Genomic DNA, 144179 nt, shown 5'->3' with positions numbered 1-144179 from the left:
GTCAATGACCAATTAATATAAGGTAACAGTAACTCATTCCCCCAACCATTGTATTTAGGAGGCCCCATGCACTATTTTCTGACAGGACAACAATAAATACTAAAGATGATTCTTTAAAATTTGAATGCTTTCAAGATCTCATAAGGTTTGACATAGAGTGCAACGTCCTTAGGTTTTCTTCTTTTCATTATTAAGGTAATATACCTTCATGCACTTAGCTTACTAAGCCTTTTTTCTAGAAAAGCTTTTGATTAGGTTGAAAGCCTGCATATACCCAATTCATTAGGACTAAGTTATGGAAACCTTCGGGAAGCAGCAGCAGCAGCCCGCACTGCAGCCAGCAACCAGCAGTGGACTGAAACGATATCTGTTGTGATTCATGGAAGTAATGATATTGATATATATTATATATTGGTATAAAAAAATATTATATTCAATTTTCGGTTAAATCGAAAAATCAAAAATCCGAAACCGAACACCGAATTTGCTATTTAAAAAAACCGGAACCGAATCGAAATATCAAAAACCGAAAACCGAAAAACCGAATTCATTCGGTTCGGTTTGATTTTTCGATTTTCGGTATTTATGCCCACCCCTACTTCTACATATGATGCCCATATTATTAATTGTTTTTTAAAAAAGTGCCAACAAATTCCTATAATATATGTTTATTTCATACTCTCCTCGTTTTATTTTTTTGACAATAAACTTTTAATATACTGGACAAGCAAAATATTCACCTAATGAGCACTCTAGAGAAACATCCACCTTCCTGAACGAGTGTCAGCTCCCTGGGCCATCTCTAATCTTGCATCATTTTTTACATCAAATTCTATTTCGATGTAATATTTAGTGTTCTGGAATTCCAACCTTGCACCATTTCTAACACCATTTTGGTGTGTGAATAGTGTTGCACCAAATTTGGTGTAACACTATTCATCAATATTTTTTTTATTATATAACACTTTTAATTTAACATCTTATAAATTTTAATTTTTTCATTTATGTCCCTAATATACCTAATTATTTTTTATGTATTATCTTTGTAATATTAATTTTACATCTTAATTTTGGAGTGTAATTTTTATAAATTAATTTTAGTATTTATTATTTTTATATAAAAATTAATTTTATTATAAGTTATAATTGTATAAAAAATATAACCATCACAAAAATAAAAAGTGCAAATATAAAATATAAAATCTTGTTAATAAATAACACAATGTTCAATACCATAATAATTTAGAATTAAAAATACATTAAAATTATAACACAATGTTCAATAACATAATAATATTCAAAACATTAAAATTGAAAATACATTAAATAATTACCGATTTGAACAATTTTTAGCTCGACACAAAAAAATTAAGAACAAAGATGCTCATTTTGCACTTCGTAATGCATTAATAGAGCATTTATGGGAGCAGCATACTAATCGTGGAAGTTGAATATTTATGTAGAATTAAAATAAATTTTACCATAATGTAATATTTATTTAATTATATTTTATCAATGATTTCACTTTTATTTGAATTATCCATTAATATGTATAATGAAATATTATTTGCTTACAATTTATATTATTAAAAAATTTATGGTAGAAAATAATTTTATATTAAATTGTTATATAACAAAGGAATATGAATTACATGAAATGAATATGTAAAAAAGAAAAAAGAAAGGATTTGTTTTATAATATAAAAAAATAAAAGAAAATAATATAATATAGAAGAGAGAGAAAAATGTAAGAGGAATATTCTTTTTTAGTGTAAAAAATAGTGTAATGCGTTGGAGTTAATTTTCACTATTTTGTTATAAAAAATGGTCTACAAAGGTTGGAGATGCACTAAGGCCTCCAAAAAAGAAATACTCCTAGCTAGTTACAAATTCCTATTGCCAATATAGTAAACTTCCTAACTACAAAGTTGTTGAATCAAGCAAAGACATTTATGAGCTTTCTTTGAATTCTTTATATCCTTCTTCAAACTGGTGAGCCATTTGCACTCAGAAAACAAGTGAGTCTGAGATTCAATATGTGCCTCCTCTCATAGTCAACACTGATCATCATCTGTGCCTCCTCGTTTTATTTTAATTGAACACAATCATAATTTCTTAAAAATCTTATAATATTATAGTAAATATATATATAACAACGATTTTTTTTTTTTTAGATTTTTGTGATTTAAATGTATCATATCATTTTTATAAAGAAATTTGAAAATGTATAAAATAAGACATTTAAAATTTTAAATGATTAAATATTAAGAATATTATTTATAGCTAAATTAAAATAAAAGTAAAAAAGTGTTAACAGACGGGGTAATTAAACCATTTCACGGGTCAGTGTTTCACATTTCCACAGGATATACTCGTCGTTCGGTTTCAAACCTACTGTTCCAACAGAATTTCTTTCTCTTTTTTATTTTAAGTTACTATTAAGTAGTACTCATTGTAATTAACATTGGTTTTGCATAATTTGAGTACCATTGCTAATAAAAATACTAAATAATTAACCCATCAGAATTCTCCTCTTAAGATTTAATTAATTATCAAAAAACTTAAAAAAATAAACTCGAATATTTCTTAAAGTTGCTCCCTACCCTTTGTCCCAATTTAATAAAAACGAAAAATAAACGTAAGCTTTTTATTTTATCCTTAAAAGATAGTATCATTATTTAAATCTACATAAATATTATCACATGTTTAAAAAATTAGCTGCAAATCCACAATGTTTCTTGTGGGTTCACGCGAATTAAGTTGTTTTTGCACATATCCTATATATGCACTGTATTAAGAATTACTTATAAATATTTGATTATGAATCTAATTATTATTATATACTATTAAATTGAGTCCGCTGTAAAATTCAAATCCTGTATTCGACTGTAATTAGAACAACAAAATTTAATAGATTTATTTTATTGTTTAAATTTCGCATCTGAGTCAAATATTTTCACACTAACAAAATTAAACTATAAATCTGAAAAAAAAAATTAACCTTTCAAAAGAATGACAAGTGAATATTTCAAACAAAAGCCAATCTTTGACAAGTACTGTAATTCAGTAGATTTTTCTAGCTAGAAAAAATAATAGTGGATCTTGCTAAGCAGGCTCTAGCATCAAGATGATACTGTGATACTACTCTCTTTTATTTCCCTGTGGGGTTAAAGGGGTGGCAGTAAAGAGTGTAGTCACTTCTAGTAGGTGGCAGGTTTATCAGAAAAATAGTTAATTAAAAATAAAGTTGAAACAAGAAAACTCAAAACAGTTCTCAGTTCCCACTTCTCAAAAAGCCAATTAAAAGCAAAAAAAAAAAAAAAAAAAAAAAATTTAATCCAAGACTTTTGATGATGATAGTTTCAAAGAACTAGGCAGATGCTAATCTGTACTACTGTCCACAAACTCCCCTTCCTTGCCATTATTGCATTTTCTGATTCTTTACCCCCCCCCCCCCCACCCCCGCCGGGGAAAAAACAATTCACTACCCCTTTTTGTTTATTTAATTTTTTTTTTGCCTTAAATTCGATCATATTATGAATTTGTCTAGTTCTAATAAAGAAAGATTCTTGAAGGTCACAATCTAGGAAATACAGTCTAAAAACTATTAACAGGCTAGTTCAATTCTGAACACCATTTTCTGCACAACAGCTAGTCTATCTTCTACAATGAGTAACAACAAAATCTTATTGCCACAAAGCATGTATTCATTCCCTATTTTCTAACTCTTTTTTTTTTTTTTTTTTTTTAAATCCAAGTGTGTAGCCCTGACGTTAATACAATAGGCTAATAGCCTAATACTATCATGAGATATTTGAATGCAAATTTAGCGGAAATAATAAAAATAAGTGACTTTTTTTAAGTTGACTAAGCTTTAGTGGATAGAATTATCGTAACAACAATGCTCTTGAATTCAACTAGCACAAATAGATGATTTGAACTCGTACTTATAAAAGCTTGATTTTACTTCAATGTAAAGCTTAAACTTGGATGTTTGATCTTGAAATTACGGTTAAACTGGAGTACTTGAAGGCTTATAACTTTTGATTCACGAGCTATCTCTTACTTTTTTTTATTACTGTAAGTTATTAGTTTTTGATGTAAAATTATTTGTTCCGGCAAAAGAGGACAAATATCGCCTCAAACTGATTCAAACATCATCTTATAATTAGTAGAGATTTTTCTCTTTACCAACATTTTCTTTTAGTTTCCCACTGGATAACCGGCATCTGTATTGGAGCCCAATTATATCCAGATTCGTGCCGCGTAGGATCCTATTCGAGAGGAAGCGCTCCCTACCAAGTATTTTTTCATACTTCAAGCTCGAATTCGAAAACTCTGACTAAAAAAAAAAATAATCACATCCTCTGCACCACATCCTTGCCGTTACTTTTCAACTTTACCCTCAACTCTCAAGTGTACAATACAACTACATATAATAGTGCGAACTTTACCCTCAACTCTCAAGTGTACAATACAACTACATATATAATAGTGCGCGTGTGTGGGTAGTGGGTCGAATGTAGAAATAAGCTTTGTACTCCCTTCGTTTTAAAAAAATTATCCTCTTTTAACTTGACATAAAGTTTAAGAAATAAAGAAAAACTTTTAAAATGTGTGATTCAAAATAAGCTTTAAATATTTGTATGACTTTAAATCATCTCATCAAATTAAATTATTTTTAAATATAAAAATAAAATAATATTTTTGAGATAGATTAAAAAGAAAAGGAGACAATCTTTTTTTAAATAAAGTAAAAGTTAAAAAAACTCCATTGCAAGTCTTCGTCATCACATTCCCTATACACGTCACCCCCGTACCCTTTCTTTTCTCTCTTATAGCGTGCAAACGCCTTTGCAAACGCCTTACAAGTCTTCTCTCTTCTTCCCATTTCCTCTTAGTTACTCTCTTTGCAACACACACATTTTCCTTAATCTTTTCTCTTTTTAGCTCATATTTTCTTGAAGAAAAACAAAAAAGATCAGATGGGTTGATGCAAGAACTGGGCTTCCTAAGTGGTTCTTGTAAGTGTATATTTGTTTTATATCTTACAGCTGTCCCCTTTTTTGGTTTTGTGATCAAACTGGTTTGATGGGTATTTCCAACCTTTGTTATGTGTTTTTTTTTTGTTTTGTTTTTAACTGAATTGTTACATGTATGGATGGCTATATGTGGAGAAGATAAAGAATATATCTTTTTACTATAATGTTCTCTGCATTTCCATTATTTCTCTCCCATTCTGCACAGTTTGGTCTCTTTTTGGTCATATTTTCTTTTGAAAAAACAATAAAAGATCACACTGATTTGATGGGCATTTTCCTACTTTGTTGTGTTTTCTGTTATATGGTTTGTAGGAAAATCTTATAATGTTTCTTGCATTTTGCTGAATTGTGTGTTTTTCTCGTTGCATTTACATATATGGATGGCTATATGTTGTGAAGATAAAGAATCTATCTTTTTTGCTGTAATGGATATTTTCCAACTTTGTTTGTTTGTCTTCCTACTTTGTTGTGTGGTCTGTTATATGGGTTTTTTCAGGGCTGGTCTTGTTTGTGGGAAAATCTCATAAAGTTGCTTGCTTTGTTACTGAATTGTGTGTTTTTGTTCTTGCATTTACATGTATTGATGGCTATATGTGGTGAAAATAAAGAATCTATCTTTTTGCTCATACTTTCTTGTTTTCAAGAAAGATCAAAAGGGTCGAAGTAAAGATTTGGGGTTCTAACTTTGTTGTGTGTATGGTTTTTAGAGGAATGGTTTTGTTTGTGGGAAAATCTTATAAAGTTACTTGCTTTTTTACTGAATTATGTGTTTTTGTTCTTGCACTTTACATGTATGGATGGCTATATGTGGTGGTGAAGATAATGAATCTATCTTTTTGGTTGTAGTGGTCCCTGCATTTCCTTTGTTTCTCTACCGTTTTGCACAATCTGGCTTCAACTATAACAGCTACCTATTACTAATAGGAAAATCTTTAAATCTCTGCCATGTTTGTTCTAATTCAGATCTTACTAATAATTGTTAGTATGGTGTTGGTTTTATATCTTTCTATTTGATACCACTACGTTTTCTGGTATCTACCTAAATACATTTTGCATAAATTGCTCCCATCTTTATTGTGTTTTTCCTCACTTTTTGCTAGTTTTATTATAAATCTTGGTATATTTGAAGATCTGGTCCACTCAATTTTCAGTAGTTAGCCTAAGGATTGCAGAGTTTGATGTCCTGTAACTATATTTGGACATGAAACTTCAGTAATTCTTTCAAGGGTTATTGCAATTGAGCTGAATAAACATGAGTTACAGTAATCTAGGAAGAAGGGTGGTATTTTATTTGTATCAACATATTCTTCTGAGTTCTTTTACTGCAGAAAGTACCCTGATGATCCTCTACTGGTATTTCCAGTATTACATGATCTTTGCAATCTTATAAAGTTTGCTGGTCTATAGTAATTGAAATTGCATCACATGATTTCTTATTTAGGTTATGCTTCTATTTATAAGTTTTCATCCTTGCTCGAAATGTGGCTAGTTACTCATAAAAATATCTGAATGCTGAAGGGTCTGAACCAAATTAAATGCAAATTCTTCTTCTATCTTAATTCTATCAGATTAATGTTGTTTTCTAGAAATGCAACTCAACTCTATATCATTTTTAAACTGGTCATGAGTATTGGATGTCAGAGTGACATACAGGTAGCTTGGTAATCTTTCTCAGTGTGTGCATGTCAATGAGAACCAGAGCAATATTTCTTAAATGTTTTTTAGCAACTATATCCTGTTTTTTAATTCTTGTATCTAATGCATTTTGATATTTCCTTATGTCTTACCAGTTTGAGTTTTGTATATTAGAACAATTGGTTGCATACTTGTCTGGAAAAGTCTTGAGTAATTAAACATCGCATGAGTTTCCTTTGTTTAAAAATGCTGTGACGATCCTTTGTTTCTGTGATGGTACTTTATTTAGGGTGCTGTAACGACTTTCTTTACAAGTTACTAGTTATTTCTATGTTTGGATCTGTAGGGTGCTTAAGTTATGGTTCTGATTCTTTAGTTTTGATATAAAATGGTGCTAAATATTCTTTCAGGTAAATTATGAGGAGTTTGGGACGATGGACACTGGTGTTTACACCTGGAAATGAGGGAGAGGCAACGGTGGCGAGCTGAAGAGGATGCTTTGTTGCGGACATATGTGAGACAGTATGGACCAAAAGAATGGCACCTTGTATCACAGCGTATGAACGCACCACTCAACAGGGACGCTAAGTCTTGTTTGGAAAGGTGGAAAAACTACCTCAAACCGGGGATTAAAAAAGGATCACTCACTGAAGAAGAGCAGCGTCTTGTTATCCAGCTACAAGCTAAACACGGTAACAAATGGAAGAAAATAGCAGCTGAAGTACCAGGCCGAACTGCTAAAAGATTGGGAAAGTGGTGGGAAGTATTCAAAGAGAAACAACAGAGAGAACAGAAAGAAAACAATAAGGTTGTTGATACAGTAGACGAGGGAAAATACGACCACATTCTCGAGACCTTTGCAGAGAAGATTGTGAAAGAGCGGAGTGCTGTCCCAGGTTTACTTATGGCTACTTCTAACGGAGGTTTCCTCCACGCTGATGCACCAGCTCCCGCCCCACAAACTCTTCTTCCTCCATGGCTTTCTAATTCAACCGCTCCTTCAACTGCCAGATCATCATCTCCATCCGTGACTTTAAGTCTCTCCTCCTCAACAGTGCCGCCTACAACTACGCCTGGCATTCCATGGCTACAAACAGATAGAGGCAGTTTTCCTCATCATGGGATTGCTGCTCCACCTTGTGGAGAAAATCCATTTATTACTGAGCTTGCGGAATGCTGTAAAGAACTGGATGAAGGGCATCGTACTTGGACAGCACATAAAAAGGAAGCAGCTTGGAGGTTAAGGAGGGTGGAATTACAACTAGAATCAGAGAAAGCAGGCAAAGTTAGGGAGAAGATGGAGGAAATTGAAGCCAAAATGAAAGCTCTGAGAGAAGAGCAAAAGGCAACTCTAGACAGAATTGAAGCAGAATACAAGGAGCAACTAGCAGGCTTGAGGAGGGACGCGGAAGTGAAAGAGCAGAAATTGGCCGAGCAATGGGCTTCCAAACACCTGCGCCTTGCTAAGTTTCTTGAGCAAATGGGATGCCAATCAAGACTTGCAGAACCTAATGGCGGCCGCTAAAGCGAAGCTGCTCTAAACCAAGAATTCTTTTGCGTGTCCTCGCCGCCTAAGACAGTTCTTTCAAACTACCAAGACTTTTATTATTGTAAACATTTTGTTAGATCACCTTCTATTTGGTTTACTATGTTTTCATTTCTGCATGATAATTCTATAAAACCCAGCAACTTATATTCCTGGTATCTGCTAAAGGATTAGTTGCAACTTGTGACAACAGAATGAGCTTGTATCTTTCAGTATTAACATCTATTAATATAACTTACTCAATTTCTTGTGTGGTGTTGCCTACGTTTCAAGGGTAGTAGGGGAAATAAAAAGAAAAAGATAAAGTAAGAACTTGTTTCTTATATGATAGTATAATTTGAATGACATAGTATTTGATTTGAGCTCTGAATGAAAGTGCAGAGTGTTCTTATTGATTCTCCACTTCCATCTGGATTTTCTTTGGAAACTTAGGGCTCAACGTCTAAACTTGAGTTTCTCTAACCAAATGTTGACTTTTTGTTAAAAGTAGTTTCTTTCCATTGGTTGTATATATATATCTTTGATGAATATTCTAATTTTAATTGCATTCAAGTCTTCTCTATTACACCTTATTTACAATGACAAGTGCCAATGGAAGAGTCACTCTTTTCAGGTAAAATAAAATCTGGCCTTCTTTTCCAACCCAATACACTACATCTCTTTTGAGTCTAGGAAAAGAGAAATTCTGTGCAAGGCAAAAGATTGATGTCCTTCTATATTTTTGCTCATACTTTCTTGAAAAAAACAAAAAAGATTAAATGGGTCAAGCAAGAATTGGGCTTCCTAAGAGATTTCTTGTAAGTTTCTATAGTTATCAACCTTTTTGGTTTGTGATCGAACTGTTATGATGGATGTATCCTACGGTGTTGTGTTGACGGTTTTTCCAGGGTTGCTCTTGTTTGTGGGAAAATCTTATAAGTTACTTAATTTTTCACTGAGTTGTGTCTTCTTGTTCTTTGTATATATTTACAATATGGATGGCTATAGCCTATATGTGGTGGTGAAGATAAAGAATCTATTCTTTTTGTTGTAGTGGTCTCTGCATTTCCATTATTTCCCTCCCATTTTGCACAATCTGGCTTCAACTATAGCAGCTACTATTACTAATAGGAAAATCTTGAAATCTTTGCCATGTTTGTTCTAATTCTGATCTTACTAAATAATGTTTGTATATTGTTGGTTTTGTATCTTTCTATTTGATACCACTACATTTTCTGGTGTCTACCTAAATACATTTTACATAAATTGCTCCCATCTTTATTGTGTTATCCCCCCACTTTTTGCTAGTTTTGTTCTAAATCTTGGTATATTGAAAATCTGGTTCACTGAATTTCAGTAGTTTAGCATCAGGTTTGCTGTTTGCAGAGCTTGACGTCCTGTAAATATATTTGGACATGAAAACTACAGTACTTCTTTAAAGGGTTATTGCAATTGAGCTGAATAAACATGAGTTACAGTAATCTTGGAGGAATGGTGTTACTTAATTTTCATCAACATATTCTGCTGAGTTCTTTCAAGTGAAAGACTAAAACTTTTTTATGAACTCCTTAATGTTAATGATAAGCACTTCCAAGAATCTTGTAATTCAATGCTGGTCAAGAAGGATATTGATCTGCATATTGTAACAAAATGCAGATCTCTCTTGATCATATTTCCTTGCATTTTGAAAGTCTGGTACATGGTAGTAACTGATATTGCATCACACTATTTCTTATTTACGTATGTTTCTATTAATCTTCGCTTGGCTGCATATGTCGTCCACTTTTTTATTTTTTTATTTTCTCTGCATTTCTGTGAGAGCTGTGACCTTCAAATGTGGCTAGTCTGGTCTCTACTGATAAAAAGATCTGAATGCTGAAGGGTCAGAACCAAATTAAAGTGTGAATTCTATTGGATTAATGTTGTTTCCTAGAACTCAACTCTATATCATTTATAAACTGGTCATGAGTAGTCGATATCATAGAGTGATATAGCATCCCTTTCAAGATTTAGGGATGTTCCACCTGTAAATTGTGAGCAGATACCTCCATACTATGCGGTTGCAAATTTAAGACTTCCAACCATTTGTATCTTTATGATTGAAAAGCGTCATTTTTTTTTTTTACAGACTACTGTCACGTCCTTAGTCTTCAACTAAGTGCAAGATCGCTCACGATCTTGCTATGCCAAGTCAGCCTAGTTTGCTACACTCAAGATCGCTAAGGGAATAGTAATTGAGAAAGACAAGAGAAATTTGCTAGAAGGAAGCTTTTTATTATAGACGACTTGATTGATTTTGCTTGATGATTTACAAATGAATGACCCTCCTATTTATACTACTCATCTAGGGACTACTATGCAAATAGTAATTATTATATAAGTCCCTACATATTTGCAAATAAACCCTATTCTAGAAATCTCTACACTACTAGATTATTCGAAGAAATTTCCATGCACTTCCATAAGGTTCTAAGGTCTTCCATGAGGAATCTCCATATTTCTCTAGAACTTTCTCATATAAGCTAACCTCCTTTTCATGTAAGCATCCACATAAGCTTCCTACATGGCAAAAATGGTTCCATGTGGCGCCTAGGTGGCATGATGACATGGCGGATCATCACACTTTCCCCCACCTGATGTTGCGACGACCGCGGCGCACTGCTGCTGCTTAAACTCTCGACTCTTGTTTTTAAACTGCCACAAGTCTTCGTACCGCCCCCATGCGGCCTCCTCCGGTGATTTCCCCTTCCAATATATGAGGAACATGACAGTGCCTTTTTGCCCTTATTTTCACCCGGCCTAGTAGTCAATGATAGCTCAATGTCCCTATCGTGTAAGGAGGTGATGGTAATCGCTGCATGACTTGACCCTTTCCCGGTTCATGCTCCAACTCAATCTTGTGATCCAGCTCATGCCTAAGAGGCAAATGCTTAGTTAGCTTTTCAGAAATACCATCTTTGTTTTCTTCAAGCAAATTATCTATCTAAGGCGGCGGTGTCTCTTGGGTACCATTATCTTCTTTCAAACTTGTAATGGTTGCCATGAATGTTGGCTCCTCTATCTTAAGTGAGCCCCTTGACAAGATGCATAGCTGAAAGTTGTGCATGGCCCTGTCCATGCGACATAGTCACTGTAGGCACCATGCAAGCGCCTTCTCGCTCCATAACCAAGAGACGTTGGAGGTAGGGATCGATCATTGCGTGGCAATGTGTAAAGAATTCTTGCCCCAAAACAATGTCAAAGATATCTATAGTAGTGGCAGTAAAGTTTGTCGTACCTTTCCAATCTCCTAATTTGACACCAACTCCATTGGATACACCACGAGCATTTTCTGGCTTAGCATTCACGGTCTTGACGAGGGCGTTAATTGGAGCGAGCTTCAACTCTAGTCTCTTTGCTGCGGCCTCGGTTACAATGATATGAGTTGCCCCAGTGTCTACCAATGCACGAGCGGGCTTGTTATTGATGGTGAGATCCACGTACTGGTTTTTATTATCGTTGATTTGACTATCTTGCTTCGTGATAGCGCCACATAGTCTAATCATCCCCAACTGTGCGATTCCCGTACTCTGTGTTTGCGTCTGCTCGTGAATTTCACGCACCATAGCGCTAAGGCTCTTCAGGTCAGGGCAATTTTTGAAGTTGTGTGGCCCTCCGCATAAGTTGTATTCCTTCTTCTCGTTCTGCGTCTTTTTTTCGGCATAGCCCTGACGACCACTTGACTTCTTGCCGTTGAACTTGTTCGCATTTTGAGTCTTGGAGTATTGTTGTTGCGACTTCTTGCTCTCGCCACGGTCTCCCCCACCTTTGGCATCGCTACCCCTTGATTCATTGCCTTGGCCTTTGCCGTGCTTGTCATGCTTGAAGTTCATCAAAGACTCGGCCTCTACTATGGCTTGGTCTATGTCTGCGACTTAACGGCGCTGCAACTCCTGCTTAGCCCAATTTTGCAACCCGCCTATAAAGTGAAACAATAAGTCATCATTGGTGAGGTTGGGAATTTGAAGCATAAGGGTGGTAAACTCCTTGACATAGTCTCGTATGCTCCCTGTTTCCTTCAACTCCCTAAGTTTGCGCCTTGCCTCGTACAAGACATTACTTGGTAAGAACTGTCGCTTGAAGTCGTTCTTGAACCGATCCCACGTGCTAATTGTGCATAGACCTCTCTCAGCATCAGTAACCTTTCTTCTCCACCATAGCATGGCAATCTCTGATAGGTACAACACAGCGGTGTTGATCTTGGTCTCATCGTCCCTCACTTTTCCATGCCTGAAATAGTTCTCTAAGTGCCAAAGAAAGTTCTCCACCTCTTGTGCATCACGAACCCCTTTGAACACTGGTGGCTTGGGAGTCTCGATCTTAGCCTCCCTCATCACGACAACATTGTTGGCTGCCTCGGTCACACCAAAGTTCACCTGCTCTTCGAGTGCCACTATCTTTGCCTTCATGGCATCGGTATTACTCAACGCCTCCATGAGACTGCACTCTAAGGCAGTGATGGTTTGCTTTACCCTAATCTCAGCCTGCATACGCCCCTCCAAGTCATTTCGGATGCTTTCAATTTCTTCAAGAGTATGCCCCTCAAGAACGCTAAGAGTGCCCTCCACCTTGCCCAAACGTTGGCCAAATATGTCGATGACGTCCATCCCCACATTAACCTTCATAACCCACTCTTTATCGAGCGAGACGTCCTCGGACAGGACCTCCACGTCATCCTCGCTCGCCTCAGTGGTAGATGGTTCTTGGGATGTAAGCTCTTCATTTGGCACAACCTCTGGCGGCACCTCCTGGCTCTTGTTGGTGACATTCCTCTTTTTGTTATAGCCCTTCTTGCCAGCAGCATCCTGGATGACGTCATCTTGGGTTTTAGTAGCATTGATTTCTCCATCGTTTGCCATTCCCTTAGTCGTAACCTTCGCTCTGATACCACGTTGTCACGTCCTTAGTCTTCAACTAAGCGCACGTGCGGCACTTGACAAATCGCTCACGTTCTTGCACAACTTGCTCACGATCTTGGCATGCCAAGTCAGCCTAGTTTGCTACACTCAAGATCGCTAAGGGAATAGTAATTGAGAAATACGAGAAATTTGCTAGAAGGAAGCTTTTTATTATAGAAGACTTGATTGATTTTGCTTGATGATTTACAAATGAATGACCCTCCTATTTATACTACTCATCTAGGGACTACTATGCAAATAATAATTATTATATAAGTCCCTACATATTTGCAAATAAACCTCTATTCTAGAAATCTCTACACCACTAGATTATTCTAAGAAATTTCCATTCACTTCCATAAGGTTCTAAGGTCTTCCATGAGGAATCTCCATATTTCTCTAGAACTTTCTCAAATAAGCTAGCCTCCTTTTCATGTAAGCATCCACATAAGCTTCCTACATGGCAAAAATGGTTCCATGTGGCGCCTAGGTGGCATGATGACATGGCGGATCATCACACTACCCTCTTTAATTTCAACTTTGAACAAGTATGTTAGTTAAGTCTGCATATTTGAGGAAGTGAATGTCAATTTTCATTGATCATTTTGAAAGCTTATTTAACTAGCAGTCTACTATGATTTATGATGTCGTTCCTTTGCGCCAACTCATGGAAATACTTGTTCACTGGCTCTGGCCTTCCTATTATGACTTTTCTTATACCTGTTTTTTTCCATCTACTGTGTAGGTTTTTCTTGCTTAGACCTCTGAATTTCATCTACTTTACAAGCTAGGATGCTTTAATAGCTTGCTCAGTGTGTGCATGTCAATGAACTACACATTTTTTTTTCTCATTTATCTAATGCATTTGATATTTTTCTCATGTCTTACCAGTTTTGAGTGTTGTATACTTGAACAATCAGTTGCGTTCTTGTCTAGGAAAAGTCTTGAGCAGTGAAACATTACATGACTTTCCTTTGTTTAAATGCTATTGTACAATCCTTTGTTCTGTGATGGTAATTTATTTAAGGACGCTGTAGTGACTTCCTTTATATTATTTCTATGTTATGCTAGTAACTACATTAAATGTGAAGCATTTGCATGTAATGAACTTTGATGAATGACGATACTTGGCCCGAACAATAATGTGCTTAAGTTATGGTTCTGATTCTTTACTTTAGTATTGAAAGTAAAATTACTCTAAATTTCTTTCAGGTAAATTATGAGGAGTTTGGGACGATGGACACTGGTGTTTACACCTGGAAATAAGGGAGAGGCAACGGTGGCGAGCTGAAGAGGATACTTTGTTGCGTGCATATGTGAGACATTATGGACCAAAAGAATGGCACACATCTGTCAACTACCTCAAACCAGGGATTAGAAAAGGATCACTCACTGAAGAGGAACAACGTCTTGTTATGCAGCTACAAGCCAAACACGGTAACAAATGAAAGAATATAGCAGCTGAAGTACCAGGTAGACCTGTTAAACAATTAGGAAAGTATTCGAAAGAGAAGCAACAGAGAGAGCAGAAAGAAAACAATAAGGTTGTTGATCCATTAGACGAGGGAAAATACCATCACATTCTGGAGAGTACCTTTCGAAGATTATGAAAGAGCGGAGTGTCCCAGGTTTTACTTATGGCGACTTCCAATGGAGGTTTCCTTCATGCAGTTGCACCAGCTCCGGCTCCACAAAGTTGAACATGATTTTACCGTTACAGTTTAGTAGTTACAACTTCATCTCGTACCAGTTTGAAACAAGAAAATAGGTTTGATGATTGCAACACACATAAAACGAATCATACTTTAATTATTTTTTTGGCTTACATACAAAAGAAAAGAGAAAACGAGCGAAACTAAGTTGAGGATCTACTTGGTATTGGCTGTCGGTGAATATCAATTTTCCAAGTATGACATGAAGAAAAAAAATATCATACATAATGAATGTAAACGTCAAACCTTCCTTCTGAAGAGCACAGATAGATAGATAGATAAATGAGGGTGTATTTTAAAATACTAACAAGGCTCCACAATCAGATGAAAGTAATATACCATAAAAGAACTTATATTTACCTTATCACATTTCATTTCGCCATTGTGTCCTTTCAGCTGTCCATCGACGCAACATATCATAATATTTGCGGTTAAGTCCGTGGGGATCACTTGGTTCTTCTTCATTCTATCACCACTTGAGTCCATCACAAAGTATTAAAATAATCATACCTCTTTATAACAATCATCGTCTATAAAGAACATTTCACTATAATAATTAAGTTTTCTGTGGAATCAATTTTTTATGTTATGTTATATTATATGTTTTCTATAACAACACTTTACTATAGCAATAAAATAAAATATCCAGACAAACGATATTGCTATCCAGAGGTTTTGATGTATTAGTGAATTTCACATAAAAATAATCTTATTAATCAAATGTACTAGCCCTGTTTAGTTTAATAATGGTGTAAAGGTTTGCTTCACCTTCAAAAGGTACAATCACAAAGCGAACATCATCCTCTTCTATGATCTTGGTAGTAACTAGTCTTCTCTTCCTCCCAACCAGTTCTTGGGGTACTATTATAGTCCCAACATCAGTCTGCATGCAATTCAAAAAATATTAAAAGTTATTGCTGTTTTCCCCCTAAAAAAAAGCACATACCAATCTTAAAAAGGGGTGAAGTCAATATTTGATTGAATTCATAGAATTAAAAAGAACATCTGACTTTAAAAATATGTGATTTTAAACATATCATGAGATTTCTATGGGAACAAAAGCATGATATTAAAAGTAAAATGTGAAATTTATTTTTTCAGATATTGAAATTACCGTTCACATAAAATGGACCGCGGGAGTAATATTCTTGCTTAATAGACAAGCTAAAAGAATTGAATGGTAAGTCAATGGTAGAATTTTATACATCGTTGTTATAAGATATTATTATCTCCACCTCAGTTTGACAATCATATTTGTTAAAAATAAAAAAAAGTATTTAAATATATTTTTTCCAATAATCCACAAAAGAAACTACGCATACAAAAATATTCTATTTAGTCAATGAATCTATTATTATTATCAAATAGATATGAGAAAACGTTAATATCCTCCCTCAATTGAGTTAATACTTCCAAGAAAATTGAAATCAATCTGTCTTTAAAATCTTCCGTTAAATGTCCAAACATACTCATGTACAGTATTGTATTGTATTATATTGTATTGTATTAATGAACACAATGTTTGAATACACTGTATCGTTTCATGTGGTTTAATAACATTTTTATTGTTTGGTTTGACTGTATGGTATTGTATAATAACATGTAAGTTTACTAAAATACCCTTAACTAATAGTATAATTATTAAGAATATCAACAATTACTAGGATAATCCCAATTAAAAGGCAATAAATAACTGTTTTCATCTCTTCTTCTTTTTCTTTGACTCTATAAGCTCGAATACAAGTGTTTATTCAAATTACTTTATAAAAAGACAAAAATCTTGCGTGAATTACTTTATAAAAAAGAAAAAAATACTTGCGTGTGCTAGATTAAGCTCTAACGCTCCAAAAAAAACTTTCATTTCTCTCTGTTTGATCCATGCGTGTGCTGCTGATTTTTTACTGCTCTAATAATGAGTCTTCATTCTTTCTTCTTCTCATTGTTGCCAGCGAAGAGGGATAATCTTGATCTTCCTCCTCATGATTATTAATAATAGAAGAAACATAAAGCTTGAAGGATTTGGAGGTAGAACAGACTTCAGTCGTTGGAGGGAGTTAGAGGCAAAATTAAGCATCTAGTTTATATATATTAATAAAACTAGGGTAAAGGATAAAATAGAAATTTAAAAAAATAAGTAGGGGTATAATGGGGAAATAAAATATCTAATCACGGAAAAATCACCAAATCCGTGGAAAAAAAAATTGAGACTTTTCATTATTATATAACCACAGGTTTACAACACCAAACTACATAATTTTAAGAACAATGAAAACAAACATGGTTTCATAGAAAATCATACATTAATGAACCACCGAAAACCACTATCCAAACAGGGGGTAAAATGAGAATAACTATGGTGTGTCTCAAGATTTAATGAAAGAGAAAATTAACATTTAAAAGATGGTCAATGTCACTTTCAATAGATTTGAAACAATAATATTTTTACCATTTATAGTTAGGGCATTCGAAAAAACATTCGATAAATATTAAGATAGAGTTTATTAGATAATCTATTAATGAGGTTCTTGTAGTTTTGTATATTGGTATTGAAATTAGTTCGATGATACACATCTAGCGAAACTACGTAAAAAAGGAAAAGAATCCCTAACTAGTCTCTTCGGGGAAGATACAATTGAAACAATAAAAAAAAAAAAATCCTAATTACAAATAGACCTATTTTTTTTTTTAATTCAATAGAAATGAAAATTACATTTTTTCTTAATCTGATATACTGTGATTGTATTAACTTATCAAAACTAAAGCAATTCAGGGAAACAATAAGCCTATACAAATATGATTCATTTGAGAACCACATATATGTCGAACCTAGATATACAACTTAAATTTCTCTATTATTTTAAAACTACACGAGGACAAAGTTTAAATGCCACCAACACCAAGTGTTAATAAATGCCCAAACATCTCTACTGAAGGAAAAAAATTAACTAAAAATTCGCACCCACATTATTGGTAATACACAAGAAAAACCAAAACATAATTAAAACGCGAAACATATCCAAATGATAACAAAGGGAAATTAAAGCACCAAGTAAGAGAAAAAAAAATAAGGAATAAAGTCATCCTATGTATTACTATTTGAGAACTAATAATTATTAGAATTGGTGGCACATATGGAACTATGTCCCGACAAGCGTTCACTTCATCATTTGAAGAAGCCATATGTATATATGACGATGTAGAGAAATAAAAATATTCAAAGGAAAACTCAAGAATTATAATTGAGAAGTAATGTGGTTTGAGGGATGAAATATGGATGTGTATATATAAATAACTAATTGAGAAGAGAGAAAGTATTTTGAAGATACATGAGGATGCAATTAATAGTAATATATTAGATTTGTTGATTCTGCTCTTTTATAGAAAGAAAATAATGTCATTCCCCATATTTGGACCTTTTTTTTTTTAAATCAAAGTTTGGGAATTTTTTTAATTGTTTTAACATGTAGATAACATACTATATTCTTATATAATTTTTTTAAGTGTGAAAATAGTTAATTAATAGGTCAATCTACCATGTAATTGTCGATTACTAATCAATTTTTTTAAAGTAGAACTTCAAGTATGTGTTCGCCTTATAAAACTTACTTTCGAGCAGTCATACCTATTAGGATCATATTTACTCGCGGAACATAACTCATGTATGACTTCTAAATAACTTTATATTGTGACCCGAGTAGAATTTTACTTAAAGTTAAGTTATTAATTCTAAGAATAAAATAGAAAAAAAATATTTAATTGTGCCAACTTCTAAAATAACAAATAATGTGACACAACAATTTTTCACTTGGGACAGAGGAAGCAATAAAATAGTAATATAAAAATGCAATAAGAGGAATAACTATTAATATGAATCTATCTGGAATTTCTAAAATCCGATAAACCATCACAGAGTTTCTATTTCAATTGTACAACAAATGTGCACGAAAAAACTGAACTACACCAATTCAACGATCGTATGTTCTAGAAATCAAGCTAGGGTTTCAGAATTTCGATAATTGAATGTTTCGTACATCTTAAAATGTTGGTCAAAGTTCATCCAGTTTAAATTTTGAGAAACAAAAGTATCACATAAATTGAGACAGGATATATCTACACTATTTATATAACGGCACGGATATATATATATATATATATATATATATATATATATATATATATATATATATAACACTTCTTTTAACGACGGGTATATCTGATCTAAATTGCAAATGAGGGGTATATTTGCACCTTTGCCTTGTAATTAAATTTCATAATTTCAATAATATACAATCCAGAATAAAATATTACATTCATGTGGTCATATTTTTAATTTACATTGCACAGTCAATTTTTTTTGCAACAGTATTTATACACACGATATATAATATTATACATTTACTGTAAACCTTGTATAAAAAAAAGTATATATATATATATATATATATAATCTATACTATATTAAAAGCACGAATGACCTTAGAAATGTTGATTGAACTTTTTGCTCTTCATTAAAAGACTCTATAATAGACAAAATTGTCATTTACTATTTTTGACGAATTATTATTTAATTATGTCAACCATAATTAGAGTTTTAACTAAACACACAACTTATCGACAACCCACGAAGGTCGAAGAGAAGGGGAGGAATTAGGTCAGCCTATTTACTGGTAGTAGAATGACTGCGCGAGGTATGAATCCACAATTTATCGAACTTGTTATCATTGAAGGGGAAAAAGTGGCGCAGCTCCAACAGAATGAAATAGCAGAGGAAACTCTCAAATGGAAACGTGCCATCATTCTATACAGGGGCGAATTTATGGTTAAAAAATTGGGTCACGTGAACACATGGTCACCCGACTAAACTCGGTATATTATGTATATAATCTTTAAAATATATCTAATATTAACTAAAGGAATACATGGTCAAACAAGTCTCGGTGGAGCATTGGTTAAGTGGTAGTTTTAATTCTTATAGGTTGTGGGATCGAACCTGACAAAATGCACTTTTGCGTCCTTTTTTATTTTTAAAATTTCTAAGCAGCCTGTAATGATGAACTCATCCTCTTGAAATCCTGAATTCGCTTCTGATTCTATATGTGGTAGGTGCATCTCCTTCAATTGGTACTATCGACAGGTTCATTGCTGCTAATTGGAATTTTGCTTCTAAGCCCAAGATATATTACCACAACAATGGGTATTTCATGGTGTTTTTTAATAGTATTGAAGACAAGGATACAATTTTGTGCTCAGGACCTTATACTATTAACAGTAACCCGTAATAATTCGGGGATGGAATGCTAATTTTGACTTTGGAGAGGAAGTTCTTCGTATGATCCCACTATGGGTGCGACTCCCAAATTTACCAATGAATTGCTGGCAGACCCTGACCCTGAGCCGGATTGGAAGTATTTTGGGTAGTCCCATCTATGCTGATGAATGTACCACGGGAATTGAAAGGATCTCTTATGCTCGGATCCTTGTAGAGATAGATGTTACTCGTGTTCTACTTACTATGATTAAAGTGTAGGACCCTGAGGGCCAACTATATGACCAAGAGGTAGATTATGAATGGAAACCAAGTTATTATCCTAAGTGTTTGAAGATAGGACACGTTTGCAAGGAGCCAGCTGAAGGGAAACCAACTCAGCAGGCTGCTAGATGGAAAGCTGCTAAACCAAAACCTTCGAAACCTACATGGAATCCTTAGGATCTTGTCCTGCAGGCTGTTGTTCAGAACTAAGGGTCTTCGACTAGCAACACTAAGGGGTTAGATGAAATACCGACTAATATGGATGCTCAAGGACAAAGCAAAAGTATTGGTGAAACTCAAATACGTGAAGATATAGGTTGGCAGACAGCAAGGAACAATTCCTCTGCTAAGCAAACTAGGTTGTGGAAGGATGATACTGTAGGAATGACAAATACGTTTAGGCCTTTGGCTGCTATAATCAATAAAAAGTTGTTGGCCAAGGAGAATGCAGCTGAAATAGGACAAACTAGAAAGGGATGTACAGTTCCATCCAAAATTCCTAATATATCCAGATGAAAGTTGTCACATGGAACGTGAGGGGATTTAATAAAGTATATAAGCAAAAAGAACTAATAAAGTTTTTAAGAGTGAATAAATTATATATGTTAGCAGTACTAGAACACAAAGTCGTGAGGAAAGCAGCTCAGAAGATAGTTCAAAAAGTAGTGCCTGGTTGGGGTGTAGCGTATAACTACCAAATTGATAGAGGTCGAATATGGTTGCTGTGGAATACTACTGTATGCGACTTCACTGGAGTTAAGGTTAATGAACAATATATCCATGGCTTGGTGAAGATCTATGGTATGAATCATAATTTTTATTTTATAGCAGTCTATGGGTTGCATACCATTCAAGATATGAAAGAACTGTGGCATGATCTACTGGACATAGCAGATTCAATGACTAGTCCCTGATTGATCATGGGAGACTTCAATGCCATATTGAAGATAGAGTGGTTGGCTCTCCTGTTCAGGCTAATGAAATTAGTGATTTCACAGAGTTTTTGCAAACAGCTTATATGATGGAACTTAAAGCAGTGGGAAGAGAGTTTACTTGGACTAATAATCATGTATATAGCAGAATTGATAGAGGTTTGGTAAATGCTACTTGGGTACAAATGTGGTCCTATCTTAAGGTGTGTTGACACCCAATTTTGTCCCTCCTTTATTCTAATTTATTTCCTTGAGCTTCTAAGTTATTAATAAATCAAATATCTTATTTTTCACCCTTACTTTATTATAATTTCTACTACTATATTGTTAAATATTAATACGCTGCACATCGCTACTTACTTATTATGTATTGATCATAAGATATAACTTAGGTAATATTTTACTCTATTATTACTTTGCTTATATTTTATATACTAATGATAAGATTATTATATTAACTCTAATTATGAAATTTATTATTATTGTTATTATTATTATTACTACACAATATATTTTATCTAATTTAGAAACTCAAAATATTAATTCGGTCCATCTAATTAACTTTGTTTAGTCATGATTAAGAGTCTAACTTAACTAGTCTTTTCTTAAACTTTGGTTACTAATTAAAACAAGTGTCAAGTCCTCGTGTATATGTACCTATATACACTAATATACACGCGTATACCTGTATATAAAGTATATATACTTGTATAAAGGCCCCATTTCTGTTTTCATCTAATCTGGACCGAGACCAATCCATTTAAGGATTTGACTCGGCCCAGTTCAACAAATACAAACGCCTTAACCCTTCAGCCAGAACAACCCTAGCGCCGCATACTTCCTCTCTCCTCTTCCCCTTCTCTCTCGTCTCCCTGCTCTCCCTCTTCCTCTCTCTCCTCCATTTCCAGTAAAAACCCCAAATCCCCTTTCACTATTACCAGATTTTGCTACCCCCATTTTCGGATTAAATTTAACTCATACACAGCCAGACCTTGTCGTCTTTCTCCTCTTTCCTTTTTTCAACAAGGATCGATTTTTTCCTCAACAATGGCAGAACTTTGCCATGATACTTTCGTGTAATGTCTTCTCTTTCTCCTATCTTCAATGGTCGAGTCAACAAAAGATGCCAATTTTTTTTTTTAAAATCTGATTTCTATGCAGAGAAAATCAGGAAGCAGGGATTGAATCTCAACCCGTGACACCCCACATTCAAACGGCTATCTCACTTTCAAATCCCGCCCAAAAACGAGAGACAAACCCTAGTTTTCATCCCCTATAAATGTTGCCTTAAGTCCTCAGCCGAGGGGAGGTTTTTTTTTTGGCATCTTGGAGCATTACCATATGAAATACATTCCCTGCACATTTTAAAACTTTAAGAACCCTTAATTTCTAGAGTTACTCTCTCTGTCTCAGTGGACTTTAGCTGTGGCAGAGATTTCGGAACTCATTTGTATCGAGTTTCAAATTCATTCGTAACGAGAGGAGTTAGATTCGAGGCTCCAACGTCCCCGTTCACTGTACCTACAAAAGGTCGGTAAACCTTTTTCCTTCTCTTTATTTTTAGTATTTTGCGTGCTTAGTTTAATTTGTGTTCGTGTGTTAGTTAACAACTGTATTAGTGGTTGTTTAGTTTAGTCGAATTTAGTCTTAGTTAATACAGCATAGCATCAATTAATCATGTATTTAGTTTAAGAATCATACATGTTAAATTTGCCCATTTATTAATCCTTGCTATGTGTTAGTGTAGTCTTAAATCTGGTTAGTAATTGTTAAACATGTATTGAGTGAGTTGTCGAGTCATTAGCATGCCTATAAGGTGGTTAGTTTGAATACTAACTGATCATGTGCTTGTTTAGATATCTGCTAGTTCATTTGGATACTTAGTATGGTTCAATGCAACATGGTCAGTCTAACAGTTCCATGTGTGTTTAAACATTAGTTTAAATTAGTCCTTGTTCAACCTAATTTCATTCTCGATTAAATATTTAGTTTCATCATCTTAGTATTGTTTTCATTTAGTTCTGTTTGTTTCAAATTCCCGTAACTTAGTTCTGTTTTAATTTTATTTCTGTTTTAGTATGTAAGACTCAATCCTCTCCCTTTCAATTTCAGCCTTTAATTCTGATTATTATGTGATATTTGTGGTTATTGAGTAATTAATGTTAGTCGATGAGTTCTGGAACTGTTGGTGTACTTTAGCCATTTTGCTGTTGTATTTTGGGGTTGAAACTGCTGCTGCATTTTTGTCATTCTGCTGCTTTATGTTGGTCCATGAAGTGTGGCATTTTAGCCATTTCTCTGTTTTACTTATGGTCGTAAACTGCTGTAATTACAGCCACTTCAAAGGAATATCTTTCAGGTTTTGTAGTTCGTTAAAATTCAATCTTCGAGCATGTTTAAACATAAACGAAGGTTGAAACTGTTTCTAAAGAAAAAAACAAAGTAATGGTGATAGGTCCTTTGCCATGGCTGCTGCTTTCATTCATAGACATAATCCTTTCCTACGACCGAAACTGTACAGGAAGTGAAGTAAGAGGGTTTAAGTATGATATCCTTTGTTATAGTTCTCTATTTTTTAAAAAACGTTTTCGGACAAATTGACTTAAAAGGAGCTGGGTTTCAATCTGGTTTTATAATCGCAGTGTTGTCCCTTCAAACCAATAACTTCGGTTGTGATTTTATGAAGGCATCCTTCTGCATTCATGTTCTTGATGTTTTTTCTTCAGTAAAAGAAGTACTTTTTTTTTCTCTCTTTCAACTGAGTGCAATTTTTGTGCTATAGCTGTGCTATCGAAATCTGTCGAGTTTTACATATGATAATTCTATGCTATTTTTTTTTTTTTTTGCCATGTACACTTCGGAGCGAAATGAAGTCTTCATAAAGACTCATTATCCGAACGGTCTCATTTTGAGACTATGCGGCATTCAGACTTTGCATGTGTCTTCCTATTCAGCTCTCGTTCTCTCGACCTTCATCCGAACGGAAAATAAAGAGTGGTTAGCCAAACGGCAGATCACTTTACTCTTCTATGGGAGCCAAATGTGGCTTTAGTCATCTTATTTTCATTTTTGATGCTTGTTATGTGTTTGGTGTGACTGACATTTTATCTAGCTGTGTGATTGTGATAAATATTTAACTGCTTATTTTAACCGAGCCTATTTATATTAGGATGTCTTAATTAGCAAAGTTAGGTCTTAAATTAAACGAAGTTTAATTGTTCCTCGTAAGTTTGGCACTTGTTAGTTAGAAAGATATGCTTCCAGAGCATCATAAAATGTTACACACTGACGTTAGTTTGTTTTGAGAAATAAGAAAAACACACTAGTTTTCGTGGGCAACTGTTTCACTTTAACTCCTTTCCAATATTTGAAACACGTACTTGTTAAAGCAATCTTTGCATAGTTTACGTTGAACTAATAGTTTTTCTATAAAACCTTTAAAAGTTTATATATTAATCTTATCAACGACTGTTTTAATTTGTTAGTCAATATAACTTATTTTCTTCAAATATTTACAAAACATTGCACCATCTTGCGCTTTCTTCAGTTTATTTACAACTAAACTCTTTTATGCAATTATCATTTTTCTACAAGCCCTATTTTAAATAGTACTATTATATGTCTATATATAACTTTAACAATTCTTACAAGATATTTTTCTTAAATGTTGTAAAAGGTTGCATCCACATTTAGCCTTAATTAATTAACTCTAAGTCCGGTCGGTTAACCATTATTAATGGATCCTAGAGGATGCCTAATACCTTCCCTCTAGATTAATTGAACCCTTACCTAGAATCTTAAGTTTCGTAGACCTTAAACGGAGTTAACTTTAGAAAATAACTTTAATGAACTTTAGGTGTCCTAATTCACCATAAATAATTAGGTGGCGACTCCTGTACTTTAATTAACCCCGGAATTACAGGAATGTTGTAAACTATTTTGACTCCGATTAAAATAGGGTATAACAGCTTGGCGACTCTGCTGGAGAACACTTAGGTTCTAACCATAACAGACTAAGTTTAAATAGGCTTTGTGTGTTTATTTAATTACTTTATTTGTTGTTAACTGTTTTACATGCTACTAATTGTTTGTTTGCTATAAACTGTTTAAATGTTACTGTTTGATATAAACTGTCATTCCGTATCACTTTTCTCCACATTTGGAAATTCACACTATCACACGTACACGCAAGGTGTGTTTTACGCACCCGCAAATTTCTTTCAAAATCCCAAATTCTCACTCGAGTTGTCCGCTCGGGAACCTTGCGTCTAGTGAAACCAACTCTTAGTCAACCTAGGGTAGAGCTAAACCAACACCCTTTATTAAGAGCATACATTTCATGACCTAGGAGGTTTAATACCCTTGGTGTATTAAGCCCATTAGACGACTTTACCCAAACGTCCAAGTGGGGTCACGACCCCAAGTGACACCAATCATACTTTATGTGCATGTTTGAAGGATAATTGTGCCTAAATATTGACTGTTGCTCTAAATTAATTAAACTTTAGGAGGGAGGGAATGACTAACGTTTCTATGACAAGTATGCATTAGAGTATAACAAATGACGAAGATCAAGGACATCACAAACTGGAGCTAGAAGTTAGACATAGGAAATTGTATTTACTTTACTTAGATTAGGAAACACTTTATGTTGTATTCATTTGATATGTAATAAATATTACGTTGCTTCTGTACTTTATTTTGGGAAATAGAATTTGTTTAATTAATCAAAAGCAATGGGATGACGTATTATGGCACACTTTACCCTTCAAACAAATGTTAGGCCTACCTCTGGCACAAAGAGGTCACATGCATATTAGGACGCGTTATTGTTTGATATACCCATGTACATTTGTTTGACAACTTGTTTGACTTTATTTGATAAATTATTTGCTACATGACTTACTTGACTTTACGTGATCATGACTTTACCTAGACTGACATCATTTGCACTTTATGTTTCTTTTTATTTTTATTCTCGAAGAGTTGATTCGTGTTGACACTCGAGCTGGCCGACCATCCTTACCGCACAAGCTCAAAAACGTCATCATTACCTCGACGTAGTTGGTTTGTTCAAGGAAAAGAAATCATTATGTCTGATCCGGCCGCAACCATTTCAACTGGTTTGGAAAACATCGTGATCTCTAGTGATCCCCCCGATACTTCCGAACATAGAACTACTATTCAACATGATGAACACATTGCCCGCCTGACTCAAGAGATTGAGGATCTACGTGGAGAACTAAATCGGGTTAGGGGCCTGACCAACTTATCCGTTACACTCCAAAGTCCACCTCCTGAACCTAGAAATGTCGCACCAAACCCACCTCGTTTTCCATCACTTGAATCTCCAGTTCCTGAACATTTTCCTCCGCGAAATAGTGCACCTACCAACAACAATAACTTTCCTCCAATCACCCTCGCAAATCCACCAAATCCATCATCCGTCTATACCCCTCCACAAAGTCAACCACCCACCTACACTACCTATGCTACTCCTAATCCACCACCCGTCAACCCACCAAATCAATCACTAATTCATACTCCTTACATTCCTTTATCCACCAACACTAATCCACCACCTGCAACTACTCCTCTAAACCCACCAAACCAACCACCTACGAACACCACTTATAACACACCACCTCCAGTCCAAAACACTCCCACCGTCCAAATTTATCCAACCCAGCATATACAAGGGGCACATTTTGTCACCCCTAATGCGCAATATGTTCCTCCGGTATATGCAGCGGAAACACAAGCCTTTAACAATACAGTAACGGTCAGATTCCAGCCCGAGGTGGACGAGGAAATGGAAAAAGAGGCAAAAGCGAGGGCAGACGATATGTTGTTAAAAGAGATCCACAGTCTCAAAGAGGCAATGAGAAACCTTCAAGCTGCTAGGGGAAGCAAGAGTGTAGAATACGAGGATCTGTGTGTTCAGCCTGACGTCGATTTGCCCGTGGGCTACAAGCCACCGAAATTTGATACATTCAATGGAACGGGCGACCCCCATACACATTTAAGGGCTTATTGTGACAAACTGGTTGGAGTAGGTAGAGACCAGAACATAAGGATGAAGCTGTTCATAAGATGCTTATCTGGTGAGGCTCTTACTTGGTATACACAACAAAACGTCCGTAAATGGCGTGGTTGGAGCGATATGGCACAAGACTTTATGGACAGATTCAGTTTTAACACCGATATCACACCAGATAGAGTCTACATGACTAAGTTAACTAAGAAGTCAACTGAGTCGTTCCGCGAATATACGTTGCGTTGGAGGTCAGAAGCAGCCAGGGTTCAACCCCCGATGAATGATAGAGAAATGACTGCCACCTTCATTGAATGCCAAGCTGGCATATACTATGAGAAAATGATAGGCATGATGGGAAAAAAATTCACAGAAGTTGTCCGAATGGGAGAAGCCTTAGAAGAAGGAATCAAATCGGGAAAAATTCAGGATCTTACGGCTTTGCAAGCTATAAACAAAGCTATTCAGTTTGGTTCTATCTGCGGGGTTAAAAAGAAGAAAGAAGATGTCGCTGCAATCATGAATGTCCGAGGACATAAGCCAAGCCAAGCCATTACATACTTTAACCACCCACAACAACCTTTCTACCCTTACAACTACACTGAACCCTACCAAGCTCCACTATCTCCTTACCCTGTCTACAATACCCAAGCAAATTACTACCAACCCCGAGCACCTCACTATCGAAACCCACGTCCATACCAATCTGTTCAAGCTCCCACTTACCAAAATCGACCACATACCACACATAAAGCTCGTCCAAACCCTGACATGAAAAATACCCATAATTACACTCGGTTCGTTGAACCCTTGGCTCAATTGTTCGAAAGACTGAAAGCGGCAGGCGTGGTACAACCAATTGAAGGGAAAATTCCCGATCCTATTCCATGATGGTTTGATGGTTCCAACCGTTGTGCATACCATTCTGGAGTTGCTAGGCATGATGTTATACCCCATTTAAACCGGGTCCAAATAGAGTACAACATTTTGGTGATTCCTATTTGTTTTATTTTAAGGAGTCGCCACCAAATTGATTTTAAGGTGAATTAGGGCACCTAATTGTTAGCTAAGGTAAAGCTACCTAAATCTCCGTTAATGGCCTGCTTAATCAGTGTGATTCTAGGTAAGGGTTCTAATTATCCTAAAGGGAAGGGGTTAGGCATCATTTAGAATCCGCCAACTGCGGTTTACCGACCAAACTTAGGTTAATTAATTTAGATTGAATATAATGCTTAAATCTTAAGAAAATAGGGTGTAAATGCCATTAAGGTTTTAAGGGGAAAATATAATAATGCTATTTAAACTAGCTTGTAGAAATACATAGTAGTCCACTTAAAATAAACTTATAAATGTTGTTAAGCTTTAAATAATAATGTTATTTTAAAAATGAAACTTGCAAAATATAATGATTTGCATATAATTAGAAGCTTTTAGAGAAGACTTAGCCAATTTAATCTTAGAATAAAATTATATTGTATAAATATAGTGGTGTAGAAAATCTAGACTTATTTTGAATAGGATGTAAAAGTAGATGAGTTTTCTTTCTCTTATACTAACTCTATTTAACTACATTTGGCTTAAAAACATGTATGATTAGAAGAATCTTGGAAACAAAGTTTATAAAATATACTTAAGTTGCTATTTAGTGACGTTTTGAAATTCTTAAGATAGTAAGCATAAAATATGATTGCTTTTACTTAAAATATATAGTCATGGCATTTTGCAAATCAATTATTCCAAATAAATATTAGACCTTATAAATAGTTTTAACATGAAAAGAAGAGAATAAAACTTATGGAATTAATTGTTAATTTTCCTTAAACTAACTATCCATTTCTAAACTAAACCTACTAATTCATTAGGATTTATCTAGACTAAGAGAACAAAACAAATAAAGAGTTAGTTGCATAATACAATTAATATGCACAAAATAACTAGCGGAATAGATAATTTAAAATGGGCTCAGCCCATTTAAAAGAACAAAAGTTGCTGCAATCTGTATTGGGCTTTAGCCCAGAACTTTGTTTTTTTTTTCTATTTCTCACTGACTGCGGACAGAGAGGGAAATGGTATTTCGCTGGGCCTTGGCCCAACTCCGAATGCGGAAGACGAGTCCCTCGGACTCGTATGCGGTGGTCATGCAACAAAATAAAAGAAAAAGATTAGTACGGTGAGGATTTATAAGACCTGCACTTCAAATATATAAAAAAGAAGAACAACAACCGGAATTTAGATAAAAGAACATCACATAAATAATTGTCACGACCCGTCTAGGGGCCGTGACGAGTACCCGATACTTGTACCGAGCACCCCTTCTCTATCGTTTTACCTTTACCTTTTAGCAAGCCAAGTAAATAAAGCCATTTTTTTTAACATTAACATTAGCGGCGTCATTCTGAACATAGACTAATAAACTTCGTTATCACTTATACATCAACATTAACATGCCAAAAGACCATATATCTAACTGTACTTAACTGACTGTACATAACTGTCTACGAGCCTCTAGACGTAGTACACTTATACATAGAAAGGGCTGAGTACTGCCGTGCCCGAATATATATACACAAAATAGTACCAAGGAAGTGAGGCTCCGGAATAACTGGAGCACTGTCAACACTGCTGGTAGAGCTTCTAAGGATCAAATCCGCCTGTCTGCTGACCTGCGCGGCATGAAACGCAGCGTCCACAAGAAGGGACGTCAGTACGAATAGTGTACCGAGTATGTAAGGCATGAATAGTAATATACAGAAAATATGAATCATGTATAATGACATAAGAGAGTTACAACACATGTCCTGGGATAGAAACATAACCTGTATATATATATACCCTTGGCAGGTGCTATGCGTACTTAGCTTTCCTTTAAGAATCTTTCCTTGTTCATATACATATACATATAAAATAGGACATCTCATATTGCCGAGGCGTCGGCAGCCGATCCATTTAACCATAAATATACACATCCCGCGTCTGGGCATCCCGCGTCCGGGACGATATCATATCATGTAATGCCAACTGATCAGGTGGATATGCGTTCATAACGCTCTGCCCTTACCTCCATTTCCCCCGTATACATATGCATATATCATGTACATATATCGACGTCTATAGCGCTCTAGCTTTTTTATCATATACATATACGTGTGTCATGTAGGTACATCAGCGTCTATAGCGCTCTAGCTCTTTCGTCATGTGCATATTTTAAAAATATATACGCATATCCTACATACATTTACATGTCTTATATGCATTTACGTATCCTATAAACATATATCTCATATGCACGCAGGAGAGCCCAAAGAAGCATCATGTAGTCATCGGAGTGACGTAAAGTCGGTAACCTCCGATTACATTATAGAATACTCGTGATCGCTTTGTCTCACCTTGAAGGAACGAGTATTTTAAGGTGAGACTATCAACGGGGAATAATATTAAAGTAAACGTAGAATGAAATCGGGGCATCATATATGACAGTTCATAGACTTTGAAATCCTTTAGAAAATAAAGTCATAACTAGGAAATATAAATAATATTCAAAAATTAGTTTATCATTTTCATGTTTACATAAGATACTTAGCTTAGTCATCTTAGTCATAGAGTCATTCCGGTAGTACGTATCATAGGCATATTCTCTTATCTAACATCATTGTTATCATTATCGTCATGGAAGTGCCCTCGTTAGAGGAGTCACAGTACTTATCATTTGGTAACGAAATCGGGATAAAAGTTCCCTTTGGATTCACTTTAAGTAAGTCAAGCAAGACTGTAAGGAAAAATCCGAGAGTAGCGGGCCCACCTCGGACCGGATGGGGTGACGTATATTATTTACATATATTACGTGTCATGTCATTACTTGTGAGGGTTCTAGGGTAATCGGGTCCCACTCGTGCAAGTTCTAAGGGTTTAAGAGGTCTTTCCATCATTTGCACACTTTCTAGTTCAATTCTATTGAACAAAAAGTGGAAAACTTTAGGTGCGGATTCTGGGGGCTAGGGTTGTCCCCGAGGCTCGTACCCGACTTATTACATCTAAGACATGCCATAGAAAGAAGAGTGAAGCCTTACATACCTCTTTCCGCTCCTTTTGCTATTCCAAATTCACGTCGCAATCTCGTCAAAATCTGCAAATTGGTCATGTTTACCAAAACTCTTATTAGGGTACTTAGAGTTGAATTCTTAAGGAAACATTTGGCTACCGAAATTTCGGCAGCACTTCCCCTATAAATACTCCATCCCACCAAGTTCAACTTGGCTAATTTCAATCAACAACAATCTCGGGAATTCAAACCCGGCCAAAATATCAACCACAATTCCAACAACAACAATACTAACAACTTCCATATTCAATCAACTTACTACTTATTCCAAAAACTTTCTAACTTTAATGAAAACAATAACAACCTCATAATCTATATTCCAAGAACATCATACTAAATAAAATTAACTCATTCTCTTCTATTTTTTCACCATAACCACACGGCCAACACCAACATACACACTACAACTTCTCAAAATTCATTCAACTTCCATTTTTCACATATCATTCACAACAATAACAACCAAACACTAATTAAAATAATTGAAGCATGACTCCTACACATATATACATACACACAGCCATGTACTATATTTCTCTCCTTCATGAATTTCATCCATTTTAGCATACTACAACACATATAAACCATATATAACAAATAAAACAAGATCAAAACTCATCTTTCTTCTTCAACTTCTCACTTGACTACAACTTGACAACTTGTATGATTTTGATTTTTTCTTGCTCCAACAACAACTCCACCTTGTTAATCACCCTTTACTTGGTAGAAAATGATTTTTGAAGAATTTTTGTAAATTTTTCCTTGGAAATTTACCCTTGGCCGAAATGGCCTTCAACTTTTCTCCTTCTCTTTCTTGTTCTTCAACTTCTTGAATGTTCTAGAGGTTGTGTGATAAAGATGACTTAGTCATCTTATTTATTGACCAAATGTTATGTAATATGGGCTTGGGCCATAACCATGGCCGGTTGGGCCTCACAAATTTGGGCCTTATTATTTTTTTTGATTTTTTTGGGCCAACTCGGTTTGGTCCCGAGTTGGGCCTAGCCCACTGACCTTTCGACCTTAAAACGTTCATATCTCCTTGTACCGACGTCACCTGGGCACCCACGACCTATGGTTGGAAAGCTAATTCAATTATCTACAACTTCTATATCTTGATACTTTTCCAAATTACAAACTTATAATACCGTATTTGCCCCTTGAAGTCAGATCACCCGAAAACGTTTTCTTAAACATATTCGTTTGGAGGACTTCCACTTTGATTTGGCCCAACGGTCCTTCTTGAGTTGTGTGTAACTTCTCATATGTGATTCATATGAATTTTCAGATGTCCCAAAAAAATCTCGATGTGTGGGTCCCACCTCAGCAATTAATCTGACGTTCAAAAATACGGGATGTAACAATAATGGCAGCCCAGATAGATTTAACTGACTAATGGAATAAAACCCAGCCCAATGACAGAACGTAGAGAGAGGCGAGACATATATGACATAAAATTTAAACAGACCAGTGGGTCGTGTATGCGGGGTATGAAAATGCAAACCAAAAACTGAAACGCGTTCTGTCTGTCTCTTTCTTTTTAAGGGTTGTTGGTTTGTTTTAAAAAAAAATGGAGAATCATAGGCAAAGCAGTGCAGCATCAAGCAGACTCGAGTGACTTATAAGCAGGCAGAAAGGTTGAGCAGCTTCTTTTCAGTTAAAACTCAAAATAGGTCCAAATTAGAATCTATAAACCAATAAATGAAGAAGCGATGGAGTATTTCTAAACCGACCAGTAAACTTGAATCGATGTATAAGTAAATTTAGAAAGGAAGAAGTAAATGAGTCTAAACAATTATTTGATCAGAACACTTATAAAAGAAGGTATTTTGTGAAATGAGATCAAGGTAACTAAACCTTACAAGAATAAAAGGCACACTTAAACCACCACAGAGACACGCCAAACCTCAAACTTATTTTCTAAAAGCACAGCTAACGATCTCAACTACAGGACAGTGACGCTTCTAGAGTTAAAAGAGATCTTAAAGGATTTAGACAGGTTCATATCAGACCCAAAAGGCTTCAATCACACACGTCTTGGACTAAAAATGACTTATCATGTACATCTGATTCCAGCAGCTAGTTTGAGTGATAAGTCTAGGTCGGACTCCATCAAAACAAGATTTTCATACCATTTGTATTCATGCTTTACAGATCTGAAACACAACATGTGACATCACACACATCATCTCCAAGTAAAATCTAAGACGACGGATTAAAAGGGACTACTCACTTGGCTAATCTTTCTCAGGACAAGATCATCATTAATTTCAAAACTAGACTGGACAAGTTTGGAAACCATGTTAACAGGAACAACAGGATCGCAGCAGCTAGACATCAGTGTAGGAACCTTCGTTATCATATTCGGACAACAAAGGACCATAAACCTACTGGTTATGACCAGAACTGTCGTGGGTGCAGTGAAGTGGGACTTCGAATCTCAATCTACTCTCGATTTCAAAATAACAGCAGTATTGAAAGAGTATTAATACTTCAAAAATCTTCCGAGATGTAATGATAAAGAAAAAATGTATATATTTCAAAAGGGGTTTTTGCGGCTCCGGAGAACTGAACTTAATGGGTAACGAAGTGAGTATTTATAGGTGTAAAAGCCTAATCTAGGGTTTCGATTTGGGCGGGAATTGAAATTTATTTAAAGTTGAGTCAACCCTCATGCAGATTCGAACGTTGGGGCTTCACGTGATTGGCTTCAGATCTTACCCGAAATGGCTAGACTTTCTCTGATTTTGGAGATTGTTGCGTGTTTGAAGCAAGAAAGGAAGAGTTTTGTTCCTGTCAGCGACAGAAAGCTCCGTAAAAGCAAATATACGAATCAATTCGTGTATGGAAATGGTGTGGACAGCACTGTGTAAGGTTAAGGGCGCTTTGGTTTTTTGCTGGAAATTGTGGGGAGAGAGAAGAGAAGGGGAGCCGTGTGTGTTGCACGAAAATGGAGTGGCAATCTGCCATGGTTGAAAGGGTGATTAGGGTTTGCTATAAGTGGGGATGAGAGAGAGAGGGAAAGAGAAAGATGAAGTGCGGCTGAAGAAAGAGAAAGAGAAAGAGATTAGGGATTAGGAAAAGATATTATGGGCTTAACGTTGGTGGGCTGGACGGGTCGGATAAAATAAAAACGTGGGCTTGATTGTTTGGGCCATTAATTGGCTAAAATTGTGGATCCTTCCTCCTTTATTTAAATTATTTTTGGGCTTCTAATTTAATAACTAGTAACTAGTATATTATGTGAAGATAAATAGTAATTAGTACGTAGAAAGTAAAGGATTTAATAAAGTAAAATTAATTTAACGAGTATAAATCCTAAAATAAAATGATGACGAACTATTTAAAATTTGTGATAAAGTAATGCTAATAACATTGATAGTAAAATAGTGAAAATTAATAATAGTGAAAACAAAGTGTTTAGCTCGTCAATAGATTTAAAAGCCCGAGGAAATAAATCAGAATAAAGGAGGGACAAAATTGGGTGTCAACACACGACACTAAGGATTGCTATGGTCTCAAAAACAAAATTGAAGCCTTGATTAAGGAAGGAGCGATCCAACTCACTGGAACTCGGCCCAATGTGGACAACAATCCTTTACCTACTTACGACAATGCTAACGTGAACATGATAACGGTTGAGGAAGATGGGGATTTGAAAAGAAACATTACGCCCATTGGAAAAATGGAAAAGGGCATGTCATCAACCTTTGTTGCTCCCGTGGGAACAATCCAAAAACAAGCACCAATAAATATTGCTACTACAATACTCACAACACCGAGACACCGACCATCTGGGGTGCCGAACCAGGAGAAACTTTGAAGAATTGAACTTGTACTCTGTCCCTGGTTCGTCGGGAGTCTTGGTAGATTGGACATATAGTGAACTTTTTGAGATAGCACGATTTTAAATTTGAGGCTTAAATCGTGCCCCAAAACTTTTGTTGCTTTGCCTCAACTTTTGGAAGCTTAAATTGCAAAATCTATGAATGCATTTATGATTTTCCTTAATCATCTATTATTGTTATTTTCTACTTTATTTATCAAATCCGCCAACTCTATGATTGTGACATAAAAGAACGAAGGAATAACATACATCTCGAGAGAATAACAAAGAAATTAGAGGACAAGACAAGATTCCACTTGGAAGAAATTGAAATAGCCGATAGACAATGACACAAGCATGAAGGCTGTCAGTCAAGAAGAAATCAAAGGACGACATTAGGTTTGACAGCCTAGTTTGCAACCTTTCCTTTAATACACCATACGAACTGCGCTGACCTGATTCCCTCGGCGGGATACGTAGGCAGCCCACATAGGGTTCGGTTGCATTATAACAGAAAATCCAAAATCCTTATACAAGGAGAACAACGTATGACCTGATTTCCTCGGCGGGATTCATAGACTATCAACATACGGACCAGTCATATTTAGGTAGAAATCCAACAAACTTTTACCGTTTACATAACAGAACTACGCTGACCTGATTCCCTTGGTGGGATACGTAGGCAATCCACATCGGGTTCGGTCCCTTTATCAGAAAATTTCAAACCATTCTTATGTACCTTACTAACTACGTTCTGACCTGATTCCCTTGGCGGGATACGTAGGCAACCTATACAAGGTTCGGTCACACCACAACACAAGTTTAGTATACTCTCACGAGGTCAAAACTGGGGCATATTTTGAGAGATTAGACAAGAGAAATTGGACATCGACAATATTAAGGCTACCAGACAGGAAATAGTATAGACAAATGACTTTTCAATTGTTTCAGAAGTGTCACAATCTGAAGTTGGCAGAAATATTTTACAACTTACATACATATATTTACATATATATCTTTCCTTATATACATATACTTACATATATATATTTCCTTATATACGTATACTCACGTATATATCTTTCCCTATACATATACTTACATATATACCTTTCAAATGAAACACTTTCTTTCAATTGTTTCACTACTATTCATCTACCGAGGCTTGAACGGAGATCACAAGATCCAAACAAACAAGACGAATGGAGCGCCAACAACGTCAAGCTTCGAGTCAACACGAATCAACTTCCCCCTCCCAAACTAAGAATTTTTCTTTGAGTGCAGGAATTAAAAGGCCGCGAGACCAACAGTCAAGTCTATCAATCATGGCCGAAAAGCATCATTTCGCCCATTATGGCCTCGCCTTAAAAGCCAAACGGCTTTATTTCTAACTTTAATCTCTAATTTCATTTTTTATCGCAATAACTTTATGACTTTATTAACAAATACACCTGTTTTTGTAGGTTGTCAAGATCGAAGGTGAATTAAATCAGGATTACATCGTCACGATCTCAGCAATATCATTAGCCAAACGGCTACACTATTACTTTACTCCATAATTTATCAATTATTTTATCATTCACTTTACCTACTTTAACCACTTGACCCTGAACTTTACATGAATCAACATTAAGTCTCCGAAGACAACTGGAGGCATCATTTGGCTATTTCAGCCTCTTTTGCATTAGCCAAACGGCTACACTATCACTTCACTTTATCAATCATCATTTACTTTACCTACTTTAGCGACTTTACCCCGGACTTTACGGGAATTTTCATCAAGTCTCCGAAGACAACCGGAGACATCATTCACTTTACCTACTTTAACGACTTTACCCCGGACTTTACGGGAATTTTCACCAAGTTTCCGAAGACAACCGGAGACATCATTCACTTTACTTTAACAACTTTACCCCGGACTTTACGGGAATTTTCATCAAGTCTCCGCAGACAACCGGAGACATCATTCACTTTACCTACTTTAACGACTTTGCCCCGGACTTTACGGGAATCTGCATCAAGTCTCTGAAGACAACCGGAGACATCATTCACTTTACCTACTTTAACGACATTACCCCGGACTTTATGGAAATTTTCATCAAGTCTCCGAAGACAACCGGAGACATCATTCACTTTACTTTAACGACTTTACCCCGAACTTTACGAGAAATTTTCGTCAAGTCTCCGAAGACAACCGGAGACATCACTCACTTTACCTACTTTAACGACTTTACCCCGAACTTTACGGGAATCTTCATCAAGTCTCCGAAGACAATCGGAGACATTCACTTTACCTATTTTAACGACTTTGCCCCGGACTTTACGGGAATCTTTATCAAGTCTCCGAAGACAACCGGAGATATCATATGGCTACACAGCCTCATTTGCACAAGCTAGATGACTGCATTCATACTTCACTTTCTACTTCATCAATTACCTTATCATTCACTTTAATAACTTTACCTTAATTTCACAGATATCGTCGAGTCCCCGAAACAACCGGAGACATCGTTTGGTTGTACAGCCTCATCAGCATATCATTTACCATCAAGTCTCTGAAAACAACCGGAGACATCACATGGCCACACGACCTCATCTGCATAAGCCAAACGGCTGCACACTTACGTTACTCTCTATTTTATTACTTTACTTTATCATCCACTTTACCTACTTTAACGACTTTACCTTAAAATTCACAGACATCATTTCTCATCGAGTCCCAGAAGACAACCGGAGGCTTTATTATTATCATTGAAGTCGCCAAATACAACTAGAGATATTATTACATCCTTGGCATACACATCACACATTCATTCAAGTCCCTGAAGACAACCGGAGACAACATTATAAGCCACACGGCTTCACCCTCATTTTCAAACTCATATTTATTATCATTTTTACATTCTTTATAAGTTTTACATTTTCAACTTTATCCCAGACTTTATTACTGATTTTGACATGAATTTCAGTTTTGACAGAAAGTACAATCTACATACAGAGAAACAGCACAACGTGGAACTTTATCTTATGCAGTGAACTGGGGAAAACATGCTGAAGAGGAATATCAAACTCACAAGCAAATGTCACGGATCTACTCTCGAACTCAACTCCACCTACGTCCACAAACACGTGATACGTAGGTTAATTTTCTTTCATATCCACCGCTAAAACTCTACTCAATCGACTCGTTCACAATCTTATATCCCTTTCTATATCCAGTCTCATCATAATTCAACACTGGGGCAAAGATGTAGCGTCGGTATCGATTCGCTTCTCTCGAATTACATACAACTTGATTCTCACGATACCCGAGACATGTAGGCAACTCGAAACGGGTTCAGCCATAATTCCTTCTACCCCATAACATTTTCCATCAGTTCTCCTAACCCATATTTTCTCAAGTTCTTCCAAGTTCATATTTGTTGATCCGAACAAAATTGGCTACTACGTCAACTTCTTCGCCCGAAAACTCTTACATCGTCTCCGGTCGAAGAGGGCATCTGTTGACACCCAATTTTGTCCCTCCTTTATTATAATTCATTTCCTTGAGCTTCTAAGTTATTAATAAATCAAATATCTTATTTTTCACCCTTACTTTATTATACTTTCTACTACTATATTGTTAAATATTAATACGCTGCACATCGCTACTTACTAATTATGTATTGATCATAAGATATAACTTAGGTAATATTTTACTCTATTATTACTTTGCTTATATTTTATATACTAATGATAAGATTATTATATTAACTCTAATTATGAAATTTATTATTATTGTTATTATTATTATTACTACACAATATATTTTATCTAATTTAGAAACTCAAAATATTAATTCGGTCCATCTAATTAACTTTGTTTAGTCATGATTAAGAGTCTAACTTAACTAGTCTTTTCTTAAACTTTGGTTACTAATTAAAACAAGTGTCAAGTCCTCATGTATATGTACCTATATACACTAATATACACGTGTATACCTGTATATAAAGTATATATACTTGTATAAAGGCCCCATTTCTGTTTTCATCTAATCTGGACCGAGCCCAATCCATTTAAGGATTTGACCCGGCCCAGTTCAACAAATACAAACGCCTTAACCCTTCAGCCAGAACAACCCTAGCGCCGCATACTTCCTCTCTCCTCTTCCCCTTCTCTCTCGTCTCCCTGCTCTCCCTCTTCCTCTCTCCTCCATTTCCAGTAAAAACCCCAAATCCCCTTTCACTATTACCAGATTTTGCTACCCCCATTTTCGGATTAAATTTAACTCATACACAGTCAGACCTTGTCGTCTTTCTCCTCTTTCTTTTTTTCAACAAGGATCGATTTTTTCCTCAACAATGGCAGAACTTTGCCATGATACTTTCATGTAATGTCTTCTCTTTCTCCTATCTTCAACGGTCGAGTCAACAAAAGATGCCAATTTTTTTTTAAAAAATCTGATTTCTATGCAGAGAAAATCAGGAAGCAGGGATTGAATCTCAACCCGTGACACCCCACATTCAAACGGCTATCTCACTTTCAAATCCCGCCCAAAAATGAGAGACAAACCCTAGTTTTCGTCTCCTATAAATGTTGCCTTAAGTCCTCAGCCGAGGGGAGGTTTTTTTTTTGGCATCTTGGAGCATTACCATATGAAATACATTCCCTGCACATTTTAAAACTTTAAGAACCCTTAATTTCTAGAGTTACTCTCTCTGTCTCAGTGGACTTTAGCTGTGGCAGAGATTTCGGAACTCATTTGTATCGAGTTTCAAATTCATTCGTAACGAGAGGAGTTAGATTCGAGGCTCCGACGTCCCCGTTCACTGTACCTACAAAAGGTCGGGAACCCTTTTTCTTTCTCTTTATTTTTAGTATTTTGCGTGTTTAGTTAATTTGTGTTCGTGTGTTAGTTAACAGCTGTATTAGTGGTTGTTTAGTTTAGTCGAATTTAGTCTTAGTTAATACAGCATAGCATCAATTAATCATGTAGTTAGTTTAAGAATCATACATGTTAAATTTGCTCATTTATTAATCCTTGCTATGTATTAGTGTAGTCTTAAATCTGGTTAGTAATTGTTAAACATGTATTGAGTGAGTTATCGAGTCATTAGCATGCCTATAAGGTGGTTAGTTTGAATACTAATTAATCATGTGCTTGTTTAGATATCTGCTAGTTCATCTGGATACTTAGTATGGTTCAATGCAACATGGTCAGTCTAACAGTTCCATGTGTGTTTAAACATTAGTTTAAATTAGTCCCTGTTCAACCTAATTTCATTCTCGATTAAATATTTAGTTTCATCATCTTAGTATTGTTTTCATTTAGTTCTGTTTGTTTCAAATTCCCGTAACTTAGTTCTGTTTTAATTTTATTTCTGTTTTAGTATGTAAGCTTCAATCCTCTCCCTTTCAATTTCAGCCTTTAATTCTGATTATTATGTGATATTTGTGGTTATTGAGTAATTAATGTTAGTCGATGAGTTCTGGAACTGTTGGTTTACTTTAGCCATTTTGCTATTGTATTTTGGGGTTGAAACTGCTGCTGCATTTTTGTCATTCTGCTGCTTTATGTTGGTCCATGAAGTGTGGCATTTTAGCCATTTCTCTGTTTTACTAATGGTCGTAAACTGCTGTAATTACAGCCACTTCAAAGGAATATCTTTCAGGTTTTGTAGTTCGTTAAAATTCAATCTCCGAGCATGTTTAAACATAAACGAAGGTTGAATCTGTTTCTAAAGAAAAAAACAAAGTAATGGTGATAGGTCCTTTGCCATGGCTGCTTCTTTCATTCATAGACATAATCCTTTCCTACGACCGAAACTGTACAGGAAGTGAAGTAAGAGGGTTTAAGTATGATATCCTTTGTTATAGTTCTCTATTTCTAAAAAAAGGTTTTCGGACAAATTGACTTAAAAGGAGTTGGGTTTCAATCTGGTTTTATAATCGCAGTGTTGTCCCTTCAAACCAATAACTTCGGTTGTGATTTTATGAAGGCATCCTTCTGCATTCATGTTCTTGATGTTTTTTCTTCAGTAAAAGAAGTACTTTTTTTTTCTCTCTTTCAACTGAGTGCAATTTTTGTGCCATAGCTGTGCTATCGAAATCTGTCGAGTTTTACATATGATAATTCTATGCTAATTTTTATCTTTTTTTTTTACATGTACACTTCGGAGCGAAATGGAGTCTTCATAAAGACTCATTATCCGAACGGTCTCATTTTGAGACTATGCGGCATTCGGACTTTGCATGTGTCTTCCTATTCAGCTCTCGTTCTCTCGACCTTCATCCGAACGGAAAATAAAGAGTGGTTAGCCAAACGGCGGATCACTTTACTCTTCTATGGGAGCCAAATGTGGCTTTAGTCATCTTATTTTCATTTTTGATGCTTGTTATGTGTTTGGTGTGATTGACATTTTATCTAGCTGTGTGATTGTGATAAATATTTAACTGCTTATTTTAACCGAGCCTATTTATATTAGGATGTCTTAATTAGCAAAGTTAGGTCTTAAATTAAACGAAGTTTAATTGTTCCTCGTAAGTTTGACACTTGTTAGTTAGAATTTAGAAAGATATGCTTCCAGAGCATCATAAAATGTTACACACTGACGTTAGTTTGTTTTGAGAAATAAGAAAAACACACTAGTTTTCGTGGGCAACTGTTTCACTTTAACTCCTTTCCAATATTTGAAACACGTACTTGTTAAAGCAATCTTTGCACAGTTTACGTTGAACTAATAGTTTTTCTATAAAACCTTTAAAAGTTTATTAATATTAATCTTATCAACGATTGTTTTAATTTGTTAGTCAATATAACTTATTTTCTCCAAATATTTACAAAACATTGCACCATCTTGCGCTTTCTTCAGTTTATTTACAACTAAACTCTTTTATGCAATTATCATTTTTCTACAAGCCCTATTTTAAATAGTACTATTATATGTCTATCTATAACTTTAACAATTCTTACAAGATATTTTTCTTAAATGTTGTAAAAGGTTGCATTCACATTTAGCCTTAATTAATTAACTCTAAGTCCGGTCGGTTAACCATTATTAATGGATCCTAGAGGATGCCTAATACCTTCCCTCTAGATTAATTGAACCCTTACCTAGAATCTTAAGTTTCGTAGACCTTAAACGGAGTTAACTTTAGAAAATAACTTTAATGAACTTTAGGTGTCCTAATTCACCATATATAATTAGGTGGCGACTCCTGTACTTTAATTAACCCCGGAATTACCGAGATGTTGTAAACTATTTTGACTCCGGTTAAAATAGGGTATAACAAGGTGATTGTCATGGACCCAGATTTTCTGACCACTCTACTTTGAGTGTGTCACTAGATGAAAGACAAAACAAGGGGGCCAAACCCTTCAAGTTTTTCAATTTCTTGGCACATCATCCTGAATTTAAAGTTATAATCTAAAAGGAATGGTCTAGAGGTAATATTGCTGGTACCTTGGCTATGGTTTGGACTTTGGAGAAAGTTGAATGGGCTGAAGAAAGAGCTGAAGCAACTCAATACTAAAGAATTCCAAGGACTTAACAACAAGATCAATGAACTGAGGGGCAAATTGAAAGTTCTGCAAGGCCAGATGGGCGTAGTCACTGATCATCAGCGGTTGTGTGAAGAAGAGAAATTAGTCAATCTGGAACTTGAAAAATGGAATAAAGTTGAAAAGTGTGCCATGAAACAGAAATCATGAATTGATTGGCTTAAACTTGGAGACTCAAATACAACATTCTTTCATGCTTGCTTGAGGAACAGAATAGCCCAGAATCACATCAACATCTTAACAACTATTGATGGTAGGCTATTGCAAAAAGATGAAGATATTCAGATAGAAACTATAGGTTTCTACAAATAGCTCCTTGGGTTTGCTGCTAGCCAGCTTCCTTGCATTAGGAATGATATTATGCAGCAAGGTAGAATGCTTAGCAGACAACAACAACTAAAGTTGGTGGCTCATGTGACCAGAGAAGAGGTAGAGGCAGCCGTTAAAGATATTGATGATATTAAAGCTCGTGGTAGTGATGGCTACAATGCACTATTTTATAAGAAATCTTGGGTCATTATAGGAGACAATATGGTGATGGTTGTGCTGGATTTCTTCAGAACTAATGACATGCATAAACCAGTGAACAGTACTTCAGTAACACTGATACCTAAGGTGAAACATCCCACTTCCATCAGGGAATACAAGCTAATATCCTTTTGCAATGTTTTATACAAGATAATCTCAAAAGTTATCACAAAGAGATTAAATGTAGTACTCAATGATTTGATTGACAGTAGTCAGTCTGCTTTCGTTTCTAGAAGACTCATATCAGACAATATCATTCTCAGCCATGAATTGGTTAAAGGTTACTCCAGAAAGGGCATCTCTTCAAGATGCATGTTGAAGGTGGATCTTCAGAAGGCATATGATTCACTTAAATGGGTCTATTTGGAGCAAATAAATAGAGCAAATACTGGCCAGCCTACAATTCCCTGATATGTTTATCAAATGGATCATGTCTTGCATTTCTACAGTTACCTACTCTATAGTGATTAATGGTGTACCCGCACCTCCATTTGAAGCAAGAAAAGGATTGAGGCAAGATGATCCCATGTCACCACTCTTGTTTGTACTAGCGGTGTAAAAACCTTGCAATAGGAAAGCAGATTTCACTATCACCCTAACTGTGCCAAATTCAAAATCATACAACTTAGTTTTACAGATGATCTGCTTTTATTTAACAGAGGAGACACTCAGTCAGTTCAATTGCTCTTCCAATGTTTTAACCAGTTTTCACAAGCTTCGTGACTCCAAGCCAATATGCAAAAATGTTCCATTTATTTTGGAGGGGTCAAGTAGGAAGTGCAAGATCAGATTGTTTCCCTTATTGGTATACCTCTAGGAGAATTGCCTATTAGATACCTAGGTGTTCTTCGAAGCACCAAAAGGCTATCTATTGTGCAATGTCAGCCACTGTTGGATAAAATGTTAGGCAAAGTGACCTCTTGGACATCAAAATTCCTCTCTTATGCTGGCAGGTTGTAGTTGTTAAAATCAGTCCTCTTCTCTATTCAAACCTATTGGTCACAATTGTTTTTATTGCCCAAAAATATCATGAAGATTATAGAAAGTATGCGTCGGACTTTCTTGTGGACGAGTGGAGTAGAAATTTCCAAAAAATACTTGTGGCTTGGGAAAGATTGTGTTTGCTAATGGCTGCTGGGGGTCTTAACTTGAACCTGCAAATATGGAACAAAGCAGCACTATGTAGACTTCTCTGGAATCTTTGAAGGAAAAAAGATGCATTGTGGATACACATATTTACTATAACAAGGAAGGTTCACTATGGGGTGCAGCCCCAAACATGCGTGCTGGATAGTTCAGAAGATATTGAAGGCTCAAAATCACATTGAGAAGGCAGGTATGTGTGAAAGTGACCTGGTGAATATACACACCTTCTCAACAAAAGTAATGTACCAGAAGTTGTTAGGTGACCAGCCTAGTGTTTCCTGGAAAAGAATTGTTAGGCTACCATCTTTAGAATGACATTAGCAGCCTCTGTCTATGAATTGTGGCTCGAAAGAAATAATCGAGTATTCCAAAACACACGAAGAAATGGAGATGTTATTGTGAAGAAGATTGTTCAAGAGGTGTTTGTTTGAGTAAGCATGCATGTGAAACTAGCTAGCTGCTTGAATAGGCTAATTTTTTATCCTCACTAGATTAGGTTATGAGTAGGGGAAGTGAAGATGCCGGGCATGTCCAGATAGTTGGCTATAGGCATGTCTCTTTTTTCCTTTTGTTTTGAGCTGTACAGTGACACTTTTGGTAATAAAATTGTTCAGTTACCAAAAAAAAATAAAAAAAATAAACACACAACTCTACCTTATATTTAGGACTTTTAATGTACATAAATAATATTTCCTTTGTATTTGGGGTTTTCCTCCCTCTTCTTTCGTGAATGTGTAATAATTTCTATATATTTGGTTTTTTCTCTCTTTCTTCTTTTGGTAGTAAAATAATTCCTAACCATAAATAGATTAGAGTTAACAAGTCAACTATTAAACAAATTCTTCAGTCTCTCTCATCACAAGTTCTAGGGTTTCTCTCATCAACATATATGTATTTTTTGTATTCTTAAGTTATTTTAGTTCATCTACTTTTTTCAAGAAGATCGAGCTTGGCAAATTATGCATCGACGCTCCACTTCAAATTTCATAAGTCGCTCTGCCTGAAGATATTGTCCGGGTTATTGCGTCTGCATTGAAGATTGATATAATGATAGTTGAACACTTGAGATTTTTTATGTTCATGTTACATGTAAAAAATTCATTCATGACCTAAATTTTTTTAGTAGTTTGTATTAAAATTTGTATATCCTCATGCTCATAATTATAAATTATCATTCCTTTTTTCCTTTGCTTTATTTATTATTGTTGTGACTTGTGAGTTATGAAATTGATTATTCTACATTTGTTGGTAATGTTTGTCGAAAAGATGAAGTACATTGTACAAGAAAGTGATCGTCTCTCATAGCTTATTTTTTCATATTGAAAAATCTATGTTACACACTTTGGACAAGCCGTACATTATACCTAGTTATTACTGAAATCCGCCTTTCTGTAGGTAATTTGATTCCCTTAACTTGAACTTTCTCTTCAAAATTAATTTCATGTATCTACTTGTATTAAAAGGCACCTCCGTGATTTTCTTTTCGAATAAAACTTGTGCATGGAATTAAACAAAAATTCTTTGAATCATCTAACTAACTAAAGAGTCTAATCCAATTTTTATTTCAAATTCATTATATAGTAAAAATATTTTTCAAGTTGACGAAACTCTTAAGAGTACATAAATTTGTTTTTATAAGAAGAGCATTGGTTGCAAAATAAATCATAAAATAAGTTATAGTATAGTATTGATGTAATGACCCGTTTGGTCGTTTTAGCATTTTGGAGTCTTTTATCCAAATTACCCTTTTCGTAGATTGGAAATAATATTCTTGACTTGCGGGGATAGGTGGTATGGTTATATAATTGATGGGTAAATTTTAGAATTTATCCATTTAAAGTTTGTGAATAGTTTAGTCATAGGAATTCTATTTGCACTTATATGAGGTATAAGTTGGTGAATAACGTAATTTACTAAGTGGGTCAATTTTTCACCTTATACATACTGGTCGAGTAAAAAGGTTATTTTGGACAATTATTTTTAGTTGGTGATTAATGGGCCAAGCCCATAATTAACTTAAAACCCTATAACACATGACCTATAATTAGGAGTGAATTTAGTGGGACAGGGTTGACATATTAAAAGAAAGCATCAAAAGTTTCAAGAAAAAGTTTTGGGCACGGAAGTTTGCCGTCAACTTGAGATTCGGATCAACTAAATTCCAGGTTAGAATATGGAATTAACTTCTTCATAGTATTATAATTATAGTTACGTAGAGGTGGCATTAATTTAAGTCTTAAGATGTCAGTTATATGTGTACTGTTTTCGTTCATGTTCGTGTATTGGTATAAAAAAAAATAGTTAGGACTAATGGTTAACATAATGATGAAAAAATGATTGGAGGGCTAATGATTATGGAATGATGAGATAATTACTACATATATGCCTAACCAGTAAGCCTTATGCCCAAAATTACACAGCTCTATAATTTTTCCACTTCTAAGATTGTGAAGGATTGCTATTCATCCTAGTCTTCTTTATTTTGTACCTGTCCAAATGGGAAAAAATTACTCCTGCATTTACAAATAAGTTCACATGTACGTTTATTCCTTGACCTTTTTCCGTGGCTATACTTTTTGTGCCGCTATGTTGTAAGTAACTTATGCTTTAGTACATATATGCCAAACATTAAGAGTTCGTGCCCAAAATTACTCAGATAGAAAATAGGGATAGGATGAGATATGGTTAATGGGCTGTATGAATTTGTTATTTGGAGGCTGCTGTACCGAATTTAGCTTCGGTTTTGAGATTCTCTCGTAGTTATCATGTTGACACTTTAATTGTGATATATTGAGTATATGTATAACTGAATATTGGATGTATTGAATTATATAATGTATTGAATTTTATGAAATCCTTCAAATTCATGGTATTTGAGATGTGGTAAGCTAGATTTTAATCCTAAGTTAGGATTTTGGGGTAATTGGAAGTTTTGAGCCCTGGTCATAAGAAATGAGAAATTATGATTTGAGAGTCCATTTGTGTATGGAATTGGCTAATTTTCTGAATACAGGACCTTTAAGTTATGGGTAAAATAATTTTTAAAGAAAATTTCAGTTTTGCCCTTTTGGGCCCGAGGTCACTTTTCGGGGTGCGTCTTTGGGTTTTGAATATAAATATAGCATTATGGCCTCTGGGCGTCCTTAAACTCGGATTCTAATGTAAATCATATATTTGATAGACTTTGATCATTTAGAGGCTCTCCGGAAAGGGAAGGCGTTGGTTTGATCATTCGAGGCACCCGCTCGGCCTTCGAGGTAGGTTACGGTCTACTTTAGTTAGACTCTGATTAGAGAATCGTATGTAGTTGTAGAAAGTGACGGGGATAGCATGATAGGCCTTCGGGCATGAAGTGGAGGTGAATTCCAATTAGGTTGGTTTTGTCAGCTGTTATGTGGGTTTGTCGCCAAATGTGTTATTTATGTAATTATCACTTGTTTGTATCTCTGTCACATACTAGTTCACTCATCACATGAAAAGGAATGGTAATATTGATAATTGAACAGTGGACTATAATATGACTTGTACTTGTTGATTTATATTGGTGATATTGTTGAGACTGATATCATGCATGACATGCTTTCCATATTATTGTTGTGATGATTGGTGAGGTGAGTGATTGAGAGACTCCGAGGTCTTTACCGGAGATGGAGAGTGACAGAGAGACTCCGAGGTCTTTGCTGGAGATTAAGAGTGATTAATAGCCTCCGAGGTTTCTGCCGAAGAGCACGAGTGGTACATGGACTTCGCGGGTCCCCCATGGGTCATGGCTTTGAGGCACTGTCCTTAGCATGTGTGTACGAGAGTGGAGTGAGAGAGGTGACTGTTGCATTGCATTGCATTCATTCACTCATACACTTGACTGATCATCTGGTGAATTATATCTGTCTTGATTGATTTCATGATTCCTTTACACTTTACTTATATGTGACCATACTTGTTTGCTCTATGTGCTACTTGTTAGTTTCCACTTCTTCATGCGTTATCTAATCATTGTCGGCCTATGATGCTTACCGGTAATAGTGTTGTACTGATACTACTCTTGTTGCACTTTTGTTGAGTGCAGAGTACGATCCAGGCTCCAGTTCTACACCCCGTGGCTGATACGCGAGGGTGACATCTTTCAGTAATTCAGGGTGAGCTACTTGGTCATCCGTGGCCCCTGAAGGACCTCCTCTATTTATTTCTGTTTTTGTATTCGACAGACAATATGTAGCCTTCGGGTATTTTCATACTTATATTCCGTACTATATTAGCGCTCTTGTACCCTTTGACTAGATTTTGGGGTTGTCGTGACATTTCTAGTTATGATAAGTATTTAAGACGTGATAACTTATTCGTATTAAATTTTCCGTTTATTTAACTTGTCATTAGTAATGTGGTTCGCCTACTCGGAGGGATAGTGTAGGTGCCACCACGACTCGCGAATTGGGTCGTGACAATTGATGAGAGTCAAATTAGTAAAATACAAACTTGAAACAATAAGAATTATACAATAGAAGACAAAATGTATTTTGAGTGAATTGTTATTAATTTTTTTTCTATTAAAAGCATGAAAACTCTTAGAGAAATATGGTTCGCCTTTTTACCCTTTATAAGTACAACTTTTAGATAAAATAGTCATTTAATTTTTTTTTTAATATTTAAAAACTTAAAATCAACTACTTATTTTTTTTTTTATAAATTCTTTCCTTATTGTTTAAGGTAAGAAGTATTGCATAATTGGTTGTAGAATCCAAGCCACACTGACATACTTATATGCCGCTAATTCTACATACTGATGGATTAGCGACGAATTATCAGAAAAATTTGTTAGCTACGAGCAATTTAGCGATGGATTAACGACGAAGTTCGTAACTAAGTCTAATTCATTTTTTTTTTTGTAATTTTTATTATCAAATGAGGTACGCGTTCTGATCACGCATAAAGCGCGTACACTATACTAGTAATGTATAAAAGGCCCATTTAATATTTAATATTAGAAACTAGTATAAGTACCCGCGTGATGCGCGGAGAGCAACAAAAAAAAATCACATTTTGTATTATTAAATATAATACAAATAAATAAAACTTTTTTCCTAAATTTTGTTTTATTTACTTTTTTATTTATTTTTCACAAATTGTCTAAATTTATAAATAATAATCTTTAATATTATTTAATTATTTTGTTTTATATTTTTTAAATTATTCAAATGTATAAATATCCTCACTATCTCTATCCCCTCGTCTTTTCGTACCTTCATAATTTATTGATTTTCTCTTGTTAGTTATGTTACCTATTATGAAATTATCATATAAAAAATTAAGCCACTACTTTGAATTTGTTTAAAGTATAAAACGAAAAAAAATCTTATAATTGTATTATCAAGATCCGTACCGATATTTCTCAATGATTGTTATTTTTCATTACGCACAAATAAGAACATAAAATTTTCTTCTTTTTTATCATCAATATAAAAATTTGTATTTTTATTATAGAAAATTTTAGTGAAAATTAATTACCTTTGTAAAACTATTGTCCTCTTTATTCGTTTGCCTACTATATATATATATATATATATATATATTTTAATTAGCTTTTACCATTTAATTTTTACCTTGAATCCAAAAAATATAATATTTTACCCTAAATTGTAACTTTGAAGTAATCTAAAAAATATATATATAAGTCCTTTGAATATTTTGTTCTAAAATCTATTTATATTTTCATAATTGTTTCTTATATTAATTATAATAAGAAATTGGATTTTCCTGCTCTGTTTTGTTATCATTATAAAATTTTAAGATTTATTTTTTCATTTTGAGATTACCTATATGAAAATTTCATTAGTTTTTCACTTGATTTAATATTCTTGCCTGCAAGTCTTTTTTAAATTTAATATAAGATAGCTATAAATAGAAGTAGAATTTATTATTACTGAAATAATTTTCTTATATTCTTATGGTACAAATTTGATGTGGCGTGAATTTACACCATAATCGATGCTTTTTAACTATAAGTTTTACTTGTTTTTGAGCAAGTCTGTGTTATTTTACGTGGTTTTTGTCATGTTTCAGGTTATATGAGGTCCCTAGAGCCTAAGTGTGGAAAACAAGCAAAAAAGTTGCAAAACTAGGGATAACTGGAAGTTCTGGAAAAGTTCGCGGACAATTACTCTGCGCGATCGCGCCGTGTACTCCCGCGACCGCGCCGAGACTTCACGCGACCGCGCACACGCGCTATTTAAATGACACGCGATCGCGTCGACTCAAACCGCGATCGCGATTGAGGGACAGGGGACGCTGACGTCATGAACGCGATCGCGCTGTCTCGTGGCGCGATCGCACTGAAGGAATTATGAGCGTTTTCGACCAGAACCTGGGATTCGCCGATTTCTTCCATTCCAGTTCATATAAATAGAAAACTAGGGCAAATTTTCAGTTCATCTTTGGCAGTTTTTCATCAAGTTTGGAGACTAGTATTTACACCACACTTTGGGGTTGAAGATTTGAAGATTTGGTTGAGTATTTCTTAAGCCTTTAATTCATTTCTTCAATTCCTTGCTTTGTATTGTATATCTAAGTGTGTAGCTTTCTATTCCATAACTTGAATCTCGTTTATGTAAGTATTCTTGATTAAAGTTTGGTTTGAAACTCTTGTTGTGCTTATGTATTGAATGGTTCTTATTGCTATTGAAGTGGGTCTTTGTTGATTTAATTAATCTCGTTCTTGAATGTTTCCAAAGGGATTAGCTAACCCTAGGACTCACCCATTTACTTAGATTGAGCTTGGAAAAGGAAATCTAGGTTGGGAAAGATTAATTAACAAGAATTTGGGTCATTAAACTCATCTAATAACTTGAGCTCGGAAGAGGATAGTTACTTGAGGTTAGATTGATTGTGCCTAATATCACACTCTAAGGCTTGGAAAAGCTTAGAGTGAAATTCATTGATTTGGTTGGAAGACTTTCAATGAGATTTTAGATATCATTATCTATTGACACAAACCCGTTCTTAGTTGTAAAATCGTGAAATACATTGGATCGTTACTTGAGTGTAATTTCCTTTGTATCCAAACTTGTGGCCATTGATCATTTTACTCGCTTTCTAGGTTAGTTTACATTTCCGCATTAGTTATAATATTTCTCAAAAACCTAAATATTATCCATCGTTTGGCTTTAGCGTAGTTGGTGAAAGTTCCTTACTTTCTTAATCGCCTAGCATATTGTTCCCTGTGGGATCGACCCCGACTCATAGTTGGGTAAATATATTGCATACGACCGTGTACACTTTCTCTTTGAGGAGTGTATTTGGACGTTATCAAAAATGGCGCCGTTGCCGGGGAACAATTTGGCGTATTTGAGTTAGTTTGGGATTTAAGCTTGCTTGCTTTGGTCCAAATTCGTAAATATTAGTGTAGTTGTTTTCTTTGCTTGATTTTATTTTTATATAAAAAAAAAATTAAAAAAAAAAAAAATATGGCATCATTCCATGAAAATGGGTCGGATGGAAGTTGTTTATACTTTGATGACCCTTGTCCCTATTGTGGAGGACCCCACTCTTGGCAAAATTGTTTAAAGTCTCCCGGGGGAGGATTGTGCGCACAATCTCGAACCCATGAGTGGAGCATATGTGATAGATGTGGTGGTCAAAATGGCCATTGGGCTAATTGTGCTTATTTGTCCTTCCCTTCCCCGAACCCCCACTATGACGATTCTACTTTTTGTTGTGACAATGATAGGGAAATGGAAGTGGAAGAAGTTGAGAATGGACAAAATGGAGAGTTCAAGCTCATGATGGAATGCCTACTTGAAGGAGGAAATGAAAAGCAAAAAGCTTTGGAGGAGTACTTGGAAACTAGTCTCCAAAATGACTTGATGAATGAATACAAAAACCTTCCGTGGGCATTTGAACAAAATCAAGAAGAATTCTCAAATGCTCAATATGAGGAGAGAATGCCCATGTTGGAGGCCAATCATGAAAAGGAGGAATCAAGAATTGAAAATCCTCCAAACGAATCCATTTTCATTATAGATGCCAAAGAAGAAAAGAAATTAGAGTCAACAGTTATCTTGAGAAAAATGGTGGAAGTTGACTCTAGTTTGGGGGAAAATGAGAATGTCAAAATCCAAAAAAATTTGCAAATTGGGAGGTTGAAGTCTCATTCCAAGCATTTTTCAACATTGGATTTGTATGTTGATATGGGAATTAAGCCACATACATCCATGTTGGATGGTGAAGAAGAAAGACAAGTGCCTTACATCTTGCAATTCGAAAGAGTAAGAAGGCAAAATGACATTCCTCATTTGAAAGCCAAGAAGTGCAAAATGAAGAAATTAACGTTTGGCTTGTTCATCTACTTACCACCCCCCATCGCTCGTGGTCACAAACTTGATTCCAAGTTAGGTGCCCAATTCATAAGCTCCAAATGGCGAGAAAAGCGGTAAAGTTGGTATCCGTCGTGCCGCGACGTTAACTTAAGCGCTTGGTGGGAGGCAACCCATCGTTTTTAAATTTTTTTTTTATCATTTTTGAAATTTGATTTTTTAAAATTGTTTAGTTTATGATTTGTGACTAATCTGCAAAATTTCACAATTTTTGGAGTTGTTTTGAATAGGTTGAGTTTTCAGAATAGCCACAAATCAGTAGTTGCTGGTTTCTGCTTATTTTCTGAACTGCTGGTTGTTTGCCGAATTTTACTCTAGGCGATCGCGCCACAAAGTCACGCGATCGCGGTAAAAAAAAAAAAAAAAACAAAAAAAAAGAAGAACCTTACACATCGCGATCGCGACGTAGGGCCACGCGATCGCGATTCATCGCGATTCCAGGTAACTAAACAGATAAAAGAAGGCAAAACGGCTCAAAACCCATTTCCTTCACTTTTCCTCCAAAAATCTTACTTTTCTCTCAAACTCAACTTCAAAATTCCGGTAAATTTCATCAACTTGCAACCACAAGGTATGTGATTCCTCCATTATCTTGTTCCTAGGGTTGTTTTTATCATCTTTCCATGTTAGAAATTGTGAGTTAAAATTTTTTCCTCCATTTATTTAAGCTTGAAAAGGTGATGAAATTGTTGAAATTCTTGTGATATAAATTGTTGTTTGTTGTTGAGTGATGTGAGTTGAGTGTTGGTTGCTGATATAAAAAAAAAAAAATTGGGCAAAACACAAGCTTGAAATCGTTGAATTGAAGGCACAAAATTGATGCCCATAACCTGTTTGTGAAAATGCTTAGCTGAATCTGTAACGATTCAGCGCGATCGCGGCTTGTACTGGCGCGATCGCGCTGAGTAAATGAACAAAATTGCCGCGATCGCGGCTGTTCCTCGCGCGATCGCGATTGAGGAATAATGATGAGCATTCTGAGGAGTGTATGCGGAGCGCAGCACGACGAGGAGGAAAATGAGGACGATTTTGTCCTGCCAGAGCCCAGCAGCTCCAGTTCAGAGAGTGAGCAGAGATGATCATAGCACGCAGTGCTAGCAGGTATAAAAAAAAAAAAAAAAAAGTTTTTTTTTGTGTGTTGATGTACTGCAGTGAGGACACTGCAAGTTTTTTGGTTAGGGGTAGGAACCTCCTCGGTTTTTCTTTGCCAGAATTCTTTTCCCGAGGGGAGTTTATTTTGTTGAAACTGGCATGTTTAGGATGTTACTTAGGTTGAATAGAATAATTTTGTTTTATTTGGTACGACTTGATAACTAATGGCATGTATTGTGTTTGTGCAAATTGTTGGACCCCTCGAAAAAAAAAAAAAATTTGAAAAATGCATACTTAGAACAGTTATTGTCTGACATGATTGATTCTTTATATGACATTGTGATTATTGGGGTGTTGTGTGTGATGAATTACTACTTAGGAGGTCACAAGTGTGGAAATTATTGTCCTTATGCTGATGTGTGTGTGAAGTGTTAGTTTGATTCTGTTTATGCATGTATAATCTAGAACTTGCCCGGTTGGTCTTGTTTGAAATGCGAAAGTGAGTTTGGTTGTGAAATGATCTTAGGCTTTCTTTGTGTAAATAAGTCACTGTGCCTAAATAAGCCTCTCCAAAAGCTGAAAATACCCCTAGTTTCCCTTTTTGAGCCTTTTTGACCTTTTTCTTGGCTAGCTAATTATGAAACCTTACCCTTTGTGAAATTAATCCATCTTCACACCCGTTCCCTCCTTGATGCTATTAATTAGATGAGGCAAAATGTCTAAGTTGGAGGTGAAGTAAATGTGAAGTACATGTTCAAAACATAAGTTGGGGGTGGTGGAGTTTGCTAGTGAAGATTCGATGTGGTAGTTGCGTATATACAAAAAAAAAAAAAAAAAAAAAAAATCAGAAAACTGTAACGCAAAAAGAATTCTAGGTTGGTTAGAAGTAAAACCACATCGAGGTTGGAAACTGAAAGAAAATAAAGGGGTGGAAAGAAAAGAGGCGAACTAAGGTGACAAGATGTTGTAGTGTTCAAGGAGGGTGAGTCACTAATATCCAAAAAGTATCCGACCCGTCCCTAAACCTACATTACAAGCCGAAACAAGTCCTAATGAGATCACAACCGAACAATCCTAGGATGAGAACATAGAAAATAAGGGCAAGCCTATGGTATTTGCATGTGTAAATATGAATTTTCTTTGTGAGTGTGAGTGTTTTTCTCTTCTCTTTCGTCTTCGTCCCATTCTTGTCGTATATATGTGTGTTGGGACATTTTTTTGGTCTATGTGAGGGCATAAGGATGAAAATTGAACAAAATAGAGTGACCGCCTAAAGTAGCGTTTGTGTGCACAATAATATGTTCGATAATATGATGTCATTTATTGAAGCTTCATGGTTAGTTGTAGTGTTCTTGAGTTGTTTATGTTGCTTTAAAACAGAAATTGGGGTGGTCCTTGGAAGAAAAAAATGCATGCCGGTAGTTCAGAGTCAAAACCAATATAGACATTGTTATTTTATGATATCTAGGTATTAGATTGAGTCGTGGTTTTGTATGGCTTGCTTGAGGACAAGCAAATACTTTAAGTTGGGGGTGTTGATGTGGCGTGAATTTACACCATAATCGATGCTTTTTAACTATAAGTTTTACTTGTTTTTGAGCAAGTCTGTGTTATTTTACGTGGTTTTTGTCATGTTTCAGGTTATATGAGGTCCCTAGAGCCTAAGTGTGGAAAACAAGCAAAAAAGTTGCAAAACTAGGGATAACTGGAAGTTCTGGAAAAGTTCGCGGACAATTACTCTGCCCGATCGCGCCGTGTACTCACGCGATCGCGCCATAGCACGAAATTAATTCCACGCGACCGCGCCGAGACTTCACGCGACCGCGCACACGCGCTATTTAAATGACACGCGATCGCGTCGACTCAAACCGCGATCGCGATTGAGGGACAGGGGACGCTGACGTCATGAACGCGATCGCGCTGTCTCGTGGCGCGATCGCACTGAAGGAATTATGAGCGTTTTCGACCAGAACCTGGGATTCGCCGATTTCTTCCATTCCAGTTCATATAAATAGAAAACTAGGGCAAATTTTCAGTTCATCTTTGGCAGTTTTTCATCAAGTTTGGAGACTAGTATTTACACCACACTTTGGGGTTGAAGATTTGAAGATTTGGTTGAGTATTTCTTAAGCCTTTAATTCATTTCTTCAATTCCTTGCTTTGTATTGTATATCTAAGTGTGTAGCTTTCTATTCCATAACTTGAATCTCGTTTATGTAAGTATTCTTGATTAAAGTTTGGTTTGAAACTCTTGTTGTGCTTATGTATTGAATGGTTCTTATTGCTATTGAAGTGGGTCTTTGTTGATTTAATTAATCTCGTTCTTGAATGTTTCCAAAGGGATTAGCTAACCCTAGGACTCACCCATTTACTTAGATTGAGCTTGGAAAAGGAAATCTAGGTTGGGAAAGATTAATTAACAAGAATTTGGGTCATTAAACTCATCTAATAACTTGAGCTCGGAAGAGGATAGTTACTTGAGGTTAGATTGATTGTGCCTAATATCACACTCTAAGGCTTGGAAAAGCTTAGAGTGAAATTCATTGATTTGGTTGGAAGACTTTCAATGAGATTTTAGATATCATTATCTATTGACACAAACCCGTTCTTAGTTGTAAAATCGTGAAATACATTGGATCGTTACTTGAGTGTAATTTCCTTTGTATCCAAACTTGTGGCCATTGATCATTTTACTCGCTTTCTAGGTTAGTTTACATTTCCGCATTAGTTATAATATTTCTCAAAAACCTAAATATTATCCATCGTTTGGCTTTAGCGTAGTTGGTGAAAGTTCCTTACTTTCTTAATCGCCTAGCATATTGTTCCCTGTGGGATCGACCCCGACTCATAGTTGGGTAAATATATTGCATACGACCGTGTACACTTTCTCTTTGAGGAGTGTATTTGGACGTTATCAAAATTCTACTGCTTAAAGTTCTTTCTTCATTATTTAAGCTTATCAAGAATATTTAAGTATCTGTTATTTATTATATTATTTTATATACAGTTTCAAAGTTTAAATACCATTATATTATCTCTATTTTATTTTCGTCATAACTATTTTTAATTTTTTATTTTGACTGTCCTTCTTCAATTGTGTGATATTATTACCATGTTTTAACTTTGTCCAAAAACTATCATGTGGCTTTTTCTAACGCATCACTTAACTTAATAAGTTAATATCCAACCTTTACCAGGAGAAGATAAAAGAGGTTAAGAAATTTATTCCAACTCAAATTTCAAAATAGTGTCTGTTAATGAACAGTTAGGAACATAAATTTTTAATTAGAAAAAGTATAAGCAACTATAATCCATACACTGATATATTTGTATGAATTATGTTTGTCATCCTATTTAAGTTTGCTTTATTTCATTATTAAGTTTTGCAGACTAAAATGACCAAATGATCAAATAGTGTCTCAACAACATATATATAATCTAGTGATAAGTGATTCTTATTATTATTGAACGTACGTATTCTTAATCATATGCATCATTAATTTGATAAAATATTTGTATAAATATGTTCAGAAAATAATTTCACAATATTACATCATTACTCATATAAGCACACGGCTTGACCCAAACCTGCTTAATATAGACGCTGCTATTTATTGCTTGCCCCCATTGATTGCAATATGCTCAAATATTGTTTATCAAACTTCCCTGCCGCACCGCTGCTGCAGCAACGCTCACTTTTACTATTACTCTCTCTTTGCAAGGGCAACGAATGACGGAAAGAAGTGGACTTTATGCTCCTGCAATGCATCATAAAATTTCAAATAAGTTTAAATTTTCAAATAACTCAACATATGATAATGATGATTGTCTCTGTATATCTTTTATTAATGGTAATGTTAAACGATAGTGGTACTCAATATATTCTTAAAACCATTGGCTTAAGTAACTAAATCTCAAATATCGTAATGATCAACCTTATGAATTACACATAGTTGCTTCAACCGCAACTATGTATATCTAATATTTGGCAGAGAATTCAGAATTTTCAAGTCCAATTAGTACCATCTATTCCGCATTGAAAAAACTTGATTTCATTAATTCTAAAAAACTCTAATCTCCAGGATAAGGCTTGGGACATGAATATCCGTAGACAAACAGGAATTAGTAACAATCAATCGCAAATCTGCAAGACCACAAAAATCAGATGAACTATGATATAGCCTAAGTTATAGTATTTGACTTCAATTAAATGAACCCACGCTATTCATTCATTTTTTAGGAATATATGTTAGTCCAACCTTGTGTCACAGATTAGTTCGTTAATACAAATATATTGGTATTTGTAATACATAAATAGACTATCAAAAAGAAACAATTTGATGCCTTGCTTCTGTTTTGAACTTTATCATATGGAGAAAGGCAAGAATAAACTTAATATTTTTGAGAGTTTCTACTGCAAATAAATTTACCATGATTAAAAAAATAATATATCAAAATGAATATAAAAAGATTAAACTGCACCATCAGATACAACTATAATGAATATTAAGGAAAGAAAATTGTAAAAAGCTAAAACAAAATCAAAATTATATACATTCACAGATCCTTCTTCCAAAGTGGCCTCTCCCCGTGGTGTTTTCGATGGCCGTCTCATCGCTGCTAAGAAAGCCGAACACGCATCCCCTTCTCTTATCCCTACTGCTTGCCGCCTTCATTATATGAACTGCATAAATTAGAATTTAGATATATTGATGAAAAACTAAGCCTTGCAGCAGACACGTTAAAAATGCATCTCCATACCATCAGCCACTGCTGCTCCCTCTTATGAACCCAAGGAGAGCAAATGCATGAAGTAAAATAGATATAACAAAAAGATATCATTTGGAGAAGCTAAGTCTGATGCAAAAATGTATTAACAGAGAAAGCATATCTCCTGAATAGAAATATTCTAATACTGTTGCAGAGACAATGTGTATAGAAAGGCATCTATAAGAAGAAAAAAAAAATATAAAGGACACGGGTAGGTAGCTTCACAATTGACAGTTCCAAAACTGACCATTAATTCAAAAAATAACTGCTAACTCTTGAACGTGGATGAAAGAGGTTTTCTTGTGGGTGTGGTGCTTGAGGGATCCTTTCATATTATTTTTTATTTAATTAAAATTCTAAACCTCACTTTCGATTAAAAACTTAAAATTCAAAATTTAAAATTCAAACTTCTAATATTAGGTCAATTCCATTTTAGTTGCTACGTTGAAACTTGAAAGACTCCAAATAATGAATGCTTGTATAGTTTGTATGTGACAATGAAGGAGTGAAATGAGGGAAATGGGGAAGTTACAAAGGTGGGTGTTGGGGTTTGTAAGTTTTTACGTCTCTTTTGCAGTTATTAACTTTACTACTTGGTAACTTCTCAATAACTTTTAAATTAAAATTCAAAACAATAACTAAAATAACTAATATTACCTAAATAACTAATTTTTGTCCTAAAACTATCTTTTTTTTAATAATATATAGATATAGATATGGGTCATTTCGGATAAACTAGAATGTTACTTTCCCTTATAATAATGCACATCCCTAATAACATAAAGAGTGTAATATAAAAACGCAACAGAGGAATATTTGCATAAACACATAAATCCATCTGGAATTTCTAAAATCCAATAATCCATCACAGAATTTGCATTTCCATTTCAATTGTATACTACAAATGTACAAACACCAATTAACCAAGGATCGTATGTTCTAGAAATCATCAGCTTAGGGTTTCATAATTGAATTGTTTTGATTAGTGTTTAAGAGTGGTTTAGCGCACTGGGGTATAATTGTAATTATTGCGCCGATTGGATTCGGTTTATATTCCGAATGGAAATTGGTTCACCGGAGCTGATTATGCCTTCACCCCATGAAATTATTCTTCAGGTAACTCAATTATATGACTAATCATACTTTTTTGGTACTAATTTTGTGTAATATGAACTCTAATTATGTGATGATTCCCAAGCATAAAGGTTCTTACTCTCTTTCAATTTGGTTGTCTGGTTTTGACTAGATACTCCCTCCGAATTTAAGTGTCTTAGTTTGACTAGGCACGGAGTTTAAGAAATAAAAAGTTACTTCTGAATCTTGTGGTCCTAAACTCCTCCATCATAAAAAATAAAAAAACTGATTTAGTGTAATATAAAAAGATCTCGTGGTCCTAAATTAAATGTGTGTAATGTACTAAAATGTCATTTGAGTTTGAATTATCAAACTTACTATAAATATAGAAAGATACACTTTTTTGGCACAGAGGGAATAGTATGTCTGAATCTTGTGGTCGTAAACTAAAGATATGTGAAAATTATCAAAATGCCCTTTAATTTTTTGGTCTCAAACATGCCATGTGAAAAGTTGGAATTAAAGAGTTGCCAAAAAAGGAAAGAGACATTCTTTTTTAAACGGACTAAAAAAGAAAGTAAGACAAACAAACTGAAATAGAGGGAGTAATTTTTTTGTATATGAACTCCTATTATATGAGATTCCCAAGCATAAAGGTGGTTGCTTGTTAGTATTCCATCCGTTTTAATTTGTTTGTCTGGTTTTGATTTGACATGGAGTTTAAGAAAGTAAAGGAGACTTTTAAATCTTGTGGTTTTAGACTAAAGATATGTAGACCGTACGAAAATGCCCTTTGATCTCGTAATCTTAAATGTGCCATGTGTAAAGTTGGAATTAAAGAGTTGTCAGAAAAGGAAAAAAAAACGGACTAAAAAGGGAAGTTGACAAGCAAATTGAAACAGAGGGAGTATAGAGATAGTCAGAAACTCTTTGAAATTTGAAGGATAGAGTGGAATGGATAAAAATTCGTTCATTTTGTTGAATACAGCTAATTTAGGATTGAGGTTTAGTTGAGTTGAGTTTGAGTTTTATATCGTGCATCACAGCACTGGAAAAAGGACGTTGCTTGTTAGTAGTCCCTCAGTTTCAATTTGTTTGTTCGGTTTTGATTTGACACGGAATTTAAGAAAATAAAGAAGATTTTTGAATCTTGTGTTCTCAAATTAAAGGTATGTGGAATGTACCAAAACACCCTTTAATCTTGTGGCGGCCTTAAATATGTCAGGTGGAAAGTTGGAATTAAAGAGTTGCCAAAAAAGGAGAAAGACGTTCTTTTTAAACGTACTAAAAGACAAACAAGTTGAGACAGAGGGAGTAATTTTTTGTTATATGAACTCCAATTATGTGAGATTCACAAGCATAAAGGTTGTTATTTGTTACTCCTTTTGCTTTAATTTGTTTGTCTTGTTTTGACTTGACACGGTGTTTAAGAAAGTAAAGAAAGACTTTTGAATTTTGTGGTCTTAAATTAAAGATAGGCGGAATGTACGAAAATGCCTTTAATCTTGTGGTCTAAAATATGTCATGTGGAAAGTTGGAATTAAAGAGTTACCAAAAAAGGAAAGAAACATTCTTTTTTGAACGGACTAAAAAGGAAAGTAAGACAAACAAGTTGAGATAGAGGGAGTAATTTTTTGTATATGAACTCCTATTATATTAGATTCCCAAGCATAAAGGTTGTTATTCCCTTTGTCCCAATTTGTGTGACAGTTTTTCCTGTTTAGTTGGTCCCAAAAAGAATGACATCTTTCTATATCTAGTACTCCCTCCGTTTCAATTTTTATGACACTTTTTCTGTTTTAGTCAGTTTTCCTTTATAGTAAGCCCAAAAAAGAATGACACCTTCCTATATTTAGTACTCCTTCCGTTCCAATTTATATGACACTCTTTCCTTTTTAGTCAGTTTTTCTTTTTAGTAAGCCCCAAAAAGAATGATACCTTTCTATATTTAGTAACAATTCAACTTTAAATTTACCTTTTACCCTTAACGAAATGATTCCTACCCACACAAACTTATGGTTTGTTTTAGACCACAAGTTTCAAAAATCTTCCTTTATTTCTAAAATTTTGTGCCCGTTCAAACACCCTCGTATAGAATGGGACAGAGGGAGTAACAATTTGACTTTGAACTTCCCATATTATCCTTAATGAGATGATTTACAACTACACATGTATCTATGGCTTATTTTAGACCACAAGTTTCAAAAGTCTTCATTTCTTTCTTAAACTCCGTGCCCAGTCAACCAATCCAACACCTTTACGTAAATTGGGACGGAGGGAGTACTTGTTAGTATAAAGATAGTCACTACTCTTTGAAATTTGAAGAATAGAGTGGAATGGATAAGGATTCGTTCATTTTGTTGAAAACAACTAATATGGGATTGAGGTTTTATTGAGTTGAGTTGTATGTTGTGCATTACAGAATGGGAAAACGGACATTAGAATGTTTACTTGATTTCTTGTAGATGGAATTTTACGAGGAGCAGCACATTACTGTAAAAGTAGAAGAAAACTGTCAATGAATGCAAATTAAATGGATGAAATTATCTTACATTGTATTTGCTTCTCGATGTTACTATGTGTCTATACCATGCTAAGTTTTCTCAATGTAGTGGTGGAAATTTTAGAAATTATGTCATAAGACTCTTACTGTCACTATCTTTGGAACTAAGTTTCTGTATATGAACTCCAATTATGTGAGATTCCCAAGCATAAAGGTTGTTACTTGTTAGTATAAAGATAGTCGCAACTCTTTGAAATTTGAAGAATAGAGTGGAATGGATAAGGATTCATTCACTTTTTTTTTTTTTTTTAAAACAACTAATTTGGGATTGAGTTGTAGTTGAATTGGATTTTCTGTTGTGCATTACAGAATAGGTAAAGAGGACGTTGGAAAGTTGATATCTTTTTGATGGAATTTTAGGAGGAGCAACGCAAAAATAGAAGAAAATTATCAATGAATCTGAATTATCTCAAATTGTATTTGCTCTCGATGTTACTTTGTGTCTATACCATGCTAAGTTATCTCACTGTAGTGGTGGCAATTTCAACCAAAATTTGCTTGACCTACCCAACCCCCCGTGATCAATCTATGTTCAACCCATTTTCAACCCACAATAAAATGGATAAAAATGGGTAAAATGGGTTAGGGACCATCGGAATTTTGCTCTAAGTTGTTGGGATAAGTATCTCTGGATGGTGAAGATTTCAAGTTTTGCTTGCTAGAGTTTGCTTGGTTGGGAGACTTTGAGTGTGGCATTGAGTGGGACAGTTTTTGAATTGTTCACGCCTCATTGATTTGATTTTTCTTTTAAGATATCTCAAGATGTATTTTCGTTTTTTTCTTTTTAGTTTCTCGATTATTTTATTCTACAACAACAACAACCCAGTGAAATCCCACAACGTGGGGTCTGGGGAGGGTAGAGTGTACGCAGACCTTACTCCTACCAAGGTAGGACGGCTGTTTCCGAGAGACCCTCGGCTCAATAAAAACATAAAAAGAGGTCAGATAAGGCTAAGAGATTCAAAGCGATATGAAAATGAAGTAACGCAAGCGAAACAGATACTATAAAATAATCAAAGCACAGGAAATAACAGATAATAGCATAAATCAGAGCACAAGAAATTATACTACGATAATGCGACTACTAATAAGACAGGATAATGAGACTATCTACTAGCCTTCTACCCTAATGTGGGTCCTCCAAACCCTCCTATCTAAGGTCATGTCCTCGGTAAGCTGTAACTGCGCCATGTCGTGTCTAATTACCTCTCCCCAATACTTCTTTGGCCTACCTCTACCTCGTCTGAAACCATCCATGGCCAACCTCTCACACCTCCGCACTGGGGCATCCGTGTCTCTCCTCTTCACATGCCCAAACCATCTCAATCTCGCTTCTCGCATCTTGTCTTCCACCGAGGCCACTCCCACCTTGTCCCGAATATCCTCATTCCTAATCCTGTCACTCCTGGTGTGGCCACACATCCATCTCAACATTCTCATCTCAGCAACTTTCATCTTTTGAACGTGAGAAGTCTTTACTGGCCAACACTCCGCCCCATATAACATAGTCGGTCTAACCACCACTTTGTAGAACTTGCCCTTAAGTTGTGGTGGCACCTTCTTGTCACATAGCACTCCGGAAGCAAGCCTCCATTTCATCCACCCTGCCCCAATACGATGTGTGACATCATCGTCAATCTCCCCGCTGCCTTGCATAATAGATCCAAGATACTTGAAACTACTTTTCTTCTGGATGGCTTGGGTACCAAGCCTCACTTCCAAGCCAGCCTCCTGAGGTGCTTCACTAAACTTACACTCTAAGTACTCTGTCTTGGTCCTACTCAGCTTAAACCCTTTAGACTCCAGAGTTTGTCTCCAATCCTCCAGCTTAGCGTTATACACAAATTATACACAAAAAACAAATTAAATATGAAATTAAAAAATATATATCTTGAGCACTAAAATAACTAACCTTCATTCTTACCCTACAACAACAACAACATACCCAGTGTAATCCCACAAACCTTCCAAAAAAAAAAAAACTTCATAAAGGAAAGATAAAATAAGAACTACGCTTGAAATTTCATGAAACAAACAAATAGAAATTGGACGAAGAAGTAATAAGATAAAACAAAATAGCAACTGATTTGTGAAATGATCGAGGAAATCAAATGAAGTGAAGCAGTAAAGAATCACATAATCATTTTGTTAAATAGGACGCAAGCAGTATTGTACTAAGCTATTACCTTAAAGAAAATTAGAACAAAATCCCCATAACTTAACTTGAGGCATTTGAAATTAAGGTGATTCCATTTCATGTGGGTCTAATAGATTTTCTGGAGAAAGAACTTGCTGAAAGAAATAGAACAAAACTATGTCCAGTCTTTTATCTTGTCGATTCATTTTTTATGTTTGTCATTTTTCTCGGAAGAGGCCATAATCCTTTGTGGTGAAAATTTCTAAATCAACTTAGTTTTCTAGAACACCTATAGAATATGGGTTCATCCATTTTAAACCCCCTTAACTGCCCAACCTGTTTTTTACCCACATGAAATGCGGGCAGGTTGGTTTGATCCATTTTGTGCAATTGGTTTTCAGCCGTCAAATTCCATCACTAATTATTCGTAAGACAAGAAAGGACCTTCTAGTTGCACGAGTGCTGCAGAAGTGTCCCTGTTGCTTAAGTCAGGAGATATATTTCTATAGACCCTAGATAAAGGTTGGCACAATTGTTAGGAATTGGAGTCTCATGAGAGATCGAGTCCCACTCCTAGGTAGTTTAAAGGAAGGTTGCTTAAGTCAGGAGATATATTTCTATAGACCCTAGATAAAGGTTGGCACAATTGATAGGAATTGGAGTCTCACGAGAGATCGCGTCCCACTCCTAGGTAGTTTAAAGGAAGGTAAGGGTACTGATGGTTGATGTGGGATGAGAAAGTAATCATCACTATCTTTTTTTTGAAACTGGTAACTGTTAAAAAAAAAAAAAAAAAAAAAAGAAAAGAAAAAAAAAGACAGTGATGATTACTTTCTCATCCCAAATAAAAAAAGTAATCATCACTGTCTTATCAATAATCAGTGGAACTTATTCTGCTGAAACTGACTTACAGCTGATCCTATATTATGGGGTTATGAAAGTCATGTGATCTCTATACTCGAGATTGTTGAATTATGGAAAGGGGTATTGAACTAAAAGGAGAGTATTTAAGGTCCTGTGTGATTTGATGTTGTGAAGACTGATGTAAACTGCTGAGGCAAATTGGAGGCTTGGACCTGATTCTTTGATCTAGGGAATGATTGTGCAGCTTAAAGTATAGTGTATGTGTATTAGCTATGAGGTAAGCAAATACAGTGCAGGAGCCAGCCTAAGGGTGAAGCAGCAGCTGCTTTAGGCCCCATAATTTTCCTAATAGGTGTATATGTCAATTTGTTTTTTTAGGAATATTTAGTGTATTAAAGCTAAACTTTCGTAATATAAAAAAGGAGTGATGGAACCATTAATAAATTGGGAAACAAAATATTTTAATTGGGAATTACTCCCTAAATCATAGTTGCACAAAATATTTTCTTGCCTCATTACTGATACAACTAACATCATCAATGGACGTACGTTATTTTTATTCCTTTTTACCTCTCTCTTCAAATAACATGTATTAATCTTTTATATTACCTTGGCCCAAAGTAAATTACCAATTCCTTTTAGTTTTTTCTCAAAATTTATATTGAAGCAGCAAAAATTTATATCAAATTATCAACTTGTTGAATCAGGTTCCATTATTTATATTTCTATTATCTTGCATCTAAAATTTGTTGTGTTTCATATTTTTACTTCATAGGTATATATTATCTTTTTAGCTATTTATTAGAATTTAATGTCAACTAGAAAATATAAATTTGGTTATTCCAACTTAAAAAACAAGGATTGAAACTTTAACATAATCCCGAAAAGGAGCCCTTGATAAATTTTTAGCAAACAAAGATGCATGCAAGCTGGCTGCTGGCCTGGACACCACGGTTATAAAAACAAAATTTTTAGCAAGCAAGGAAACCCTAAATCAGAAAATATGTCTTAAGAGAGATTAAATGGATTAGATATATTAGAAATTAAAAAGAATTATTAGAAGAAATCGATTATAAAAAAATTATTAATAACTTTGCATTTCAAAAAGCTAGAAAAATAGACTTTCAAATGAAATTATATATGAAGCTTTTTGTTTTTTAAACAAAAAGCTGAAGGTGTCTCATTGAAGTTTTGCTTTAGGCTACCATATTTATTGAGCATCCCCTTGGTTTATGTTTGGAGAAAAGGAGAATTGGAAGACCATTAATTAGTGGTGGGTTTTCGATGACCGGTAATATTGTATGATCTAGATAAGAGAAGCCTATTTTGTATTTGATGATCTGAAATGTGTAGAGTACAACAAAGATTGTGGTTAACGAATTGAAGCTTACAGGGCTCCGTTGGCACTATCCCAATATCCTTATACTCTGACGGGAGTCTTAAAACTAATGTTCTAGGGTCAGGAATTATGGTCTTGTTGAATTTTTTCCCTCTTTCTCTTTCACGCTGTTATTTAGTCTTGTCTGATAAATTTCACTAACTAAAAAAAATAAAGTATCATTACTTGGCATCTTAACAACTAGCAAGATGAGATCGATTTACATCCATTTAAGCCTCAACTAGATTCAAGTGAATTTCTGATGAAATTACCCGACATATTTTTCTTTTTCCAGACAAATATATCTTTACTGTCTCAAAGTTATTACCTAAAATGGGCCAGGGACCAATCAAACTAAAGATAACTTTATAGATCTGGCCATATGTTTACTTAAGTTCTCTATAAAGCTGTCTGCCAGTATGTTGTACTTGGTCCTGTACCATTCCTCGCCATATTTGTGAAAACATAAGGAGTCTTGTCGTCAAGTTATAAAATGCTACAACAAAAGCACCCACAATCTGGAAATTGTCATTCTCTGATCAAATGCAAGCATTGAGCCATAGTTATTTGTTTTTTCTAAGGACTAGTTTGAGACGTAGTTGTTGTTGCTGCTGTTGTATTAATTTTGAAATCTAAAAGTTGTGCATATCTTATACTCCTCAATTTCATTTTCATATGATTTAGTTGGCCTTTTTAGGGAGCTTAAAATGTTTTTCTCTGACTTGTGCTCTATGATATTAGTAGTTTTGGAAGGAAATATTGAAGTAATAGATAAACAGTTTTGTTTGATGGAGAAAGTCTCACATTGAAGTTTAAAGTTGCATGGTAGATGTATTTGAATTTTTGGAATTGTGAAAGTTCAATAAATAATATTCTTAGAAGTCTGGAATAATTTGCAACGTCCTAAAAATATGTCAAATAACCTGGAACTTAGGGGGAGTCTCTTATATCTGTGAACATGAAAGGAGATGGATATATCTTCTATGGTTCTGCTTCCCAGGCAGTTTCATGTGCTGGGAAACACTAAATAGAGCCTCTCACGCCAAGCCAAAAAAGGAAAATAAAAGAGAGGCTAAGAGAACATCTAATGGATTTTTTTCTAAAAGTCAAATAGTTCATGACTCTTTACTTTGTCCATGGGAAGGATGAATTCACACTTCATTACTTATTCTATAGACCATCTTCTGCCTTCTGCCTTTGAAGGTGTCGCATTTCCCCCCTTACTAATACGTAATATTTATTTGTTATTTTCATTCACCAAGATATGCAACGGTCTAAGTGTTGTACTACAATATTCTTTGTTTCTCTGGTTATGCGTACCTTTTTTTTTTTTTGGATGATATACTTTATTATCTTTTAAGTGGCTCTTGAAGCATTATTTTGGGAACAAAATGCAAATTCTTCCTTGTGGTTTTCATGATTTTGATGTTACCCACTTAATGGTTCAGAACTGCACTTATCCCTTTACGGGTACAAAAATTCCTGCAAAATATCCTGTCAATCAAGTATCCCACTATTTCCTTTAAAAATAAAAAAGAAAAGGAATCAATTGGCCGACATTTGTGTCTTAACTATGGGGAATAAGATGAACAATCCATATGGTGATTTCTGATAGCTCTGCAATTTCTAAATCATCTTTATAACCTTTTAAATGTGGGTGGATAGTAAGTAGGTCAAACGAAGTTTGAGAAGTTTTTTACTCCTTACACTCTGTCTGTTTTATTGCGTAGACATAGGCAAAAATATGCGCATACATATTCACACACACAGATACACACATCTCTACTCTTCTATTATTGGTTCAAGATGAGAAACCTGGAAATGCATTTTGACTTGTATTCCCTTGTTCTACTGTCAGAGGCTTGAGAATCTTGGAGTTCCTGCCGAAAATTTGGAGCACCGACAACCTGGTTTAATTATTTATGTGAAGAATAATAAGTCTCAAATTGGAGATCTTGTCTCTGCTCTTTTGCCTAGTAATGAAGAAGCAATGGACGGTATTATGGACCGGCAGATGGATTCTCCAAAATCCACAGGCAGCTCAGCCATTAAAGATTTATTCCAAGAAAGTATGACATGGTTAGAGTGGTTGATGTTTGAAGGGGAACCAAGAAGAGCACTAGATTACCTAGCTAACATTGGTCAGCGTGGTGTTTGTGGGGCTGTTTGGGGGAACAATGATATAGCGTACCGTTGCCGTACATGTGAACATGATCCAACATGTGCAATATGTGTTCCATGTTTCCTGAATGGAAACCACAAGGACCATGATTACTCAATCATATATACAGGTGGTGGCTGCTGTGATTGTGGTGATGTAACTGCATGGAAATGTGAGGGGTTCTGTTCCAAGCATAAAGGTGTGGAGCAGGTACAACCTCTTCCGGAAGAGTTCGCTAATTTGATGGGTCCTGTTCTTGATTCCTTGCTATCTTGTTGGAGAAAAGGGCTCCTATTTGCGGAAAGCATCTCTGAACAAAGTCCAAGACAAAATAGTCATGCAACGGAGTATAAAAGTATCACAGATGAGTTGACATCAGCAGTGGTGGAGATGCTCTTGGGTTTCTGCAAGGATAGTGAAAGTTTGCTTATTTTTATCTCTAGGAGGGTATTCTCTTCAGAAGGTTTATTAAATGTTCTGGTGAGGGCAGAGAAGTTCTTGATCAATGGTGATATTGTCAGGAAGCTCCATGAATTGCTCTTGAAAATGTTGGGTGAACCTCAATTCAAACATGAGTTTGCTAAAGTATTTCTGAGCTATTACCCAACTGTTGTGAATGAAGCAGTAAAGGAAAATAATGATACAGTCTTCAGAAAATATCCGCTTCTCTCGACATTCTCTGTGCAGATATTTACTGTGCCTACTTTGACCCAACGTCTTGTGAAGGAGATGAATCTTTTGGCCATGCTGCTGGACTGTTTAGGGGACATATTTATATCTTGTGCAGGAGAAAATGGTAGATTGAAGGTATTGCAATGTTAATTTGGTTTCATCCTTGTTTAAGGAGTTTGGATAATTATACTGTTTTTTCTAAGTTAGATTATGACATCAGTATATTGGTGATGTTTGAATATTGGAGCTTGTCTCTCGAATCCTCTCCCATTCTTCCTTCAGGCATGTAGAAGATATCTTTAATAGTTTGGTTGTAGTTATTGAATGAAAATAAATGCATAATACCTTTTGTAAAATCTAGTATGGTAGGTGTATGCGCTGACTTTTCATATGAAAAAATGGACAGATTTTAAACAATGGAAACGTAAAAGCTTGCATAATGAGTTCAGAGTGGATACATATACTTACATAATTTTGATAATTTCTGTAATACAAATACAATTATACGTTGGCATGAAATGGTTCTTCATATCGAGTACTCACATTAATTGACGGGTGGTAGTTTATTTCTGGCTTATATCCACTTAAGAGAAAAACACTGAACAATCTACAAGTGTGCTTAGGAAGTTTTTAGAATTTGTTCTTTCCTTGGACTTCTTGCTCTTGTAAAGTTTTCAATGTTTGTCAATATTAAATTAAAAAAGAAACTACTAGCAGTTTCTTTGTTTTTGAGGTCTTTATGCCTTCCATGGTATATAGCTAATCTGCAACAACTGAACTATCATGTTATTTTTTCTGCATTGTGTACTAACTAATTCTATCTTAGCAGTTGACTTTAAAATAGCACCATGGCCTTGTTTGATGAAGTCATTTTATTTATTGTAGGTCATTAAATGGGGAAATTTGCATGACACTGCTGTTCGTGTGGTTGAAGACATACGATTTGTCATGAGTCATTCTGCTGTACCCAGATATGTGACTCGTGATCGGCGAGATATACTTAGGACGTGGATGAAGCTGTTGACTTTTGTACAAGGAATGAACCCTCAAAAGAGAGAAACTGGCATCTATGTAGAAGATGAGAGTGAACATGTACATTTGCCTTTTGTTTTGGGTCATACAATTACAAATATTCATTCTCTATTGGTGGGTGGTGCATTCTCTATTAGTAGCACTGAAGATGCTGATGATGCTTTGTTCAACACGCATATACAAGACTTTGAAGACCAAGATAGCCAAAGACACGCAAAAGTTGGAAAGCTATCACAGGAAAGTTCTGTTAGTAGTGTGACCGGAAGGAGTCCACCAGAACATGCATCCAGGACTCCTGAATCAAAATCTGATAGTTCTCCGGTACCGTCATCTGTTCTATGGTTGACCTTTGAGTGCTTGAAGGCCATTGAGAATTGGTTGGGAGTGGATAACACATCAGGACCTCTCCTTCACATCTTATCTCCGAAAACAAGCTCTAGTTCTGGAAATAATTTCTTTGCGCTGAAAAAAACACTTTCAAAGTTTAGTAGGGGCAGGCAAATCATTAGATCTCATAGTCTCTCAGATAGCAATAGACTCTCAAATTCAACTGAAGGTTGCAATAAGCTAAACTCTTATTCGTCACTGGATGTCGGTGTTACCTTGAGTTCTGGACAAAATTTGGCCCAAGAAACTGCAAGCTTAGGTGGTAGTGACAACAGTATGCTTCAAGGAGATTATGCCCTAGAGTTGGAAGCTCTCCGGGTGTTGAGTTTGTCTGATTGGCCTGATGTAGCATATAAAGTCAGTTCGAAGGATATATCAGTTCATATTCCACTGCATCGATTACTTTCAATGGTTTTACAGAGAGCACTCACACATTGTTATGGTGAAACTGCCCTAGGTGGTAGTTGTTCCAATCCGTCATCTGCTATCTATCATGACTTTTTTGGCCATATATTGGGAGGCTGCCACCCACTTGGTTTTTCTGCCTTCATTATGGAACATGCTCTCCGAATTAAGGTGTTCTGCGCACAGGTGCATGCTGGAATGTGGCGTAGGAATGGTGATGCTGCTATATTATCTTGGGAGTGGTCTCGCTCTGTTCGTTGGTATGTAAGCAATACCTCATTTGGGATTTGGAGTTCTATTATGTGCTAATTTGCTTGAGATTTAGTGTTCATAGATTACTAATATCGCTTAAAGTCTTTTTTCTTTTGTACTCTCTGTGCAGGTCTGAGCAGGGTCTAGAGCTTGATCTATTTCTGCTCCAGTGTTGTGCTGCACTAGGCCCTGCTGATCAATATGTTACTAGGATTTTAGAACGTTTTGAGCTCTCAGATTACCTATCATTGAATCTCGAACGCTCTAATGAGTATGTTACTCATCTCTTATCTGTCTTCAATGAGTTTCATTATCTATTTACTTGTTTGCTGCTTCCTAGTTAAGCATAAGATATTTTTTTCTTTTATTTGATGGTATAATTTTACAGGACATCCAGAGTACATAATTTTATTTACCACTTTGCTAATGTCATAAAGGGTGATTTCTTGTGATATGTACCTATCTAAGCAAAACAAATATACTCCCTCCCATTAGGTCTATGATGTCGTTAGTTTGTTATTCATAGATGTGCATGTGTGTGTGTATATATATGTATATATATGATTTTTATCAGTATCGCAAGATGTATATCTTTGCATTTTTTTTTAATAATTGAGATGTATATATTTGCATTCAATACTAACTAAATAATTATGATAGGATTGGTCTAGAAACAAATACATATTGATCAGAAGAAGTGATAAATGTTGATGGCGTGATAGATAGATTGAAAGTTTCCAGTTATATTTTCTATCTTCCAAATAGATTCCTCAATTACTCTTTTAAATTCATTAGTTACACATGTGTGACTGAGTCATATTTAGCTTTTCGAAACATCTGTTTATGCACTATTAATTTGTGTGTGTGTGTGTTTATTTAGTACGCACTACTATTCGTAATGGACGCTTGAGAACACGTTCAAAAGGTTTTCCAAAATTTGAGTCGTAAGTGTCTAGTAGGAACACTTTATCATGTATTAGGTGCTCAATTGGAACATATCGTAGTTTGAGTGTCTAAATGAAATATATTGGCAAGTTTAAAATGTTGTCAATGTATTCTGCCTTTTCTTTTTTCCTTTTTCCTGAATGAAAGGAGATGGATGCTTGCAATGTATCATAGAGGGTGCATCTATCACTCTTAGAGGATGTAATTAGAGAGGGGTGCGTGTATCACTCTTAGATGATGTAATTAGAATAGGTTGCTTGAGATGATCATGTTTTACATAAATATTTAGATGCACCAATCTTCCGTATGCAATGTGACGAGTGAAGATAACAAAAAGGGAATTGTCCCAACATTACGTAGAAGAAAGTAGTTCAATTTCTTGGATCATTTTACCTACTAAGTACATGATATAACCGGAATAATTGACATATTGGCAATACGAGCTAGTTGTGATTAGGGTTAGTTGTTACTGTTTCATTTGCATTAAGTTCGATGTTTGTCCCAGGATCAGTTGTCCTAGAAACAGACTGGTATATCCTTGTAGGTTTAGTGTGCGATTTGAAGAATATCTGGCGGTAGAAAACTCCTAATTCACCCTATAAAATAAGTTAATTTGTATTGTAATGAAATGGCATGAATAGAGTGGAGTGGATGCAGATAATCCCTTTAGTTGACCCCAACTAATGGAAATTGAGGGCCTAGTTGGTTACATAATTGTTTGTTTGTTAGATTTTGTAGTTTCGCCAGAACTAAGATGTTAACACGTGTGTTATTTCATGGTGGTGTTGTATGCAACAATTCTAGATGTTAAAAGAAAATTAGACAGTGGCTAGGTGTATACTGTTGTCTGACGTGTATGCTATGTCACCATCCTTCGCTATGCATTTAAGTAGATATACCTTAAAGTTTCATTGCATGGCATGATTGTGGCCATTTTTTCAGAGATAGAGAATTTATTCTGAGTTGTCTGAGGTTATTTCGTGGCCTTTTACATTTTTTGATGCTTGAGTTAGATGGACTTAAGATTTCGTATATTTAAGTTTATTAATTTTCTTCAACCTTCTTGTTTATGATTTGATATGATGCTGTCAACTGTCTAAGTTCTGTTTCTCGAGTATCTTATTGCTTTTTGGGTTCTTCTATTTTAACACTTTTACCCAGGTATGAGCCGACTATAGTTCAGGAGATGCTTACTCTGATCATACAAATAGTGAAAGAACGACGGTTTTCTGGGCTGTCCCCCATTGAGTGTTTGCAACGGGAATTCATATATAAACTATCAACTGGTGATTTCACTCGTAGCCAGTTGGTGAAGTCTCTGCCCTGTGATTTGTCGAAGATCGATAAACTTCAGGAAGTTTTAGATAGGATAGCAGTGTATTCCAATCCCTCTGGCATGAATCAGGTTTGTTTCTGACACTTTAGCTATTCTTTAACATTCATACATCGCCATGGGAAATCTAAGTGATCAGTTTTGGTTCTATGATCCTAATGTTCTATCTATCTCAGGGTATGTATAAACTGCGGGCGCCCTATTGGAAGGAGCTAGATTTATACCATCCTCGTTGGAACTCAAAAGAGTTGCAAGTTGCTGAAGATAGATATATGCGGTTCTGTAATGAATCGGCATTGACCAGTCAACTTCCAAAATGGACCAAGATTTATCCACCTCTTGGTGGAATAGCTAAAATCGCTACTTGCAGGACAGTACTCCAAATAGTTCGTGCTACTGTATTTTATGCTGTTTTCTCTGATAAACCAAACGTTTCACGCGCTCCAGATGGTGTACTATTAACCACATTGCATTTGTTGTCTCTTGCATTAGATATTTGTTATATGCATCGGGGAACTGGTGATTGTAATTCCTACAGGGATGAAATTATTCCAATTTTAGCACTAGCTAGTGAGGAATTGTCATTGAGTAAATATGGTGATCAGAGCTTGTTGTCTCTTCTAGTTTTGTTGATGAGAAAATATAGGAAAGAAAACGACTTTGTGGAAGCTGGAATTTTCAACCTCTCCTCTTTGATTGGAAGTCTTCTGAAAAATTTTGCTGAACTTCAATCTGAATGCAAGATAAAAATGCAAGACCTTGCACCTGAGATGGTCAATCAACTATCGCAATATGTTTTCACTGGTGATACTAACAGCTTGGAATCAGTTTCAGACAGTGATAAGCGCAAGGCTAAAGCTCGAGAGAGGCAAGCTGCTATAATGGTATGGTTTTAAAGAGAACTGTTGCTTTTGTGTTGTGTTTCTGCTATGACCGAGTGTAAGCTACCTGTTCAAGAAGTTGAAATTCCTTATCTGGCATACATGTTTTTACATGTTCTAGGAAAACATGTGAAAGACGGAACATGCAAGTGAAATACTAACTGCGCAAGGAAGGGATTTCTCCAACTCGGATGCAGAATCCCTTTAGATCAGATACCCCGTGTGTATAGGGTTAAAAGGGACATAGAAAAAGCTGTCATATTAAATAAAACATGCAAGTGAAATGCACTGGAAATGGAAGCAAAATCCTTGTAGATCAGACGTCCCTTACGTATAGGGTCCAAAGATACACGGAAAACATCCCAAAACGCAAGTTTTGGGATGTTAGTTCAGAGCGAGGTATGGTAGGATGGAAGACTAGATGCTCAATTTAGTCAAGCTAACATAGTTGGATGACTTGATTTTGCTAATTAGGAAAAAAAACTTGCACTTTATAAGGTTAGTGAGAATGTGATTCTTTCATGTACTTCTACAGGTGTTAACGCATCTCATGCCGTTCACATGATATGATCAGTAAGGATAAATAATGTAGTTTATTTCCCCTTCTCTGGCAAAATCTTTTGGATGAGGTGTACTGCATATTTTGACGTGGTAGAGTAATCAGAGATCTTGTGCTAAGTTTCAGTGTTTCACTTCCAATTTTTCTGGATTTCTGGTTATAAGTTTGCATGCTTGTTCAATTTGTTTGTGGAGGGGGGGGGGGGGGGGGGGGTGTTGTTATGCAAATTAGAAGAGGTTTTGAAAATCAAGTACTCCCTCCGGATCAAAAAGAATGTCCACTTAGCCTTTTTTTCTTGGCTTAAAAAGACTGTGCACTTATCAAATCAAGAAATAATTAACCTTAGTTTTCCAGATTTACCCCTATTAAGTGCTATGTGATCAAATCCCAATACCTATTTAATTAGGGACAGTTTAGTCAAATTACCTATATTTTTCTAGGAGTTGGTATTTTCTTAAGAGGTGTGCAAATGGCTAAGAGGACACTCTTTTTGGTTCGGACTCTCTCCACTCCAACAACTTAAATTTTCAGATGATACAGTCACACTAGATGATAACTGAAGAAGTTTCAGTTTTCTTACATCCTTTAGTTTCTTCTCTACTCTTAAGTCTCTTGACCTTGTTTCTGTTCTTAGAAGAATAGTTCATTGAGATCTTGTAATCTAGTTGCGATCTAGTATATGTGTCTGTATTCTTTGATCATTATACTTGAATGTCTTGGAACAACAACAACGTACCCAGTATAATCCCACTAGGCGGGGTCTAGGGTGGGTAGAGCGTACGCAGACCTTACCCCTACCTTTTGACGGGTAGAGTGGCTGTTTCCGATAGATCCCCTGCTCAAGGGGAGATGGCTTGAATGTCTTGCAGTGGTATGCATTATAGAGTTCATAAATTTCCATACTAAATGTGAGATGTGACCAATTCTTGTGCAGAGGAAATACTTTACATATTATGTTAACAGTCACACCTCTTGAATTTGATTACTTTATCAAAAAAAAAAAAAAAAAAAAAAAGGTCACACCTCTTGAAAGATTCAAAATTCAACCTCATTCTCAGTTTTTGAATGGTCTATTATCTTGTTGCAGTAAAGTTTGATTTGTTTTTCAATTTACCGATTAATTTCTTTTTTATTTCTTTCAATTCTTTGTGTGCATCCTAATCTCTTGGTTTTAGCCCCACTTATCTAATATTGTAATGCTACATATCTCAGGCATGTGAATTTCTGTATTATCCAACTCAATTTAGGATAGCCTCCTTTTAAGGTGGATTGAGGAGTAGTACAGCTTCAGATCCTTATTGTCTGTACCATTTACAACAACATACCCAGTGGAATCTCACAATGTGGGGATTGTCTGTACCATTTATTCTACTGAAAACCCTTAGAAATAGTATTATTTCTGTATTTGAGATGTTCAAGTACCAATGTAGTATCATCATTGTGAAAAATAGGTGCTTGTATAAAACTTTTATGTAACAAAAAGATGATAATGTTAGTGGAATTTAAACAGGGGTAAGATACATTTATCTCTCCTCTATTTTGTTCTTCTTCTATTACTAAAAGCACAGTATGTTAATTAGAAAAAGCTAACTCAAAATTTACATCCCAGGGTGTGGCCAAATGGTCAAGGAACTGGTTGCAACCCTTGGAGATCAGGTTGAAGATTAGGGTTCAAATCCCAATAGAAACAAAAAACACTAGTTGATTGCTTCCCATCTGCCTAAGCCTAAGCCTTGGTGGGCAGTGTTACCCATTGCTACTGGTGGAATAGTCGAGGTGGCCAGGACACCACCTTTATTAAAAAAGGCTAAACTGCTTTCTCGAAATAATTTGTTATGTTAGCAAATGATTACCTAATAAAAAAAATAAAAAATAAAAAAAAATTGCAAACGATCTCTTCCATAGATGAGCTAAAGATCTCCTCCGTTGATTAGTTTTTCTGTGAGATCTTCTTCTATTCTGAAAGCTGGCTTCCATTACAATCAAGGCGTTTTCTTGGTCTCTTGTCTTTGAAGGGCTTAACACCAATGACTATTACTATTTAGTAGAGTTTATTTCAAGCTGGTAAATGATGCAATAGAATCATGATGTAACTACTTAATGATTACATCCAGTCTCCTCTATCTCACTATGTATCAACCAAGTTTCTTTTCCATAAGAAAAAGAATTACATGGTTCTTTATCATAAGGATGATGCATTAATTCATGAGCCAATATACATGTAACTTGATGCTATTTTAGGCATTAGATACCGTCGAGGATAGATAGCCTTTTCTGTTTGAGGTCTTGAGCAAGTCCGAAGTGTTTGGTATGTATAATGAAACCATGTACTTTATCTTTATCAAAAAAAAAAAAAAAACCATGTAAAAGCTTCCATGTCAGAGTGAAGTATGTGTTTTGAAAGGTAGACAGATGCAAATAAGAGAAGAAACTTATACAAGTTCATGTCACATTTATATAAGTAAACCATCCCAATAAAAACTGCTACATGCTAAAAAGACATTGTAGTTATATCTAAGTTCCACCCAGTTGGATGCAGCTTTGCTTTAGCCGCTATAATAAAAATTAGAGATTTTACAGAAATTCCATCCTAGCAATATATATAGATTTCATGTAAAACGGCACATAATTCATCTTACAACATGCTTGTGTTTCCTCCACTTGGATCTAGTGCTGTTCATGTTTCCATATTTTACGGTTCAGGTAGTTCGTGGCCATTGTAAATTGAACTCATTGTAGAACCAGACTAACCCTGTTCCTTCTATTCTCAGTTGATCTGGTTTGACTCGGTCACTTTCATATATATTCCATGTCTACATCGCAGGAGAAGATGAGGGCGCAACAGTCCAAGTTTTTAAAGAGCGTTGATTCCTCTGCAGAAGCTGGTCCGGATGATTCTAAACTTGGTAAAGAAAGAAGCGACTCAGATGGTAGACGTAATTATGAAGAGGATACTCAAGTAATTTGCTCTCTTTGCCATGATCAAAATTCTAAAAGTCCTCTATCATACCTGATTCTTCTTCAGGTATGTGCTTTGTGTTTATGTCACTTCGTTGTGCCCGGATATCTCTGCTGATTTATCAAAGTAATTGTGCTTCGTGAATCTACTAAAGTTAATTTTTTTACTTATTTTATTGTGGTTCTTGAATTAAGAAATCCAGGCTTTTGACTTTCACCAATAGAGGGCCTCCTTCATGGAAAAAAACTCAAAATTCTGGGAAAGAACCGGAATCATGTGCTAAAAGAATGACCAATAGCTCATCTCAAAGGGGCATTTTATCAAGCAGTGAAGAAGTGATTTCATTTCCTTGGTTGACACAATCGATTCAAAATGCAATAAACAAGTTTGCTCTGGAAGGGCAACCTAAGGAAGTAGGAGCATTTTGTGAATATATCAGGGCAAGATTCCCAGCATTGAAGATTCAACTGCCTTGCACATCAAACAATGTTGACAAAAAGGCAGGTTCTTCTCTTGAGATGCTGGAAGAACAAATGTACTCATCGATTCAGGAAAGAATGGATGCCAATTTGTCGCACTGGGATTTTTCAAGAAATGGTAAGAAACTTTCTGCACGGGGAGATGGTGGGAGTATTGAGTCACGTTTGCTTGGGAAGTACATTTCTGCTCTTGCAGGAGAAAATCTTGATAGTCCTTCTGCATCTGAAAGTGCACACAAGACACAATTAGAGTCCAGAATGCCGCTTACAGCGTCTGAAGGATTTGGTCCCTCAGATTGTGACGGAATTTATCTTTCATCGTGTGGACACGCTGTGCATCAGGAATGTCTTGACCGCTATTTATCGTCTCTAAAGGAAAGGTAACACACATTATCCTTTCCTTTTCACCTCTTTCTTTGAGGCTATCGTCCAATCATTTAGTAAATTCGACTTGAATTATTTTTAATCTTTGGTTCTCCATTCTCTCTTTGCCAGACCCCACATGGTGGGATTATACTGGGCTTGTTGTTGTTGTTGTTGTTGGTTCTCCATTCTCTCTTTTCTTTTTTTTTTCTTTTGGGGTGGAGGGGTTGGGGTGGAGGGAGCGTCTTGTGAGTTTCTTGTTCTCTTCTTTCTAGGATAGCTTTCTGACCTTATCTTGAATTTGCTTGGAGCCAGCATGTCCTCAGGCTTAAATGGTTTGTGCATTAGAGTTTATAAAATACATGTAATATTATGTTCATAATTGGCCTGGCAGTCCTTTTCATTAAGTTCAAACAATGAACTGTCTCATCACTCTTGTACAGATATACCAGAAGAATTGTTTTCGAAGGAGGTCATATTGTAGATCCAGATCAGGTACAGGACATCCTGATTTACCTTTTTCTATGTGATGGAATGAATTGCTGAATTCTTTTGTTGATTTTCTTATTTCTATTAATTTTTTTATTTTTCAGGGGGAGTTCCTCTGTCCCGTATGCCGTGGACTTGCCAACTCGGTCCTGCCAGCATTACCTGCAGATTCTGGAAGGTTCACATCCCTCCATTTAACTTCCAGTGCATCAGATGCTGTTGGCCCTTCACCCTCATCAAGTGGAGTGGGAGATGCACTTTATTTTCAAAAAGCTTTATTTCTCCTACAAAGTGCTGCTGATGTTGCTGGAAGTAGAGAGATTTTCCAAAGACTTCCATTTCGGCAGTTTGGGCAGATGAGAGTAAACCTTGAATCTGTGTATCACGTATTGTGTGGAAAGTACTTTCCAGAGAATGATAAGATTTCAGTATCTGGTAGACTTGGGCACTCTCTGATTCTGTATGACACTCTTAAGTACACACTTGTATCAACTGAAATTGCTACTCGATCTGGAAAGACATCATTAGCTCCAAACTACAGTCTTGGTGCCTTGTACGAAGAACTCCAATCTTCAAATGGTTTTATACTGGCTTTGTTACTAAGTATTGTACAAAGCACACGAACAAAGAACTCGCTTACTGTCCTCTTGAGATTGAGAGGCATTCAGCTGTTTGCAGAGTCTATATGCACTGGCACTTCTGCAGATGAAATTTCAGATCCATCTGCTGGAGGTATATTGCTGCTTCATGGAATTATCTTTTAAGTTTCTTTTACTTTGTAAAAACGAAAGATGAGATCATGGAAAGATATGCTTTGTAGGTAATATGCAAGACATCTTAGAATGCGCTGAAACAGAAGATCAATATCCTGATATTCAGTTCTGGAGATGGTCCGCTGATCCAGTTCTTGCACATGATGCTTTTTCTTCTTTAATGTGGATAATATATTGCCTTCCATGTCCATTGTTGTCATGTGAAGATGCCTTCTTGTCTCTTGTTCATCTTTTCTATGCAGTCGCAGTCACTCAGGTTACGCAATTCTCCCTTCTTCTGATCTTTTTTTGGGGTAGAGATTAGATGAGACCTCTGTGCGCTTCATTGGCTTTGAGATAGTTATTAAAAGATCCTTTTTTGTTTCTTTGCAGGCTATAATAACCTATTGCAGAAAGCGGCAATGCAGTTTGCTTGAGTTAGGATGCAACGATTCTCTAGTTACTGACATCTATAAAGTAATGGGAGAACATGGAGTTGCTCACCAATATTTTGATTCTAATTTTATAGAAACTACTTATGACATCAAAGATGCAATCCGAAGTCTGACCTTTCCGTACTTAAGAAGATGTGCATTGTTGTGGAAATTGATTCGTTCTTCTAGAGTGATGCCATTTAACGATGGAACTAACATATTAGATGGATCAGCATATTCAACTAATGAACTGATGGACTGTGGCGAAAACAATGCAGCTGAGCTTATTGAGATTGAAAAGCTGGAGAAGATATTAAAGATTCCCTCACTTGATAATGTTTTTAGTGATGCCACAATTCGTTTGATGGTTCAAAAATGGCTAAATCATTTCTACAAGCAGTTTGAAACTCGTGGTCTGAAGGGTGTTTTGTATTCCAATCCTGCCGCCCCATTTAAAATGATGCTTTTGCCTCATCTTTATCAGGACCTCTTGCTGAGGTTGGTTCTAGATATGGATAGAGATAGAATTACTAGTATTCTCTCTTTGTATAGGCGAACTAAAACTCAAGGTATTTTGATGTTACCTTCAGGTATATTAAACAGAATTGCCCAGACTGTGGAGCTGTTCATAAGGATCCTGCATTATGCTTGTTATGTGGTAAATTGTGCTCAGCAAGTTGGAAGACATGTTGCAGGTTCAAAACACACTTGGGTTGAACCTCTTTTTTCCCCTTCTTATGATCTTTAATATTGTGACTGACGCATTGATTGAACTCCAGGGAAAGTGGGTGCCAAACTCATGCAATGGCCTGTAGTGCTGTTACTGGGGTGTTCTTGTTGATCAGAGTAAGTGTTGTTTCTTTTTTGCTTTGCTTATTTCTCTTTTCGCCTTTCGATCTGCATAATCCTGTCTTTCAGGACCCTGGAATGGCTTAATGAATTTTTTGACTTTTCACTGTAGAAAACCACTATATTGCTCCAAAGATCTGCTCGTCAGGCACCGTGGCCTTCACCTTATTTGGACGCATTCGGAGAAGAGGTAAAATAATGGTTGCATATAGATATTATAGAAGAGCTTCAGAGAAACTAAGGGTGTTTAGGGAAAACAAGCGTCTCTTTATTTTCATTTACTGAGAGTTGATGAAAAGGGAATATTTCTTGTTGCTTGAAATAATCATTAAAAATTGATTCTGAAACCCTTACCCTAAACCCTGAACCCTAAACCCAATTCAGTAAAGGTTCTAAACTAGTTTCCTTCTCAAAAATGAAAATTGGTAGCAGCATGGAGATGTTCGGTAATGGGATCACCTCTTCATATACATGTGATGAAAAGTTCCTTGTTCTTTCCTTCTCTACAATCATTTGTTGTTCTATTTCTCTCTTTTCGGTCAAATGCCCTTTCTGCAATAAAATGTCAATTGTTTCCTTGTCAAATTTGAACAACTAATTTGAAATTAAGCACTAGCATTCTGATATTGGCATAAGCTTGTTCTTTCTTTAGTTCTAGTCTATGTTTTAGAGTAATAGATGTTTATATAATGGATGTGATGTTAATTGAAGCTTTTGTGTTACTTACATCATTGGTGGTCAAATTGAGATTCAACTCGTACATTTAGCATACCAAATTTGTGCATCTTGAATCAGGTTGGCAAATTAAAGTATCACTGTTAGGGGAAAAGGCGTGTGCAAACAACCATCTTCAATCTGCACCGTGTTTATGGACCTAAACATGCACATAAAAATATTAGTCTATTAATCTTCCTTATAACGGTTAGTCGTGGAGCATAATCATCTAACAAAGTACTATATAAGATCAAACGTGATTTAAAAATGAATACGAATAGCATAGCTCTTAGAAGCATTACAAATTAGATATGCAACAGAGTGTCAAGCAACAGCTTGAAGTCTTTTTTTTTTTTTTTTTTGAAAGTTTGTTGTTGCTATCTGAAGTCACTAAGCTCAAAATAATCCAAGCAAATAATGACATTTACCTTTTCTTTTCCAACTAAGGTGCTTTACAAGGATCCTGTTATGTGATTTAGATGGAAAATTATGAAAAATGAAAATGATTGTTTTAGGGAGAGAAGACAACAGGAAGACAGTTGTGTCCTCAAATGTCTTCAATTCAATTACAGATATGTTTTCACATCAAACATGGAAGTAAATTTTTTGCCAGAGTTAAATGCAAGTTATGACATGTTCACCAATTTTCCCAGTCATGACTCGTAACAAGTATCGATTAAACTTCACTTGATATTTCTTCAAAATAGATCGGCGCGTCATTGTTTTCCCTTTTCTTTTCCTCCCTTTTCCTTTCTCTATTTCCTCTATTTCTCGTTGTTCAGTCAAATAGTTGTTCCTAGCCATTGTCAATATTTAATGTGGATTGTGCCTTGAGCTTTGATTTCTTGTAAAATTCTTTTGGAAGGGACATCTGCTCTAAACCAGCATGTCCACATATCATATTGGATCTTACATACTTCCTCTTATTCTTGCAGGATATTGACATGCGTAGGGGAAAGCCATTATATCTAAATGAGGAACGTTACGCTGCCTTAACTCATATGGTAACTTCAGCTCTATTTATCAATTTGAGCAAGATACAACCTTGTCAAAATTGATTATTCAAAATGAATTCTTCATAATTCATAAAAGCAAATATATAAGAAATGGTTTGATGATTTTTGATGATTTATGTCCTCCGTGTACTGATGATTTTTGATATATATACCAGGTTGGGCACAGCCTAACCCCCACCCGCAAGGGGATCTCTTGACTGAAAAAAAAAATGGTTTGATGGGAAAGCAAGCTTAGGTGGTAATGACAGAATCATGTAACTTTACGTGCTGAGAGTTAATAACATAGTGCATTTGAAGTGCAAAAATTGAGCGATGGCTTAGGGGGCACATTTTGTAAATTGGCGGTTTTAGAGAAGTTTCACCTTTTCATTGTGTCAACAGCTTAGGGCACTTTCTGTAGGTTAGAGTTTAGACATGTTCTACTTTATCACTTTGATAATACATCTACTATTTACCAAAAATTAAGCAGGTATTCTGGTCATTTTTGCAAGAAATTCATGGTTCTTTTTACCTTCTGATAAGTCGAAATGATCTCACTAATATCACTCCAATCTGCCCCAAACTTTCATCCAACTACATACAATATGTGATGTCCTTTTTAACCATAAAAAAAAAGGTAGCAAAAAGAACTTTTGATGCTCCGCAATCAACTTACAGCTCCTTAAAAAATATGTCTATTTATGGTTTTTAATTTAGTGTTTTTTAGTTGAGTTGTTTCCAAGCATCTCTTAGTACAACCTCTTCCCCATACCTCAAACAGTTGTCCTCTTGTTTACTAAAGAATTAAATTTTTATCATTTCTGCTGAATGAACATCGAATCACAATCATTATTTTCCAAGGTTGTACTTGTCTGCTGATTTTTTTCTCATTGCAAATTCTAGGTGGCTTCTCATGGGTTAGATCGAAGTTCAAAGGTGCTTCTTCAGACAACTATTGGCGCATTCTTCATGCTATAGCTTGGTATTTTGTGATGGTGTACGTTTAATGAAAGTTTGATAATAGTCATATTTTGCTTGTCTGTTTCTTGAGTTATACCTACGGTCTTGTTTTTCATTAGTTCTCTCGCCAATTGCAGGTTATATCTGACTCGAATATGTTAAAGATGATAACAATTGTGTTGTTGCCCCTGGTTTGTGCTGTTCATGTACGGATTATTGAGGTTAGTCTGTAACTATTTCCCCCCATACTTTCGCTTCATGTATTATGTACTATGAATAAAAGCAGTCTCATCAGCCAGTGTTCTTGTGTTTATTCCATCATCAAATCCCTTAATACAACAACGCATCCATACATTCCAATTCACAAATGCATCGAAGATGTGTAGGACTTAAGTTTGAGATGTTCTACAGTAATGTAGATCGATTATAAAGATATTGATGGGTGTAATGGCATGCCTTTGAGCTACTAAATTAACTCCTGCTACAGCACAAGTACTCGATTGAAAAATGTTCTAGAAAAAGGCAAAGTTGCAACCATATCTGCAAGCTTCTCTGTCGAATTTCCGTACTATATCGCTTGTTATATTATTGCTTAAGCTTTGTTTAAACCCTTACAATGGTTGCCCAAAGTTGCATCATCCTCTCCTATTTGTTTTGGGACTGTTTTGATCTTTCTACGTGACTGCAACTTTTAGGTATAACAACAATCTTGTTTGTATTTTGTTTTCCTTTTTCTCATGAGAGTACTTCCATGTGTGAGATCTTGAGATGCTAATTTATCATGCATTGCTTCCTCTTATCTTTATTTAATTAAAATTTCATTCGTGACAGACGATTAGGATTTGCCCACCGAAATGGAATGCCTGTATTCCATGAAAGTGACTCAGTGGTGAAGCTGGAGCGGCTGGTTGTTGGCATCTCGTTGTACAGAAAATGTGAATAAATATGGTGCTTCATGTGTAATATGATAATTGCAAAGGTCGCCTTCAAGTGTATATCAGTGTCTAAATTGGTATATGGAATGTCATTTTGCACAACAATATGGTCTTCCCCTTTGGCTTCCCCTCTGTTCTGATGTCTATGATGATGGAAGTGTCGTCAAGCAGTAGGTGAATTGTGTATATAAAGTCCTAAATAACAATATACAACACTATGCTTTAAACGAGCAATACTAGTAAAATACCCTTCCTCATTTTTTTGTTAGCTTGCATGGTCTGACGTTCAACTGCTTAATTTATACATCCTCTTGGTACGTATGTTCGGAAAGAACGGTTTTGTGCCTCATTGATCGAATTAACAAAACAGTGGTATAGATGGGGGGAATCCAGGATTTGTGTGTGCTCAAAATAATAGGGGTTTCCAGAACCAAAAAATGTGGCTCTAGTAACTATACAAAAGCATGGTATTTAAGTGAAAGTAGATGTCTCATGTCCGGGGTTTATTCCTGAGTTTCGAATTGTGCATTCAATGCATCAAATTACTTTTCAAGAACCCAACAATGTCTGAAGGACTCCATTGCCTAAATTTCTTCCTTCCCTCCTATATGAAAAGTACCTGAGAATCTCAATGTGACCAACAAACACAGAACATTTTTATCTGAATAGATCATATTTAATTGGAAAGAATGAAGTGAATAGGTCCCAACATAGGTGGAACCAAAATAATATCAGGGAAACTAAATGAGTTAAGAAAAGTTGGGGCTCTTGGAGCCTGCTTGGATTGGCTGATTCAAGGAACTGATAAATATTATTGTCTTTGTTCTAGTTTGTGTCATACTTTCCTTTTTAGTCCGTCTGAAAAAAATGTCACATTTTTATATTTAGAAATAATTTAACTTTATAAGATGATTTATGACCACACAAATATCCAAGGCTTGTTTTGGATCACAAATGTTTTAAGTCTTCAACTTTTTTAAAACTCAGTACCTAGCCCGGAACCAAAATGCCCCCCAAAAAAACATTTTGAACCAAAATACCCCAACAAAAAAAAAGTTACCAAAGTACTTTTAGCGCAGTATTTTACTGCGCTATAGCACTTGACGGAGATGGAGCCGTTAAGTGCTATAACGCAGTATTTTACTGCGCTATACAAAACTTTGTCTCACCTATAACGCAGTATGACGCAGTAAAATACTGTGTTATAGGAGTTTGTCTCTCTCTCTTATAGCGCAGTAAAATACTGCGCTATATCACTCCACTAAAACCCGATCGGGTTCCACCACTGGTCCCTCCAGTGGCAAAAAAAAAAATTGAAAACGCCATTGGAGGCGAGCCAAGGTGGTCCCCACATCTAAAAAACGTCGTTTTCTATTAAATTTCGTCCGGAAATTTTAGATTCTCAGTATATTCAAGTCAAGGAGTAAGATTCTAAGTTCGAATTTTGAGAAAAAGCGGCGTACAACTCGATTAAAATAACTCTACAAAAAATCTTCGATTAAGGTTTTCTACTATGAACTTTTGTTATTATTTTGTTATATACATTATATTGCATGCATGTTTAACATTTAATCGTCGTTAATTTCCCCAAAAAAATAATCAAATTTCGTTTTTTTTTTGTTTGATCGGCTGGGCAGTGGCTTATGCCACTGTTCCCTTTTTTTTTTTTTTGTTTAATTCATTATTTGTTAAATGTTTATGAATTGTTAATTTGTTAAATTTTTATGAATTGTTAATTTGTTATATGTTTTTGAGTTGTTAATTTGGTTAATTATTTATGAATTGTTAATTATTATTTTGTTAATTGAGTGTTTGTTAAATATTCTTTATGAATTGAAAGAAGTTGATTGGTAATGAATTATTATGTTGTTAACACTTTGTTTGGGTGATTGTTATTTATTGTTTTGACATTTATTGTATTGTGTTGTATTGTATATGACCAAATCAGTGGTTACATAAAATAGAACCTTTCGTCGTTACATAACAATAAAATTAAAGTAGCAATCAAAGCAAACATTTTATTTAAACTAACAACATAATATAATACAATAGGTAACAACCTTCCAAACAAGTTGTAAACGATTATGAAATGTTAATCTATATAATTTTAAAAGCGTGAATATATATGTTAAATAAAAAAAGATTATGGGAAAATACATTAAACCCCCCCCCCCCCCCCACGTATAGCCGGATTAATTATGACGCACCCAACCTTTGCGGGCGACCTATTACCCCCCCCCCCCCCCCCCCCCAGTCTTAATTTTTCAGTATTTTATTGACCTTTTAGCGCTAATCTGGCAGTGTGCGTGACTACACGACCAAGCAGCGCGTGAGGGGAGCATTTGACCAGTTATTTTTTGACACGTGTTTAAAAATAACGGGAAAAACCCGCCTCACCCCCCTCCCCCTTTATTTTCTCTTCCTTCTTCTTCATTTTCGATTCTTGACTCCATTGTTGCCAAAGCTTGAAGATTTTCTTTTTTTGTGCCATGCATTCTAGTGGTAAGTAATATTTTCTCCAAACTCATTATTATTCTCATCTTTTATTTATAGACCAAGAAATCTTTCACTTAATTTTTTTTTTCTAGGGTTCTTAATGAAAGAGTTCAAATCGGAGTTGAATAATCTTTGTAGTCAAAATGACGATCCAAAGATGAAGCGTCAAGTGCGATGCCATCACGGAGTATTATTGAAAATGCAGATTTCTTGGTCTCCCAATAATCGCGGAAGAAGATTTTGGACATGCCCATTCTATGGGGTACGATTATAAATCTATTTTTTTATGTTGCGTGCCTTATTTCTGCCACACATTACAGCGTTCCTAACATGAGTTGAATTTATTTTATAGCCTAAGAAATGTAAGTTTTTTGAATGGAGGGATGATCCTATTGATGAAAGGTCTAAGTTTGTTATTCACAAATTAATTAGGAAAATGGAAGAGCAAGAAGTGGAATTGAAGAAGAAAATGAAAGAGCAAACAGTGGAATTGAAGAAGAAAATGGCGGAAGAAGTTGGTTTGACAAATGAAATGGAAGAAGGAGAGTCTTCTTGCATTGATGGAGATATTGGTAATGACAATAGTGAAATGGCCATCTGTAATGAGAATATTGTTAATGAAGAAGAGATGAAAGTGTCAAAGCTTGAAGACGAGATGAAAGTGATGAAGCTTGAACAAGAGAAGAGGGGTAGATGCATTACTATTAACAAGTTTTTGTTTTTGTGTTTCTTTGGTGTTGTTCTTTGGTGTTGTTATTTGGTTTATTGGGTGTTTTTGAACAAGCATTACCAATGTCGATTGCCATAGTAGGATTACATGTTTGTATGTTGAAGGATGTTTAAGTGATTGTTATTCACTTTATGTATGTAAGTTGAAGAAGTTTCTTGTCATGGCTATTCAATCAAAAAGTTGTCTTCATTCAACTTGAGAAGAAAAACCATAGATAAAGATAAAGTTCATAGATATAGATTTCATTGATGATAATTCATAAACTTTACATAATAGGGAGAAACCTAATCTATTTCGATAACTTCCCTCTTGATATTAACAAAGAAGGTTACTTTCTCATTATGTTCACAACCATTAAAGCATAAGACGTGTCCCTCTCTTAGAAGGTTTGCATCAATGAAATCCTTCCACCCTTGGCAGAGGCGGGTATGCGCGCCAACCTTATACATCATATTGTATTCACGCTGCTCGTAGAAAACAACAGCTTGTGTAGTTGTGTTTGGAAGAAAATCTTGTATGTTAGAAGATAGGATCTGCACAAAATGCATGAGGCATTATGAATAAGTAAACACATCAATTGAAATAAGTTTGCAAAATAACACTTACAAAGTCATCGTTGTCAACGTATGATTTGGTTAGTTTCTTCTCGAAGTAAATCAGTTCATCTTCACCTAGAGGCATTTTGCTATGAAATTCGTTGTTTGAATGAGAAGGAATGGTGTAGGGATGAGTTGAAATGGACAGCTTAATAGGCTATTTATAGGCTGATGATATTGAATGGTTACAATTCTCATTAGCCTTCCAACTACCAGTCAATGTGAATGAATTCAATTAGATTGAATTGAAACATCCAATGCAGACTGACTGAATTCATTTCAGTCAATGTACCTGAATTCAAGCCGGCACAGAAATCTGCCCACATTTATATGTACACACACGGTACAGTGCACAGACTGCACATTTAACTTTAGTGCTCAATGTACACACTGCCCAAATCACAGTACCACAGCTAATAGAGCACAAACAATGGACACAAACAAGTATGATTAATAAGTCATTCTAACACTTAATTAAGCAGAAAACATTAAGTCATTGTAACTGCTAATTCAAGTCTTCCAAACTGCCGAATTCATACAAAGCAGATCATTATCCAAAAAACAACTTAATTCTAGTAATCTAAGTAATGGTCATCACTTCCATAGCCTCTTTCCTTTGCTGCTAGTGGCCTTGTTGAGTTTGTCCCTTCTAATCTCATCAAGCATGCTTCTTGAGTAGCATGGTTTGCCTTTGTACCTCATCCCTTGCCGTGCCTTGTGACCAAGGTCTCATGTGACTTCAGCAGATCTTATAGGCTGACTTGTTTGATGTTTACCACCAAAATTCAGCACTCTACTAGTAGGCATGCCATGCTGCAATAAACAAATTTGAAAATTAGTCACTTCACAACTTCACATACCAATGCCATTGTAAAGAAAATATTAAACTTACATTCAGGGATGTATAACCACTTTCAGCAACAAAGACTCCCCTACCAACTATTTTAGATCTTTTATTTGGGTAAGAAGGGGGACCCTCAGAATCAACTCTTTTGAGAACAGCAGGGGCAGGACTAGCAACAGCCTCTGTTACCTTTCTTGGCCTTCCTCTAGGCTTTAGAGTAGCAACTGCAGGTTCTTTTCTTGGCCTTCCTCTTGGCTTTGGAGTAGCAACTGCAGGTTCTTTTCTTGGCCTTCCCCTTGGTCTTGGAGGAGCACTAGGCACATTAGGATCTTTTCTTGGCCTACCCCTTGGTCTTGGAGGAGTTTCAGGTACCACAGGTGCTTTTCTTGGTCTCCCCCTTGACCTTGGGACATTGTTTGAAGCAGCAGTTGTTTGAGAAGCAGCAAAGGTTTGAGAGGCATCATTAGTTTGAGAGGCAGTACTAGCTTGAGAAGCAGCAAATGTTTGAGAAGCATCAAATGTTTGAGAAGTAGTACTGGCTTGAGAAACAGCAAAAGCATACCATGTTCCCCTCTACAAGTAAAATGCAAAGCCATAAAAATTCAATAGTGCAGTGCAAAGTCAAGTCATCAAAATTCAATAGTGCAGTGCAGGACATACCCTCTGACAGCCTCTTTTATTGTGTTTTTTACCTCCACATTGGCTGCAAGTCATCAGCATGCCTGTTCTTGGCATTTTTTCACATTTCTTTGCTTCACTGGCCTCTTTCCTTCTTGCTTTTGAGGGCCTGCCTGGCATTTTCCTAATGATTGGTGGTGCAATAGCAGGATTAGCAGACCTAGGCCACATTGCCATATTTGTCATTGGTTGAATGTAGTGACAATAGGTTTTGAACCAGTTCTTCTTGCTATAGTATTCATGGACATATTCAATAGATTCATACTTCTTGTACAACATGGCACAGATGGCATGTGGACATGGTATTCCTTTGAGCTGCCATGACCTACAACTACATTTCTCATTGACAATATCAACAGTGTGCTGATATGGACCATCAAGAATCTCAAACCCATGCTCACCATTAAACACAATACAGTTCATTGACTTCCCCATGTTTTCTTCTAATGTCCTTAATGCCATTGGAGATATTCTTGTGACCCAAGTGTTTGCAAAAGACCTCATCACGCTTATGCTATTCATTACCTTGTTCTCAACACTTCATCTTTGTAATCAAGTATTCTTCCAAACTCTTTTTCTTGATCACCCATGATCTCTAGTAAAACCTTAGATCTAGCTCTCCTAATAGTGGACCTGCCAACATGTACACCAAGTTCCTTCCTAATTGCCTCTTGGAGTTTGCAAATTCTGATGTTTGGTTGTTCAGTAATTCAATCTTTGTAGTGGGTGGCTAGGTACTTAGAATTGCACATATAGTTCCTTGTGGTTTAAACACATCTATGTTTAGGATAGTATGTTTTGATTTGAAAATTCTTGGTTGAATTGTCCAGTTTATCATAAATTAACCAAGGAAAACCATCCCTACATGTGACCCTCACCCCTGAAGGCTCATTGACAAACTTATCTAACTGAATATGCTTCTGAAGTGAATATCTAGTCACAGCATCTCTAAACTCATTAACACTCTGAAAAATCATACCAAGCTGCCATACTACCTTCTTACATGCAGGGTCAAACCTTATGTATTTACTTTCCCTTCTAGGTTTCAAGGTTACCCCCTCCTCAGCATCATCCTCATCAGATGAACAACTATATGCATCAGAACTAAAGTAAAAGGGTTCATCACCACCTACCCTTCCTTCCAAACCTCTTTCATTATGTTCTGTTTCATCAAATCCTATGTCTTGTTCAACTTCACCTAAAGGTACATCATCAATATTAGGTTGCCCCTTTTTCTCTCTTCTAGTCCTTCTCTTATAAGCCCTCCTTTCAGCCCTAAATGTTCTAACTTCCTCATGTACATCAGATCCATCATCACCATCTGGACCATCAAATACTGCCACATGGTCTGATTCTACATCAGATTCAACATCTGATTCAACATCAGAATCTGTTGATTGAGAGTCAACATGGTCACTACTTACTTGCTTTGCATTTTCACCATCTTCAGGTTCAGTTTGTTTGGGTGAATTTTCAGCAGCTTCTGTTTGTGGGGTTGAAGAATTAGTGGGAAATTGAGAGGGTGAAGTAGTAGTTGCTGCAGTTTCAAGTGGTGTATTTTCAGTGGCTGGGTTCTCATTAGGGTTGCTTTGACAAACATTTGGTTCACATTGGATACCCTCACCAACTTTATTAAAAGCATCACTTTTTGTTTGGTTGTTGGGAACAATATATTCCAAAGGCAATGGGGGCACATCTGGTTCATCTACCATGTGGCAGACATAAATCTCCACAATGTCCCCATCTTTCAAACTTAGGGAAAGGTCCAAAATATCCTTGTCAGTAAGTACATCTACAAGAATGTCACTATTAGGGGGCTTCACCTTAAAACCACAACTTGGACTATATCCTAATTCCTTTATGTAGTCCCTAAGCTCAAAATATGACAACCTATCAACATCAACATCTAAGAATTCTGTACAATTACCACACTCATATCTTGGCACACCACTACTTAAATCAAATACCCCACCATAAAACCATCTCAACGTAACATAAATAAAATCAGCCATACCTGAAAGTTACAAAGCAACAATACTTAACAAAACCCTTAAATTACAAATCAACAAAATTTCTCACCAACAAGCAACATCAAAGGGAAACATATGTTTTTTAACAAAATCAGCAGCAAAAGTTACTCGTTCATTTACCTCATTCTACTAAAAAAACCCTACATTAACAAACACTCGATTCAAAACCCTAGAATGTAAGCAAATAATTAAATGTGTCAAAACTCTAAAAATGACCCTACATTAACAAACACCAGATTCCAAAACCCTAGAATGCAAGCAAATAATTAAATTGGTCAAAACCCTACATTTACCTCACGAATGATAGCCTTCTTCAGCAAAACAAACTTCACCAAACTTGAGAATGCAAAAACGACCCTACAAATCACTAAGTATTGTGTGAATTAATGTATGTGGTGGAAGATGGTTGAAAATTATCAAGGTAAACAGTGCAAAATCTGTGAAAATCGATGAGAGAGAGAGGGGGGAGTTTTAAAATCTGAGCCTTTTAATTTTGTTTACGTTTACGGGTGAAATGAAAAGGGAGTTAAAAAAATAATGCTGAATTGGATAATTAAAAGGCGCGTGTACAACACGTATGATAAAAAATTGGGGGTTACAAAAATTCAGCGATAAAAGGTCAATAAAATACTGAAAAATTAAGACTGGGGGGGTAATAGGTCGCCCGCAAAGGTTGGGTGCGTCATAATTAATCCGGCTATACGTTGGGGGGTTTTAATGTATTTTCCCAAAGATTATCTTAAAAAGAATAGTTAAAGTTCTTCTTTTCATAAATACATAAGCTAACGAAAAAAATGTAAAGTTTATAGGAAAATATGTGGTCGACGAATATACTCTTTTAGTTTAATTTTATCGTAGTTGTGTTGGCTATTTGGTCAACTAAAAATATATTACATATTCAAACTAGAGTTCCAAACAAATATTACTGCTGAATTTCGATTAGTTAATATAATTTATCTTTCATTTCAAGAATAATGACTAGTTCAGTTTGTACAGACCGGACTCTTTCATGGATCCGAATGTTCCCCCTGGGCCCGATGACCACCCGGGGCCCGCTGTTCACCCGGGGCCCGATGACCACCTGGGGCCCGCTGTTCACCCGGGGCCCGATGACCACCCGGGGCCCGCTGTTCACCCGGGGCCCGCTGATAGATTAGTATTGTCTTTGCAAGACAATCATATGTCAGAGTTATTATGGGCCAGTACTATAGGGATATCTACTAGGCTCCATCCCCGTAGGCTGCAGAGAGCGTGGGCTCTTTTACGCGAGCACCCCCCACACCCTCGCGTGTTGGAGATATTATTTCGGGGTTGCATCTACCGTTGCGTGTCCATTGGTCGGGTACAACATGATTGGGTGCTCATCACGGCCATGGTTGAGCGGTGGAGGCCAGAGACACATACCTTCCATCTTCGCACTAGTGAGGCCACGATAACACTTCAGGATGTAGAGGTCCTCTTTGGATTGCGGGTAGATGGGGAGCCACTGTACACTCGGTACGACCTCCTCCTGGTCAGACGTGGGTGACAGAGTTGACTAGGCTCAACAACTTCGAGCCTGATGCCGCGGCCCAGATATCCGGACAGAGTCGGGTTCATCTTAGTGCACTCTGCACTTATTTGGAGGGTCTGGATTCGGTTGACGACGACACCCCACAGGACGATGTTGATCGTCATTCCCGTTTGTACCTGCTTATTATATTCGGGGGCATCTTGTTCCCGAATTCATCGGGTGTCTTTGTCAGTTTACGTTACTTGGTTTTTTTGGAGCATCTGGACCGCTTAGGAGACTACAGCTGGAGCGGTGCTGTTTTGGCGTATCTTTACAGATGCCTGTGCCGAGCATCTATTGGTGCTGTTAGAGATGTGTGTGGATTTTTTGCTCTTCTCCAGGTAATATTTTAAGTGTGTGTTCCTTTAATGTCAACAAACCTATTGAAAGGACGACTAAAATATCATATTTTCTAATATCGCTTACAGTTATGGGCGTGGGAGAGGATGCTGCCTTTTCAGCCCGTACCTAGGCATCACCTCGAAATTGACATGCCTTATGCGAGGAGGTGGACAGCGGGTTTTGACCGGGATGTCGATACGCACCACAGTATTCTTCCATTCCGGGACCAGCTTGATCACATGACGGACGATGCGGTAAAACAATTTAAATTTACATTAATAATTTAATTAAACGTCTTTTCTACTTGGTGATCACTGATTTGTATTTATATGTTATGCAGCTATTTATATGGACGCCGTACACTGCTATATTAGATGGTTTGCCCCCTTTCTGTAGGGCAGGTCAGGGGGTTTGGAGGTCGCGGCGTCCATTGATACACCTGGACATCGTAGAGGATTACATGCCCGAGCGTGTCTTACGACAATTTGGGCATACACAGAGTATACCCCCTGATGTCCGTCATGAGCTCCGACACTACCAGCGGGACGATCGGGCTGCTGTTGATGGTGATTTTTTGGCTTTTATGGGTGTCCAGCTCCACCATTGGGAGAACAGGTTGGGCACTTTAGCGGTGGTCGGCCATTTGACTCCCATCGAGCATTATATGCGCTGGTATCATCAGATCACACGCCGATTGATCGGCAACCCAGCTTTGCGTCCTTCTATGGATGTAGGATACTCAGCACTCGCGGGGCAGTACGAGGCATTGGTAAGTTTATCGTATTTAGATTTATCTAATTTCATTAATTGTTACGTTTTAAAAATAAACTTTTTTTGTTTCTGTTAAACACAAATGCAGCTGGTGGCCGTACAACGTTTACGCATCTTGGGGTTAGAGCATATGCCTTACCCTGGGCTTGCGGGGCTTGCCGCGGAGATGGTTAGGATTTCCGAGGATGGTATCCGGCAAGCAGGCGAGATTAGGCGCATGGCGGAGCATGTTCCGGAGGCTGAGTATCAGGCAGCACTGGGTGCTCCCAGAGGAAGAGGCCGTGCTGGCAGAGGACGCTGTGCTGCCGGAGGACGCCGTGCGCGTAGAGGACGCGGCGCTGTTGCTAGAGGACCTGGTGGTGGAGGACACCATCTGGTAGATGAGGCGGATCCCATTCCAGAGGGCGTTCACGGTCTAGTCCATCCGCAGCCTTTCCAGGCCGGTGGCAGCTCACTTGGGGACTCACCTACATTTACGCCGGCGCTCTTACTTGCTGAGATACCCGGGTCTTCATCACAGCCGAGCCAGAATGCATACATGGAGGAGCGTGATAACGTTGATTGGGTGGCGTTACGTGCTTCATTAGCTGATGAGCGGCCTGTGAGGAATTTAGAGGGAGCCCGGATTCTTGACTTCGATGAGTTTTTTATCCCGGTTAGTATTTAAAATACTTATTTGTTCATTTAAATTATTTATTTTAAATATATATATGTTACTCATTATTTAGTACTATTTTATATTTTAGGATTCGGCGCCAACGGGTCCACCAGAGCCACCCACTCAGGCATTTTCTCATGGGCCTGCCGAGCCAGCGATGTCTTCCCATGTGACTGTCGAGCTGGAGCATTCTCATTAGCCTGCCGAGGCAGAGGTGTCTTCTCATGAGACTACCGAGGCGCATGTAAGTTTTTTACTTAAAACTAATTTTATTCAATATAAGGTAAATATTTATTTAATTTTTATAACCATTACTTGGACTTCGAACAGCATGTCGTCCAGGAGACTACCTCATATTCACCACCACACCCATCTCAGGAGCCTACAGACCCATCTCAGGAGCCTACTCAGGCGCCCGTTGACACACAAGTTTGATTAAATAAATATCGTTAATGTTTTCAATATAAATAAGAAAGGTACTAATATTTATATACTTTTCAGGTTCATCCTTCGGCGCCTGCGGTGGCGACTCCCGACGAGGAAGAGGTCCAGTTTCCAGACCCAGCTCAGCCTGAGGTTCTGAGCGTGCCAGCGGGACTAGATCCCAAGAAGAAGCACGTTCTAGTTAAGGGCGCAAGGGCTAGGGGAAGAGGAGATGATCATGACTTGAAGCGCCCGGTTATTAAGAGGAAAAAGGGCGATGGAGACGATGGCGAGGGCGGTGGGGATGGTATGAGCCTTAGGCCTAGGGATAGTCTCCGGCATACTACATATGGGACCCATCCTCGATAGTGTATATACATTAGTGTTGTACAATTTATCGTAAATATTATCTATTTTTTGCATATTTATAAATATTATCTTAGTCTTTATTATTGTTTATAGTTTCACATCCTAAATTGATAATAAAAAAAAAAAACATGACACATTCGAAATAAAGTTAAGCATTAATTTAAAACTAAGACGAAACCCTAAAAGATAAATAACTTAAAGCTAATGACTACAAGTCTTCCAATAAAAAAAGACTTCGAGCACTTTTCAACCACTAAAATGACAATCCAAAGTATTACGTATTCTTGATGTGTTGAGCCTGTTTTATTAATTGTACAAATATAACTAGAGTTCTATATAAAATATTGAAGTTCCGGAATCTCAAAGCATGATTAATATACGGCTAAACTACGTAAAAAAAAAATAAACTACGTAGAGAGGAGTGAAAATGTGGTGTTATTGAAAATGGCGGACTCCTATAACGCAGTATTACTGCGTTATAGGTGAGAGAAAGTTTTGTATAGCGCAGTAAAATACTGCGTTATAGCACTTAACGGCTCCGTCTCCGTCAAGTGCTATAGCGCAGTAAAATACTGCGCTAAAGATACTTTGGTAACTTTTTTTTTTTGTTGGGATATTTTAGTTCAAAATGTTTTTTTTAAGGCATTTTGGTTCCGGACTCGTCAAATGGTGCCATAAAAAATGGGACTGAGGGAGTAAAGCGTTTAAAAACGCCTTTTAGTATTGAAAATGTCACACGCTTGGATAGACGCTTGGATAGAAGTACTACAATTTATAATACACCGTTGATGCGTTCGGTTAAAAATTGTTGATTACCATTTTTCTTGCAAAATGATGAATATTTCCTTAATTATTTTTAAAAATTATAAAATGAAAAGTATACAAGAATAAACGATGAAAATGCAATGCAGAGGGAGTATGAGTCCCCTATTATAGGAAGAATATTTTAAAAATAAGAGAAAATATAAGGGATGAATTATTAGAATACTTGATCAAACTAAAAGTGCTTATAAATTGAGAAGTCATAAGTTGGGGTTTTTGGCTTATAATCAATTTAAATGTTTACCAAACGCATAAATAAATTTTAAAAAATGTTTATAAGCTAGTATGACAAACTTATAAGCTTACCTGAAACCTTCTTATTAAGCAACTATTATCAATGTAAAACTATTCCACATACCTATTTCAAGCACTTCTGTACAAATCAATTGCAGCTATAACAATTTTTCAACGTATAATAGAAATCTCCTGTAACATCTATGAATAACCAATAGCCAATAACCTGCACATAACCGATGCAAGCTAAGAGAATCTTTGTACACCTAACAATTAACAAAACTGTATCTGGAAGATCGAGTCCTTTGACGTTTCAAGAGGTGTCTAAAATTTCTTCTGATGTTTACTGATTGCCTCTGAACCTCCATTCCATGCGAATTAGTAGCCAATGTTAGAAATCGCGAGTGGTCAGCGTTTATTCCACCTCCGTATCCTGGTCAACCAAAAGATCCTGTTAGAAAGCTCATTCATGAGGAGATAATATTTTGCAATTTGCATTACACTATTAGCATCCCATTTGTCTACATATGAAGGTCCAATCCAAAGAACAACTAACTTAGAATTGTGTTCAGAGATAGGCAAGTCTACAAGAATGTATGTCAGAAAACATGGCACCAAAATGTGGAAGTTGAATATCAGAAAACTCGGTTAGTGCTGCCAGTAGCTGAAGCAGCAAAAGAAGATCCGGATGTGGCGTCCTTTAAATAGAGGAAGAGTTACACATTTGGCTGCTCGCCTAAAATAATATAATCGCTAGCCACATATACCAAAAAAATATACATAAAATGTGTATATTATATATATACAATAATATACAAAAAATATACATTTGCCGGCTATTATTTTGGTGGCCGGCTATACAAGAATGTCAGGTGCATATAAAGAAAGATTAGCTAAAAGTAATATCTCATTCACTTGCTAAAAGGTAAAGAATACTCTATGCTTGACTGTTTTCTCAAAATGGAAGTTAGATCCTTTTACTTGTTTCGTATAGCATCTCAAATAATGCTACTCATGATAATTTATCGAACTTTGTCAAGTGAACTATCTTATTGGAAATTGAATTTTTTAGTTATAAAAAAAAAAAAAAAAAAAAAAGTTGTGTCAAAGAGATGCATTTCAATAATTTCTACTGTTATCCCTTGTTTCCTTTTTCCCAATTCCCATGTTTTGCCCACTTACAGCCAAAAACATCCCTACCTATACTCAAACACATGAAATGCATATTGATATCCAAAATTTTACCCAATCAACTGTTTCGGAAACAGATTCTTCACTTTAAGATAATTTGGGCACTAAAATGTTGAGAGAGAAAAATTCTTAATATGGAAAAACATGATATTCTACACACCACAGAGTGTAAGGAGAACGAGGGACAGCTATACCATGGCAATTAGTTTGTTGGGATAATTACCTTTTTGTACCATCATAAAAAATAATAGCTATACGTTTTGTATATTAAGTACAAATATACAATAATAGACATATTGTATGCATAAATATACATACAATATACATAACCAATGTATATGTTTTGTATATTTTGGCTAGCACCCGTAGTTAATTTCGGCGGACTGGTCAAAATTGAAAAATCCCTAGTTTGTTTTTCCCCCAGCCACCCAACTCCAAACTCGTCCAAAAACGAAGGGACAAAAAGAAAAGAGAAGAAAAAGGAAAAGATGGAACTTACTGTATCCTTCTTGGCTGCCTGTGATATATCATTAGCAGTTGTATCATGCATCTCGTTGTTGAATGCAAACTGAAGCTGCTTCTCCACAGACTTGAAGATAGATGTTCGTTTAGACCTTATTCGATAGGGAGGAGAGGCATTAAATGCTTGACCGTTGCACAGACCAATATCATTGGAAGAATTTCTAGAAAGAACTCCATTATGCATGCTAGATTTCTCTGAGCTGTCGACTTGGATCTCGTCACGCGCATCAGTAGGTTTGTCCTTGCAGAAATCTCCATCTGCCTTCCCCACTTTATTAGTAGTTGGCGTCAAAAGTTTCCTCTTCCTTAATATGGAAGGCGTATTTGGGAAGCTTCTAGCAGCAATTCTCAGTACAGATTCAGGAGTTTGTGCATATCGGCTACTACCCTTTGTACTAGGTGGAGTGAAGAAACCGTTTGCGGACGGGCTTGGACTTGCATCGGATTCACATTGTGCCGCCCAGCGGATATTTAGAAGATATGAATCCAGTGGAGTACAACTTTCTGAACTTGGTGGTTCATAGTATAACGTACCACATGTAGGGATTTCACAAGGAAACAGCGCTTCAAAAACTTTTAATCCATCTACTTCACTATCTACTCTCTGCCTGTTTTCTGATTCTGTACTTGGTTTGATGTGTTGAATTGCATTTACTTCTCGTGATTGAGCTTCCAACCTGACGACTTCAGAATCAGTGGACTCAGTTTGAGGACCACCATTTGAAGCACTGATTTCTGCTACTTCAGCGGCTTCTGATGTTTTATTTGAGCAAACTAGTAACTCTTCGGCTTTAGTTGTTCCATTTTGAAGGCTGTCCCTAGTAGCAGGTGGAAGGTTTCCAGTAGCTAAATAAAAGTCTAACTTTTTCCTCAAAGAGCTATTCCAATGATTCTTGATTCCATTATCAGTCCTGTATAAAATTTAGGTCCGGGAATGAGCAAGAAATGAAGTTAACCAGAGACATGTCTGGTACTATGAATTGATTCGACACTCTTGCGAATTCCTTTATAGGCTATAATTGTAGACACACAAAAGGCTCAAAGACGGAAAATAAATTTTAACATATTACAAGCTATATAAAAGTACTATAAACCATAGTTTTTAGAAGTTCAAACTATTTAGGAAATGTTTGACTAAACAATATTCAAAGAAACTACTAACATAATATGGAACTGAGAAAGTAACTTTCTAATAAAAAGGCTCTCACTATGGAAACTATTCAGATATCTTCTCTCTTTATCCAGCTGAATGAAAAAACTACTAATTCTTCTCTTAGGTTACAGCTATTGTTGAATCTACCTAAAGAGATTCAATCTTTATGCTGAATTTATTACCTTCCAGGCAAAACTTTAGCAATTTCAGCCCACTTGTTACCATGGATCCGATGCGCTTCTATGAGTGCTCGTTCCTCCTCCAGTGTCCAAGCATCTTTTCTGATATTGGGATTCAAATGATTGTGCCATCTGATCAAATTTAAAGCAATAATCATTAACCCCTAACAATCAATCAGATAGTAGGCTTTATTATCCGACAGACTCTCAGACAAACAAAGACGAGTGCCTAAAAAAGAACATGAAAACAAAGAATTCACTATGAATTTTAAGAATTGTCCATGTGAAAAAAGGAAAAAAAAAAGTACTCTTATTGGGAGCAAGATCGGTAGGGATGCACTACTGAAGCCATAGCAATTAAAGCTAAAAACAGAAGGAAAGTTGTCAGCAGATTAACTCTTACTAAGTTGGGTAATAAATCAACAACGGAAGGCAAAGTTGGTGGTAAAACAATTAACCTTCGTTAATACAACTTATTCAGCGGAATCCTAGCAAAGGCAATACATTCCATATATATACCTCTCACGGCATTGCTTCCCTATTCGACCAGGCAACGCTTTAGCTATGACAGACCATTTTATAGGCCCATACTTAGCGACCAGTTCAATAATCTTATCATCCTCCTGTTAACAAGTTCACCAGTAAGAGTTGGAAAGTATCAGAAATCATCCAGATAGTCCAAGCACAATCTAGGTTATGAGATAAATGCAGAAGGCAACTAAAGTAGAAGCAAACATACCTCCTGAGTCCAGGGTCCTTTAACAAGTTCTGGATTGAGAACCTTCTGCCAGCGATGCAGACATTGCACTTCTGATCTATCCGGGAAAAACTCAGCTGCATGTGAATCAATAATTGGCTAAAATAACATATTTAGTTGAGTGGATACCGTATGTTACCCCGAGAATCCAATAAGAATCCGTCATACATAAGATGATAGCCACTTGGACTGACTGACAAATTGCACAAAAAATTAAGACTTCAGAGTTCAACAAAGTTAAAGATCTATCCTTTGATACAAGCTATAATTTCCTGCTACCAAGCACCCAAGATCGTCGCCTAATGATCAATGAAGTGGGTGCAAATTTTGGAGACTAGGATTCAAATCCCAACCAAGACAAAAACACTAGATGGTTTTTTCCCATCTAACTATGCCTTGGTGGACAGATTATCCGGTACCTATGCTGGTAGGTAGCAGTAGCCGATGTTATAATCTAGGTACACACAGGTTGACAAGAAAAGCACCGTTATAAAAATAAAATTAAAAAAAGATCCTTCTACTAACTAGTAATCTAAGTTGAAGAATCTGCTTGAAGAACATCGATATAGCCTTCGTCATTTCCAAATTTTGAATTTTATTTCAAATTACAAGCACAACTCTATTAAGGCTAAAATTTGAAACATGAAAAGAAAAGCACGAGGGAGAGAGGATGACTGCAATGATATCCAAATTTGCCCATGTAATATTCAAAATTGCTCAATATTGCCCTATGTTACACTTCTGGTCCATCCATACCCTTGCACTTAGCAAATAGTCTAGTATTTGTCCTTGTCATTAATGAAGCTCCATCGTGAAATGGGTGGATTCTACATGTCCAAATTTTACAAAAGAAAAGGTCCAAATTACATGTTAATCTTTATACCAGGATTTAAAATTTCCCTTAGATTGAAGCGTCAATCTTTTTACCAGGGTTTAAAATATCCCTTAGCTTGAAGCGTCATTATGGATCAAGGGAAAAAAATAAGACTTTTTTCCTAATGGCAGGGTAATATTAAATCAAAAGTCTAACGGAAGGCAAAGTTGCTGAATTTTCAAATAGTGCATGGCAAATTTGACCCTTTTCCCCATCTAAATTGCATAAACAAATGCCAAATCAAGCTTAGATCTAAACAACTAAAACATGTAAGCAACAACATGCATGAATATATTAACTTGGCATGTCATCAAAGATGCACTAAGATCATTATGGCACCCAGACAAAAATCCATCAAAGATTAAATGGCAATATATTCATGACTAAGACCAAGCAATGATCACGTACATTGAATGTCATCATCATTTAAGTCCTATAGCAATATTTCCACGTCAGACACCTATTCAATTTAAAGCATCTGGCCATGTCAAGGTGAAACAAATTGCCTCCTGTGAAGCTAACACTTGTAGCACAATATTGTCCTATTTGAAATTGCTACCAAAGAGACTAGCTAAGAGATAATACCTATTTTCTTCCAACATTTCCCTCTGTAAACTGAAACAGCCCTTTTCAAAGTATCATCCTGTGGCACAGGAGATTTTATCGAATCAACACGTAATTCCAAGAAGCAAAACCAAAAGCTGAACTTGCTATTTAACCAAAAAAAAAAAACAATTATAAGGAAAATCCAACTGGTGTACAACAACAATAATAATGAGGGTTGTAGAAGCATCAACAATTCTACATGCACAACTCATTACGCCAAAAACAAACTGTTCCAATCTAACTTTTACCAGTAACGATTAGATTATCCACTGTCAACAACAACATACCCAATGTATCGATAACTTGAAATTTTTAAAATCAAGTAAACTATAGCTTAGGCATTTAGGCTATTAAGATATCTTGCAGAAGAGATTATTTATTAGGAATATAAAGAATTCTATTCACCTCCTCAGGAGTCCAACCACCCTTTGCTCGCCTAATTGGACCAGTGGTTCTCCTGCAAAATTCACGCAAAAGAAGCACAAAGTATAAATTTTCAATTTTCAGTCCAGACTTGCGAACTAGCACAAAATACATAATATCACAGAATCCCTATCGTTGAGTAATTTGCATCAAGTGATTGTCAGTCTGCTTTTTACTGGGATGCAAAAGATAGTAGAAGGCATCAACCAGTTAGTTATTATTGGATATTGCTGACCAGGACATTTTCAGTAATAGTTCTTCTACATAAAGCTTGAAAATTAGGCAATGTCTTGTTGGGATCAAAATAATCAAACCTCGAACGTCAATAAATCAGATGACAAAAAGAACTATACTAAAATAAGCATAATATTATTTATTATATGATTTGGCCAACTGGCCTACATATGAAAAAATAAAAATAAAAGCATAAATCTATTGAGAGAATAATCTCCCCCTAAACAAAACTCTTTAAGGACTACATTGTGGATTTTTTTTTTTTTTTTTTTGTGAGAAAAAAGGATCCTCTATTTATAGAAATCCAAAACTTCTCCTCCAAGAAAAGGGATAAATATGATACAATCCTTTTCCACAAAGAAAACCTTTTCTACTAAGAAATCCTTTTTGGAGTAAAACACAATTATGGTAGAATCTAAATAAGGTAGGAAATTCAGGGCAAACCCTAACATGTCTTTCTGTAGTTCAATCACTTTCTTATGTCTCGAAATGGATTCGACTCAGTTTGACTCTTGTTCACAACAATCAAATATGCCTCCATTACAAATTCATTAGGTTGGGCTAATGATCTCCCTGCATCCACTAGCTCTATTCAAGTTCATTATTCAGAGGATTCATCATAGTTTAACTAGTTCTACATTGACTATCAACCTACCGCAATCCTCTTCCTTTATCCACGGTCGGGACCAGCAAAGGCGGAGTTAGAAGACCGGATGCGGATTCGTCCGGACCAAGTAACTTTTGCTCAAACAGTGTACTTGTGTTAAGAAATTCATTAAATATGTATAAATATTAATTATAGAATCCATTTATTACCACTTGAAGTCGTCGTTCTAAAAAGTTGAATTCGCCTCTGGGGATCAACTATGCTTTGTGCGCTCACGTGGTCCTCAAACAGTGTATTTGTGTTAAGAAATTCATTAAATATGTATAGATATTAATTATAGAATCCATTTATTACCACTTGAAGTCGTCGTTCTAAATTCAGAACCATAAAGTTGAATTCGCCTCTGGGGATCAACTATGCTTTGTGCGCTCACGTGGTCCTCAAACAGTGTATTTGTGTTAAGAAATTCATTAAACATGTATAAATATTAATTATAGAATCCATTTATTACCACTTGAAGTCGTCGTTCTAAAATCCAGAACCATTGAATTCGCATTCGCCTCTGGGGGATCAACTATGCTTTGTGCGCTCACGTGGTCATAGTTAGTTCTAAATTCTAATCTTATCCATAAATGATACTCCCTCTGTTTCAATTTGTTTGAACCTATTTCCTTTTTAGTCCGTGCCAAAATGAATGACCTCTTTCCTAATTTGGAAACAAATTCACTTTATGAATGATTTACAGCCACACAAATTTTCAAGGCTTATTTTGAACCACAAGTTTCAAAAGTCTTCCCTCTTTCTTAAATGTCGTGCCCAGTCAAATGGGTTCATATAAATTGAAATGGAGGGAGTATATAAATTAAGGCGTGAAAAGATAATTATGTATTATACAACAACATGCACAGAGATGCTATTTAGGAAGATCCCAAACTTTAAGCCGGAATACTAAAAGAAGTAAACATGAATTTTGTTAAAACCAAATATGAACTTACGAGAATTAAGAACCAACTTTACGAGGCGCAATTCTACTCATTACTCAGCTTACCAAAGTTAAACAATACCTGTGAGTCGGTGATGTAGGAGTTGGGCTAGATACTGCCGGTGACGTTAAAGTAACACTACCACTATTTTCAGAAACCGATGAGCTCGAAGCAACAGCTGATTGCTTATTCTCAGTACAACATTCCTCCACTTTCAATTCATCCATTTTCCTCTTACCATAGCCTTCATAATCACCAATAGCAAAATAAGCAAACAAGTAAAACCATCAACAAATTCAAAGAAAACAAAAACCCAACTAAGTACAACTCCTAAAATCCCAATAATGAACCACATAAGTAACTTTGTAACACAATATTGGAATATAAGCAATCCCAGATCCCAAAAACTCATTTTCCTTATCAACTTAGAAAACAACACAATCTCAAACTTTACACACATCAATAAAATAACCAAACCCCACTTGAAATTAACCAAAATCAAGTTACATAAGATGAAATCAAAGCTAAAATTGATCACAAACCAGTCAAAAAATAAATAAAAAACAAAACTTTCACGAAAAAAATTCAAGAATCCAATCCCAAACTTTATACTCATCAAAAAACAATCAAACCCCACTTGAAATTAACCAAAATCAAGTTAAATAAGATAAAAACTAAAGCTAAAATTGATCACAAAAACCAGTCAATAAGTAAATGAAATAAAAAACGAAACTTTGAAGAATCCAACAATAAACAAACCTGTAATAGCTAACAAGTTACAATAATTCAGCTAAATAAATTTTTAAAAAAAATCTTACAGAGTTGCTATAGTGAGTAAACCTTGCCCGTTGAATGACAAGCAAAAGAATAAATATTTTGTTTCCTTCATAGTAATATTTATAAAAATATTTTGTACATAACGAATATATGGATGGAGTAAGCGTTATTTGACGGTGCCGTTACAATTTTACTATTTGTGCTGCAACGGCGTTAACGGTTCTATTGGGCACGTTAAGAGACAAAAAGTTTGAACATCAAACGGCACACTTTGTGGGATTAATAAATGTCCAAACCTTTTTTTTTTTTTTGGTTAAACAGATACTACTGATATATTAAAATGTCCAACTTGTTTACTTTATTCTTCCCGGGTAAATGTGGACTGTTAGATTAAAAATAAATGGTACAGATTTAAATCACGGGCCAATGGTTTTGGTTCAAACTTTGTATTAATATTAAATATATTTATCTGATATATTTTCTCCGTTTCAATTTGTTTTTAAAAAATGTTATTTTATATATTTAGTAACTCTTTACACCAAATACATAGTTAAGACTGCGGTATTTAAAGGATGTTATGGTACATTACACACATCTTTAGTTTAAGACCATAAGATTCAAAAGTTTTTTTATTTTCTTAAACTCCATGTTGAGTCAAACTAAAACAAACAAATTGATACGGAGAAAGTATGTTTTATTAATCAAAACTTGATAAGCAAAAAAAGAATTTGGCCCTTTACAAACTTTTTTTAGTTTTATGACTCTTTTACAAGAGATTTTTAATTTTTACACATAAAATATTTGAAAAAAACACATAAGAGATCTGAAAAATTTATTTTCTTTTATTCAAATTGTAAGAGGCCAAGAGATCATATTTATAAAGCTGAAATGATTAAAACGCCCCTGAACTTGGCACGTTTTGCAACTTCAGTCCCCAAACTATTGATAGACTTCAAGAAACCCCTAAACTTGGCCAACTGAATTTAACTTCACCCCGTGTTGCCACATGGCACAACAAGAAAATACCAATTGGACAGCGTGTGGATTCACGTTGCTAAGGTGGCCTAACACGGGGGCGTAATAAAACCCATTTAACCGAGTTTAGAGGTGTCTTGAAGTCCATCAATAGTTTGGGGACTGAAGTTGCAAAACGTGTCAAGTTTAGAGGTGTTTTAACCACTTCAGCCTATTTATAATTAAATGCATATATGTACACAACATTTTTTTCTGGAGACACATACAATAGATTGACATTGCTTGAAAGATAATGTAAAGAAAATATTGGTTTGAAACAAAAGTACTGTCTTATTAAAGTCTCACTGCCTCGAATTTAAACTCATAAACGAATTAAATTATGACAATAAAACGATACCGCTGGCATAAAGTTTTGCATAAACTATATATTGGTTATGAATGCAATATATTTTGTACCAGTTCATTTAAAATTTTAAATCATTTTCCTTATTTTGAGGCAATTGCAAAAAAATATAAGTTATGATTTTGCTGGTACTTTCCTGATCCCCATTAGCATCTTTTATTTTGACTTGATAGTGTTTGTTATTGCAATGTCAATCATAGTGGTTGAGTATATGATAATTATGGAAGCAGGAAAGATATTATCTGGCGACAAGGCTTATAAGTGATTTTGGATTAGATAAGAATTAGAATAGTGTTTTGTAGTAACAGGTAAAGTGTCATTTATATTTACTTTTTTTTTTGGTGAAATAGATACTACTGATAATCTACAAAAAACTACATAATTGTTATGGCATTTCTGCCATCAAATTGTTCCGGGAAAACATCCCGCCTAGGTTCATTACTTACAAAGACTTGTCTTTGATGCAAAACGCCTTACATATTGGCCAAAACAATACTATTAACAAAAACTGGAGGCGTAGACAAAATTTGAGGCCCATCAAAAAGCTGTTGTTTTCCACCCTCCTTTGCCAGCATATCTGCTACTTGGTTCTGCTCGCGATAGCAATGCTTCAGTTCAGGAAGACCCAGTGCCATGAGTAAGGACCTGCATTCAAAGATAATAGGATTATAAGGAATGTGGTAATTACCTCTGTGGAGTCAGTGTTAATCTCAATAGGAGTTAGATTATGATCCACTGCCATACGTAGTCCCTGCATAAGACTTGTTAGTTCAGCATGGTTATTAGTAGTATGAGGCAACCCTTTCATAAACTCAATTACCCAGTTTCCTTAACTATCTCTAATGACTCCACCAATCCCTCCTACCCCAAGATTGCCCTTACAAGAGCCGTCAGTGTTCAACTTAAACTTCTGAGGTTCAGGAGGTTCCCATTTAATAAAGATGAGAGCTTTGGTCCTAGTCCCTTTACTAGGGGTGCCAACTAGGGAGAATTCTATGACTTGACTATATAAGTTTGGAAAGGATGGCTGATCATGTTTGTTATTTAAGAGGTTGGAATTTCTGTTTAACCAAATTCCCCAGAAGCAGAAAGGAAAAAGATGTTCCCAAGTGATCAAGTGGTCAAAATCCTTTCTTCTAATCCTTTTCCAGTTGTTGATGAAATTGTCCATATTACTAAAGGCATTGCCCGTGATAGTGGCATTGCTGTTGTGCTGTCTAGCTTATTGCCAGAATTGTTTGCTAACATGGCATTCAAAGAAAATGTGATTGAGATCCTCAGTTAGATATCCACATTCTTTGTAATGGGGGCTGATGTTGAAACCAATAGAGTGTAGGAAATAGGCAGTGGGGAGCCTATTTTGACTTAGGTGCCAGAAGAAAAATCTGATCTTGTTAGGGGCTCTGATTTTCCAAATCCAATTAAAGTTCAGGGTATGGGATTGAATGGGTCTGTCCTGGCTGTTGTTAAGGAAGTAATAGGCACTTTTGGTTGTGAAGATGCCATTACTAGTTAATCTCCAGTGATTGAAGTCCTCACCATTGATAGAAGTGGTATGGAAAGTATTCTTGATAAGGTTTTTGATACTGGAGGGAATTTCAAAGGAAAGGCAAGACAGGTTCCATTCTCCTTCCTGTCTGATTTCTAAGACAGTGAGTTCTTCCTCATTCCTATTTAGGGGTCCATGGATGAGTTCTCTTAGACTAGGGCTGTTGGGGATCCAACAATCAGTCCAGAATTTTACTTGGTTGCCTTTGTTGGCAACTCATTGAGTAGCTTGTCTGCAGTAATTATATCCTTCTAGAATATATTTCCAAGTAGTAGAGGTCTGGGTTCTATTGTTGGTTATGGTATTTTTAGCAATCAAGGTGGAGGCCCAAAGGGAGTTGGGGTTCTTCAAGAGTCTCCAGGTGAGGCCAGTTAGAATAGCTTTTGTTTTTATATCAGTTTTTTGCATACCTAAACCACCTTCATGCTTAGGTCTAGTAATGGTTTGCCATCTAACTAGATGGATATTCTTTTTCTCAGCAGTGGTTCCCCATACAAAATTCTCCTGAATTCTGTCTATGCTCTTATTGATTTTGCTAGGCAGTTTTATGTACTGCATGATATGGTTAGGAATGCTACTAAGAGAAGCTTTAGCTAGAGTAGTTCCGCCAGCTATGTTAAGGAATTTAGTTTTCCACCTAGCTAGTTTATTGTTAAGGTTATCAATGACAAACTGGAAGTCAACATTTTTGGCTCTTTGGTGGAGAATGGGAAAACCTAAATGTTTACCAAAAGTGGTGCTAGTTCTTATACCTAAACAGGTTGAGTAGGTGTTCATGTCATCTGTGCAACAATTCTTGGAGAAGATGACTTTTGACTTTGTGAAGTTGACTTTTTAGCCAGAGTAGAGGTTGAAAATGTTGAGGGTATCTATAATGGTGTTGCAATTTCTCTCATAGGCTCTGGAAAAGAGAGTAAGCTCATCTGCAAAGAAGAGATGGGAGAGCTTAGGTCCAGTCCTACAAGTGGCTATAGGAGTCTAGTTCAGTATGTCAACCTCATAATTAATTTTTCTACCAAGTCTTTCCATACAAAGGATGAAAAGGTAGAGTGATAGTGGATCTCCAAGTCTAATACCCTAGAAGGTTTGAAAGGGTCAGTTTTTCCTCCATTGACAAGAATAGAGATAGTAGAAGTGGAGATGCAGGACATGATGAGGTTAGTCATGTCTTGGGGGAAGTTGAAGTAGAGCAAAGTGTCTATAATGAAAGACCACTCTAATCTGTCAAAGGCTTTCTCTAGGTCAATTTTTAAAATCATGCTAGCATTTCTACCCTTGATGTGCTTAAAGTTATTGATATATCCTTGGACTATAATGGCATTGTCAGCAGCTCTTCTACCAGTTAGGAAGCTGGCTTGGTTATGTCCTATGATTTGAGGTTTCATTCTACGGACAATAATCTTAGTGATTATTTTGTATTGGGTGTCGCAAAGGCCAATTGGTCTGAAGCTTTTAGGGTAGTGGCATTGGCACACTTAGGAATAAGGCACAGATTGGTCTGGTTAACAGCTTCATCCATAGTTTGGGTTTTGAAAACTCTTTTACAGAAATGGATGATAGGCTCTTGGAGTATAGGCCAGAATTTCTGATAGAATAAGGGATGCATTCCATCAGGTCCAGGGGCCTTGGTAGGCTTGAAGGAGAAAATAACATTTTTGATCTCTTTGATAGTTAAAGGGGAGCTCAACATTTATTTATCTTCTTCAGAGAGATTAGCTCTATTAGAGGGATTTATGCTATGATTGATAGGGGAGGTGTAATGCTCAGTGGTGAAGAGTTGTTGATAAAAATTGGATATGGATTCTTTGATGGCACTTTTTTCTTGTATATAATTTCCTACATCATCTTTAAGGGCTAGGATCCTCCTCCTCCTCCTATTTAGGGTAGAAGTGTGGAAGAATTTTGTGTTGGCATCCTTTTTAGTAAGCCAATTGATTCTAGATTTTAGTCTCCAGAACTCATGCTCAAGCTTCAGAACGTCATCATAGTCTTTTATGAGGTTTTGTTCCAGGGTTTGGAGAAAGGTGTTGTAAGGGTAGTTGAGGGATTTCTGCAAACCCTCTAATCTTGCTAAAATCTTTTTCTTTTGATAAAAAATATTGCCAAACACCTCTTTGGTCCAATTAATGATGATGTCTTGGAAGGTGGTAGTGGAGGTGAAGAGGTTTGGAGAGTGTTCAAAACATTGTTTGACAATATTACTAAAATCTGGGTGATGAAACCACATGGTCTCTAGTCTGAAAGGTTTGTTTCTAGGGTCCAGGTTGGTCCTAGTGAGCTTTACTAGTAGAGGACAATGGTCTGAATGAGTTCCAGGGAGGTGTGTTACAGTAGCATCTGGGAATAGGTGAATCCATGCATTATTGGCAAAACATCTATCAAGTCTTTCTAAGATGAGGTTTTGCCTATTTCTATATCTGTTGTTAGTCCAGGTATATATACTACCTTTAAAACCTAGGTCCACTAGTTTACAATGGTTAATGCAATTCCAAAAGGTTCTAGATCTATTATGGTTAATGGGGTTGCCTCCAAACTTATCAATGGTTCTAAGAATTTCATTGAAGTCTCCTTCAATGAGCCAGCTATCAGCATTGTTGACACCCAATTTTGTCCCGCCTCTTCTCCGAAATACCTATTTACGCTTCTAATATTTTTGGAAAATTAAAAAATATATATATTATATTTTACTATAATTACTAGCCTCTTATCAATACCGGCGTTTCATTATTCTATTACAGTTACTAGCCATTATTATCATTATTGTTATTATTATTATTATTATTATTATTATTATTATTATTATTATTATTATTATTACCATTATTATTATTATTATTATTATTATTACTATAATTCATAATTTTTATCATTTCGGTATTTTACCAGCTTACGCACACGCATCGCATTTATCTTTGCATAATTAGATAATAGTGTTTATTTACTGTGAATTTTCGAAATACTATTGCATGGCTATTACAACGCCATTTTTTTCTGAGCACTAATAATTGCATATTTTATATTAAGTAATATTTTAACACAAGTTACTTAAATAGGTCTTTTATTTAAATGTAGTAGCCCAATCAACTCATACTATTTTCGGACCAATACACAAAACCAGTCCACATTTTAATTCACCTGGCATCATTTTAATTTACCAGCCCAATTTAATTCACCCCAGCCCAAATAATTAACCAACATTTTCGGACCAGCCCATTACCCATTAAACCCGGTCCAGCCCACACCACCAACCAGACCCGACGGCCCAATTCGTTCAAAACAAAAAGGAAACCCTTAGGGTTTCCTTCCATTTTTTTCAGTCGCCGCCCTTCTCTCTCTTCTCTCCCCTTTCCCCTTTTTTTTTTTGCCCATCACTCCCACAGTGCCCTCTGACACCCCCACTCCCTCTGCCGCCTCCACTCCCCACGTTACCCCCACTCTCTCATCGTTCCCTCCACGCCACTGCCACCCCACTCCGTCTTGTCCCCCCACGCTTCTGCCGCCCCCATTTCACCCTGTCCCCTGCTCCTCTCTCTCTCTTCCGCTCCTGCCCTCTTTCTCTTATTCAACACCAAACCCTATAAATAGGGGGCTGAAATAAAAAAACCAGATTTCCCTGATAAGAAAGACGAGTTCCTGAATCGCCTCAATTTCTCCAAAAATAGTCGTCGTAATCAATTTTTTATATTTTCTTAAGATTCAGTCAAAGTACCAGAGTCGTCCCTTTTTATTTTTTGCTTTTACTATCGTTTCGGGTCGGAGAGGAATCGAGGATGGAATAGCAAAAAAACCCCCTTGAAAATCAAGTTCTGAAAACAAGTCTTCTTTTGTTTTCTTCGAAATCCCGAGAGATCTCTAAAATACAAGCCTGTTTAGCGCATAGAACTCCTCAAAAATCAGTTTCTTTAGCGGTCGTAATCTTATCTTAATATCGGATCAATAATACTAGTTCCAGTTCATATTCGTTTGCTTTGTTGCTGCTGTAAATCGGAGCATCGCAAGTTTGGATTTGATAGTGTTCGAGTGTGAATCGAAGGCCCCTTACCCACTTCGCTGCACTTGAAGCAGGTAATCCTCTATTTCCTTTATTTAAATTTCTTCCGCATTTTGGTTTGCTTGTGTTGTTTCAGTTCGTTATCCTGTGATTCAGGCATGTCGGTTTAGTCAGTTTATCTTGGTTTAATAGTCAAGCCTATTTGTATGTTAGTTTTTTTTAGTTTAGATTATTTAGTCCTGTACATTAGCTCAGTTTAGTCCTATTCGATTAAATATGTTTAGGTGTTGTCATATAGCCTAATCTATTTTCAGTAAGGCATGATCTAGTTTGTTAGTATAGCTTGTTTTAGTTAAACATGCCTTAAGAGTTATTTCAGGTTAGTCTGTCTATGCTAAGCATGTATTATACATTGGTTTGGCTCTATGTTGGTCATGGCTTATATGTTGTCTTGCTAGAATTAATTAGTTAGTGAAATTTAAATGTCGTTTATTTTGAATCTGGTCGCAAAGTATATTTTAGTCCATATTCTACATGTTACCTGCTCAAGCATTGTCTGTTATTGGCTTTGTTGGTCCCTTACTGTGGTAGATGTAATGTTGTGGCTTTGACTGTTGTATTGTCTCTTGCTATGGCTATCCATGTTTGAAGAAAAGTGTGAACCATCGAGGGGGTCCTTTTTCCTGTTCAGTCTGATCCAAACTTGGAAGTAGAATAATTTTATGTCCCTCTCTTAGCTAATGGTACTATGGGATCTCAACCTTTTTTTGAAATGATGTAATAAGATTATTATTTTTTTGCAACATTATCTTGACATAAAGTTTTGTTCACTATTTTGGAAAAGAAAATCATTTAAGTTTTGGAGAGGGTATCTGGAAGTCATCAGTCCCTATCTTAATTCTTTTTTGTAATTTTTCATCAGTGAATCAAGCTTAATATTTTTCAAATAACTATCTCAACCTAGTGGTTTAATAAACCAATTTTCTTTTTTTTTTACCTAGAAAAGTGTCTGCCCTTTTTCCTTTTCACTACGTACATTTCTTTGATTCAAATGTGAGTAGACAAAATGTTTTAGCTAAATGTTGTTCCCCTTAGTTTGAGTTCACACTGAATTGTTGGAATACAACCTGTTAATGACTATATTATGCTAGACATTAAATATAGAATAGCCTGTCCTGACTTCCTGGACATCAAACCAAGTCTTCCATTATGAGAACACAGTGTGTATATTTTCAGATGTGATTGGTTTGAGTCTCATTTTGAATAGTGAAGTTTTCTTATGAATCCTGTTAAATGTTGGACTCTTTTAAAGGGTGTAGTATGCTCCTTTATGATAAGTTAATGAACTGAAATGTTTGGTATGTTTGGATATTTTAAATTGTCTCTGATTGTTTGAACCATAGCTTATGTTTGTTCTAAAAGATATATCCAGTTTCTACATTCCAGCATGCTTAAAAAGGAGTTTAAATTAGTTTTGTTCGCTCTTATGTCTGAGTGTTTAGTTAAGCAGTTGTTTCAGTTGTAACAGTAAGTTGAGGCTCTCCTCTTTCTTTATCTAGATCCTAGTTTAAGAACTGGAATAGTCAGTTAATTAAAATGATCAATATGGCACTTAAAGTGTTCATTTGATATCACCTGTTTGATGTTGCAGTTTGGGTCCTTGCTAAGGCCAGTTTTAATGTTGCTATCTTGCTGTTGATGGAAAGCCAGACTAAACACATTTAGGCCTGAACCAATTTGCTATGATGTTTTGAGACCTGTATTATTGCATTGTGAAAACAGAATTGCTGCTTCATTTTTTGCCATTAGCCGTAGCATTTTGGCCAAACTGTTTCATTGTCTAGGCATGTGCTACCACCACTTTTGAGAAACTGTTACATTTGGGAGAACAAATACTGCACCTCGACACAGTTGTTGCCTTTCTGCTTAAAAATAAATGCTACACTAGATGTGATAGTCGCTATTATAACTTCGCTGCCTTCTTAAAAGGAATAGACTGCTATACTTTGGTGAAGTATCACTGATTTTGAATAAAATACTATCAAGGCCCGATAATGTATACGTGCACACCATGTGCAGTTTTATTTATCGGATATATATGCGAATACACGAGATATACTCAAATATACATACAATCTACTGGTCTCTTTTTTATTTATATTATACATGCGTAGTTCTGTTTATCGATTGGATACTAATCCTTTCCCTTTCAAATTTTTTATGCATGACTATCGCAAAACGAGTCCGAGGGACTCGTTTTCTTCCACATTTGGCGTCGGGCTAAAAGCCCAAACGACTCCTCTCTCTGTCCAGCCTTCTCCTGTCCGCAGCAAGCATATACAAAACATTATGGGCTGAGGTCCATATAACAGCGACAGCCCACATCAATGCACTGAAATTTCTGGGCTGAAGCCCAACAGCAGCTTAGTCTAGCAGCCCTAAATGGGCTGAGCCCATTTAACTTATTTGCCCCTTCTATTTTATTTTGTGCATTTAATTTGTATTGCATGACTAACTCTTTATTTTGTTTTATTTTCTTAATTTAGATAAACCTTAGTGAAATTATTAGGTTTAGTTTTAATAGTGGGTAGTTAGGAAGACTAAAAATTAACTCCATAAGTTTTATTCTCTTTTTTTATGTTAAAATTATTTATAATGTCTAATATTTATTTTTATTGGGAATAATAGATTTGCAAAAATGGCATGACTAGATATTTCAAATAAAGGGAATCACATTTTGCTCTCATAGACATTTCAAAGCATTGTTAATACTCAAATATAAACTCTAGTATATTCATAAATAAATATCCAAGTTTGAATCAATCACGCATTAAGCATAGTCAATAAAAGATAATTAAAAGAGAAAGAAAACTCACTTCCTTTGCTTCCCATTTATAAAAATAGTCTAGATTTTTCTACACAATCATATTCATATCACACTATTTTATTCAAAGTTCAATTTGCTAAGTCTTCTATTAAAAACTATTACTCATATGCAAACTATCTTTTGCAAGTTTTATTTAAAAAATAGTATTAGTATTTAAAATCATATCAACATATCTTTAAGTGTTATTTAGCATTTCAAATCTTCTTTTGCTAAACGGCCTTTGAAATCTCCTTTCTATGTAAATTATCATATTTTCTATCAGTCTTATTCTAGCTAATATTTCTCATTTAAAGCCCCTAGCAATATCTATAAGTATCATTTTAAATAGCATTATTACATTTTTTTTCTTCTCTTCTTTTAAAAACCTTAGCAATAATTTACAAATTATTTTCTTAATATTATATTTGCGTTTAGTCTATATTAATTAACCTAAGTTTGGTCGGATAACCGTAAGTTAACGGATTCTAAAGGATGTCTAACCCCTTCCCTTTAGGATAATATAGAGCCCTTACCTAGAATCACACTGGTTAAGCAGATTATTAATGGAGGTTTAGTTTTAACTTTACCTTAGTTAATATTTAGGTGTCCTAATTCACCGTTAAATTAATTAGGTGGCGACTCCTTAAATAAAACAAATAGGAATCACCAATATGTTGTACTCTAAATTTAACCCAGTTAAAATGGGGTATGACAAGCATCATTAATAGTATCAGAAATAGCACAAAGATGGTTCCAAACTAATCTCCTATCATCTAAGTAGTTACTAGCATAAATAGCAGAAATGAATCATTGTTGGTTAGAGTTAATTTCCTTGACCATGGAGTGGATGCCCTAACTGGTGACTGAGATGTCATCAATCTTGAGCATATCATCCTACCACATAATAACTAAACCTCCAGAATTACCCACAACCAGACTCTAAATGAGACAATTGAATCCAAGATGATTAACAATGTGTTTTCGCTCATTCATCTTGGTTTCAAGCAACACTAGCATACCGGGCTTATGAAACCCAATCATAGCAATGCAGTGTCTTCTGAACTCTACACTCTTGGCTCCCCTCGCATTCCAGATGATGAAATTCATTAATAAATTTTTATGGGGTCTTGGTGGGTTCCTCCTTATACCTTTGCCCTTCCCCTTCAGGTGGGATACATTCCATTGCGCTTCCATTGTGGGCTTGGCTATCGTTGGATTTAGGACTGTGGTAAAGTTTCCCGTTTATGGTTCTAGAGGGTATTTTATCCCCATTCCAAATTTGAGAAGAAGTCTGGGGCAAAGTACTATTAGCATCTCTCCCCTTGGTCCATTGAACTCGACTAACTGTAGTTTCTCTAATGTCATTGCATCGGCCTTGGGAACATGCATCGAGGTTAACATAGCTTCTAGCTCCTTGTTGTTGGCTCTCAAAGCCTCCAAGGACTATTGGTGTTGGGGGGGGGGGGGTATGTTTTTTAACATAAGAGCTTGATGCTACTATGGTCGAGGTTGTTTGCATGGGGTTGGGGTTAGGGTTTAGACATAGTGTCAGAGGTATGAAGGTTGGGTTTAGTGGTGGTGATGCTGGGTTTACCAGATGGAAGAATGGAGTGTTCTGGGTTACCTCTTGCTTGAGAGCGGAGATCATTTCTGAGGTCATTTGTTCCTGGGTTAGTTGGGTGAATGCTAGTAGTAGGGTTTGCATCCACACATTGTGGCCATAACTGTTCATTCTTTGGTTCAAACCCATGGTCACTATGTGTGCTAGAAATGCTGGATCCCTGACTATAAGCATGAATTCCTTGTACTGGATAGTGAGGTTGAGAATCATGGAGTGACCCTGCAATGCCATCTTTAGCCAAGACGCAAGGATGTGATCGAGGCTTTGAGGGGTGTTTACAAAGGTGAGTTGGTTTTGGTTTGCATTTGAGCACTCCGCCATTGTCTTTTTTTTTTTTTTTTTTTTTTTTTGTGGTAGAAGGAGATGGATTTTTTGGAGTGTCAAGCTCAGAAAAGTAAGGTAGAGAGTAAGTACGAGAAGGAAGAGAGGATTGTTCTGCATTTATAGATTTATTCGAGAGAAGAGAAGGTGGTTTTGTAATAAAAGAAGTCTCCTCGGTTCCAGTGTTTTCCATCACGCTATCCTCATCATAATGATTTTCCTGGGGAGAATGCCTAATAGTATGAGCGGGAAAGGGTAAACCAATCTGCGGAGGGGAATGATCAGAAGGGTGTGGGAAACAAGGAGTTTTCTTTGTTTGAGCAGGTATTTTGGTTACCCCGTTATTGCTAATAAAAGGATTTGATTGGTATGGGGAACTAGTTGACTTAAGAGAGGAGTCATGATTTCGTTTCCTTTTTAATTGCTTGCCAGATTCAATTTCTATGGTGGTTTTAGAGAAATCAGACTTGTTAATGATTGGGCTTGGGTTAGTGTGAGGCAAGGAATTTTTTCCAATATTTGTCTTTTGTGGACTGGTAAAGACAAATGGGCTAGTAGTGAATTGGGCCTGACTGTGCACATCTAGACTACCCGAGATGGAAGATTTATCGTTTGGGCCAAGGTCCATACCAATTATTCTTGTTCAGGCCCAAGTTATGGTCCCATAGGGAGAGGGCCCAGATTGGAAATTTTTAAGTTTTTTCGCAGTCGCTTTCCCTATTATGGTGAGATTCCAGTCTTTGCGATGGAAATCTCTATAGGAACTTACCTGTGACCGCATCATAATATTTTACCTGTTGGGCGTGGCCTTTGGCTTGCACCTTTCTTGCTTCACCGGTGATGTACATGCATCAACTTTTACTAATTTTCCAATCTTTCTCCCAACCTTTTCAAGAATTCTAAAATCATAGAATTCTGTTGGTAGATTTGGTAGTCGGACCAGATGGCTGCAACATCGATTTTTTAATTTTCTGGAACAAAGTTGGGTTCCCATCTCCTCACAGAGAGGAATTGCCCTGCAACAAACCATGGTCCGTCATACAATACAGTTGCTAGGCTTTGCTCAGCGGTGAATTTAGCAACATAAAAGTCTGATCCCAGATCTATTAGGGTCAGTGGTTCATCCAATTTTCAGAGATCAATTGGTTTACCTCTGAGATATTGGTGGTTGAGTCTTTTGCCAAAGATTTTGATTACGGCAGAGAATCTCCAGCAATAGATTTTGCTCATCTTCCGTTACAGTAAAGGCATCTAGATCTGTGGGGAGTTCAAAGGTTGATTCATGTTCATATTGGTAATCATATTCAAGCATCATTTTCTCCGGAAAGTTGTATTAATAGGAGTTGTTAATTAATGTGAAGAAAGGGCTACACATAATAATCCAGCTGACTAAATCTAGTTTAAAAGTTGTGAATTATAAACTTTTTGTACAAGTTTGAACACAACATTTAACCTACAAAAGTTGAGAAAGGGGCGTCCGACTTTACCCACAAAAATTGATGTATAGTTATCGTATTTCGGTATCCCCTCATTCAATCCAAAAGGAATAAATATCTCTTTCAAAGTTAGTAACAATATTGTAGATGTAGACATTCCAAACAAGAAAAGTAACTAATTCTCCATATGTTAATTTCTCCATTCACATCGAAATTTTGATGACCTGCTAAGAGACGTTAACCAATCTTCCGCGTTTATTAAATTTGTTAAATTTAGAAACTATGGAGAGTAAAAAAAAAAAAACAAGACAAATGTTAGGCCTAATACCAAAACATTTTGAATTCCAATTGATTTTATCTTCTTCAAATAGAAGACAAGTACATTAAGGCTTAAACTGTTCCTCTCACATAGTCATCCATCTTCAATCTAGTTAAGCAAATTTAACAGATAAAAAGAAAAATCAAGTAAAGCTAAATATAACATGCATACATTATTTTTTATATATAATAACAATGGCGGGTCAAAATTAACTAGGCACACTAGACTATTCTTCGGAAAAAATCACCTTGTGCTCTTTTCTTCCCTCGGTGCGAATTTAAACTATATTTTGTTGTTTTTATCCAACTTTATTGATTACTAGGTCACTCTCGAGTGCCCCAAAAATGTGTGTATGGATAGTAATAGTCTTAAGAATGAAATTGCTTGTTAAGGGCAACCATGTGATGGGATCTGTGTGCAAACAGTTTAAACAAGTTCATTATTGAGCAAGTTGGTCTTACCACATAATTTCTCAAACATAGACACAAAAAGAATGCAATTTTAATGGCAAAGTGTCCATCAACATAGTCACAAGACTAGATTCAAGTTCACTAAAACTCATTCTGACTCCAAATATTCCTCGATTTGAGAAGCAAAAAAGAACATTTCAGTAGTACCTCTTGTTAGGAAATGTGTTAAAACAAAAAGAATATAAAGGCTATGTTAGGAACTCCTGCTCCTTTTCCTTGTCAAGAAACTCATATAAGAAAATAAATACTTCAGGTAAAAGTTTGGACTGCATGCATATAACAGAATCATCTTAATCTTGTGTTGCTGCACCTTGGTTAAGCTCCGCAAACCTCAAACCAACACGCATCGAATGCTTCAAGAACTTCTCAGCACATCGCGTAACACAGGTTTCCTCTTGTTTATCTATTTTTTTTGACCTGAAATTGTCTACGCAGTCCGTGAAACATCTCTCCACCAGGGAATTATACATTCTCAAGCTGCAGTGGTTTAAGACAACAGAAATGAGGTTTTCGAGTTGTAATACCGCAAATCATTACGCGAATTAAGCCAGAACAAGTTAAAACCATGTTCTTTATTTTTATGACTTCAATTACATAGCTAATTGTGAAGCCAGAACAAATTAAAACCATGTTCTTTATTTTTATGACTTCAATTACATAGCTAGTTGTGATGACCTGCCACTTCATTATGTCACGGAGGCGCCATTTGGCACATATCTTTGTCATGCAGAAGCCCATCACTTGGTGGAATATCCTAGAGTTATGGAGAGTTATTTTCATGAAGGCTCTAGATCCTTATGGATTTGATAGGAAGACTCCTTTTGACGAATCTAGACTTGTAATTCTAAAGAGGCCCTTATTTGTAAGTTGCTCGTTTGGTTGGGAAACAACTTATCCCGGGATAACTATCCCGGAATTAGTTATTCCACCCTCAAGGTGGGATAAAATAAGGTTACAATCCCGGGATAACTAATCCCGGGATTAGTTATCCCGGATTTTTATTCCAACCAAACATGGGATAAGGAGGCACTAAAATTTTATCCTGGGACTATTTTTGCTTATCTTTCACACCAAAGGACCCCTAAATGTTGAGGAGCTTGTACACAATTATTACGAACACACTCGCCACTAGTATATACAGGGGGCCCACGCAATTGTAACTCATCAAGCAAGAAATCAAGCTCTATATAATACAAAATTCCTTTTTCAACCTCTTGTGTTCTACCCAGCATCCCCTTAGTCACAAACTTAGCTCACCTTGTCACGTCCTTATTCCTGAACTAAGCACACCGTGATGCACTTGACAACTTGCTCACGATCTTACACTACTTGCTCATGATATTGCTTTGGCACTAAGAAATAAAACACACAAGATTGCTAGAGGAAGCTTTGTATTGTAGAGAACTTGATTTCCTGCTTAGTGGCCCATACTAATCACCTTGGGGCTAGTGCGTAAATAATAATTGTATCTGGTCTTACAAATAAGGGACTCTGTCTAGATTCTTTCATAGCCTTCCAATGGAGTTCCCATGCAAAATCCATAATGATCTAGAGCCTTCCCATGGAAAACTCTCCATAACTCTAGAATATTCCACCAAGTACCTGGCTCCTGCTGTACTGTTCTGCACATGTAAACAACTTACATGACAAATATACGCGCCAAATGGCGCCTAGGTGATGATGAAGAGGCGGGTCTTCACATAATTCTGAGATAGTTCAGCACAAATTTTACACTATATCGCTATACGTGCTCAACTACATCCAAACTCTACAGTCTGACAAGTTACAATCATCATGATGAATCATATAATCTATCAAATTTACTAGATACTAAAACATGCACCAGGGCATCCATCAGTGAAAACAGATTTGATAGTTAAAATAAGGGGATGAACATTGCAAGTTGGAAATATAAAATAGGGACGGATAATTGTATGCTGAGAACAACTTAAAATTTGTCTTCTACGCATAGGGACAAAAATTTAGACAACTTTTACTACATAAACTACATCACATGCCATTATTAAACTGAATTACAAGAAATTCAGAGTCTCACAATTATTTTTTAAAATCTAAAATGACTTACTAAAGGCACCAATAGAGTGTTAAGAAGGACTACCTTACCATAGATATTGCACCTCTTTAAGCAAGACCTATTAGAGGCTATTAAGGAGAGGTCTCATGTTGCGCTTTTCTAAGGAAGACCTATTAGAGGCTATTAAGGAGAGGTCTCATGTTGTGCTTTTCTAAGGAAGTCCTTCTATAGAAATTCCTTTGAGTAAAGTAGTTTAATCTTTTTATACGAAATAGAGTAGAAAAAGAGATAATTATAGAAGCTTCCCTCGGAAAATATTAAACAGCTTAGCTTCAAGAAAAACTTGTAAGAGGTCCTGTAAAAAATGTGACACGGCCCAACAGTGTGATGGACAAACACTAGGTAAAGACAGTGGCAACTTTAACCTCAAACTTCTTTTAAATTTCACAACAGAATCCCAAGGTGAGCTAAAGCAATCTTGAGTTCTCAAATAAGAAAACCTAATTCCAGACTAAACAACATGATCCAAAGAATGCAAGCTTATGAAGCCTTCTATTATACCAACAATTCTCAGAGTTCAATGGTTTGAGCAGGCGCGGAGCTAGGTAGGGTTGAGGGATCCGAAACCCATTCAGTGGAAAATTACACTGTATATATAAGGTTAATTTTTTTTTAATATATATATATTAAATGTTGAACCCCCTTGGCTTCTTCATGTATTTACTTCTTCATATTTTTAGAACCACCTTGATGGAAATCCTGACTCCACCACTGGGTTTGAGAACCTAACCTAGAGGCTCATCCTACATGGTCTCATCCAGAGGCGAACCCAGAATTTTCACACGACAGGGCTAAAGAAATTTGAGCTAGTTGCTCAACAAGTGTCCCCCTAAAGGCTATTAGTGTAGTTAATTATATAATCATTTTAAAGGTATATACACATACATATACTGCTGAAGTTTTCGGGGTCCGGTGAAAGAACAAAAGAAACTCCCCAGGTAAAAGTTTGTTCGGAGGTTTAAAAATTATTTTATCATTTTTTTTTATTTTTTTTTGAGAAGGTAACAGAAAAATTATTTATCATTTCTTCTCCATAGGAACAATACAACTTGGATCTTATGCACGGTAGGAAAGTATAATCCCAGGTTAGCTGCCTAATGGTTAGTGGTAGAAGTTCAAACTATGGCAAGGGCAGTAAATCATGCTTAGAAAGTATGCCTAAGGGTTAGTGGTAGAAGTTCAAACTATGGCAAGGGCAGGAAATCATGCTTAGAATTCCTCGGAGATCCCTACATCAAAAGGTGGAAATGGAGCTCGGTATGAAGGAAATCTTGAATTATAATCTATAAAAACTAAGAAATATGACGAATGAAAGGCTACCTTGATGTAGATATATCTGAAGAATAGAAGGCTACTATGACTTGTAATTTTATTTTATTTTTGGAAACTTTATGACTTATAATTTTTCTCATGCGAGCTAATTGCAAGACATTCAATTATGCTTTATAACATTCAAACTTCCAAATTTCTTTTCCGTTGCCAAAGCAAAAATGGAAGTAGTAGCTACTGAAAGACAGCTATCTTAAGCAGAGATAAGGTTAATGTTGTCTTAGACCTAAAATAAACAAATAAATGTGTCCTCTCTCTAACAGCTTCACATTTTAAGGGAACGTGATTCACATAGTATGACATGGTATCAACACAGGTAGAACCAGGGGCGGATGCAGCCGTTACATACTGGATTCATCCAAACCAGGTATTTTCGACACGGAGCATATATATATATTAACCCCCCAAAATGTTAACAAATACTAAATGCTGAACCCATAATTTTAAGGTACAATGAGTTAAGTGTTAAAAAACATAAATGCCGAAGATCAACAATCCAACATCACCAGAAGCACACAAGCAAACCTATATAGACATAGGACAGTAGAGTTTTGGAGTACTTTTGTAAATATCGTTTCAGTACAACCCATGTACTGTTTTGCTCACAAGATATATAATACAGTTACCAGTTTAAAAAAAAAAAAACCCCCATTTTTAGCATTCTTTTTTTTTTCCACTGAAATTAGTAAAGATAACATCTTTAACCACTTTTTGGGGGCAATTAAGCTACATTCTGCTTTGCTACACCATTTTCAACTTAGCAAAGAAAATGAAGAATCCAACTTCTTTTTTTGGTGAACAGATTGAAATTCTAAATATGTAAACATGTAATTGAAGAGAGGAAAGAAAAAGAAAAAGAACCTGTCACGAACTTGAAGCTGATCAATCATAGCAGTCATTCTAAGTTGGTCTGCTTCAGAAAGAGAACCCACATCACCTAACATACTCTTCTCCATTTTTCTTGAATGTTATCCCCACAAATATGCAAATATGAAGCTCTGTTTTTCTTCTCTTTTTTATTTTTTCCTTTTACATGACCTATAAACCCTAATAATACTTGTGTGGTGACTTGGGAAATTGGTTAACACTTACAAGTTTCTTTTTAGACCCTCCTACTTTCTAAAATTACACTTTCTCCCTAATTGTTTTTTTTTTGTTGTTAGAGCGCTTTAAAGTTTGAACTACTAAGCCTAACTTCATCGGTTTCTACTTAGACTCATGTTTTATTTTGAACTTCAATTTGAATGAAGTCCAACGTCATATATACATTCAGCTATGAAGTTTGGTGATGCTTGATACATGAATGACTGAAGTTAACAATTATATTAATGTTCATCACATTATTATTTATTAATTCATTTCTTTCAATATAATGATTCTTCCTTGTTCATATAAAGAGGGCAAAACAAAATTTGATTGTAGTGAAAAGAAAAAATCAGCAACATCAATCAAGATAAACTTAAAAAGTTTAGAATGTCAATTTTCATTCAATTGCCAGAAGTACACAACGTTTTTGTCTGAAGTTTGCTAATCTCTACTACAACTTAAATTTTTTGAGAAAAATGAGTTATAATTCAAACGGCACGTATAAAATCTGCTACCGAAGGAAATTCGTGAAAATAGGATCTCTTGCCCTCTTACAATTTGAATAGCAGAAAATGATTTTTTCAAATTTCTTATGTGTTTTTTTTCAGATTTCTTATGTGTAAAAAGTGAAGATCTTTTGTAAAAATATCATAAAACTAAATAAACGATCAAAAATCCAATTCTCTATAAATTAAAACGAGCAGTAGTTTTACGAGGTCATTTTTTTTTGTGCGGAATGCCCTTCAAAGGCACTGGTCTTTAATTTTTGTCCCTCAAATTTGAAATCTTTAATTTTGTCCTTCGCATAAGACCCATTGGTTCTGGGTTCGAATCCTCGCTCAGTCAAATATTAAAAAAAATCAGAGTTTGTAGCAAAGTTAGGCCTATTCGGGCAAAGTTAGGCCTATTCAGGCAGAAGTTTGCCTTAAGGCAAAAGTTTGCTCTGCCTGAATAGGCCTAACTTTTGCCCAAAATTAGGCCTATTCGGGCAAGAGTTAAGCCTTAAGGCAAATGTTTGTAAAATTGCAACTAAGTAAAAAAAAAAAAAAGTCTGAAGGAAAAACTCTACCTAAACTCTGCTTTGCGAATTCAAACTTTACCTTGAGATTTTCTTTTATTTTTTAACTGAGCGTGATTCGAATGTGAAACTAAGAAAATTTTAGCGAAGGACAAAAATTAAAGACCACCAATTTGAGGGTCAAAATTTAAAGACCAGTGCCTTTGAAGGACAATGACCCCGCGGTGGGCCACGCAAACCAAGCACCGAGACAGAGGCCCAAGACAGACTTTAATTCAAAAACACTTTGAAACCCGAGACCGCCCATTTCACTACTTGAACTACTAATCTCAACGGTCCCCTCTCTCTCAACACACACACACAATTTTGAATTTTGAGTGCGATCCACAGGCCGGTTAATTTTATTCAAAGTAAGTACATAGTAATTCCTTGATGTTTTGGTGTTAGCCTAGTCCATTTTCAGTTTTAATTTTGTAGATAAATATTACTTCAGTGTCCCAATTTATGTGATACAATTTGAATTTCAAGAGTCAAACATGAAGATCTTTGATAGCTATTTATTCGTATGCTCTTTAAAATTTTTAATTATTTTATCGTAGTTTGTAAATATGTAAATTATTTTTTTCAAAGAACTTAAAATATTGTATGTTTGAATTCACGGTCAAAATAAACAAGTTTTGACTCTTAAAATTTGAATTGTATCACGTAAATTGGGACAGAGGGAGTACCTTAAAAAACTTAATTGAATGATCTTAATCATGCTTCTACTGAATTTGATTATTCTTACTGGACTGTGTTTCTGGTCTGATTAGAGAGCGATTTATTCTATGTAAATGATTTAAGTTTTAATAAGTTGTTTACCTTATTTTCAGGTCACTGATCCATGCTTCATAAGAAGATTTGGCTATAGTTACTTTTTAAGTACATTGTTTGTGAATAGAACTTATTCCTTAATGTAAATGGAAAGCTAAGCTAGGAATTTGGTACAGTATTGATTAAAGGGAACATTTTGATATTAATGGAGCTCAATTATTTGTAGTATTAGGGAGTTTTTGGTATTAGCAAAATACAATGGGGGTGGAATGAGGTTGGAAGTGGGGGTTTGGGGGTGACAGGGGGTAGTATGGTCAAGGGGTGGGGGTTGGGGGCGTTGGATGGATGTGGAGGAAACATTGAACTTCCAATGTCACTTATAGAACTTGTTTGCCCTACTCTTATTAGGGAAGTCCTTTTCCTCTTTTTTAAGGAACTTGTTTTCCTAGAGAAAATATTTTCAACAACCAAACATGAGAAAATTGGAAATTCCAGGAAAATGTTTTCCTCCATACCTATGTTGCTCGGACTCTCCAAAAATGTTGCCGCACCCGTGTCGGATTCTCCAAAAAAGCACTATTTTTGGAGCATCCGGCACACACCCATCAACATTTTTGAAGAGTCCGAGCAACATAGCTCCATACCAAACACACCCTAAAAGAAAAAGGAAAAACACCATGATACAGAATTACTTCATAGAACAATGCAAACCGTAAATATATACAATTGATTTATGCTCTCACTTGCAAAACCTTGGATCAGTTCGAAGCTTCCTGTTTATGTTCCTTTTAGACCTAGATGAGTTGTTCCGCAAAAAAATGAAACTTTTGTTCAGAAGATTAATCTGGGGTGCTGTCTATTGAAAAAATCAGTACTTTATTCAACAAGACTATATTTTTAAATGCTAATGTTATTTATTATTGTTGTTAAATAAACAGGTTCTGTTGTCCCTGGTTTAATATGCAAATGAATGGTCCTAAAACATGTCAAGCAGAAAACTTTTCAACTCCTGGAAGAATACAGCAGTTAGAATCCAATCTCGTCACAAAAGTTAGAGTTATTGTTAGAGTTCGCCCCTTTCTTCCTCCAGAAATTAACTCAATAGATGGAAAAGCAATCTCTTGTGTTTCTGTTCTCAACGCAGAATGTGAGCCTTCTGAGGATGTCACAGTTCATCTCAAAGATTATGAGACTAGGTAAGCATTTTCTCGATTGTTTTGCATGCTCTAAGATCAAATATGTTTTATTACTTGGAGTCTTGGACTAGTATACTAGCACAACCTTATCCTGGGGACCGTTTTGTTTTTTACTGTAGTCGTAATGAATGCTACAAGTTGGATGCTTTTTTTGGTCAAGACAACAACAATATAATTCAAATATTTGGCAAAGAAGTCAGTCCTTTGATCCCTGGGATATTACATGGTCACAATGTCACAGTATTTGCTTATGGAGCGACAGGGAGTGGCAAAACTTACACCATGCAGGTATATTTTATTTTTCTGCATAACACACAACTTGCTCCATCACTCCTGAAATTGGACTAGATGCTAAAGTATGCACATGGATTAGGAGACAGCTACAGAGTTACAACATACCTCATAATGTTTCTTTTCAATTTTTTTTTTTGCTGCTTTACAGCTTCTATAACATAGACCATGAGTGAGCAAAGGAGATGTCAGACTTTTCGGATTGAACCATGCATAAACTTATCCCATATGTGCAACCATTTGGTCCTAGTCTTTAGAGCGATTTCTCTCTTTCCTGCGGGAGAGCATGGTTCTAGCTTAGAGCATCTTGTCTGCTCCTACTTGAGCCGAGAATCGGAAACAACCTCTCTACTTCACACAAGGTAGGGGTAAGGTCTGCGTACACCTCACCCTCCCCAGACCCCACTTGTGGGATCATACTGGGTATGTTATTGTTGGTCCTAGTCTAGAACTTTTCCATTTGACCTCCTTAGAGATATGTCTGTGAAGTATATAGTTTCTTGTAGGCCTTCCTAATTCCTGCACGTGTTCGTGAATTGTTTAGCAAACACCTTGTTGCTGATGCAGGGAACTGAAAACCTCCCTGGTCTAATGCCACTTGCAATGTCCTCTATTTTCTCGAAGAGCAAGGGGAAAAGTACCATAGAAATATCATACTATGAAATATACATGGATAGGTGCTATGATCTACTTGAACTTAAGGAGAAGGAAATTTTCATATTGGACGACAAAGATGGGCGGATTCATCTCAAAGGACTTGCACAAGTTGCCGTCAATTCCATGTCAGAGTTTCAAGAGGCGTTTTCTTGTGCGGTTCAGAGAAGAAAAGTCGCACATACGGGTGTTAATGATGTCTCTAGCAGAAGCCATGCTGTGCTCACAGTTTATGTTTCTACTCCTAGCTGTGATGATACTGGGAATGTCGTTACTGGAAAATTGAACCTTATTGACTTGGCAGGTTTAAACACTATTAGAATTAACCATGAATTATTGTGTAAGAATATGAACTGAAATGCAACTCACATGTGTAACTCAATTGTCATTGGATTAGGAAACGAAGACAATAGAAGAACTTGCAACACTGGAATTCGTTTACAAGAGAGTGCTAAGATCAACCAGTCATTATTTGCATTGTCAAATGTAATTTACGCATTGAACAACAATCAAGCACGAATACCCTATAGAGAAAGCAAATTGACAAGGGTATTGCAAGACTCTCTTGGAGGAACAAGCCGTGCTTTGATGATCGCTTGCTTGGTAGGATGTTGTAGATATCATCTCTTGCCTTTGAGTACCACGAATGCAACAACATTCTGAAATATTGTCAACTGTTTTCTTTTCTTTGTTCATAGAACCCTGGTGAGTACCAAGAATCTCTTCATACGGTTAGTTTAGCAGCAAGGTCAAGACGCATATCCAATTTTATTGCCTCAGCACAAAAAGGAGATACTCCAAAGGTCAAAGTTGACATGGAGGCAAAGCTTCGCGCATGGCTAGAATCTAAAGGCAAGACAAAAAGTACTCAAAGAACTGGGACTATTGATTCTCCATTTATTAGCAAAACTCCAAATTCTGTATGCTCTACCAGAAAGCTTGGTTTGTTTGAGAGCTCTTCAAAGCAAAAGTCCATCATTAAACAAGGCGCTTCAAGCATAAAAAAGAGGTAAGAGATTATTCAATAATCTTGTTGTATGTACCTGCCTTTGATTTTGATGATTGCTTAACTTTGTTGTAACAGGGATCCAGATGGAGCTTGCAGAAATCTATTTGATAATGGACATCGGTCAAACTTAGTAGTGGAGGTAAAAACAAAATGAGAACTATAATTTCTGCCTAGCTCGTTTTGAGTTTATGATGCAGCACTTCGTGTTAAATTGAATAAAATCCATGACATACTTGATTCATGGGAGGTTTTTTCTTAAATTTCTTAACTAATGTGTATGTGATTCCATTTCTTTGAATGAAGTTGAAATGGTAATCATGAAACTTTACTATCTCAATCCTCAGATTCTAGGATTACTGCACTTTGAGTTGATGTAATGTCTGATAGCTTAATTAGCTCTCAAAGGAAACAGTTCCTATGTTTTGGTCATCTTTGTCACAAACTCAGTTGGTATTTGAACCGCTAAAATTTTAATGTAATCTTTTGACAGAACAACAGAACAATTGATCACGTTTTTCATTATGTCTGAATTGGAGTTAATTGATAAGGATTTTTAAGTTGTGTTTTTGCATTCATGTGCAAATGCAGGCTCGGGGCCTTGCTGATACTGGTGGACAAAGAGAAGAAAAGAAGTTTGAGGTTTTCTCTGAAAGGGTTGTCCCTGATTCTAATACAGTGGTGCATGGTACTTGACCATTATAATAACCATATCTCAGTTTTTACAGTCTGCTTCATATATTCTTCATCCAATTCTATATAGCTTGACTCATATTAAGCTACAAGCATGTGACAGTTTTTCGAATTATATGTGCCAAAGCTAGTTCTAGTGTTCTCCTCCATATATTCTTCCCTCCGAGAGGTAGTAGTATAGCTGTCCTGCAGCAATTCATATTAAGCTGCAACCACGAGGCAATTTTTCAATGATGTAGTGCAAAAGCTAGTTCAATATTTGCTATCAATGTTCTCATAGAGAGTGGTTAAATAGCTACTTTGCATAGCTGTATTAGCAAACTTTTACCAGTTAATGCCTAAAAGGCGACTCATTTCTCAAAGATTTTAATAAGTCAAACCCACTGAACTCCCGGTGTGCTTCCCCACTCTTTCAAGTAGTTTAAGGGTAATTACAGAATCAGTTTCCTCCTCCACTATAAAAAAATAATCATGAAAAAGGCACTCATCTTCACATACACTAGAGAGGCATTCATGCTACTATTAAATCATCTACTTGAAGCATCCCTACCCCCATTACCCATTTAGACTAATGTCTCTGTTGGAGTTTATTTGTCTAATTGACCCTATTTACAGATAGCTGTGAAATTTGTATTCGGTGAACTTTTCCAATATGATATGATATATCTTGTTTACAAGCAGTCAAATAAAATTTGAAGACTTTTGTCTGTTTGGTCTTTATGTAGATGAAAAACCCAATGCAGAAGAGAAAGTGAGTATTGTTGGTTGTTTCAGCTCCCTTAAAGCGTGTGAGGCTACCCCTAGGAAGGTCCTTTCTCCCATCAACTGCAACATAAACAATGAGAATATGTCCTCAAGAGATCAAATACACATTGTCAGCAATCAACAGACTCCCATGTCACCTTTTGCTTTAAACAGTTTTGATGAGAATATACCAGCGTTAGGAACTCCTCTTAATAATTTCAGTGCACGAAGTTCTAACTTGAAGGTCAGTACAAACTCTTTTTTTTCAATATCTTCTAAATGTTTAGCATTTCTGGTTATAATTAACATCTCTGTTGAGTGTACAGAACTCTCTAGTCCAGGAGTACATTGAGTTATTGAACACAGCCAGCAAGTAAGCGTGGTTCTTATTCTTTGTTTCCCCTTTTATTTTTTTGGTTTATTCATTCTGCACGGAGACTTATCTTTATTTTGTGCTACACTGTGTTAGGGAGGAACTCGTGGCAATAAAGGTACGATATTGATCTCTTCACACAATTCTTACATTGTCATCCCTATACAAGCAATGAGTTTTGATTGCATTTTCACACGATTCTAACATTGTCATCGCTTCTACTAGCTGTGAGTTTTGACTGCATCTTTCATTATCATCCAGGGAATTGGACAAAAGATGGCTGAATACATTATTGAACTAAGGGAAACAAGCCCAATGAAATCAGTAAGAAACTCTTTTTTAAGGATTATGATGTTACAGATTCTTGGTTTGTGGCTGTGTAAAACTAAGCCTACTTACCTGGTTTGTGCAGCTAGATGACTTGGAGAAGATTGGACTGTCATCAAAGCAGGTAATGATGCTATGCAATGAATTATCCGCACTTCCATTTTACTCTTTTGTTATTTTGTGTGTAGTATATGTAGTATTCTTATAGAGTAATTGTGAATTATGGAGTGATAATGAAGTGTTTTTCCTATACCTCTCTAGGTACATAACTTATTCAGGTGGGCTGCAAGAGGAGTACTGGGATGAAAAACTTCTTTGCAATACCTTGTTGTTTTAGGAGCATGTAAAGATTGTGTTTCTGGCTAGAACTTTAGTTATATTGTACATTATTTATGAGTACTCGGATTTGAGAGCTAAGGAAGAAAGAAAAGGGGAGATATTTCAGTCAATGTTGTACCATTTCCCCTCAAATGACTTTTATCAGTCAATGTTGTTCCATTTCCAACCATAGATATTTCAGAATCTCAACATTTTCATAGTTAATTCTCTTGTTTTATTGAGTTGCAGCTATCCCCAAATTTCTCCAACTTACATGTTTCCCTCCCACAAAATGTCATAACAAGGCATTGTAGTATTGCTCTTCCTGAAGGTTGCTTTGTCTAGAAAGACGTCCTCTTGTTATTTTCATGCTGCCGCAGCCTCGATACAATTCTGACTATCATCTCTCCTGTTTTACGCGATCTGTGATGTTTTGTTCCTTTCTTTTAACTTGCTCCATCGCTTTATTTAAAGTCCAACAGACTACTTATTATTAATGGTGTCCTTTAGGAGGAGGTATGTCTATAAAAGCATCTGTGCACTTGAACTGAAAACTAATCATTATCTTAAAATGTAATGGCGTGCACTAGTACCTTAAACTGGGCAAGAAAATCAAAGACGATGCGTGCTATCTTTGTGGCTCAATGTGCTCTAAAAAGCCTCATGACAACAAATAATGGCATCAATAAAAAAGAAATCTGAAAACTACTTGTATGAATTTTTGCTAGACAGCTTTCCTCCCACGAAATTTCCTAAACTAATGAATCAATACTTGTATGCCAGTGGAAACCTTAGAAAACTTTGTGTATTTATCTCTCTTTTTAAACTAAGATGAACTTACAAGAGGCAACATAGCTAAACCCATTGTTAATTATAGCAGCGGTCCAACACGGTAAGTGGAAGAGAGCCTGGTGCTGTGGTGCCAAAAGCAAAATGGAGAAAGGAATCAAACTCGACTTTTTCTTAAAAATAAGTACACAGAATATAAAGGATCCAATACCTTCACGTTAAAACGAATACCCCATCTAGTCTAGAAGAGAAATAACCAGAGCACCTCTTTGGGAAGATTGCCCAAAGTTGGTATGGTAAAATGATCTTGAAACTAAAACGTCTCAAACGAATGAACAACTATCATGATCATTAATTCATTTATTCTGGGTAATTTGTTGTTTTTTGAGAACTAAAAGATCTACCCAACAAACCAAACAAAAAAAGCGTATCATGAACAGAGAAGCAAAAATGATAATCATACTAATAAGGGCAAAGGGGCAAATATACCCTCAACTATAGCATATGGAGCAAATATACCCCTCGTTACAAAATTGGTGTATATATACCCCTGCCATTATAAAATGGTGTAAAATATACCCCTGTCGTTTTAAAATGGTGCAAATATACCCTTTTCACTGACGGATTTAAAAAAAAAAATTAGGTTATTTTTTAATTAAAAAATATCACGTGACTTTAAAAAAAAGTCTACCCATTTTTTTGTGTAGACATACTTTTCTAAGGCCACATAGTAATTTTTTTTTGATAGGTGGGGTCTGTTCGTTTAAAAAAAATATCTCCGTGACTTTAAAAAAAATAAGTCTACCCATTTTTTTAAAAAAATAAGTCTACCCTTTTCACTGACGGATTTTAAAAAAATAATATTTAGGTTATTTTTTAATTAAAAAATATCACGTGACTTTAAAAAAAAATCTACCCATTTGTTTGTGTAGACATACTTTTCTAAGGCCACATAGTAATTTTTTTTATAGGTGGGGTCTGTTCGTTTAAAAAAAATATTTCCGTGACTTTAAAAAAAATAAGTCTACCCATTTTTAAAAAAAAATAAGTCTACCCTTTTCACTGACGGATTTTTTTAAAGAAAATATTTAGGTTATTTTTTAATTAAAAAATATCACGTGACTTTAAAAAAAAATCTACCCGTTTTTTTGCGTAGACATACTTTTCTAAGGCCACATAGTAATTTTTTTTTATAGGTGGGGTCTGTTCATTTAAAAAAAATATCTCCGTGACTTTTAAAAAAATAAATCTACCTTTTTCACTGACGGATTTAAAAAAAAAATATTTAGGTTATTTTTTAATTAAAAAATATCACCTGACTTTAAAAAAAAGTCTACCCATGTTTTTGCGTAGACATACTTTTCTAAGGCCATATAGTAATTTTTTTTTTATGGGTAAGGTCTGGTTCTTTTAAAAAAATGAGTAGATTTTTTTTTTTTAAAGTTACGGAGATACTTTTTTTAAACGAACAGACCCCACCTATCAAAAGAAAAAATTACTATGTGGCCTTAGAAAAGTATGTCTACACAAAAAAATGGGTAGACTTTTTTTTAAAGTCACGTGATATTTTTTAATTAAAAAATAACCTAAATATTTTTTTTTTAAAAATCCGTCAGTGAAAAGGGTATATTTGCACCATTTTAAAACGACAGGGGTATATTTGCACCATTTTATAATGGCAGGGGTATATATACACCAATTTTGTAACGAGGGGTATATTTGCTCCATATCCTATAGTTGAGGGGTATATATGCCCCTTTTCATTAACGGCGAGGGCACAAATTCTCCTTTTTTTTAACGGAGGGTATATTTGCTCCATATCCTATAGTTGAGGGGTATATTTGCCCCTTTGCCCTACTAATAATAATAATAACAAGGGAAAAAAAAACAAACTTCCAAACGCTAATATGTTAACATATACTAATAATAATAACAACAAACTTCCAAACACTAGTATGTTAACATTACCAGATGCAGAGATGCTCGCTTACACAAACCACATTACCACTACTTATAAACATTACCATTTCTTATTACAGGGAAAAAACACATAGCCTTTCCCTGTTTCAACAGACACAAAACTATAAACTCGACAATTTAAGACTAGTTATTTAACCATGATCTCTGCTCTGTTAAACTTTAGTTTGTTCATTTAGAACAAGTGCAAGGGTCACACTTGCAGTCAGATCCACATTTGCAGCCATTCTCAGCAGAGAATTCTCCCATTTCCCTCAGCTTCGGAGTCGTAGGTACCACCCTTCACAACACAAATACAAAAAAAAATAGAAATTTGTCAACACCCACACAAAAAAAAATAAAAAAAATCCATAAGCAAAAACTTGCTAATAACCGCATGATTTTCCATCAGAACACAATCTTTCAAAGAAAATTCTCCGCCATTATATAAACTGTTACTGTCCATATTGCTCCATTTAAACTCATCTAAGTCAATAACCAGAGAGAAAATGAAACTTGATTAACAAGAAATAGACATGAGTCGAGTTATTTATTACTATATGTTACATTTGAAAAAGTAAAATCAGCATGAACAAATAAATAGATTTGCAAAAATACTGCCTGATTCTAATCATTGAGTCATTTTTCTTGTATTTCGGTTCATTTATGGAAACAAATTAAAATTAACATGGCTGAGTTAATATTTTATTAAAATAGAATTACACGTTCTAAGTGCAAAAAATAAATAAATGAAGACACAACAGTCTTACAATTACATTATCTACTTAGAGAAGTTCCCATGTTCAACATAGAAAAGGCTTTATGATAAGAAATACATCAAAGCTAAACATGGGCCACTACCCCCAAGTGAATATTACATATATAAAATTACAGGATCTCCATTTTCTTCTACACTCAAAAACAGTGATCTTATTTAATAAAATACTAAATTTTTCATAACTGTGATCTTATTTAATAAAAAAAATAAAATTTTCATGTTAATCCCCATTTAATCCGTAAAAAGGAAAAGGGAACCGAGATACAAAGATAATCACACAATGATTAAACTAAGGCAACATCCTTACAAATCTATTTGTGAGTTCATCTACAGCTGTCTTCATATCATTAATCAAGTTTTTATTTTACACAAAGTTCCAACCTCTTATTAATTATCAACCTCTTACAAATCCCTCTATCTATCGGGTGAGCACAAAACTCAAGAAAAAACATAGAATTTCCATAAACTCATAATCCGGATTTGCAGAATACTCTTTTTTTGAAAAAATATTTCTCCATTTAAGCTCCATCAGTCAAAAAATATTCTCAAAAAACACCATACAAAAAACAAAAGAAGCTTTTTTACCCCTCAAAAGTCTGCATAAAAATTTTTCTAGAAAATTACCCAAAAACTTGTTCGTAAAGACATAATCTCTCATCAAAATTCAATCTTTGCAAGAAAATTCCCCAGAAAAATTTATCAACCTTTCAAGGACTTACATGCATGGATCATCCAGAACAGGAAGGAAAAAAAGAGAACAAAAATTTGTTCCATACAACAAAATGTAAAAAAAGATAAGATAACCACAAGTCACTATCAATAGATGAGAGGAAAAACGCAGAACAAAAAAAAAAATGCTAAATTCTAAATTCATCCCAACAAGACACTCAATTCAAAATTTTGCAAGAAATCCAAGATACAAACTTGCTAATAATTTGGGGTCATCTATATAAATCATTATAAGCCCAATTCGAGCCAAAAATATCTAAAAGAACCGTTACAACCACACACAAAAAGAACAAGGCAAAAACAAAATCAACCCCAAAGTCTAATCAAAATATAATCTTGTAAGAAAATCCCCTAGAACAGAGAACAAACTTCTTAGTAACCCCAAAAATCAAATCGTTCACAAAAAAGACATCCATGCATGCATCATTCAAAAAAATGAACAGAAATTTGTTCCATACAAAAAAATTCAAATGCATGACAGATAAATTTGTAAAAGAAAATACATAAAATAACCACAAAAAAAGAAGCTTACGGTCCCCCGCAAGATCCACCACAGCAAGACATGTTTTTTTGATAAGATTGATGAAAGAAAAGTATTGAAATTCAAGAAAACTTTGATGATGTTGTACTAGTATTATGGAGGAACCATGAGTGTCTATTTATAGCCGCAACGAAGGTAAAGGGAAAGATGGGATGACCGTCACATGTCATGATCGTATGAGTAATATGTTATCCTCGTAAATCGGTCCATTCATAATCGTAGCACGTATGAATCGTTTTTGTTCTGTTCCCTATTATTGCTCTTTATTATCGAACTGTAACTAGGGTGGGCGTTCGATTTTTCGGTTCGGTTTATCAAACTTCTGTTTGGTTATTTTGGGTTCGGTTTTTTGAAGGTGGACACCGAACACCGAACCCAACTAGTTCGGTTCGGTTCTTTCGGTTTCGGTTTCGATTTTTTCAATTCGATTTTTTTGATATAATATTAGAAGCGATTCCATTGACACTAATTCATATTCTCAAAAGCAATAAAACATAAAACTGATAAATTGAAATCAAAATCAAACAAACAGGATACACAAGAACAGAAAACTATAATCATGATATAGGATTACTAGGTGTTATATACATACCGTAAGAATAATTAAGAAAACACATAAAGGACATACATTAATCCTAAAGACACATCCTAGTTACCTTTCTTTCTTAATGATATTTGATTTTCTCAATTAAAGTGGAAAATTATGATGGGAATAAAATAGACCCGCAAAAATAATATTCACGGTATTAGTGATAAACGCGGAACACTAAGTTATGGTTAAATCAGCAAGAATAAAATGCAGCAATAATGACACCAAGATTTTACGTGGAAACCCTTCTGAATAAGGGAAAAACCACGGCCAAGAGGAGCAACTGATATCACTATAGTAAGGAATTTTACACTGTGTAGTCACAAGTATAAATACTCCAAAGACCACTACACACTCAAAAAAGAAAAACACTCCTTTGATTTTTCCCACCTCACTACAATATCACTCACACTCTATTTTTCTTCACAGACTATTTTCTTACAGTCTATGGAATACCTCACTTTGCTCTCACTCAGATGTATTGTTTGAGATTTTGGTGTGTTACAAATGAACCATAAGCTGCCTATTTATAGGAATGAATTTCCTATGGTGAGGTAAGCGCTTACATCACGATTATGATGAGGTAAGCGCTTACATCATGAAAATGTGAACAAAGAAATTGGCTTGTTAGCCAAGTCTACAATTGTTGCCAATGTATAATTTGTCAAAGGAAGAAAAATCTTCCTTTCTTAAAATATGGGATAGGGGACTGGACCCCACAAATCTCCCCCTCCAGTCCCATTCACCTGAAGGAGGGTACACTGGCTTCTAATTTGAGTGCATGCCGACAAGTTCTTTGCACGATTCAAACTTGTCTCTCGGTACCGCCTTGGTCAGTATATCTGCAGGATTTTCATTCGTGTGAATCTTCTTGACTTGGAACAATTCGCTTTCCAATTGCTCACGAATCCAATGATATCTGACATCGATGTGTTTTGTTCTCGCATGGTACATGGAGTTCTTGCTCAAGTCTATTGCACTCTGACTGTCACAATAGACAACATACTCCATTTGCTGCAATCCAAGTTCTTGAAGGAATCTCTTGAGCCATATCATCTCTTTGCCAGCTTCAGTAGCCGCAATATACTCCGCTTCCGTTGTAGATAGTGCGACACACTTCTGCAACTTTGACTGCCATGATATAGCTCCCCCTGAAAAAGTAAACAAATATCCAGTAGTGGATTTTCTGTTATCAAGGTCACCTGCCATATCAGAATCTGTATAGCCCTTCAAAATTGGATTTGATCCTCCAAAACACAAACATTCATCTGATCTTCCTCTTAGATACCTGAGTATCCACTTCACAGCTTCCCAATGCTCTTTCCCTGGATTTTCAAGAAATCTGCTAACAACACCGACTGCATGAGCAATATCTGGTCGAGTGCATACCATTGCATACATTAAACTTCCGACGGCAGAGGAATAAGGAATCTTGGCCATTCTCTGTTTTTCCTCTGTTGTTGTAGGACACATCTTTTTGCTCAATTTCAGATGACCAGGAAGAGGTGTGCTAACCCACTTAGCACTCTTCATATTGAAGCGCCCTAGTACACGTTCTATGTACTTTTTCTGCGACAAATAAAGCTTCTTTTCATCTCTCGAACGAGTAATTCTCATGCCCAAAATCTGCTTAGCATGACCCAAGTCTTTCATTGCAAAAGACTTACTCAACTGTTTCTTCAACTCGTCAATCCTGGAAGCATTTTTGCCTACAATCAACATATCATCCACATATAGCAGAAGGATGATAAAGTCACCATCAGAAAATCTTTGTACAAACACACAGTGATCTGAAGAAGTCTTCTTGTAGCCTTGCTCCCCCATAACAGACTCAAACTTCTTGTACCACTGTCTGGGAGCTTACTTCAATCCATAGAGACTCTTCTTGAGTTTGCATACAAGATTTTCTTTACCTTTTGCCTTGAAGCCCTCAGGTTGTTCCATATAAATCTCCTCTTCTAAGTCACCGTGAAGAAAAGCAGTCTTCACATCCATCTGCTCAATCTCCAAATCAAGATTAGCAGTCAAACCAAGAACTGTTCGAATGAAGGACATTTTCACGACAGGAGAAAAGATTTCGTCAAAGTCAATACCTTTCCTTTGACCAAATCCCTTAACAACCAATCTAGCTTTGTATCTGGGCTTTAAACTGTGTTCTTCGGCTTTAACTTTGAACACCCACTTGTTCTTCAAAGCTCTCATGCCCTTAGGCAATTTTACCAACTCATAAGTATGGTTCTCACGCAGAGATTTCATCTCATCTTGCATGGCTTCAATCCATTGATCCTTGTGCTCATCTTTCATGGCCTCCTCATAACATTCAGGTTCTCCCCCATCAGTGAGTAATACATATTCATTAGGTGAATAACGGGAAGAAGGAACATACTGTCTAGTAGACCTTCTAAGTGGAATATCTGACTCATCCACGACTTCATGAGTATGAGCATCTACCTCATCAATAGCAGCATCGTTATCATCATCAACATGCTGATCTGGAACATGATTCTGGGCATCACCATCGTCATCGAGCCCACCAACGTCATCAACATTTGTATGAGGAACTTGATCAAGATTAACTAAACCTTCAGAACTTGAAGATTTTATCTTCTCCGCTTTGTTAATATCTTCAATGGTTTGATCCTCCATGAAGATAACATCACGGCTTCTCACAACCTTCTTCTCAATTGGATCATATAGCCTGTAACCAAACTCATCAAGGCCATAACCAATGAAGATGCACTGCCTTGTCTTGGCAGTTAATTTCGACCTTTCATCTTTAGGCACATGTACAAAAGCTTTACAACCAAACACTTTCAAGTGGTCATAGGAAACATCCTTTCCATACCAAACTCTGTTTGGAACATCACTTTGCAAAGCAACCGCAGGGATAGATTAATAACATGTGCAGCGATCAATAAAGCCTCACCCCAAAAGGAATTCGGCAACTTTGCTTCAGAAAGCAAACATCTGACTCTTTCCATCAAGGTCCTGTTCATCCTCTCTGCTAAACCATTAAGCTGAGGAGTCTTAGGAGGAGTCTTCTGGTGTCTGATACCCTGTTGCTTGCAATATTCGTCAAACGGTCCACAATATTCACCACCGTTATCAGTACGAATACACTTCAGCTTCTTTCCAGTTTCTCTTTCAACTGTGGCCTGAAACTGCTTAAAGACACCCAACACTTGGTCTTTAGTCTTTAAGACGTAGACCCAAAGTTTCCTTGAGCAATCATCAATAAAGGTAGCAAAATAAAGTGCACCACCCAAAGTCCTTGTCTTCATTGGACCACATAAATCTGAATGCACCAACTCAAGCAACTCTGTCTTTCTTGAAGGAGGGTGAGACTTGAAAGAAACTCTATTTTGTTTTCCAGCCAAGCAGTGCTCACACTTTTCTAATTTAGCACTTTCGAAATTTGACAATAATTTCTTTTTGGCCAGAACATTTAGTCCTTTCTCGCTAATGTGGCTAAGCCTCTTATGCCATAACGTTGAAGAGCTATTGCTCTCAACTGCATTCACCATATCAAAACAGGTAGAGGCCGTAGTCCAGTATAGACCACGACGCTTTTCGCCACGAGCCACAATCATGGAACCTTTAGTAAGCTTCCACTTTCCAGCACCATTGGTACTGACATATCCCTCATCATCCAAAACACCAACAGAGATCAAGTGCAAACGAACATCAGGTGCATGCTTTACATTGTTTAAAACTAGTTTAGTTCCAGTACTAGTTTTCAAACAAATCGTTCCAACACCAGCCACCCTAGATATAGTCTCATTACCCATACTCAAAGTTCCTAAGTCACCCGGAGTATAGGATGAGAAAAATTCCTTCCTTGATGTCACATGAGATGCGGCACCACTGTCCACAGCCCAGCTTGACTCATCACAAGCAATGTTTATCATATCCGCATCAAGGACAGTAACAAGATCTTCTGTAGTGACAGCGGCAACACGATTGCCATCTTCTTTCTTTTCCTCCTTATCTCTATTTTCCTTTTTCAAAATCCGGCATAACTTCTTTGTGTGCCCTTTTTTCCCGCAATGATAGCAATCAATATCTTTAAGTCTGCTTCTGGATTTGCTTCTATGATGTTCTCTATTTTGAGAACCACGATTCTTGCCTCTCCTCCTAGTGTCAGTCACCAAGACATCTGATGAGGAGGAACCTTGAGATTTTATTCTCATCTCTTCATTTAAAAGACTGCTCTTGGCAAGATCCATAGAGATCACACCATCCGGAGCAGAATTTGATAATGAAGTTCTAATAATTTCCCAAGAATCTGGTAGGGCACCAAGTAGAAACAAGCCTTGAATTTCTTCATCAAAATTAATGCCCATAGCAGATAACTGGTTCATGATCCCCTGAAAAATATTCAGATGATCTGTCATTGCGGAACCATCGTGGTATTTTAAACTCAGCATTTGCTTTATCAGAAACATCTTGTTGTTACCAGTTTTTCGAGCATACAAACTTTCAAGATGCTCCCATAGGGTCCGAGCATGTGTCTCTCCAGAAATATGGTTCAACACATTATCGTCAACCCACTGTCTAATAAAGCCGCAAACCTGCCGATGCAACAAATTCCACTCTTCATCTGATTTATTATCAGGCTTTTTATTTCCAAAGACAGGTTGATGAAAATTCTTGACATAGAGCAAATCTTCCATTTTGCCCTTTCAAATGGCATAATTTACGCCACTCAAAGTAACCATTCTACTAGTGTTGGCTTCCATTGTTTATCACAAATACAAATACTATTTTATTCGAAGACCAAAGTAATTCTTTTATGATGTGGAAGTTCAGACTGTGCTGCAACCACAGAGCATACTCAGACAGAACCTTGGCTCTGATACCACTTGATGGGAATAAAATAGACCCGCAAAAATAATATTCACGGTATTAGTGATAAACGCGGAACACTAAGTTATGGTTAAATCAGCAAGAATAAAATGCAGCAATAATGACACCAAGATTTTACGTGGAAACCCTTCTGAATAAGGGAAAAACCACGGCCAAGAGGAGCAACTGATATCACTATAGTAAGGAATTTTACACTGTGTAGTCACGAGTATAAATACTCCAAAGACCACTACACACTCAAAAAAGAAAAACACTCCTTTGATTTTTCCCACCTCACTACAATATCACTCACACTCTATTTTTCTTCACAGACTATTTTCTTACAGTCTATGGAATACCTCACTTTGCTCTCACTCAGATGTATTGTCTGAGATTTTGGTGTGTTACAAATGAACCATAAGCTGCCTATTTATAGGAATGAATTTCCTATGGTGAGGTAAGCGCTTACATCACGATTATGATGAGGTAAGCGCTTACATCATGAAAATGTGAACAAAGAAATTGACTTGTTAGCCAAGTCCACAATTGTTGCCAATGTATAATTTGTCAAAGGAAGAAAAATCTTCCTTTCTTAAAATATGGGATAGGGGACTGGACCCCACAAATTAGGGATACAAATGCAAAAGAGGACTTATTACAATTGGGTTTTTTTTTGCTTTAAACTTAATGAGCCTGGACTATTTTAATTTTTTTTGGGTAATGTATTAAATTTGGGTGCGCGTTCGGTTTTTCGGTTCGGTTTTATCAAACTTCGGTTCGGCTATTTCGGTTTCGGTTTTTTTACGGTGGACACCAAACACCGAACCAAACTAGTTCGGTTCAGTTCGGTTTGTTGAAGTTTCGGTTCGATTCGGTTCGGTTTTTCGATTTTCGGTATTTATGTCCAGCCCTAACCGTAACTCCTCCTAACTAAGAGACGCTCATATTTTCTAGAAACTATAGAAATGTACGTCCTTTTCTAGGGGTCAATTTTTAGGTGAATATTTATCTGCATCGTCTGCACTAAATTAACTCAATATATTAATTAAATAATTTAATATAATGAAAATATGTACTTCTGTTCCAATTTAAGTGTCTTACCCTTTTTGAATCTGTGTCAAAAAGAGTGTTTTTTTTTAAATTTTATTTTAGTAATCTTTAAATCACAAAATTCAAATAACATTTTTAATACATTACACACATCTTTAGGACCATTTGATTCAAAAGTTTCATTTTTACTCCTTAAACTTTGTATCCAGTAAAAGTAAGACAATTAAATTGGGATGCAGGGCTATTAATTAATACTCCCTTTGTTCGAATCCAATTGATCTGATCGGATTTTAAGAGTCAAACAGTGAAATCTTTGACAAAGATTTATTCGTATGCCCTTTAAATATTTTAAAATATTAATTATTGTGATTTCTACTAGTAATTTCTAAATATGGAAAAAGAAATTATCAAAGACTTAAAGATTGTATGTTCGAATTTATGATCAAAATAAAAACGTTTCACTCTTGAAATTCGAATTGTATCATATAAATTGAGAAAAAAGAGTAATAGTTAGGTGATATATACACACATCTCGTGAATGTATTTGTTGGTGTAAATATTCTGTGGAGGTAAACTTCTAACGTAATCTAATTCAAGTACAACTCCCCTCTATTCCCTTTTATGCATTGAGTATATCGAGATTTTTCTTTTACATGTTCGCTTTATCCAATCGATAAAAAATTAATAATATTTCTTTCAATTTGATTATCATTATTAAGTGACCTTTTGTCAAATTTAGTGAGAATCAGAGTTCAAGTTTAAAAATTTTAAAGTATTGTAAATTGGGGTAATTTAGTAAAATAAATATTCAATTAAGTGAAGTCTGATATAAAATTTATCATAATATTTATGTGATTATAAAAAGACATTA

At 35.8% G+C, this 144179-nt stretch overlaps 6 protein-coding genes and 1 long non-coding RNA gene across 8 annotated transcripts; 4 read left to right on the top strand and 3 right to left on the bottom strand.

The window, feature by feature from the left end:
- Window positions 1–4831: 4831 nt before the first annotated feature.
- LOC132630359 (transcription factor AS1) lies at window positions 4832–8466 on the top strand. The gene is made up of 2 exons (XM_060345940.1): window positions 4832–5024; window positions 7088–8466. The coding sequence occupies exon 2, from the start codon at window positions 7138–7140 to the stop codon at window positions 8200–8202; it is 1065 nt and encodes a 354-aa protein (XP_060201923.1). The 5' UTR covers window positions 4832–5024; window positions 7088–7137; the 3' UTR covers window positions 8203–8466.
- A 51006-nt stretch (window positions 8467–59472) lies between these two features.
- Window positions 59473–85554, top strand: LOC132630356 (E3 ubiquitin-protein ligase PRT6-like). Of its 2 annotated transcripts, none has more exons than XM_060345938.1 (19): window positions 59473–59830; window positions 68589–69698; window positions 70449–71647; window positions 71770–71910; window positions 73746–73989; window positions 74094–74801; window positions 78182–78382; window positions 78511–79175; window positions 79602–79653; window positions 79752–80379; window positions 80468–80676; window positions 80793–81331; window positions 81424–81528; window positions 81613–81679; window positions 81795–81872; window positions 83332–83400; window positions 84295–84375; window positions 84489–84572; window positions 85183–85554. In XM_060345938.1, the coding sequence occupies exons 1-17, from the start codon at window positions 59774–59776 to the stop codon at window positions 84367–84369; spliced, it is 6147 nt and encodes a 2048-aa protein (XP_060201921.1). In that variant the 5' UTR covers window positions 59473–59773; the 3' UTR covers window positions 84370–84375; window positions 84489–84572; window positions 85183–85554. The 2 variants fall into 2 exon arrangements, with proteins under 2 accessions (XP_060201921.1, XP_060201920.1); XM_060345937.1 differs by having other exon boundaries at window positions 59474–59830; window positions 84295–84388.
- A 1987-nt stretch (window positions 85555–87541) lies between these two features.
- LOC132633732 (uncharacterized) lies at window positions 87542–88625 on the top strand. The gene is made up of 2 exons (XM_060350227.1): window positions 87542–88044; window positions 88215–88625. Exons 1-2 carry the CDS (start codon window positions 88040–88042, stop codon window positions 88588–88590), a joined length of 381 nt encoding a protein of 126 aa, XP_060206210.1. The 5' UTR covers window positions 87542–88039; the 3' UTR covers window positions 88591–88625.
- A 9263-nt stretch (window positions 88626–97888) lies between these two features.
- On the bottom strand, window positions 97889–106329 carry LOC132630353 (transcription factor MYB3R-5). Its single transcript, XM_060345934.1, has 9 exons — window positions 106179–106329; window positions 105442–105604; window positions 103519–103570; window positions 103093–103150; window positions 101616–101710; window positions 101396–101499; window positions 100880–101008; window positions 99522–100455; window positions 97889–98264 (listed from the first exon to the last, which is right to left on the bottom strand). Exons 2-9 carry the CDS (start codon window positions 105585–105587, stop codon window positions 98247–98249), a joined length of 1536 nt encoding a protein of 511 aa, XP_060201917.1. The 5' UTR covers window positions 105588–105604; window positions 106179–106329; the 3' UTR covers window positions 97889–98246.
- Window positions 106330–120137: 13808 nt separating this feature from the next.
- Window positions 120138–124566, bottom strand: LOC132630349 (mitochondrial import inner membrane translocase subunit Tim9-like). Its single transcript, XM_060345931.1, has 2 exons — window positions 124374–124566; window positions 120138–120565 (listed from the first exon to the last, which is right to left on the bottom strand). The coding sequence occupies exons 1-2, from the start codon at window positions 124466–124468 to the stop codon at window positions 120379–120381; spliced, it is 282 nt and encodes a 93-aa protein (XP_060201914.1). The 5' UTR covers window positions 124469–124566; the 3' UTR covers window positions 120138–120378.
- LOC132630348 (kinesin-like protein KIN-10B) lies at window positions 123830–132273 on the top strand. Its single transcript, XM_060345930.1, has 14 exons — window positions 123830–123879; window positions 127368–127625; window positions 127745–127913; window positions 128484–128874; window positions 128968–129173; window positions 129269–129579; window positions 129655–129718; window positions 130168–130264; window positions 130995–131257; window positions 131340–131386; window positions 131483–131504; window positions 131648–131710; window positions 131799–131837; window positions 131975–132273. Exons 1-14 carry the CDS (start codon window positions 123845–123847, stop codon window positions 132017–132019), a joined length of 2010 nt encoding a protein of 669 aa, XP_060201913.1. The 5' UTR covers window positions 123830–123844; the 3' UTR covers window positions 132020–132273.
- A 2488-nt stretch (window positions 132274–134761) lies between these two features.
- On the bottom strand, window positions 134762–137889 carry LOC132630350 (uncharacterized). The gene is made up of 2 exons (XR_009578570.1): window positions 136816–137889; window positions 134762–135077 (listed from the first exon to the last, which is right to left on the bottom strand). It is a non-coding gene; the product is annotated as an uncharacterized LOC132630350 (long non-coding RNA).
- Window positions 137890–144179: the final 6290 nt, after the last annotated feature.

This window comes from Lycium barbarum, chromosome 3 (genome assembly GCF_019175385.1).
Source record: "Lycium barbarum isolate Lr01 chromosome 3, ASM1917538v2, whole genome shotgun sequence".
NCBI classification, from domain to species: domain Eukaryota; kingdom Viridiplantae; phylum Streptophyta; class Magnoliopsida; order Solanales; family Solanaceae; genus Lycium; species Lycium barbarum.
Note: the sequence above shows the minus strand (reverse complement) of the source record. Positions and strands in the feature narration are given on the sequence as shown.

What these genes read in the sequence shown, in the direction of transcription:
- LOC132630359 (XM_060345940.1), top strand. Translation starts at nt 7,138, where the DNA reads ATGAGGGAGAGGCAACGGTGGCGAGCTGAAGAGGATGCTTTGTTGCGG.
- LOC132630356 (XM_060345938.1), top strand. Translation starts at nt 59,774, where the DNA reads ATGGAAATTGGTTCACCGGAGCTGATTATGCCTTCACCCCATGAAATT. An exon ending in TTATCGTCTCTAAAGGAAAG is followed by an intron (nt 79,176 to 79,601) that starts GTAACACACATT and finishes ACTCTTGTACAG; the next exon opens with ATATACCAGAAGAATTGTTT. An exon ending in TGGACGCATTCGGAGAAGAG is followed by an intron (nt 81,873 to 83,331) that starts GTAAAATAATGG and finishes TTATTCTTGCAG; the next exon opens with GATATTGACATGCGTAGGGG.
- LOC132630353 (XM_060345934.1), bottom strand. Translation starts at nt 105,587, where the DNA reads ATGGATGAATTGAAAGTGGAGGAATGTTGTACTGAGAATAAGCAATCA. An exon ending in GAAATGTTGGAAGAAAATAG is followed by an intron (nt 101,711 to 103,092) that starts GTATTATCTCTT and finishes ATTCACATGCAG; the next exon opens with CTGAGTTTTTCCCGGATAGA. An exon ending in GCTAAAGTTTTGCCTGGAAG is followed by an intron (nt 100,456 to 100,879) that starts GTAATAAATTCA and finishes AATTTTATACAG; the next exon opens with GACTGATAATGGAATCAAGA.
- LOC132630348 (XM_060345930.1), top strand. Translation starts at nt 123,845, where the DNA reads ATGCAGCCGTTACATACTGGATTCATCCAAACCAG. An exon ending in GGTCAAACTTAGTAGTGGAG is followed by an intron (nt 129,719 to 130,167) that starts GTAAAAACAAAA and finishes GTGCAAATGCAG; the next exon opens with GCTCGGGGCCTTGCTGATAC. An exon ending in CACGAAGTTCTAACTTGAAG is followed by an intron (nt 131,258 to 131,339) that starts GTCAGTACAAAC and finishes TTGAGTGTACAG; the next exon opens with AACTCTCTAGTCCAGGAGTA.
- LOC132630349 (XM_060345931.1), bottom strand. Translation starts at nt 124,468, where the DNA reads ATGGAGAAGAGTATGTTAGGTGATGTGGGTTCTCTTTCTGAAGCAGAC. An exon ending in CAGCTTCAAGTTCGTGACAG is followed by an intron (nt 120,566 to 124,373) that starts GTTCTTTTTCTT and finishes AAACCACTGCAG; the next exon opens with CTTGAGAATGTATAATTCCC.